The sequence below is a fragment of the Antedon mediterranea genome, chromosome 9 (assembly GCF_964355755.1).
Source record: "Antedon mediterranea chromosome 9, ecAntMedi1.1, whole genome shotgun sequence".
In the NCBI taxonomy this organism is placed as follows: Eukaryota; Metazoa; Echinodermata; class Crinoidea; order Comatulida; family Antedonidae; genus Antedon; species Antedon mediterranea.
In genome coordinates this window covers 5,656,861-5,801,039 of record NC_092678.1, presented here as the reverse complement: position 1 = coordinate 5,801,039, position 144,179 = coordinate 5,656,861, and the positions used below count along the sequence as shown (strand labels likewise).

The 144,179-nt window shown below is 31.3% G+C and overlaps 2 protein-coding genes across 2 annotated transcripts; one reads left to right on the top strand and one right to left on the bottom strand.

Moving 5' to 3' along the window:
- Positions 1-31,492: 31,492 nt before the first annotated feature.
- On the top strand, positions 31,493-63,130 carry LOC140058836 (uncharacterized). The gene is made up of 7 exons (XM_072104587.1): positions 31,493-31,781; positions 39,668-41,152; positions 41,786-41,838; positions 49,293-49,376; positions 50,588-50,783; positions 51,211-51,275; positions 59,609-63,130. The coding sequence occupies exons 1-7, from the start codon at positions 31,760-31,762 to the stop codon at positions 59,990-59,992; spliced, it is 2,289 nt and encodes a 762-aa protein (XP_071960688.1). The 5' UTR covers positions 31,493-31,759; the 3' UTR covers positions 59,993-63,130.
- A 6,234-nt stretch (positions 63,131-69,364) lies between these two features.
- Positions 69,365-90,235, bottom strand: LOC140059392 (N-acylglucosamine 2-epimerase-like). The gene is made up of 5 exons (XM_072105285.1): positions 90,065-90,235; positions 71,043-71,267; positions 70,435-70,516; positions 69,572-69,886; positions 69,365-69,432 (listed from the first exon to the last, which is right to left on the bottom strand). Exons 1-5 carry the CDS (start codon positions 90,233-90,235, stop codon positions 69,365-69,367), a joined length of 861 nt encoding a protein of 286 aa, XP_071961386.1.
- Positions 90,236-144,179: the final 53,944 nt, after the last annotated feature.

Genomic DNA, 144,179 nt, shown 5'->3' with positions numbered 1-144,179 from the left:
GTGATTATTTATAAAAATGGAATTTTGCCTTTTAAACTCAAAATAAAGAAATGGAGATATCTAAGTCAATTGTATTATTTTTATGCAAAATATATTTGTGTTGAATATCTGTAAATACAGGCATTCTAAGTTAATGGGGTTTGTGGTCAAAAATTTTAAATATTTATAAAAACAAAAGAATTAATTTTTGGTAAATGGTTGAATATTATATCACTTGTTGAATTTTTCAAATATACCAAAGTTTTGTTGTTTTTTTTATTAAGAAATGCAACAATAAAATTCATTTTTAATTCATTTTTTTTTACATTTAAAATTGTTTTCCAAACAGTAGTTGAATATTATCATTTATATTTTAATTTGTAAACATTTAATTTTCTTATACTACAGTGTACTAAAACAAATTTTTTTTTTGCATATCTATTGAATATTATTTCATTTAAAAGAATTTATCCTGCATAATAAACATTTAATTTTTCTACATTTACAATTTGTCTCATGCAGGTAGTTTACAGAAATCTAAATTTGTAATAATTTTGAAAAAAAAAATGTTTGTATTTATTTATTTATATTGTAAAATATTTTATATACATACTTATAATTCTTTTTCAGGCAGGTTTAATCATTTTAATTAATATAGAAAAATACCATTTAAATATTTTTCTTACATATTTTTTAGGCATTTTTACATTTTTCAAATATCAAAATCTTTTTTTTCCTTAATTTATATATTTAATTTTCTTATTTTTTACCAAATAGGCCTAAAAAATGTGAAAGTAAAAATTAAGGTAAAAGATTGAATATCATATCATTATTCAATTTAATTTATTTCCACAGTATAATAACATACAGGATAAATACAATGAAGTAATCATGTGGGGAGTCATATATATAATAATAACAATTTTTACTAATAGTTTTACTAATGTTACATACTTTTTTTAAATACAATACTTGAATAATTTACTTTTTTTTAAAATAGTTATGCATTTCTATAGGCTTCTTCTATTGTGTATTATATCATTTATATTTATTTTTTCAGGCAGGCCAAGTAATTAAGTAGTTAAATCGTTCAATCTCATTTATTAACACATTTTGAAAACTAATATCTTGCTTGAAATACATGCATTTTTATAGACTTACAATTTTCTTTTCCAGTTTAATGATTTTTAAATATACCAAAATGTCATTTTTTTTAATGATTTTATGTAAAAATGCATTTCTAGGTGGTAGAATCTAGCCTACATACTAATTTGCATGTACAAATTGATGAAAACAATTAAATATTATATCATTTATATTCATTTTTTAAACGTTTTTCCTACATATTACTTACAACTGCTTATTTTCAGTACCAAAATCTCATTTTTTTTTACCAATTTTAATCCGTTCAATATAAATATATTTTTATATTAGTTATATTCTTATTTCATATGACTGATAAAATGTTAGTTAAATGTTATATCATTTGTTATTAATTTTTTGAATCTTTTTATATTCATAACATTTTTTCAGGTAGGCTAAGTTAAATTTACTGTACTAAAATCTCATTTCATTTTACTTATTTAGAAAAACAATATGCATTTCTATAGGCTTCTGTTGAATATTATATAATTTGTTCTTATTTTAAAAATATTTTTCTAACGTGCTTACATTTTTACAGGCATGTAGTATAATAGTTGAACAAAAATCTCACTTGTTCTACACATTTTTGAAAACAAATATGAATTTGTATAGACTGTTGATGAATATGATATTTTTGTCTAAAATTCTTTTTTTCAGGCAAGCTAAAAATATTAATTAAATTTACTGTACCAAAATCATTTTTTCTAGGCAAGGAGAGGCCTATAGGTAATACATTCAACATTAAATTCACTGTACCAAAATCTCCAATTAATTTTCCAATTTTTTTTTAGGGATCGTCTCCTGGTGTGCTGATCTGGTAGGTGTAGTCCGTGGAAGGCCTAATTCGAATTTTCTCAGTGGCCAGGATAAATACAACAAAACAAATATGCATTTGTTTTCTATAGATATTAAATATATTTATATATTTCCAATATTCTTATTTCATTCATATTTTAAATTCTATATTGAATATTGTATCATTTACTATATATTATTTTTTTAAATGTTTTTCTTGAATACAACTTTTTTTTCAAACATGCTAAATTGTTCAAATATACTTAAATCTCATTTATTAACACATTTTGAAAACAAATACTTTATGTATTTCTATAGGCTTCTGTTGAATATTCTATCGTGTTTAATTTTTTAAAATGTTTTTCTTACATAATTACTTTTGTTTGCAGGCAGGTAGTACAATAGTTAAATTGTACAAAATGTACTGTACCAAAATCTAACTTGTTTTACAAAGTATGCATTTCTATATTCATTTTTAAAAATATTTCATTACATACTTATATTTTCTTTTTTTCAGGCAAACTTAGTTTAATAGTTAAATTGTTCAAATTTACTGTACTAAAATCTCATTTTTTACAAATTTATTTGTATTTGTGTATACCTATGACTTCGTTCAAGCATGTCAACAAACAAATTTCATTTTTGGACCAATAAAATTTCTGTATTTATATTAATTTTTAAAAATGTTTTTTTTAACATACATTTTTTTCAGGCAATTTAATTTTTCTAATATATTGTACTAAAATCTCAATTTTGGAAACAAATATGCATTTCTACAAAAATTGGTTAATTTTCATTTTTTTAATTTTCTTAATTTTCTTCTTACATAGTCACATTACAGAATTTTTTTTTTCTTACATATTTTTTCAGGCAGTATAATAATTAACTTGTTCAATTATACTGTACACTGAAATCTCAATTTTCAAAACAAATACTCATTTCTAAAGAAATCGGTTATTTTTTAATGGTTTTTTTTACATTTACACTTTTTTTTCAGGTTAATAGTTCATATTTCCAAATATAATAAAATCATACAAATTTTTATTTTTTAACATACACTTTCTTCAGGTTTAATTGTTCATTATATACCAAAATCTTATTTTTTTACAAATTAAAAAATGAATTTTTAAGCCGGTTGTATCATTTTCATTTTTTTTGATAATTAATAAAAAGTCATTTCTAGGCGGTATAAACTAGCCTACATAATAACACAAATGTGCATGTGAAAGTTGTCGTAAAAGATTGAATATAAATATATATATATATTTCATTTTTTTAAATGTTTTTCTTACATACTTACAATTTTCTTTTCCAGTTTAATGATATTTAAATATATCAACATATTATTTTTTTTAATTTTATGTACAAATGCATTTCTAGGTGGTAGAATCTAGCCTAAATAATAACACAAATTTGCATGTAAAAACTGATGAAAAAAATTGAATATTATGTTTTTTAAAATACAGTACTTATATTTTCAGGTCAGTAGTATACACATAAAAATTGAAGATTATATTATTTATATTAATTTTCTGATGTATAACAATCTAAACTCAGTTGCCAAACAACCAAATCTGTAAAGATTTATGGAATAATAGTAATTAAGATGGGAACAGTCTATGGATAATAGTTTTGGTGTTTGAAAATATAATTACAAAGGCCGCACCATTCATTTTTATGTAGTAGGCTGAAAAGGCAAATTTTTTCTTTTAACATTTGGTAACATAATTGTAGCATGCATCACATGAATGTGAAATGAATTAGCATAAAGTTTGATCACTTGAGCAAAACAATTACAATTTCTAATTTGTAATTAATTTATGGTTTTGAACTTCTCTTTTAAGAAATGTTATTGTTACATTTGATTAGCTTGTATTGAGTTTTACACATAGTGACCGACCACATATTATAACAAAATTACAGCTAGCAACATGATATAAAATGTAAGAGTTACAAATGTACAATATTTGTGGGAAAAAACAGAATTGTAGAGTTCAGTATGTGTACTTAAAAACAAAGAGTAGAACCAGGGAAGAGTAGTAACATTACATGTATACAAAAAAACAAACTTTAGGAAAAGTTACAAATATTCACACTGCCAGACTCGGAACTTTTTATTTTTAAGAAATTCCAAACCGCCCGGTGATTTACTGAAAGGTAATTAAATCATTTTAAAACAATAAAGATGACAAATCTGTTTACAAAAAATTTTGTGAGAGATACCTCATTAATTGTCAGTATTTTACTCTTTAATCATTATGACCGATGGATTTTCATATAAGATCATTTTGGAGACTAAGGGTTAATTCTTTTATTAGTATTTTTGTCCTATGTTTTACAATACAAACAAATCGTTTCATTGAAAGTTATTTAACCAATTTAGATGCCAAACAAAATGTAAAAACTATTTTAATGATGAAAATATAGATTGGGTAACATGGAAAAGAAATATAAAAAATCGTACATTTTTTCCAAATAAACACATGAGTTTATTATATAACATTTTCCTAGAAGATTTGTTAATGTGAATTAATTTTCTAGAGCATTAGTACAGTAAATGTACTGCAGCAAATATTTTATGGGATCATATAAAACAACATTGTTTTAACAAATATGGTATTGAAGCCATTTTTAAGAATATATTGATATCTTTAGTGTTTATTATCACCAGTGTTTACTATCGCAAGTGTTTACTATCGCAAGTGTTTATTATCGCCAGTGTTTATTATCGCCAGTGTTTATTATCGCCAGTGTTTATTATCGCCAGTGTTTATTATCGCCAGTGTTTATTATCGCCAGTGTTTATTATCGCCAGTGTTTATTATCGCCAGTGTTTATTATCGCCAGTGTTTTATTATCGCCAATGTTAAATTTTTAGTATTTATTATCACAAGTATTTATTATACCCAGTGTTTATTATCGCCAGTGTTTATTATCGTAATACTGTGAATGACATACTGTAGTGTGGTGTTTCTATAAGAAAATTAAGTATAAATGATATTGGAAAACATTAATTTTCATTAGTTAATCAACGCATGATTTTCAAAAAATATTGGATGAACTTTTCATATCAAGGTTTATTACTTATTAGTGTTACTCATCGGAAATTTAAAAACAAGATTTACAATCTAAAGAGAGTGTCTATATCTTAGTTTGATTTTCAGACTGACTTTTGAATAGTAAAACTATTTTGACAATTGAAAATTAAAATCCATTTCTTGTGCGCATCGATAAAAACTAGCCTTCATACAGTAATAACAAAAATGTGCATGTAAAAAATGTTTATTGAAAGTGTTTATCGCAAGCATTTGTTATCGCAAGCGTTATATTACAAGCGTTTATTATATTTCAAGCGTTTATTATATTACAAGCGTTTATTATATTACAAGCGTTTATTATATTACAAGCGTCTATATCGCAAGTGTGATCGAAACAGTAATGTCTGCAGATTGGATAATGGGTGTATGTCCTGCTTAACTGGCTCAGCCTATATATTGTGCCAGTTCTGCAGTACATATCATTCCAAAACCTGAGCTGCACTGACGAGATCTAATAAGATCGAAACAATACTGTCTGCAGATAGAATATATATACATTTTTATTATATACTACAAAACAAAAATCAGATTAAATTTGTTTTTAACAAGATCACCACTTTTTGTCAGAATGGGTTTAGACTCGTAACCGTGTGTCGATGGGCTAAATAGTAGTATTTAATCTTTATCCTGAAGCAGCAGCAGTGATTATGATTGCATTCAATTATTTTTCAAATGATATTCAGTGATTGCAAAATAATGAATGTTTTAATAATACTGTTGAATCCTCTCTTGGTTTTGTGTTATGTTATAATGTCAGAAGAAATTGCTAAGTGGTGGTACATACTGCGTAATTATTTTTTTTAAGGTAACGCGTACCAGTGTAAGCTTTTAAATGTATTGCTTCTCAGTGGAAATGTATCCGTTTATTATCAGCGCTTATCGTCGCCAGTGTTATTATCAGCGCTTATCGTCGCCAGTGTTTATTATCGTCGCAAGCACTTATCGTCGCCAGCACTTATCGTCGCCAGTGTTTATTATCAGCGCTTATAGTCGCCAGCACTGATCGTTGCCAGCACTTATTATTATTATACTTCAAGCGTTTATTATACTTCAAGCGTTTATTATACTTCAAGCGTTTATTATACTTCAAGCGTTTATTATACTTCAGGCGTTTATTATACTTCAAGCGTTTATTATACTTCAAGCGTTTATTATACTTCAAGCGCCACTGTCTGCTATCGTCGCCAGCATTTATCGCCGCCAGTGTTTATTATCAGCGCTTATCATCGCCAGCACTTATCGTCGGCAGTGTTTATTATCAGCACTTATCATCGCCAGTGTTTATTATCAGCGCTTATTGTCAAGCGTTTAATTATACCTCAAGCGTTTAATTATACCTCAAGCGGTTTACTATACCTCAAGCGGTTTACTATACCTCAAGCGGTTTACTATACCTCAAGCGGTTTACTGTACCTCAAGCGTTTGACTATACTGTACCTCAAGCGTTTGTTATACTGTACTTCAAGCGTTTGTTATACTTCAAGCGTTTGTTATACTTCAAGCGTTTGTTATACTTCAAGCGTTTGTTATACTTCAAGCGTTTGTTATACTTCAAGCGTTTGTTATACTTCAAGCGTTTGTTATACTTCAAGCGTCCAATTTCAGGTAGCGCACGTCCAATTTCAGGTAGCGCACGTCCAATTTCAGGTAGCGCACGTCCAATTTCAGGTAGCGCACGTCCAATTTCAGGTAGCGCACGTCCAATTTCAGGTAGCGCACGTCCAATTTCAGGTAGAGCACCAGACACTTGCGGCGATATATCGGTATTACTTAGGCGATATATCGGTATGACTTAGGCGATATATCGGTATGACTTAGGCGATATAGCGGTATGACTTAGGCGATATAGCGGTATGACTTAGGCGATATAGCGGTATGACTTAGGCGATATAGCGGTATGACTTAGGCGATATAGCGGTATGACTTAGGCGATATAGCGGTATGACTTAGGCGATATAGCGGTATGACTTAGGCGATATAGCGGTATGACTTAGGCGATATAGCGGTATGACTTAGGCGATATAGCGGTATGACTTAGGCGATATAGCGGTATGACACCTGTGGCGAAATAATAACAATATAACAGACACTTGCGGCGAAATAATAGTGGTATGACATAGGCGATATAGCGGTATGACTTAGGCGATATAGCGGTATTACTTAGGCGATATAGCGGTATTACTTAGGCGATATAGCGGTATGACACTTGTGGCGAAATAATATCAATATAACAGATACTTGCGGCGAAATAATAGCGGTATGACATAGGCGATATAGCGATATGACTTAGGCGATATAGCGGTATGACTTAGGCGATATAGCGGTATGACTTAGGCGATATAGCGGTATGACTTAGGCAATATAGCGGTATGACACTTGCGGGGAAATAATAACAATAAACAGACACTTGCGGCGAAATAATAACAATAAACAGACACTTCCAACGAAATAATAACAATAAAAGACACTTGCGGCAAAATAATAGCAACAGTACTTTTTCAATGGTTAACAGTAGCATAAGCGTATCAGGTAACGCGTACCAGTGTAAGTTTCTCAATGTATTGCTTCTCAGTGTAAATGTATCCATGTAAGCGTCTTGGTATGACTGTCAGGGTATTATTAGTCATTTTACAGTATGTGTTCCAAGAGTTTATTATTGCAAATATTGATTAATGCAAGTGTTTAATATTGAAAGTGTTCATTATATTGCAAGTGTTTATTATTGCCAGTGTCTATTATCGTCGCCAGTGTCTGTTATCGTCGCCAGTGCCTATTATCGTCGCTAGTGTCTATTATCGTCGCCAGTGTCTATTATCACCACTTATCGTCGTCAGTGTTTTTTATCACCGCTTCGTCGCCAGCATTTACAGTGTTTATTATTAGCGCTTATCAGCACTTATCGTCGCCATTGTTTATTATCAGCGCTTACCGTCGCCATCGTTTATTGTCGTCGCCATCGTTTATTGTCGTCGCCATCGTTTATTGTCGTCGCCATCGTTTATTGTCGTCGCCATCGTTTATTGTCGTCGCCATCGTTTATTGTCGTCGCCATCGTTTATTGTCGTCGCCATCGTTTATTGTCGTCGCCATCGTTTATTGTCGTCGCCATCGTTTATTGTCGTCGCCATCGTTTATTGTCGTCGCCATCGTTTATTGTCGTCGCCATCGTTTATTGTCGTCGCCATCGTTTATTGTCGTCGCCATCGTTTATTGTCGTCGCCATCGTTTATTGTCGTCGCCATCGTTTATTGTCGTCGCCATCGTTTATTGTCGTCGCCATCGTTTATTGTCGTCGCCATCGTTTATTGTCGTCGCCATCGTTTATTGTCGTCGCCATCGTTTATTGTCGTCGCCAGCGTTTATTGTCGTCGCCATCGTTTATTGTCGTCGCCAGCGTTTATTGTCGTCGCCAGCGTTTATTGTCGTCGCCAGCGTTTATTGTCGTCGCCAGCGTTTATTGTCGTCGCCAGCGTTTATCGATACTTCAAGCGTTTATCGATACTTCAAGCGTTTATCGATACTTCAAGCGTTTATCGATACTTCAAGCGTTTATCGATACTTCAAGCGTTTATCGATACTTCAAGCGTTTATCGATACTTCAAGCGTTTATCGATACTTCAAGCGTTTATCGATACTTCAAGCGTTTATCGATACTTCAAGCGTTTATCGATACTTCAAGCGTTTATCGATACTTCAAGCGTTTATCAATACTTCAAGCGTTTATCAATACTTCAAGCGTTTATCAATACTTCAAGCGTCAATCCACTTAATTATAAAAGGATTGTCAAAATTAAGTGGATTAATTTTTTTAGCATTTAAAAAGCAGGAAAATTTAATCCACTTAATTTTAACATAATATTAAAAGGATTGTCAAATTAAGTGGATTAAGTTAATCCACTTAAATTTTTTTAGCTTTTGAAAGCAGAAAAATTTAAGTGGAAGGATTGTCAATTAACTGGATTAAGTTAATCCACTTAAATTTTTTACCATTTAAAAGCAGAAAAATTTAAGTGGATTAACTTAATCCACTTAATTTTAACCTAATATTAAAAGGATTGTCAAATTAAGTGGATTAATTTTTTTAGCATTTAAAAAGCAGGAAAATTTAATCCACTTAATTTTAACATAATATTAAAAGGATTGTCAAATTAAGTGGATTAAGTTAATCCACTTAAATTTTTTTAGCTTTTGAAAGCAGAAAAATTTAAGTGGAAGGATTGTCAATTAACTGGATTAAGTTAATCCACTTAAATTTTTTACCATTTAAAAGAAAAATTTAAGTGGATTAACTTAATCCACTTAATTTTAACCTAATATTTAAAGGATTGTCAAATTAAGTGGATTAAGGTAATCCACTTAAGTAGATTAAGTTAATCCACTTAAATTTGTTTAGCTTTTGAAAGCAGAAAAATTTAAGTGGATTAACTTAATCCACTTAATTTTAACCTAATATTAAAAAATGATTGTCAAATTAAGTGGCTTAAGTTAATCCACTTAATTTTTTTACCATTGAAAGCAGAAAAATTTAAGTGGATTAACTTAATCCACTTAATTTTAACCTAATATTAAAAGGATTGTCAAATTAAGTGGCTTAAGTTAATCCACTTAATTTTTTTACCATTGAAAGCAGAAAAATTTAAGTGGATTAAGTTAATCAAAGGATTGTCAAATTAAGTGGATTAAGTTAATCCACTTAAATTTTTCTGCTTTCAAAAGCTAAACAAATTTAAGTGGATTAACTTAATCCACTTAATTTGACAATCCTTTAAATATTAGGTTAAAATTAAGTGGATTAAGTTAATCCACTTAAATTTTTCTGCTTTTATATGGTAAAAAATTTAAGTGGATTACCTTAATCCAGTTAATTGACAATCCTTCCACTTAAATTTTTCTGCTTTCAAAAGCTAAAAAAATTTAAGTGGATTAACTTAATCCACTTAATTTGACAATCCTTTTAATATTATGTTAAAATTAAGTGGATTAAATTTTCCTGCTTTTTAAATGCTAAAAAAATTAATCCACTTAATTTTGACAATCCTTTTATAATTAAGTGGATTGACGCTTGAAGTATCGATAAACGCTTGAAGTATCGATAAACGCTTGAAGTATCGATAAACGCTTGAAGTATCGATAAACGCTTGAAGTATCGATAAACGCTTGAAGTATCGATAAACGCTTGAAGTATCGATAAACGCTTGAAGTATCGATAAACGCTTGAAGTATCGATAAACGCTTGAAGTATCGATAAACGCTTGAAGTATCGATAAACGCTTGAAGTATCGATAAACGCTTGAAGTATCGATAAACGCTTGAAGTATCGATAAACGCTTGAAGTATCGATAAACGCTTGAAGTATCGATAAACGCTTGAAGTATCGATAAACGCTTGAAGTATCGATAAACGCTTGAAGTATCGATAAACGCTTGAAGTATCGATAAACGCTTGAAGTATCGATAAACGCTTGAAGTATCGATAAACGCTTGAAGTATCGATAAACGCTTGAAGTATCGATAAACGCTTGAAGTATCGATAAACGCTTGAAGTATCGATAAACGCTTGAAGTATCGATAAACGCTTGAAGTATCGATAAACGCTTGAAGTATCGATAAACGCTTGAAGTATCGATAAACGCTTGAAGTATCGATAAACGCTTGAAGTATCGATAAACGCTTGAAGTATCGATAAACGCTTGAAGTATCGATAAACGCTTGAAGTATCGATAAACGCTTGAAGTATCGATAAACGCTTGAAGTATCGATAAACGCTTGAAGTATCGATAAACGCTTGAAGTATCGATAATAATAAACGCTGGCGACGACAATAAACGCTGGCGACGACAATAAACGCTGGCGACGACAATAAACGCTGGCGACGACAATAAACGCTGGCGACGACAATAAACGCTGGCGACGACAATAAACGCTGGCGACGACAATAAACGCTGGCGACGACAATAAACGCTGGCGACGACAATAAACGATGGCGACGACAATAAACGATGGCGACGACAATAAACGATGGCGACGACAATAAACGATGGCGACGGTAAGCGCTGATAATAAACAATGGCGACGATAAGTGCTGATAAGCGCTAATAATAAACACTGTAAATGCTGGCGACGAAGCGGTGATAAAAAACACTGACGACGATAAGTGGTGATAATAGACACTGGCGACGATAATAGACACTAGCGACGATAATAGGCACTGGCGACGATAACAGACACTGGCGACGATAATAGACACTGGCAATAATAAACACTTGCAATATAATGAACACTTTCAATATTAAACACTTGCATTAATCAATATTTGCAATAATAAACTCTTGGAACACATACTGTAAAATGACTAATAATACCCTGACAGTCATACCAAGACGCTTACATGGATACATTTACACTGAGAAGCAATACATTGAGAAACTTACACTGGTACGCGTTACCTGATACGCTTATGCTACTGTTAACCATTGAAAAAGTACTGTTGCTATTATTTTGCCGCAAGTGTCTTTTATTGTTATTATTTCGTTGGAAGTGTCTGTTTATTGTTATTATTTCGCCGCAAGTGTCATACCGCTATATTGCCTAAGTCATACCGCTATATCGCCTAAGTCATACCGCTATATCGCCTAAGTCATACCGCTATATCGCCTAAGTCATATCGCTATATCGCCTATGTCATACCGCTATTATTTCGCCGCAAGTATCTGTTATATTGATATTATTTCGCCACAAGTGTCATACCGCTATATCGCCTAAGTAATACCGCTATATCGCCTAAGTAATACCGCTATATCGCCTAAGTAATACCGCTATATCGCCTAAGTCATACCGCTATATCGCCTATGTCATACCACTATTATTTCGCCGCAAGTGTCTGTTATATTGTTATTATTTCGCCACAGGTGTCATACCGCTATATCGCCTAAGTCATACCGCTGTATCGCCTAAGTCATACCGCTGTATCGCCTAAGTCATACCGCTGTATCGCCTAAGTCATACCGCTGTATCGCCTAAGTCATACCGCTGTATCGCCTAAGTCATACCGCTGTATCGCCTAAGTCATACCGCTGTATCGCCTAAGTCATACCGCTGTATCGCCTAAGTCATACCGCTGTATCGCCTAAGTCATACCGCTGTATCGCCTAAGTCATACCGCTATATCGCCTAAGTCATACCGCTATATCGCCTAAGTCATACCGCTATATCGCCTAAGTCATACCGCTATATCGCCTAAGTCATACCGCTATATCGCCTAAGTCATACCGATATATCGCCTAAGTCATACCGATATATCGCCTAAGTCATACCGATATATCGCCTAAGTAATACCGATATATCGCCTAAGTAATACCGATATATCGCCGCAAGTGTCTGGTGCTCTACCTGAAATTGGACGTGCTCTACCTGAAATTGGACGTGCGCTACCTGAAATTGGACGTGCGCTACCTGAAATTGGACGTGCGCTACCTGAAATTGGACGTGCGCTACCTGAAATTGGACGCTTGAAGTATAACAAACGCTTGAAGTATAACAAACGCTTGAAGTATAACAAACGCTTGAAGTATAACAAACGCTTGAAGTATAACAAACGCTTGAAGTATAACAAACGCTTGAAGTATAACAAACGCTTGAGGTACAGTAAACCGCTTGAGGTACAGTAAACCGCTTGAGGTATAGTAAACCGCTTGAGGTATAGATAAACGCTTAAGGTATAATTAAACGCTTGAGGTATAATTAAACGCTTGACGATAAGCGCTGATAATAAACACTGGCGACGATAAGTGCTGATAATAAACACTGCCGACGATAAGTGCTGGCGATGATAAGCGCTGATAATAAACACTGGCGGCGATAAATGCTGGCGACGATAGCAGACACTGGCGCTTGAAGTATAATAAACGCTTGAAGTATAATAAACGCTTGAAGTATAATAAACGCCTGAAGTATAATAAACGCTTGAAGTATAATAAACGCTTGAAGTATAATAATAATAAGTGCTGGCAACGATCAGTGCTGGCGACTATAAGCGCTGATAATAAACACTGGCGACGATAAGTGCTGGCGACGATAAGTGCTTGCGACGATAATAAACACTGGCGACGATAAGCGCTGATAATAAACGGATACATTTCCACTGAGAAGCAATACATTTAAAAGCTTACACTGGTACGCGTTACCTTAAAAAAAATAATTACGCAGTATGTACCACCACTTAGCAATTTCTTCTGACATTATAACATAACACAAAACCAAGAGAGGATTCAACAGTATTATTAAAACATTCATTATTTTGCAATCACTGAATATCATTTGAAAAATAATTGAATGCAATCATAATCACTGCTGCTGCTTCAGGATAAAGATTAAATACTACTATTTAGCCCATCGACACACGGTTACGAGTCTAAACCCATTCTGACAAAAAGTGGTGATCTTGTTAAAAACAAATTTAATCTGATTTTTGTTTTGTAGTATATAATAAAAATGTATATATATTCTATCTGCAGACAGTATTGTTTCGATCTTATTAGATCTCGTCAGTGCAGCTCAGGTTTTGGAATGATATGTACTGCAGAACTGGCACAATATATAGGCTGAGCCAGTTAAGCAGGACATACACCCATTATCCAATCTGCAGACATTACTGTTTCGATCACACTTGCGATATAGACGCTTGTAATATAATAAACGCTTGTAATATAATAAACGCTTGTAATATAATAAACGCTTGAAATATAATAAACGCTTGTAATATAACGCTTGCGATAACAAATGCTTGCGATAAACACTTTCAATAAACATTTTTTACATGCACATTTTTGTTATTACTGTATGAAGGCTAGTTTTTATCGATGCGCACAAGAAATGGATTTTAATTTTCAATTGTCAAAAAAGTTTTACTATTCAAAAGTCAGTCTGAAAATCAAACTAAGATATAGACACTCTCTTTAGATTGTAAATCTTGTTTTTAAATTTCCGATGAGTAACACTAATAAGTAATAAACCTTGATATGAAAAGTTCATCCAATATTTTTTGAAAATCATGCGTTGATTAACTAATGAAAATTAATGTTTTCCAATATCATTTATACTTAATTTTCTTATAGAAACACCACAATACAGTATGTCATTCACAGTATTACGATAATAAACACTGGCGATAATAAACACTGGGTATAATAAATACTTGTGATAATAAATACTAAAAATTTAACATTGGCGATAATAAAACACTGGCGATAATAAACACTGGCGATAATAAACACTGGGAGTTAATAAACACTGGCGATAATAAACACTGGCGATAATAAACACTGGCGATAATAAACACTGGGAGTTAATAAACACTGGCGATAATAAACACTGGCGATAATAAACACTTGCGATAGTAAACACTTGCGATAGTAAACACTTGCGATAGTAAACACTGGTGATAATAAACACTAAAGATATCAATATATTCTTAAAAATGGCTTCAATACCATAATTGTTTATTTGGAAAAAATGTACGATTTTTTATATTTCTTTTCCATGTTACCCAATCTATATTTTCATCATTAAAATAGTTTTTACATTTTGTTTGGCATCTAAATTGGTTAAATAACTTTCAATGAAACGATTTGTTTGTATTGTAAAACATAGGACAAAAATACTAATAAAAGAATTAACCCTTAGTCTCCAAAATGATCTTATATGAAAATCCATCGGTCATAATGATTAAAGAGTAAAATACTGACAATTAATGAGGTATCTCTCACAAAATTTTTTGTAAACAGATTTGTCATCTTTATTGTTTTAAAATGATTTAATTACCTTTCAGTATATCACCGGGCGGTTTGGAATTTCTTAAAAATAAAAAGTTCCGAGTCTGGCAGTGTGAATATTTGTAACTTTTCCTAAAGTTTGTTTTTTTGTATACATGTAATGTTACTACTCTTCCCTGGTTCTACTCTTTGTTTTTAAGTACACATACTGAACTCTACAATTCTGTTTTTTCCCACAAATATTGTACATTTGTAACTCTTACATTTTTTTTTTACAATTTTATATCATGTTGCTAGCTGTAATTTTGTTATAATATGTGGTCGGTCACTATGTGTAAAACTCAATACAAGCTAATCAAATGTAACAATAACATTTCTTAAAAGAGAAGTTCAAAACCATAAATTAATTACAAATTAGAAATTGTAATTGTTTTGCTCAAGTGATCAAACTTTATGCTAATTCATTTCACATTCATGTGATGCATGCTACAATTATGTTACCAAATGTTAAAAGAAAAAATTTGCCTTTTCAGCCTACTACATAAAAATGAATGGTGCGGCCTTTGTAATTATATTTTCAAACACCAAAACTATTATCCATAGACTGTTCCTATCTAATTACTATTATTCCATAAATCTTTACAGATTTGGTTTTTTGGCAACTGAGTTTAGATTGTTATACATCAGAAAATTAATATAAATAATATAATCTTCAATTTTTATGTGTATACTACTGACCTGAAAATATAAGTACTATATTTAAAAAAACATAATATTCAATTTTTTTCATCAGTTTTTACATGAAAATTTGTGTTATTATTTAGGCTAGATTCTACCACCTAGAAATGCATTTGTACATAAAATTAAAAAAAATAATATGTTGATATATTTAAATATCATTAAACTGGAAAAGAAAATTGTAAGTATGTAAGAAAAACATTTAAAAAATGAAATATATATATACAACTTTCACATGCACATTTGTGTTATTATGTAGGCTAGTTTATACCGCCTAGAAATAACTTTTATTAATTATCCAACAAAAATGAAAATGATACAACTACAGCTTAAAAATTCATTTTTTATTTTGTAAAAAAATAAGATTTTGGTATATAATGAACAATTAAACCTGAAGAAAGTGTATGTTAAAAAAAAAAAATTTGTATGATTTTATTATATTTCGACATATTAACTATTAACCTGAAAAAAAAGTGTAAATGTAAAAAAAAACATTAAAAAATAACCTATTTCTTTAGAAATGAGTATTTGTTTTGAAAATTGAGATTTCAGTGTACAGTATAATTGAACAAGTTAATTATTATACTGCCTGAAAAAATATGTAAGAAAAAAAAAATTCTGTAATGTGACTATGTAAGAAGAAAATTAAAAAAATGAAAATTAACCAATTTTTGTAGAAATGCATATTTGTTAACAAAATTGAGATTTTGGTACAATATATTAGAACAATTAAATTGCCTGAAAAAAATGTATGTTAACAAAAATTTTTTTTTAATGAATATAAATGCAGAAACTTGATTGGTCCAACAAGCAAATTTGTTTGTTGACATGCTTGAACGAACAGTTAGAAAAATATAAAATACAAATGAAATTTGTAAAAAATGAGATTTTAGTTCAGTAAATTTGAACAATTTAACTATTAAACTAAGTTTGCCTGAAAAAAAGAAAATATAAGTATGTAATGAAATATTTTTAAAAATGAATATAGAAATGCATTCTTTGTAAAACAAGTTAGATTTTGGTAAATTTTGAACAATTTAACTATTTTACTACCTGCCTGCAAACAAAAGTAATTATGTAAGAAAAACATTAAACAACACTAGATTTGAACTCGTCACTACGGACGAGTTAGGTTATCCGCAGCACGTCATACGTTAGAATATTGCGCGCAGAAAAACGATTATGCCATTGAAAAAATGTTAGTGCGCTCTCTATTTTGTGTCACCTCAAAGTATATACGGTATACACTATATTCTGTATACGTACTACATACAGTGCAGAATAGGTGAAAATAAGGGACCCAAGTTATTGACGCTTTTGGACATGATGACGTCATCACAATTTAAAAAATGGTAGATTATGCGAAAGATAATTGATTGGCATAGACAATATAAAAAAATGGGGGGAAATGGAATTCGGATAAGTGGAGATGCGCTCTATTAAATGTGATGAGCTATGACGAAAGAGACAAAAATCCTATATTTTATATTTGAGTGGCCATACGATGACGTCACTATGTCTTGTTAGCCATATCGATGCATGATTCGATATCTACAAATCATCAACTTCCAGAATGTGTAATTTAAAAGAAGTTCACCTCGTAGTTTACAATCTATGACTGTTTTAAAAAAGGCATAATTTTGACGAATTTTTCAACTTTTTCTTCAAAAACGCGCGCAAATTGTTGAATTCTACGTGCTCGTATGACGTAATTTTAAGTCGAAATTGATTGAAAATTGGTAAATTTACTAGAAAAGGCTGAAAAAACAAAAATCAAGCAAAAAAAAGATGTTTTTGCGCTACGTGCGCACGCGCGCGTAAAAAAAATGCGCACGCGTGGGAATTTTTGAAATGCTCAAAATGCCCTGAAACGCGTAGAAAGTTGATTAGAAATGGATATTTCGCAATTTGAAATTTTAAACGCGCGTGCGCGCGTAACTTTATGTCAAACATGCCATTTTTAATCCATAGAAAGTTTGCCCTTGATATGACTTAAATGTTCACCAAGTGTCATTACAAAATGACTTTTGGTTTTTAGTCTATGTTAAATACGCAAAATTCATAAAATCGCGCGTAGCTTACGCTGCGCGACTCTAAAGAAAAAAAACGAGCTGTCCTGCACTTCTACAGATAGAGGTAAATCTTCTGACAAAGTTATACGATGTAATGTTGATCAGAATTTGAGATACACGTGACACAAAATTTTGGGAAAGAAAGAAGAATAACATAGAAAAAAAAAAAAAAAAAAAAAAAAAAAAAAAAAAAAAGATCCTGACAATAACAAGGGGTTATCCGCCAAGTGCGGATAACCAAAAAATTAAACACGATATAATATTCAACAGAAGCCTATAGAAATACATAAAGTATTTGTTTTCAAAATGTGTTAATAAATGAGATTTAAGTATATTTGAACAATTTAGCATGTCTGAAAAAAAGTTGTATGCAAGAAAAACATTAAAAAAAATAATATACAGTAAATGATACAATATTCAATATAGAATTTTCTTTGTCAATATTAAGATTTTGGTATAACATTATAAGTTATAACATTTAAAATATGAATGAAATAAGAATATTGGAAATATATAAATATATTTAATATCTATAGAAAACAAATGCATATTTGTTTAGTTGTATTTAACCTGGCCACTGAGAAAATTCGAATTAGGCCTTCCACGGACTACACCTACCAGATCAGCACACCAGGAGACGATCCCTAAAAAAAAATTTGGAAAATTATTTGAGATTTTGGTACAGTGAATTTAATGTTTAACTATTTTTAGCTTGCCTGAAAAAAAGAATTTTAGAAAAACTTATAAAAATAAGAAAGAAAATATCATATTCATCAACAGTCTATACAAATTCATATTTGTTTTCAAAAATGTGTAGAACAAGTGAGATTTTTGTTCAACTATTATACTACATGCCTGTAAAAATGTAAGCACGTTAGAAAAATATTTTTTAAATAAGAACAAATTATATAATATTCAACAGAAGCCTATAGAAATGCATATTGTTTTTCTAAATAAGTAAAATGAAATGAGATTTTGGTACAGTAAATGTAACTTTAGCCTACCTGAAAAAATGTTATGAATATAAAAAGATTCAAAAAATTAATAACAAATGATATAATATTTAACTAAAATTTTATCAGTCATATGAAATAAGAATATAACTAATATAAAAATATATTTATATTGAACAGATTAAAATTGGTTAAAAAAATGAGATTTTGGTACTGAAAATAAGCAGTTGTAAGTAATTATGTAGGAAAAACGTTTAAAAAATGAATATAAATGATATAATATTTAATTGTTTTCATCAATTTGTACATGCAAATTAGTATGTAGGCTACATTCTACCACCTAGAAATGCATTTTTACATAAAATCATTAAAAAAAATGACATTTTGGTATATTTAAATATCATTAAACTGGAAAAGGAAATTGTAAGTCTATAAAAATGCATGTATTTCAAGCAAGATATTAGTTTTCAAAATGTGTTAATAAATGAGATTTGAACGATTTAACTACTTAATTACTTGGCCTGCCTGAAAAAATAAATATAAATGATAAAATATACAATAGAAGATGCCAATAGAAATGTATAACTATTAAAAAAAAAGTAAATTATTCAAGTATTGTATTGAAATAAAGTATGTAACATTAGTAAAACTATTAGTAAAAATTGTTATTATTATATATATGACTCCCCACATGATTACTTCATTGTATTTATCCTGTATGTTATTATACTGCGGAAATAAATTAAATTGAATAATGATATGATATTCAATCTTTTACCTTAATTTTTACATTCACATTTTTTTAGGCCTATTTGGTAAAAAATAAGAAAATTAAATATATAAATTAAGAAACGAAAGATTTTGATATTTGGAAAATGTAATACTACTGTACATGCCTAAAAAATATGTAAGAAAAATATTTAAATGGTATTTTGCTATTTTAATTAAAATGATTAAACCTGCCTGAAAAAGATATATAAAAAATTTTACAATATAAATAAATAAATACAGTCTATAGAATTACTTTTTTTTTTCAAAATTATTACAAATTTAGATTTCTGTAAACTACCTGCATGAGACAAATTGTAAATGTAAATAAATATTTATTATGCATGCATTCAACAGAAATGCAAAACAAAAATTAGTTTTAGTACTTAGTATATTTGAAAATGTAATTATTATACTGCCTGAATAAAGTACTACAAAGTACTGTATATGAGAAAATTAAATGTTTACCAATTAAAATATAAATGATAATATTCAACTACTGTATTAATTAAATAAAATTCCTGCTTGGAAAACAATTTTAAATGTAAAAAAAATGAATTAAAAATGAATTTTGTTGTTATGAATGATTTCTTAATAAAAAAACAACAAAACTTTAGTATATTTGAAAAATTCAACTGTACTGTAAATTGTAGGATGTAAATACAAGTGATAAAATATTCAACCATTTACCAAAAATTAATTCTTTTGTTTTTATAAATATTTAAACTTTTTGACCACAAACCCCATTAACTTAGAATGCCTGTATTTACAGATATTCAACACAAATATATTTTGCATAAAAATAATATCTCCATTTCTTTATTTTATAGTTTAAAAGGCAAAATTCCATTCTACTGTAAAAAATTCATTTTTTTTCCCTTCAAAATTAGTAAACAAAATTAGATTTTGATATATTTGAACAATATTGTATCTTTCAAATTTCTGACCTTATAACTTAAGCATGCCTTATTCAAATTCTTACAACAGTAAGTTTACATTATTTTAGTATAGCATTTTATTTCTTATAAAATTAAAAAATATCCAAAATATTTTATTTATAACTAATTTTTTTTCATCTTCTACCAACTTTTTTGAGTTTATTGCCCGAAAAAAATGTATATTACACAACCTTTGAATTTAAATTTGTTCAATTTTATTAAACCATAAAAAGCAAGCGATTCAACCTTTTACCAACTTTTTTAGTTTATTACTCGAAAAAAATGTATATTACACAACCTTTGAATTTAAATTTGATTTGATTAAACCATAAAAAGCAAGTCATTCAACCTTTTACCAACAATTATTTTGTTTTTTTAAATGTTTCAAATTTATGAATAAATGTTTTCCCAAATTTGTAAAAAAATTAGATTTTGGTATGTTTGAACAACTTAAATGGTGTTACTTTTCAACTTTCGGACCATATAACTTAAATTCTTACAACAGTAAGTTTACACATATTTTAGTATAGCATTTTTTTTCTAATACAATTTTTTTTAAATTTTCACATTTTATTTATAAGTTATTTTCCTTTGAATCTATGATTTTGCATCTTCTATTAACTTTTTTTAGTTTACTACCTGAGAAAAATGCAAATTACACTACCTTTAAATAAATAAATTTTTTCATTTTATTAAACCATAAATGTTTATGATATGACATTTATCTGGACAGTAGCTTTGTTTCTTCACAAACCTCTAAGTTTATAAAGTGTTGATTTTAATGAATTCAATACAACATTGTATAATATTTTGAATACAATTTTGAAGCAGTGTTTTTTAAAATAAAGTGGTCTTCCAATGAACATTACATCAATTGCATTTTCCAGTTCAAGAATAACAATACTGTAGGAGCAACAAATATTTTTTTTAACTAACTTACATAAAATGTTTTGTTTTCAAATTAAATACTTTCTTTTTAAACTCCAAAAGCTTTAAAAAGTGTCGAAATTTCACAGAAACTTTTCAAAAATGTTTGTTTCTATTTACTACTGTCATTTTACATGTTATAGCAATTTTAGTTTAGTACCGGAGACTAATGTTACTTTTTAAAAAGACAAATGAACATTTAAAGAACATTATGATGGCATTAAGGCCAGGGGAAACCAGAAGGGACCATTGTCATCGATTGAATTGATTGTATTGGATAAGAAAAACAGATATAATGAACATTGAAAGAACATTATGATGGCATTAAGGCCAAGGGGAACTGGAAGACTTTAGTTACCGATGCAGTAACTAAAGGGTGAAAGAATTGATAGTATTAGATAAGAAAAATTAGCGAGATTATGAAAAGAGGAGGGGACCGTTGCCATTGGTTTAATAAAAGACAGTGCCCTCACTGAGGGGATGTCAGGCTACTTGAAAAAACAAACATAGGGTAGTACTTTTTTTGAAGTACTTTTTTAAAATTAGTAACTACTCTTACTGGGATAATTTTTGTAAGCAACCACAGAAGGTGCTGTAAAAAAAAAACATCATACTAAACGATGATGCTATTAAAAACAATGTTTGGCATACCTGTAAGTGTCTATGGATATGCCAGGCAATATCTAGACAGGGTAAAGGCAGAAAAAAAATGTATTCTTTAAATCTATTTAACATACTAGGGGCCAGTACTTTTTACGCTATCACGATTTTTTTTTCTCCCATATTATCTAAAAGAATTGGGGGGAAAAAATGTACCTTAACGGAAGGCAAAAGGATTAAAATAAAAAATTATACTGTATATGATATATATATAATTGGCAACGATAAGATGACGAAATCAGTGAGAATGAGAAAAGTCGACTTTTTCTCATTCTCACAGATTTTCTTATCTTATCGTTTCAAATTAATTAATACATTTTCAGTATATCACCAGGCTGTTTAAATTTGTTCTGCCTGTGGTGTTCCGCTTATATAGTTTAAATAATTATATAATAATTTATACAGATAAACAATGCTGACAGAGACATTTTTTCGGAGTGTCAAAAAGACAGGAGCATGCTCATAGCTAGGTATATTAAGTGTTTAAGTTAGTGTTAGGAACCATTTCATGACCATGCGCCTGTATTCATTTTGATGGTCCGACTAATGTAGCTCTAAATATAGAAAGCATTGAAATTTATTTCCCTACTTATTAAATCAAAGAATTTCCAAGTGATAACAACTTGTTACTGCACATGGAATAAGACATTCGCGAAAAAAAAAAAAATTTGGAGATGAAATGCAGATATGTTTGGACAGGTCACCTAGCAAGAAGTGAGGACAAAAGGTAGGCAAAATGAATGACAACGGCAAAAGAAGAAAAAGAGGTAAAATATAAAAACAGAAAGACCTATAACTATTTGGGCAGCATAGTTACAGAAGGGCAGCATAGTTACAGAAGAGTTATGAAGAGAAGAACGGGTACATCCAACATAGAATGATGGAGAAATGGACAACAGTCTGGGAAGTAAATCAAGCGCTAAATCCAAAAGGTAGAGGACTGAATCAAAATAATTTACTGGATTAAAACTTTTGTAATAAACAACAGGCTAAGAAAAATGATATTGGCGATTGGCAATTGGCTAATGCACAAGCACGGACAGCCATAGAAAAGTGGTGATTGGCTAATGGACAAGCAAGAAGCGCAACAGCGAATGATGTAGGCTAGGCTACCAATAACTGACATTTTATAGGTTTGAATTTAATTTACCTCCGCCAACGAGCTATATGTAATCGATTGAATACTTTCTAGTTGAATACTGTGACATATAAACCTTGTCGACAAAATGTATCAAACATTACTTTATAGATAGTCAGAGGATTTGAAACCAATTGCATGGTTTTAATAGAAAAACGTTTTGCTGTGGTGAATATTGGAGCAATTTCTTTTTTGTTTGACAGTGTCTGTGTGCAATAATATTATAATTCTTTTCATTTTATTTTTTTAAATCAAACTCGAATATGTGTTTTTCACATGATTACCTCTATTTTCTATATTTCTGCGATATTTATTTGTTTTTTGTTTGTCTGTTGTAAGCTATGCAACCTCTGATTGCTCTTGTATTTTAAGTAAATGAACGGTTTGACTAAAAACAAATAAATGAGAACTTAAACTACATGGTGAAACTATCCCCCGCCGGACACCATCCCGGTACTTCTAGAACTGGTTTCGGGGGGTTGGTAAAAACTATTCTGGTATTTGAAGGTTTTGGAGAAGTACATACGTAAACATGCTTCATTAATTGTGCAGATTGGTGACCTTTTAGTTTTTGCAAGTATCGATCTATATTTGTGACTGTGAGACATAATTTTGAAATGATGGTTGCCAGGATGGTATGGATCATTTACTTATCAATGTTCGTATAATATTCAAAAACTGTTTTATAGTACATTTAAAAAACGAGAACAAAAAAGGCCATATAGTGAGCTGTAGACTAAAAATTGTTACTTTACAAAGAACAATTATCATTGTTTTGCAGTACATTTAAAAACTTTTCTTTCAAGAACAAAGACTTTTTACTTTACAAAGCACAATTGAACGACAAATGCTTGATCACATGACAGAGAATGATAAAGCAATGTTTGAGAATCAAAATCATTAACTGGCTTTACCTTATTTTCTATAAAACAAGACTTTTTTCTTTTTTTTTAAAGATTTTCATAATTTCATGTTTATTATGTGTTGTCTCAACACAACATATCACTATAGTGTATTTTTTCATTTTACACAATCCTACAAATCAAGCAATACAGTTTTTTAAAACTAAATAGATTTAAAATTAATAAAGAAAATACACAGTAGGCCTATAGACATTTTTTACAGTCCAGTTTTTGTCATCTAAGAATGTTTAAATCACATTTTTGTAACAAAACTTGTTAATTCATGAAGAAAAATGAATTAAGATAAATGCTTGGTGTCAAAAAGACAAAGCACAAGAAAGGAAATTATCCAAGTCAAAGAGACAATGGCAAAATGGGCAAATTAACTAGCAAGAAGATAGGACAACATGTGGACCAAACAAATAACTGCCACCTAAGAGCTGGCAGAGGAAGAAGAGCTGGCAGAGGAAGAAGAGCTTGCAGAGGAAAAGACCTTTTTTAAAACATATTATTCAACAAGTGGTCAAGGGCTTCCATAACACAAAAGTTGTCCCCAACCCTCACAAAATGCATAAGATACTTGTGCAAGGACATGAGAACCATTAGAATACGCTAAAGGGGTGGGGGGGGGAGGTGGTAAATTAAATTAAATTATTTAAAAATTATGCCTAAATGGCGAGCAATATACCTTGGTGCAATTTTCAGAGCGATGTCCCACGGCGCAATATTTTCTTTTGGAGCGATTTCCAACGAATTGTGACCATCTGAGCGATGTATGCCTACCGCTAAGTCGGACCTACCGCATGAGCGCGTACCATCAAGCGCTACCTCTGAAGTGCACCTCCGAGAAGAACGAGAAAATAATGGGACTGCGTTGCCACATCATCGATGAGGGGTATTGCCAGGAACAAAATAATCTGCGAACTACTGTCGGGTACTAGGCGCTACTCTCCGGCGCTACTCAACGGTAGGTCACAGTTCGATATTATAGGCATGTTTCTGTAAGCCTACCTCTACGTCGTAGCCTACCTCTCCAAGTACAAGCGCTCCTACCTGTGAGCATAGGCCTCTCCTGCACCTTGAGAGCTCAGACCACAGAGTGATATAATTAATGCTAGGTAATATTATTTTAGCTTTTATGTATGCACATCAGAATAGGCGATACTCTCTGATGCTAGGCATACTCTCAGGCGCTACTCACAAGGATACTATAGGCTACAGTTCAAAATTATAGGCCACCACTTCCATCGTCTTCTGTCCATATGTGGTCGGTAGATCGAACCACCTGCGTGTGTGCGTTTTGTATATGGAAGGAGCGATATCATTACACCGCGTCTCACCACACCACCTGTATGTGTGCGTGTGTTGTATAACATACCGGAAGGAGCGATATCAGTACACCGCGCCTCACCACACCACCTGTATGTGTGCGTGTGTTGTACAATACCGGAAGGAGCGATATCATTACACCGCGCCTCACCACACCACCTGTATGTGTGCGTGTGTTGTATAACATACCGGAAGAAGCGAAATCAGTATGCCGCGCCTCACCACACCACCTGTATGTGTGCTTGACGTGTTGTATCATTATCATACCGGAAGGAGCGGAAACAATACACCTGGATCGTACTACTGTACAGCTACGTACCGTTTTTATTCGATTAAACGCCTCCTATAAACAACAATTGGAATAAAGCCGTCCGTTTGTATATTTCCACGAATGCCTCGTCACATAATATAATACACAATATTGTGTTTTAACACATTTCTTTCTGTTTTATTTACTGAAAATTGTAAATTCAATCAAAAAACAGTCAAATTGTGTCAGTTACGGGTTTTTTTGTGTTTTTTTGTGTCTTTTTGTAAAATAAGTTTTTTTACAGACGTCAGAGGCCTATACACTTAGATTGTAGGCTTTTCTTGTTCATAAATTTTTCATTCCAATTTTCTCTCACAATATTAATTTTATTTATCAGATTATATTTTGTTTATTAATGAGCCTACTGTTGTATTTATTTCTAACAAAATTCCATCCGTAACCAATACAGTAGGCCTAGGATGTTTTATTTATGGTATTATGGCGACGTTCTCCGACTCTCTTTAGTCAAGTGCGTGCAACGCGACTCTATACCTCATTATCGGTCGGTTGGTCGGTCGGTAGACACTAACTCAAATCTGCGCACGCGCGACTGCAGTGTAAAATGGCTTTGTTTTTATTTGTGAACCAATGACAATTAAATGCAAATGCAATATACTTGTTTTACTGACAATTATGTACAATTAATATTATATTAGGACATTTTTATTAAAGGTTCAACTTTAACATAACTTATTAATAGATAACATATAATAAATGCTACTCAATTTTTCGCGTATTTTTACGCATCTCCTTTGTTGTTGTGCTGCTCTATGCGGAACCGCCGATCGTTTGATCATTCATTCGGTATTTTGTTTTGCGTTCAAGTTCAATGCGGAACTAACGTCTAAGGGAAAAAGCCTCACATTGGAGGAGAAGGCAAATTCAATGCTTATTATAGCTTTATCTATATTTATTTACAGCAATTTGTTGAGGAAATTAAATATATCAATGTAAATAGATGGTATTGATACAGTTGAGTACGTATCGGCTAGTTCCTAGAAAACAAGGCCATATAGATGGCTGCAGTCGCGTGCTCAAGTTAGTGTTTACCGACCGACCGACCAAAATTGCTGAACATATTTAAAAATGTTTAAAAACATTTATATTTTTTTAATTTACACGTGCTAGTATAAAGTAATGTTGAGTTGAAAAGTGAATCAAACATGATGATATTATTAAAGAAAAGTGCATTTTTTTAAACGTCTAAAATTGCCTGAAACGTACTCTTATTTCATTGAAAATAAATGTTGAAAATGTTGAAAATTTTAAGCGCGTCGCATGCGTTACATGCGCTACGCACGTAATTGTATTGCCATGATGATTTATGCCCTGAAATTTATGAGTACCAAATTTTATTTAATTGTTATTCATGCTTGTGAAGATATGATTACAAACGTGATTTCATTAAATCGTGCGTAGACCGCGTAATTTTTTATTGCGCACCGTGAAAACATAACCACATCGATTCCTGGCCATGGAATATATACTGTGAAGAATTGACTTAGCTAGATGAAACTGATATCAAGGCCATATACAAGTTAGTGTTTACCGACCGACAGACATACTGAGCTGTAGAGAAATATAATCGGATGTAATGTAAACCACAGTACATGATACCATAGATATTATACACTATTAGTGTAAAATAATAATAATAATAATAATAGTTCATTCTTATATAGCACATATAAGCAAGCTCTCAATGTGCTGAACATTATTACCACAGTCATATTAATATTAATATTCACTATAATCCTCTATAAAGATGATACACTATACTTCATAGCCACACATAAATACTGTCGGTAACCGCATCGTTCCATTTTTTATGTACGTCGGAATTAGATATATATATATATATATATACTTTATGCATGCAGACTGCCAGAGATCTAAACAAGGTACGCGGTTGTCTGGCGGTGTCCTTTGCACGAACCGTTCATGTCCCAGCTCACTGTGTGAGTACGATATACGCGGCAATGTCACGTTACATCAGGGACCAAAACTTCGTATTTATTTTTCAGGTGAAAATCGGAGACATTTATAGACACGTATCGCTAGTAGCTAGAAGGTTATGAATTATTCACAAACGAGTTTACAAATTATTCAATTTACGAATAACCTTTTGTACTGTGGGGCACGTGTTTGGAAGATTTTAAGAGATGGGGTGAGGTATTGGGCATGTCGCGGATGAGGGTTCGCAGTGCGGTTAAGGGTATTCGCTGTAAAGCGGGGAGGGATAAAACCTCCCTGGCTACGGGCCTGTATTTTATTATTAACATTTTTTAATCTGCCGACTGATTGATTCCTACAAGTCTACTGTCCTCTATTTCTCTCCATATTGATCGGTCTATCTGCAGCTCCTACAAGTCTGCTGTCTTCTATTCTCTCCATATTGATCGATCTATCTGCAGCTCCTACAAGTCTGCTGTCTTCTATTCTCTCCATATTGATCGGTCTATCTGCAGCTCCTACAAGTCTGCTGTCTTCTATTCTCTCCATATTGATCGATCTATCTGCAGCTCCTACAAGTCTGCTGTCTTCTATTCTCTCCATATTGATCGATCTATCTGCAGCTCCTACAAGTCTGCTGTCTTCTATTCTCTCCATATTTATCGGTCTATCTGCAGCTCCTACAAGTCTGCTGTCCTCTATTCTCTCCATATTGATCGGCCTATCTTCAGCTCCTACAAGTCTGCTGTCCTCTATTCTCTCCATATTGATCGGCCTATCTGCAGCTCCTACAAGTCTGCTGTCCTCTATTCTCTCCATATTGATCGGCCTATCTGCAGCTCCTACAAGTCTGCTGTCCTCTATTCTCTCCATATTGATCGGTCTATCTGCAGCTCCTACAAGTCTGATGTCCTCTATTCTCTCCATATTGATCGGTCTATCTGCAGCTCCTACAAGTCTGCTGTCCTCTATTCTCTCCATATTGATCGGTCTATCTGCAGCTCCTACAAGTCTGCTGTCCTCTATTCTCTCCATATTGATCGGTCCATCTGCAGCTCCTACAAGTCTGCTGTCTTCTATTCTCTCCATATTGATCGGTCTATCTGCAGCTCCCACAAGTCTGCTGTCTTCTATTCTCTCCATATTGATCGGCCTATCTGCAGCTCCTACAAGTCTGCTGTCCTCTATTCTCTCCATATTGATCGGTCCATCTGCAGCTCCTACAAGTCTGCTGTCTTCTATTCTCTCCATATTGATCGGCCTATCTGCAGCTCCTACAAGTCTGCTGTCCTCTATTCTCTCCATATTGATCGGTCCATCTGCAGCTCCTACAAGTCTGCTGTCCTCTATTCTCTCCATATTTATCGGTCTATCTGCAGCTCCTACAAGTTTGCTGTCTTCTATTCTCTCCATATTTATCGGTCTATCTGCAGCTCATACAAGTCTGCTGTCTTCTAATCTCTCCATATTGATCGGTCTATCTGCAGCTCCTACAAGTCTGCTGTCCTCTATTCTCTCCATATTGATCGGTCCATCTGCAGCTCCTACAAGTCTGCTGTCCTCTATTCTCTCCATATTGATCGGTCTATCTGCAGCTCCTACAAGTCTGCTGTCCTCTATTCTCTCCATATTGATCGGCCTATCTGCAGCTCCAACAAGTCTGCTGTCCTCTATTCTCTCAATATTGATCGGCCTATCTGCAGCTCCTACAAGTCTGCTGTCCTCTATTCTCTCCATTTTGATCGGCCTATCTGCAGCTCGTACAATTCTTCTGCTGTCACCTATTTCTATTATATCGTTGCTCTTTGGTTATAAATGGTCAAAAGTTTAACCATCCACCGAAGGCCGAAAAATATCTAAAATGGGAGGGGGTTAGAACACAACAGTAGACAAGGTGTATTTTGCAACTTAAGCACGGTTCATTTAATTCCATCCATAGCATGTACATAATGTAGGAATAACTTATTTACACTACTTACAAGCAAAAATTCCATGTGAAGATCCTCATCCGAGGAAATCTTCTTTAGCATTAAGTTCAACTGGTAGATTATTTACTGGGAATTAAGTCATTTAACCGGCAAAACATTATATATTGTTTGTTTTCTCCAAAACGCCGGCTACCATGCTAGGCCATAATCAAAATGTCAGTTTGTTTAATCCCTCGTCGTACAAAGCTTTCAAATTTCCCGCAAAAAACAGCACTTTCAGATTTGCATGCGGCGACATCTGCTTTATTCCCAATAATGGCAGGATATACGGAGCACCCTATTAATATAACGTTTCAAAACGAATAGAGATGCATTAAAAAAAATACACATCAACTAAAAGAGTATTAATTTGTACAAATGAAGACGAATGATGCAATAATTAATAATTAATACATTCTATTTATTTTAATTTAATTGTTATTGTTACATATGTATTTCTCGTCATATTGTATTTTTGTGAGGGTCCATAATGATCAGCTTCAGCTAAAATACTGTTGAAATAAAATAAATTCTATCACTTGGCTCCATTGTATTTTATTCATAAATCGCTTTAACTATAAGTCAATCATAGTCTTTTAATTTAACTTGTTTTATTATATTATTGTTTTTGTTATATTTACATGTTTAAAGAAATACTTTGTAACTTTTATATTTTTTATTTTAGGCTGTAAAAGGGTCCCAATAGAAATAAGCTAATAAGCTGTTTGGGCTATCCTGGAAAATCTGTTATAAATGTATTATTTGTAATGTCCGTATTTCACTTTGTATATGTATTTTTTATGATGATTTTCAAATCAAAATCTAATCAAATAAACTTATTTTTCTTTCAAATACTTTGTTCGTTCATTTAGTTTAAAAAACAAAACAATGCAATACAAACGTACCTCCATATTATCTAGTCAATGAGATATCATCTTGGAAATACTCTGTGGTTAAGATATAAATTTAACAATGAATTAATATACAATCGTGAATGAAAAAATTCTTAGGATGGTTTCAGCAAATAGGGCTACTATCAACTACAATAGTGGACATAACGCAATACTGTAGCCTATAAAATTATTATTTAATCTTCAAATATGCTAATTTGTGAGAACTTTTACGCGCATACGCATGTTGTCGACGGCATTACTGTTGTGGTTGTGTTGTTCAAAATGATTAAAACAATGTTTGTAGATAGATTAGATCATACCTCCATGATTAGATAGATCTAGACCTAGTAGGACCGACAGGGTAGATACCGTACGTGAAATTAAAATAATTGAGAAATCTCTATCTTAAATCGATTCGTATCCTTCTCCATCTTCCTCCTACAACTCATTTAACTTCTTTTCACTTCATCATTGCTAATACCCTTTCTCTTCCAAACATATCGACATCAACTTGGCTGTCTTACTTTTAAAGCTTTCCATAACCTTGCTCCTTAGTCTGTCTCTCAATTGAATGGCCACACGGCAGATCACTAATGGTGATCTCCTTATACACAGACCTTACTTGAAACATTTCAAACAGTCTTTTAGCTTTAATGCTCCAATTTTTAAAATTCTCTTTTTTTAGATATCCGACTTGCTTCATCTTATTCTTCCTTCAAATTTTTGCTCAATTCCTTTTTCCTATCCTTTATTCTGAGATGGCCAATTTAATTTAATTTAATTATCTTATTTTGTATTCTATTTTTTTTGTGCTTTATTTTATTTTTTTGTATCTTTATATTATAAATTATATTTATTTTAATTGAATGTTTATGTTGCCATTTTGTATTTTTTAAGGTCCCTAATGATCAGCTTCGGCTGGATGGACCACCCTCTTGAAATATTGTTGAAATGACATAATTGTTAAATAAAATTATCCGCAGGCTTGCTTGGATAACTAACAAGTAATAATAATATTACGTAATACTTTAGGCCTATACACTAGTATTCTGTATTCGGATTGGTTGAATATTAACCAATCAGAAAGAACCATCGTGCTATATCGCTCCTGTTTTAATTTGGCGCAGCATGCTGTGCTGTGCAGTTTGTTAGTGCTCTTTCATTTCGCGGGAACACACTAGAGACGGTATAGGCCTACGAAGTTGGATTAATTCATGTTACCAATTTGACTAAACCTCTTTTGTGTTCTGATTTCTTAGGATTTTATTTACATCCATAGGATTATCGTTGCATCTTTTTTTTCAAAGTGTGGTGGTACCACCGATGACGGATTAATTTTATCCAATCAATAAGTTCAGCTGTGGAAAAGAAGCGAGCACGGAAGTTGCTTATCATCCTCTGATCCTTCGGTGCAGATTGTCAGCATAATGCATTCTTCGCGATATTTATGTAAGTTTTGAATTCATAAATTTTCTTTAACTAGGCTATTAATTAAATTCTTTATCATTTAAAATTTAGCTTCACGAATCACATAGTAACCAAAACCTGTTTTAATGTGATTAGTCGGAAGACTTCAAGTCGTTGACGTTCAGACTACCTCTCATCGGGTGGTCGTCGATCCTCTCAACATGCTGTCTTGTTTTGTTTGACCTCAATATGACGATATTCCAATATTCGTATTGTTTTTGTTGTTGCATCACTTGATAACTTATCAAAAGTGTTTATATTTCAAAATGTACTCATGGCCTACTTGCTATTAATTATTTATATGAAAGGAGTTGAAGTGCATTTCATTGATTCTTCTACATACATTATTTTATATATTATATAAATTTGAATATTTTTATATTAAATGCTGCAGGCCTATTAATAATATATTAATTATTATAACCTGTCTATATTGCTATGTTGTTTACATGTCCCAGATATTTAAAAAGTTTAAGCATGGTTGAAATTGCAATTAATTTCCACTTCTAACTAAACAAAATATCTAAACTTGATATTAATAATTTTACTATTTATTAGACCCTTAATATGAAGTACTAAAATATTTGTAGTCCATTCCTTTTTTTAATAATCATCATCAATATGCCCAAGTATTGCTGTTAATCATATTAATCATATATCATGTGTGTAATAATTACAGTACAGTATATCTCACCCCCATTCCCCCACCCTCACAATTCTGTGGAGCTAGGATTCCCTTTTAAAGTTTATCACCTCTAATAAAGCTCTACAAATTCTCAGTTCTATACACACAAGAAAACAAAATATGGTGATCGTACTCATAGGCCCTGTTTCTGCTGCATATCATCAATATCAACTAATATATACCAGGGAGTTGTAAAATAATGTATATACAATGTATGAATTAAGGAAAGAATTGTAATGGCTCGACCCCACAAAATTCCATCAAGCATTTCATGGGACGGGTGACCCTGTCTGTACCAGACCTTTTTTTGTATTGATCTTTGACTATAACAAAAATATTCATAAATCAAGCCATTCTTTTGTATTAATTATTTACTGTTTATATTTCTTTTTATTTATCAAGTAAAATGATTATAAATGCATACATAAACAGATTTATTATATAAAATACATTACTTACCATTACAAATAATTGATTGGGTTAATATTGCACCACCATTATCACTAATGATGGTGTGGTAAAAAATCCACTCTATAATAATTACTACCAATACGTACAAAGATGAATGGTATTGTTGTACATTGATATTATCAGCAAGCTGTTGATGCCTGGCGTGTTGATGATCATTATTTACTTTCCCATGAATATAAAATAACAGTATAGTTTAGTCATTGTTTTGTTTCCTAAACTACGTGATACGGCCATTTAGTATCGTAATCTGCATGCCTTCCATACCATGCTTGACTGTTTAAAATAAATGAAAACCCTTCTCTCGAGAATTCAATTAAGTTGGTTTTACTTGACTAGATTACAGCCAATTCTAAACATGTGTCATTTTTATGCGAGTGTCATAGGTCAATGAGATACCTTCAATCCTAAGATATTCCAATTACGCAGTTGTGAAATAAGTACACCTCTATATAATGGTTCCACACCCTTATAAACAGATCAAATACCCTAAAATCATAATTTGGCCTACTGAATTAATCACATAAAAAGTTGAGACATGGGAGAGTGTTGATTCAAATATGTGTCCACTGTACATAGACAATCATTAAATGGGCATACTAAAAGAAGGATTATTTTGTCGTAGATTACTAGATAGATATAGATGTAAAAGAGGGTTGGTAGGGTGCTTGCATCTAATTATTGGTAAAGGTCACCAACTATTTTTATTATTATTTTTTACTCCATGTCATTGTCAGCACTTTTATGAGAATACTGTACTTTTTCTTCTAGAGAAAAAAATCATGTCACATAAACATATTGTACTGTTAGTGTTACGGTAGATAACATTAATTTTACTAATTCAGTTAATCTCAATTGTAATACCTCCTGAATAAACTCCATCTCAAAGCCAGATGGCAGGAATTCATACTGTAGTTCATAAAAAATTGAACATCTTCTTAGAAATGTGAAAAGCAGACATCCTGGTTGGTGATGGAATAAAATCATGATTGTAATCAACTAATAATAGCATCCTGCTATTTAATTATACTGCTACAGTAGGCCTATATGTGTACAATACCATAAATAATACATTGCATTGCACTTTTTCAGTTGATGCCAAGTTTGAGGTTGCTGCTTGCTTAGGATTTCCTAATTATGACGCCTCCCAACCCCCTGTCCCCAATCACCACCTTAAAACTAAAACTCTCTAAATTGGGACAAAACATACCAGCTGTTTGGGTAAAAACATCCAGGGCCGAAATGTTCCAGAGTTGAAGCATCTCTTTTTCGTTGCATACTTACCAAAAAGTTGATTTTTACGTTGCTATGGTAATTCTTGGCATGAATAACAGAAATTTGAAGTTATCAAGTAACTTGAAAGAAAAAAAGATTAAGATTTGTTAAAACAATTAGGTTTCATTCAGATGTTTGGCCTTACCATGAAAGTGATAATTGGTTGTAATTATTGATCTTGTATATTAATTATCTCAAATTTGATATGTAATTTTATCCTCTGTAGATCCATTGTTACCATTTCACAAGTGTAGTGTTATGGCCTAATTTACAAGAAAATCATTGTCCTACATGTAAGACTTAATACAATACTAAATTCAGACGCAACATTTTCTGTTTAAATGTTTTAGAGAAACTTCACGATAAATCATGGAAAAACATTTTAAATGGTCCTTGGCAATCACAATACTGTAGATGATTCTCTGTAGTTATAACAGACAAATAGAGCTGATCTTTAAAATATATTTGTCAACTTTCCAAATTCTAAGAGAAGTTTAACTGTAGAGAATGAGTACACTGGAAGTGCTATTTTAGCCAAAATATGGGAGTGATATACCCAAATATGGTAGTGGTGTGACATCATCATGTCCATATATGTTTAAACTGTAAAATATGATATTAAACCATTTGATGTCTACAGCCTACAGGGTTTGTATCACATGGTAGATCCTAACTAAAAGTTGGCTGAGGTAACACAATGCCTAACAATAATATAGTAATCATCCTTAGGTCACCTAGATGGGTCATCTGAATCGACCAATAAGAACCCTATAACAATTTCATTCATAGATTCATATGTAAAAAATGTGTTCAACTTGATTTGGAGGAAGTTTAAACTATGTAGCGTGACCCCAAGGGTAGAATGTATTGTTTCGTAATATTGGATGACCGGGGATCGCGAGAAGACTTGTTACCAAGAAACAGTAACGCATGTACAATACTATCAAGTCATTTACCTTTTACAGTACGTCAATTAAATTGCATCAAAGTTCAATGAATTTCTACGAACCATGTTTTGATGTACCAGCATTTGTAAGGTATTGTACAAATTGAATTGAGCAACCTTCACTGCACATGTTGTCCTATTTAAAATCACCTTGTCTTGGGTGTGGTTCCAAAGTGGTACAGTTTAATACAATCATTCTCCTGTGATGCTGACGGTAGTAGATAAATCTGTTGGGTGTAGTAATATGTAGTACAGTACTGTTCTTTATTACAAATTATTTAAGAGTTGTAACTTTATGAGTTGCAATGCATCATAAATAAATTTATTTGTGGGGAAAAAAATGGATTAACTAAATTGCTGTTCTTCCTTTGCCCATTTAACTGTCATACCCTAAAATGTACTGTATATTTATTAGCAGGGCTAGACATTTATAGAAATCTTATTCTAGACAAATTAGCAGCCCAATTTAGCACTTTTTGGCAATGATTAAAGCGTGGTTCCCACTATAATCGCAACGCAGAAACGCAAAGTGCTGTATTGCATAATCACAAGTTACTAAGTTACTTCAATCTTCCTACAGTCTTAGGTGTAAATATGCTATTACTGCATACACAAGGAATGGATACGTGCTAGCGAACTAGAATTGTGTAGGCACAGTTATTTCACCAGCAAATAATATGAGTTAAACATGGTCGCCACTGTTCACTTCCACCAAATTTGCATCTACTGTAGGCCCTACTTCCACTCCTATATTATACACTCTATATGTGTGTTTGTTTAAATTCATTTTAATGAGTGGAAAATAAACGAAACAAACTTTGAAAATGGTGTAATGTGCCTTATAAAGCATTTTGTGAATGTTCATCAGAAGTAACATGCACATTTAATTTCATGTTTGACGTAACTTTACATAGATGTAAGGTCTGAACATAAAGGTAACTAGTAATGAATAAGAAAGTAATACTAAAAGTAAATATATTTTCACAAATTAAAACCAGTAAGAAATAGCTATTTTTGTTTTATAACGAAAAATTACTCGAAATTTGCTAAAGTTGAATTTCAAGCTTTGAATTAGAGAAAGTGTTAACTCAGGATTAATTAATTTTGATTTAATTATCTTGTTGCCAACGTCAACATTGATAAAAATAGCATTTATTTAATTATTATATATTTAATGATAGTATATATATATATATATATATATACTGTGATACCCACAGCATTGTCATTTTTTCAGTAATTTGCCTTTGGATTTATATACATACTGTATATATACTGTATATATACTGTATATATATATATACTGTATATATTATATTGCTGATATTGACCTGCAAATATAGACAATATTGTTGATATTATTTGTTAAAATATTAATAATGATTGTGGGTTTGACTTCTTGGAATAACAAACACATTAATATTACCAGTTGATAGATTTACAGGAATCAAAGTACATAGACAAAGACATAGTTCAATCCTTTTGTTATACTCTTTTGCCAAATTCCTGTTTGTCTATGAGTTAATCATAATCATGTTATGATCAACTAGCTTGTATTAATAGAAGCAGACAAGGGTCTATGAGTCCCGGGGTGATGTTTGTCCTAAAGTGTACCTCAGATGCGTTTAATAAGGCATCACACTGGTAGACGGTTTCTTACAGGTCATCTGAGGTTGTATGCTTACTGAGAATCCAATTCCTTAAAACATACTTTGATTTTAATACAAATGATATTTTAATGAACAAAGTTATAACAATTTAACGTTTGAAATTCTGGAAATGTTTTTAAAATGTAAATCAAACTTGACCTGAAATTCTGTGGCCTTATTCTACATTCACACTGGCGAAAGGGTAGAAAAAATAAATATCACCTAAGAGAAATTCTTTTATTGTCTTAAGTGAAATGGTGTTTAAAGAAAATATATCACTTAATTTAAGTGTGTGATTGGTATTATATTATGGCCATATTCATCTCGTACTAAAGCTAAAGGGAAATGCTTTAGTAAGTAAAGTAAAACATTCTCAGATCTAATGAAAATACCACTTAAGTGAAATTCCTAAATGGTTTCTGATTTAAAAGTGAAATACTTTTCATTCAACAATGAATTTAACTATTCTGTTTTCACGATACAATTGTTTGCCGTGAAATCCAAAACGAATCATCACCTGATTGCCTCATGAGCCATGTGACTCTCTGTACCAGGCCACACGCTTAATGTTATACTGTACAATCATTATTGCACCATGACACCTTACTCAACTGTAAATTAACTACTTTCTGTTTACTGCTACCATACATATATTATTAATATTTAAAAAAAAACTATTAATATTATGATACTTGTTTGTAAGCAAAGATTATTACAGTAATTTAATAGCCAAAGAATACGAGTGGTTTATTTTAACAACAAATATCAATTTAATGGATTCAAATTTCCTTATTAATTATGAATATACTCTATTACAAAGTATTAATTGTAATTTTGAATAATGTTATCACAAGATACATGTCTAATTATATACTGAACCTGTTAAAATAGTGTTCACTCACTGCAGTGTGTTTATTAGACATTAGTCTATTTCTTAATGTTACGTATCCACTTGTATCTTTTATATTTTGTATATGTTTGCATTATGTGAATAAATTTGAACTTGAACTTGAACTTGAACTTGAACGTAATTATGTCTTCTGAATATTTTTTTTAATTGCAATTTGTAGTTTTTTTATATTATAAGTAAAATTATTTTTTCTTTAAAATAGTTAAGATTGTGAGAAATCTCTTAAATGTTTGTCTACTAGAAGCTTTAAATTTGAACGCAACATCCTGGTCCTTATATAAACAACCATAAACTTCAATGTATAAAGTATAAAATTTCGTTGATGAAAAATAAGTGGGTTAATCAATGTAGTTGCCAAGGGGTATATTTTATAATAAACAAGAAAAATGTTATAACCGGAGCTCCCCTTTAAGACATTTAAAGAGGACAAAAATCAATTTTGGAGCTGCATGATTTTTTTAAACTAAAATTTACTGGAAAAAAAATGGTTGCATTCAGTTAAAAATAATGCAAAGAATTATTATATCATTATCCAAGTCGTGAATGTTCTGAGGTGTGTAAAATAGCAACCAGACTTAATATAATGTCTAAAAAGTCGTGAAACTAATTATTTAAAAATAATTCATTCATTTTAGTGTCACGAATGTACGAGTAATAAACTATTTTTATATTTTTTGTATTATTAAGATTTGTAATAATGCCATAAAAACTTCTGCAATGCAAGAAAGCAATGCTGAGGGCTATTGTGAATTGTTGTTGTCATTGTTGATGTCAGGAACTGTCTTTGTCCATACAGAACTCTGTTCCTATTGTCATGTCAAATTGCAGATTGAAGCAGGTGTTTCACTTCTTTCTTATGACACAATCCTATCATTTATGAACAATAATTAGATAAAGTAAAATATTTATTATATAGGCCTACTTTTCTATTAAATTTTAGTGATTAATCATGCGATAAACACATTTTTCACTATGATTTTAAATAAATCATTTTTATTTACGGCCGTTCGACGTTTTATTTCAAATATCAAAATTTAAAATCCTAGATGAAAAATTAAACATTTTTTAATTGGATGTAAATTTCTACTTCAAATATTTTTGTAAGCCAGTAAAATCTGGGTTTAGCTGTGACCCCTAATCTGTACATTATCAAATAGGGATTATGACAGGAGCCTGTAGCAATGCTAAGCATGCTGTTGCAGTTAGCACAGTTTAAATATCAATTTATGTCCAAATAAGTCATATTTCCAGAGCTGACTTATCAATGGAATTCTAAAATATTTAAAATGATATTTGCATAGAAAAGTTTAAATATCCTTCTATAATAAGTTATTTTTCTTGGAAGGAATGCCTTTTAAAATGTTTTTTTGTACAACAAAAGTACTGCTTTTAAGTCACTTTTCATGATCAGTTTTACCTGGATTTACCTACTCCTGAAGAAAACTAAAAATCCATCAGACATTGTTATTTGTAGTTTATTGTAGATTTCTGCTCAATTAAGCCAGATAATTAAGCATTAATAATTAATTGAACAAAGTGTTAATTATCAAGGTTAATTAATCAAATGGAATATTACTCCATGATCAAATTGATGAGGTCACTACTTCAGTAGCAGTTACTTAAACAGAACTTCCAATATGCATAGTAGATTAAAATTGCCATAACGTACTCCTGTATATACATACACATCTGTATTACAATATATAGGTGACATATTAAATTATAATTTAATAGAATATTCTTTTCTAACATAAAACTTCTTAAAATGTCAACGAGAAAGCAGGTAAGATTTTTAACTTTGCTGCCCAGCCCCATACATTTTTTTTTTGGGTAGATTAATTATCGTGTTCATACTACAGACAGTATTCATCACAGAATATAAAAAAATAACAAATGATACCAATAAATAATTAATCTTCTTCCTTTTTTTTCCAGACTTCCTTTCAGTTAAATGCCTTTTAGTTTTGCTTATAATTGGCTATGCATCTTCAGAAGGAACAACATTAGTGACAAATACACAAACTGACTCTGTAACACCCACTAGTATAGAAACTGAATCTGTAACATCTTCAAAGTCTAGTACATCAAATTTAACAACAACAGCACCTGATGAAACTACCCCTAGTTCAGAAGACAAAACAACAGAAACAGACACCAGTGAATCTGTAACATCTTCAAAGTCTAGTACGTCAAATTTAGCAACAACAGCACCTGATGGAACTACTGATGACACTACTCCTAATTCAGAAGACAAAACAACAGAAACAGACACCAGTGATTCTGTAACATCTTCAAAGTCTAGTACGTCAAATTTAACAACAACAGCACCTGATGAAACTACCCCTAGTTCAGAAGACAAAACAACAGAAACAGATACCAGTGAATCTGTAACATCTTCAAAGTCTAGTACGTCAAATTTAGCAACAACAGCACCTGATGGAACTACTGATGACACTACTCCTACTTCAGAAGACAAAACAACAGAAACAGACACCAGTGATTCTGTAACATCTTCAAAGTCTAGTACGTCAAATTTAGCAACAACAGCACCTGATGGAACTTCCCCTAGTTCAGAAGACAAAACAACAGAAACAGACACCAGTGAATCTGTAACATCTTCAAAGTCTAGTACGTCAAATTTAGCAACAACAGCACCTGATGGAACTACTGATGACACTACTACTAGTTCAGAAGACAAAACAACAGAGACAGAAAATGAAACAACAGATGCGCCAACAACTGCTGAAACAACGACTGCTGATTCAACACATGTTACAACAGAGTCTGTGACAACACAACTGTCTGATGATGCAAGTACAACTAAAGTATCAGAAATCGAAGCTACCACACCTATGATGGCAACTACTTTAGGAAGTAATGATGTAGCAACTACTATCGCTCCAGAATTAACAACTGCATCATCAATGACAACAGAGAGTGAAGACTCAACAACATCTTTTGGAACTACATTGAATCTAGATACCACTTTACCACCACAATTCACAACTCCTTCACAAATTGATGTGACCACAAATGAACCAGAAGAAATGACAACAGTACCAGAATCAACAGAAGCACCAGTTTCGACAACAGAACCAGTTTCGACAGCAGAACCATTTTCAACAGCAGAAGCAGTTTCCACGGCAGAACTATTTTCCACAGCAGCACCAGTTTCCACAGCACAACCATTTTCCACAGCAGAACCAGTTTCCACAGCAGAACCAGTTTCCACAGCAGAACCAGTGTCTACAGCAGAACCATATTCTACAGCAGAACCATTTTCTACAGCAGAACCATTTTCCACAGCAGTACCTGACTCCACATCAGCGCCAGATTCAACAGAAGAACCAGTTTCCACAGCAGAACCAGTTTCCACAGCAGAACCAGATTTCACAACTAATGGTGATAATATTCCAAAAGGTAATTTTTTTTAATTATTTTAGAAAACTGATAAAGAATCATGATTTCAATCTAAATTTTTGCCTGATGAGCCAGTAGCCTCCACTGCCAGGGTACGGAGTTAAAAATAGTCTCAGAGAGTTCATGCAAAACCCATGTAGCCTAAAGTGTTCATGTTTCTTTAATGTCACTTAGCCATTACTAATTTACTTAATATTAAATATTTAAAATCCAGTGAAAAAATATATAAAAATAAAATATCAGTGATAAGTGATCTTTTTTATAGGCCTTTTGTGATAATCTTACCAAGTTCTTCTTATCCCAATTTCCTTTCCATATGTTGTCCCGACTTCCAATGTTATCATTCTAAAAATAAACATTAGATTATTATTACTGTTACAGTTTCTTAAATTGACCTGGTTTGTACGCCTGTGTAAACCACTATCAAAATAAATAAATAAAAATAAATAAAAAAATAAAATCTTTTGTACGTTTGTTGCTTGTACACATTTTCTCTACTCAACCCATGGGGTATCAAAAAAACCTGAATTTTACTGAGAAGTTTTATAACATTATCTGCCATCATAGATCCAATATAGCAGCCGAAATGATGTTGAAATTTCATAATTCATACGTAGTTTCTTTTTCAAACAGAAACAACAGAATCAGGCCAAGAAACAACAGTCCAGGTTACAACGCCAACAAAAGTATGTAGAAATCATATAATTTCATCTTATAAGATTCAATTTGGGGTAATATTAATGTATTGCATTAGCTTTTTTGGGTCAAATTAACCAACTGGGTGGACTAGAGGTTTTGTGGAGATAATTTGGCAAATTTTTACTTACCTAGTTACCGATGAAATCCAATGTTAAAACGACACAGCTTGAATAAACTTCCGCAGTCATGTTTTTCCAGTCTTGTTGGTTTCTCAACATTTGTATTAATTACAAGTTGGACAACCATTTATGATTTCGGTGAAATCTGTAATTGTCTATAAAAAAACTTTGTAATTTCGGGTGAAGATATAATAATAATGAATAATAATAATAAGAAGAAATGAACCTTTAGATGAAAATTACAATGGATACCTTATATAGTCATACCAGGTCATCAATTTTTTTTTCTTTGTCAATTAACAATTTGATATTCCCGAAACAGAACCTCAGACAACTTAATTGAATTCAATAAGACTGTGGGGACTGAGCTAATGACTCCTATCAAAACAAAGGAGTGTGCCTAGCAACTGACGCTCTTGGGGCAATATTCAACGCTTAAAGGCGTTAAATTGCCCACATTCTTCACTCAAGACTTTAATATTCTTTGTAATATTGACGTTTATATTTCTGATAATGTATTTTGAATGAATAAAAAATTAATAAAAACAGAAATGCTATTTGTTCATTGCATTAAATAACTAAAGTCTGGCAGCCAATGGCATGGTATAATTTTAAAAATTTGTTTAGATACTATCTTCAATTTGGTAAATGTATGCTATTTAAAATATATAATTCTAAAATTAAATTTGCATGACTTTTAAAAAAGATATTAATAGTATATCAATTACTTTTGGGATAATTCATCTATATAAATTCCTAATAATAATAATGATCTAGAGGTATGGAATGCCAGATCTGAAAGTCGTGGGTTCTAGTCCAGCCTGAGAATTACTTGGAAATTTTGTTGCAACTTTTTCAAATGTACAATTACGTCAGAGTAGGACAAACATCTGACCAATTAATAAAGTATTACCGTAGGTCACCAATAACCAGTAGTTAGAATAGGAGAACAGATTCTGTACGAATTCTACTCTCCATATGATAATATTAACAGTAAAATTAAACAAGTGGAAGATTCACATTTATAGCACTGTTTTTCAAATTATTGCTATTCCAGCTTGGTAACTATTGGTATATACAGTACAGATCATGTGACATAATTTGTAGCCTGATTAAACAATATATTATAATACTGAATATTCTATTGATCCTTTTTCTACGATTGTTCTTTAGATAAACATGTCTAACTATAACAGCCTGCAATTTGATATCCCTACCAGATGGGCTATTAGTTTCTAGTTAATCTTAAACCGATTTAAAACTCGAAAAAAGCAGAACATTTTATGAGATTACAGTGTTGATAAAGTATAACTTCCTGGGCGTAGTAATGATAACCTCAACAAAGTTGAAACCACCATGCATCAGATGTTATATTCAGATTTATAACATACTGTACTTTATTTACAGAAAAATAATCAACATCATATATTTTTGTTGGCATCATGTACTGTACAATATTTATACTGAAAAAAAAACTATGGACAGATTTGTGTTGCATTGGTGTCAAATAACTGTGAAAAATAAAATAATAAATTTCTGCTATTGCTAAATGAATGTAATGAAGTAAACTTGAGAAGTGTATACCTTCGGAATAGGGTCTGTCGTTGGTTTATGCTGGTAAACTTGGAACGAAACATACTTTCAGTGGATGGCTGCTGATTAAACATTGTACTACCTTAAAATGTATGCTCAGGTTTGAAGTAAACCCATTTATTCTAAAGGATCAAAATAGGTGTGTTTCACACATGTTGCATGTCATGTGATTAATTACTCAAGATGAGTATTGTTGGAATTAAACTGTCTAATGTTACCTACGGCACCATAACAAATCACTGTGAATGTTACTTTGTCTGTAACCTTTCCCATTGGCATAAAAATGTAATTGGTATTTTTAACAAGCGCATGATCAGGTCCTTAATGTGATTAGTACCACTCTCCAGAGCAGTTTTTATTGTGTCGGTTTAAACACTAGTATAAATTTTAGAATAGTGTTTTATGTTTCAGTGTAACAAGTCATTGTTGAATGTTAAAGACACCTTCCCTACTATTTGTGAAGTTTTGTAAAAACAATACATATGTACTTTAAAAACATTAAACCAGGTCATTCCTTGTCTTAAATGTACGTTTTATGTTAAATTATGATAAAAAGTGAGAAAAAATGCACTACCTAGGTAGCTCGCGGCGACTGACCTCTCGTGGACGGTTTTTAGGCCTAGTTTTGTAGGCCTAGCTGGTAAACATCGGTAACGTACGAACATCGTAAGCTAGCTATATACCTAGCCTGACGTTGTATAGTTGCTGCATTAATTTTCTTTCTATTTTTGCCAGACTTCGTTGATACAAATTGGGGAAAACCATTTGTTTTGGCCTCACGATCGATCGAAAAGTGGGTGAATTACAGAAGAAAAACAGAAATATCAATCCGCGCGCAATGCATTTTGGGATTTATAGCGGGCCGCTATAATTATTAGAATCGACTTATTTTTCACATTTTTAACCATTTAAAGACGAAAAAAGTTATCGCAATAGGACCATATAGTATTATTTTTAGATTAAATATAGTTTGTGATCTTAAAATAGATCTAAAAAACGTAGGGAAGGTGTCTTTAAAGTATTTTCTCTCAAAACATGAAAAATAGAGATGAAGAAAATATGCCATTTTATAAAGTTGTAGACTTTTGGTAAAAAAAATGGGTAACAAATGATTTTGCTTAAATAACAAAGACAAAAAATAATTCACTTACAATAACTATTAAATAACAAAAAAGTAATTGTTACCTAAACTGTTTCCATATATGGTATAAAGACAACCTAATTAGCTGTCTTCAGTTAATGTATAATTAATTGCTTCCTAACCGAATTACGGAAACCAGTTTTGTAGTTTTGGCTTGTCAATACTGTACACTATTTGTAGTAATTTCTAATGTATTTTAAATTTCTTTGCAAGGTTTTGCATCTGGTATGATAATTCAGACAAATACCTCTCACTGTTACTAAATAAGATTACTTATTCAATATTTAAATTGACTTATAACTTAGATACTGTACAATAACGTTGTTGAATCAATTGTACCCTCAGGTTTAGAATAGATTTTCCTATAATGATCGGTTAAAAATAAGAAATGGAAAACTCCTATTTTAATACAATTTCTGTGTTTATATTCAATCGTGGTTTCACTAAAATTATTTTAAGGTTGGTAATAAATGGTGTAAACATTTATGGCATTGTAATTTAAAGTAAAATTTTTCTAAAAAAGGCAAAAGTTTGAGACTGATGTATTATAATGCAATTAGCCAAGATTAACATAGGACTTTTTTTCCCAATATCGCCATACCCATATGGTCGTAGAACAAATCTTATCAGAAAAAGACTTAAAAATGGATCCAGTGTACATTTTTATAAAGAGACCAATCCATATCCATGTGATGGTACAAATAACTTCATGGTGAAATATGAAATTCTATTTTCACTTCATGAAATTATTTGTACCATCAAACTCATAAATATTCATTATTTGTATAATAACTTCCTGGGCGTTCAACAAAGTTGAAACCAGATCATGTATTCAGATTTATTACCTACTTTATTTATAGAAAAATAATAAACATCATTGCCTCTATTTTTGTTGCCATACTGTACAATAGGCAAGTCCAAGTATTCATTTACTGAACGTAGGGAAATGAGCTGTTAGGAGCTCATTTTACTAAGCCATTTAGGTGGTTGGGTGGCCATAGTATTTTCAACCAGGTATTCATTTACACAGCTGAATTGAACCCTCTCTCTGTATGACAGAGCATTGGCGTCAAATGTGCAGACGAATGAGCACTATTTGCTTAAAAACATGAAAGCTGTTTTTCATCCCAGTTGGTTTCATTTCTTGCACCTTTTACACACAGTAATTCACAACAGAAACGTGAAGTTGCTGGCACCTACGCAATTATAAATTTAAAGACATTGATAGATCAACAGGAATAGAGCACATTAGTGAAATCAGAAAACTCATAAATTACAATTAAACGTAACTGATCCTTAATCCAATGAAATTTACAATGCCCTTTGTAAATTGTTGTTACTACTTTGCTATCGAATCAATCAATTTAAGAATATCAAAGAACTCCATAGAACTACTACCTGGAATGGAAATGTATCTATAATGTTTTACTGACCAATTCTCAAAACAGATAATTATGCCTTTATTTAAAATGAATTTTAAAATAGCGCGATTTTCTTGCCAAAAGAAATCTGTTTTTTTAAAAACCACAAAAAAAACAGAATTTGAAAAATCTCAATTGATTCTGTCAAAATTGGTTTTCAGGGAGAAATTTTAATTTGCGTTCTCCATTTTGTCGTATCTCAACAAATAAATGAATTTCACAATCATTTGGCTACTCTCTGTGAACAATAATGTCGTCGTCAACCTACCAAACACATATGATCTCAAAATGAGAAAGCAATTTATATACAAACTACAAAAACCGGTTTTAGTGACGAAAAGATTTCAGGTTTTTATAATTTGGCTAAAGGTAAGATAATGATGGGTAATTCTTTTTAATTTCAAAAGTTGCTTTAGCAATAGTTTCAGTTGAAAGGACTAAAACAGTTATAGAGTTTTATGGTCATGATTTGGTTAATTTGGTGTCAAATAATTCTAAATACTGTAACATCTGTTTTTAAAATTAAATGTGTAATTTCACTATGCTTACGTGTTTCGAAGGTAAACATTTTAACACAAACTTACAAGTGCATTGTCATATATATTGCTTAAAGACCCCTTCCCTGCAATTTTGGACGTTTTTTGGAAAATAATACATATATATCACTTTAAAAACATTAAACCATGTCATTTCTTGTCTTAAATGTACGTTTTATGGTAAATTATGATAAAAAGTGAGAAACAATGCACTACCTAAGTAGCTCGCGGCGATCGACCTCTCGTGGACGGTCTTAGGCCTAGCCTAGCTAGGCTTAGTTTTGTAGGCCTAGCTGGTAAACATCGGTAACGTACGAACATCGTACGCGAGCTATATACCTAGCCTGACGTTGTATAGTTGCTGCATTAATTGTCTTTCTATTTTTGCCAGACTCCGTTGATACAAATTGGGGAAAACCCGGTATTTTCGCTGAAAAGTTAGGAGTCTTCCATTTGTTTTGGCCTCACGATCGATCGAAAAGTGGGCGAATTACAGGTGAAAAACAAAAATATCAATCCGCGCGCAATGCATTTTGGGATTTATAGCGGGCCGCTATAATTATTAGAATCGACTTATTTTTCACATTTTTAACAGTTTAAAGACGAAAAAAGTTATCGCAATAGGACCATATAGTATTATTTTTACATTAAATATAGTTTGTGATCTTAAATTAGATCTAAAAAACGTAGGGAATGGGGCTTTAAGCAAGAATATGACCAACTATGATTGAATGAGTTAGTAATAGCATGGAGGTATATTATACCTCCATGGTAATAGTAATCCAATTAAAAAAAAATTCAGATGGCTAACAAAATTTCTAAAAAGATGCCGTCATTGTAAAAGATGAGGAATCTTATGTTTCATCTTCAAATTCCTATAAGAGTGATTTAAAACTGTTGATTCACTTAGTATAAACAAAGACTTTTATGTTTAAAACATTCCTGAGAAATGAGTAGTGAAGACTGTTGAAATCAAAACCAAACTACAGTTATATCAACATCAATCAGTGTGATCCTGTCTCAGTTCTACCATGAAGGTTACACCTTGTTCACTACAATCTTCTGATCAAAATTCTAAAACACTGGAATAAGAGTATTTAACTAGGGCCGTTGCCTGTTTCTGCTGCATAGAGCTGAATAAACCGTTTATTGAAAAATTATATAAGTTTTAGACCGTCTACATTTAATGATAAATTTGTGCTCACAAATAACCGTTTAAATTAGCGGTGGATCGTTAACAAAAAACGTATTCAGGTGCTGGTCAAATGTTCAACAGCTGACAATCAAAACGTTTGTTTTGCAGCTAAAAGACGCACAGCAATATCGGTTAAATTGTGTTCTGTCACCCAATCGTTGAAGGTAATTTATTTGCACATCCAGTTAATAATCTGTTATTTTTTCGCAGTAGAAATGTTCTGATCAAAATCCACTGGAATAGTAAAGTCTATTCAAACAGAGAATTGGAAATGCATTTAAACTACTCCAAACTTGACTGAGAGACTACTGTTGTATTTAACAGGGATCAAACATTCATTCATTATTTGTAGCTCACATTGGATTGTTATACTGTAATTCATCATATAACTTGGGAATTCATGTCACAAAGTTTTGAACTGGGTTAAGTTTAACTGACACGCCATAGTTCCCATGGTTACAACAAACAACTTTTACCAAATAACAATACTGTAAACATAAAATTAAACTATATGTAATATTTGTTACAAACTCAATGTTTCTGTTAATAAAGAATAAATTATGACCAGCTGTCTACTCAATAAAACTGCAGTCTTACGGAAGGTTGGTAACCCACTTACTCAAATGTGCGATTTAAATTTGTACAATACTTAAATTTTAAAACAGAAGTGATATTTATTTATCCATGATCTAAATATCAACAAATACAGTACTAAATAAATAAATAAATAATAATAAATAAATAAATAATAAATATTTAATCAAAAACTTAAAGATGCATTGTCCAATTTGTTTGTTTTTTTCAAGTATTTTGTTAAATGCCATTTTAATGTCACGTAATAGGTATTCACTTTGATCAAAAACTGGATCGATTAAAAAATGATTTACCTGAACAAAATGTAATTAAAAGCACAAAATGTTTAAATTGTCTGTCAGACAATGGTTTTTGATAAAAATTCACCGTTTCATTTGTCTTTATAAGTGAAATAATTATTTGTTGTTTTTTTTTAAACAGAAATGAATAACTTTATTAAAACTGCAATAAAGTGAAAGTTACTTTGTAAACTTCCAATAAAACTTACAGTATCTGCTAGGTGGGACTAAAATCTAACAGCTCAACTCAGATTTTAACAATACTATTTGCATGATATTCACCAATTTACCAAAATTGTAGTGGAGCTGTAGATTTTAACATGCTTGCCTTCCAATTCCAAGGTCCAGGGTTCACTCCTGACCTAGTGCCAGGGTTGTATCTCACGACTCCTTCAACTCCACTCCCTAAGTCTCAAATGAGACTTAGTTTTTAAGCACGATAAATTATAAAATAGTTTATCCATCCTGTAATTGGCGAGTTACTTCCTGTTGGATGAGTATGATAAAAAAAACAATTTGAAACCGAGATTTGCAATTGATTTTCATGGAATTTGCTTTTTTTAGGCTGTACAAAATATTCATCCTGATTCGTTGAAAGATGAAGATAAGACGGCGTCTGTCGTTAGTACTGAAGTCAAATCAATGACGGTAAGATATACAAATAAATGACTCATGAATATTCATGAGTTAATAAATCTTTCAATGAATGAAAATATTCTCTCCATTTAACGAACAAACATTCATAGTTGTTTTCACACCTACTGTCCTAATGTTTCCATCTTTAATCGGATATCAACCATGCAATTATTGATGCTTGAATGTAACAGGTTGGTTTTCGGTATTGATTTATATAGCATTGATGGATTCAAGATTTTTAAATGTTTTTACTTTTTGCACTGCAAGTTTCAAAATATAGGGGGACTTGAGGAGGCGGAGAACTCACTTGAATCTCATTGTATCCTCAGTAACCTTTAGACCTGTTACTTGCACAAAAATCTTAAATTGTTTACTTGTAACAAGGTGGTCATAAAAAAATCATCCAATCAAATTCTTTTATATTTTTATTAGACGCCCCCAAAACCATAAATAAATGTGCTAGCCAAATATGTTTTCCTGAAATTAGTAGAATTCTGTAAGTGTAATTATTATTAAAATCCAAAGGTAAACACATAAAAGCATATTTATAATAGTAATACTTGCAGTTTTTCTTATTATGTAATAATTTAACTTAATAAAATAAACATGTGAACTTTATGGCAATTTTATTTAATATGCTATAATAGTTTTATGGCCCAATCTACAACATAACTTAATTGTGTATTTTTCACATTCAGGTGTCTAGAAAATTGTTTAAGAGCACCATGTGTTTACAATTAGGATTTGGAGAATGTGTTTTGGGTCACCAGGGTTACTGTATCCATAGCGATTAAATTAAATAGCTCTTTTTCTAATTCTTTGGGATGTAGCTGTTGATTGATTTAATTCCTAAATCTCTAGATTACGATCTAACCTTTATTGTTTTATCTGATCAAACGGTGAGAAAATGTCAATTTTTTTATAAGAAGTTACCGCATTTCAAAATTTTTTTTTTATGATTATAGATTTACTGTATGTCTGTCGGTATCATTCACATGAACGAGCAAATAAAATATTAATATACTGTATTTGTCTTCCTCTTCTTCTCTTCCTCGACACAGAATTCAGAGAATTTTATAATTTTTTTTTAAACTCACAAAATACAAATAATTAATATTACTGGTCTACACTTTTGTTTTTGGCACAAAAAAAAAAAACCCAAAATAATACAATTTATACCAAGACCACAAAGCTACTTCGATAGTTGTGTAATTCAATTATAGGAAGCAGATTGGCCAGAAAAGGACTTGGAATTTCGCAACTATATGGCAAATATAATCAATGAAGAAGCAAAGACAAGGAGACGAAGACAAGCTACAGAAGAAGTACCAACCATAACTGCTGAAGATGTTAAATATGTTGATCCAACGCCTCGACAGAAAGGAGAAGATCTGGAGATTCAATTTGTTGTGGAATCAGGTAGGTTTGAGAGATCTTGATGCAATGATGTTGTATTCGTTGCGTTGGTAATCCGTTGCTAGTAGTCGCAATTCATTATTGGTCACAATATCATGCATTACGAATAATGGATACAATTGGTACAGCAATTTTCATGATAAATCGCATATCGATTTTTTTCAAGCTGAGCCTGAAATTAGAATATTATGTAAAGTTCTGAAAATATGAATTTTAAGCACATCATTAATTTGTGATCCGAGCCAACATATATCTCTCTTCTAAAAAATATTGTTTTTCAGTTTATGCTACCACATTCTAGGAAATGGCAAAAGGGCACATACTTACCTTTTTGGCGTTCCATATTCAACTGCCTTAATATAGCTTGTTACTTTTAACTCTGTGTACAAACTGGCTATTCTTTACTTCATTGGTATCTTTTCCCTTATAGGGTCAGGATATGTTCCTGCTTCAACTATTATCAGTAGAATGAACAGTGATGAAATAGAAAAAGAGGTATGTGAAAAAATGTTATAGTTTTCTTTAAACAATAATGATAATAATCATATAGAGACAAATAATTATAAGGTACATTCCCAAATACAAAATTATTACTCTTCAGACCAGCCTGGCATGTGTTCTCAATAGTGCATTTTAACCACATTAGTTTAGTGGATGTCACCCGACTATGCAGCTATTGAGTCTAACAGTCTCATATTTTTCTGATCATGCGGAGTATTATTTTTCTAATGGACACTGCTGTGTTTTGTGGTGTCTTTGTTGGCTGTACAGTACTAAAAACATTTTGAAATTAATAAAATAGCAAGCTAAATATTTATAATACTACCGGTACTTAATTTGATACTACTAATTAATATATCAGCTGGCATAGTGTGTCCTAGATGAAAGATATTTGTGTCTATATTCTGGAATTAGTCACATGTTTGTTTTATGTTCAAAAGACTTATATTTAATTAGTTTAATGCTATAGGTTGGTATTGTTCTATTGTGTCTACAGCTTTATTTGCTAATGAATAAGTAAATATGCTAATAGTATAGTTATTGGTCATAATAATTATAACGATTTATTCAAAATGCTAATATATAGTTATTGGTCATATTAATTGTAACGATTTATTCAAAATGCTAAAATACAGTAGTTTGTCAATATTGGTTGTAACGATAATGAATTATTCATTTAATACAATACTTTGCTGCGGTTAAGTAACAGAACTTGAGACTAAACTTAAAACATACTATAAATGTTTATTAATATTCAAATGGATTTTTATTACTTGCTCAATAGGACCGCTTTTCTGGTTTTGCCAGCAAAAATAGGTCCACACAAAAAAATAAGCAATCTTAAAAAGTCCGCAATTGATTCAGGCAGTTACTAGCAATAGGCCCGGGTTTTGCACTCCTAAGGGACCGGCCTCTAAAGCTAAAATTGGTTATACTCTGGGGCCTGGGTTTAGTCAGTGAGCGCTCATAGCCGTTATGCCACTGGATTCAGGTGTTGACTGCAATAACCTGTTAACTTTTTAAACCATTTGATGCCATTAATTGAATATTGTCCTGTTTCGGCTGTCAAGAAATTTGGGGACATTAAATTCACAAAGTAATATTAGTGTTTTTAAATTTTTTTTTTATGCAGCAGAATTGAATATGTGTCTTTTAATTATAAAACATGCTAATTTTCTTATTGATTGATTAGTTCATTGAAGTATTTCAGAAGCCTTAAAAAACGACTCAACACTGCTAACAATGTTGATTAGGTCAGAGAAGTCAATTGCCGTTGATTTTATAATGAGGATATTGTCATCAAGTAATCATAATTGACCCTACCAGAACTTTATGGTTTCAGCACCAATTAATTAGCACCTAGTTTGATTAACAGTAACAATTTGGACATATTTTGTTGTTCATCAAACCTAGCTGCAAAGAAATAACCAGTTGAATATTATTATTATGTAAATAAATTACCTCCATTTTGATAAAAGAAATGGCTCCAATAAAAAATTAATCATTTTAAATAATTTAAGATTTTATACTAACAATTATTGTAGTAGCTAGGTTGCCTAGTCCAGCCTATACTTGATAGTGTACAATCTAGAGGTGTGATATAACTAAAGCACCAATCTTAATTCAGCCTAATATCATTTTTTTTAGAAAAATTACTCCAAAATTTGGTCGTGGTTTATTCTCTAAGATAAAATTCCATCACCATCACAACATTTTTGGCGACACCTATAATCAGGATCCATCTTGGGCTATCAAGAGGACACTGAAATGTCTTTATATTATGGCCAACCCCTTTTCAGGGGACACCCTTATTAATCTGGGGGTTCTTTAATTCTTAGAGTGTACAATACCCTAAGAGATCCTAGTGTAAATGATTAAATCAAAACAAAAGTTTAGTGCTGTTCTCAAATGTTCTGGATTAACATTGTCAGCCTTAAAAGCATCTTCATTTTATTTTCACCAGTATCAACATCTCATTTGTATCTGCCAAATGTCAATTTATAATCTACAGCTTTAAGTTGACCTCCGAAAGGCTTCTCTGACCCCTATCCCAGTGACCAGTTATTTTAGTGGCAAATAATGCTTGTTAACCATGTACAAAAACCATGTTTTTACATGCAATTTTGTGATAAAACTAAAGGTGTTTGTGTAACTTGGGTGGATTGTTTTGGTGATAGATGGCCTGTGTGTTTACCTCCAAAAGGTACTGAACTGGATTGGCATGAAAATATTTATGATGACTTTTGATAAAAGCAGAGGTTAGAGAAATATGATGCTATAACTAAAGCTGTGTTGAAACATAATTTTCAAGGCAAATACATATAGTTTAAAAAAATTATAATATTTCTGCTGCCACATAAATAGTTCATAAATATGCTATATATGGTATATTTTTGGCAGTGGAAGTGGCATTCCTGAAAAAAATAACATATAAAATATATCATTATTTCAAATTAGGTGGTAGATAAAATGGAACCACATCATAACATTTGTAATTATTTCTGTTGATTTTGGGTGAAGATTTTGGAAAATTAAAAGAAAACAAAATGGACAAATTTAAAGAAGATTACAGATAAAAAAAATTAAGCAGGCAAGTTACATTATCTGTGAGTGAATTTGTTTAAACATCTGTGGTAACATTAATAATTAATAAAATATTAAACCTGGTATTCTCTGCACAACTGTTTGTGCAGGACAGTCAGCAAATTGCGTTTTTACCAATTTGTTTTGTAATTCTTGTCGCGTGGCATTCCCTATAGGTAAGCCTACAGTTGTTCAGATGTTGCTATGTCAACATAATCATTTTCTTGTTTACAAAGTTGTCTTCATCTGTGTAAGGTGAAATAATATTTGTCTTGTGGTGTTAACTACATGCTGTCTGACAGTAAATTATGTGGTTTTTTTTTCAATGTTCTAGTTATTTTGCTTAAAGATGAAAATGATATTCAATGGTTCTATTTAATTTAGCTTTTTGTGAAAATGTTTAGAATGTTGTGCAATGTCAAGCTGGTGTCTGTTATGCATTTGAAAACAAACATGTTTATATTCTATGTTTATATTCTACTTCGGGAGCAAAATTGGACTGCTGCCTTTGTCAAAAATTCTGGGCATTGTAGATTTTAATTTGTGAAAGGGAAATCTATTTTCTTAACTTCATATTACTGCCATAATGTTTTTTCCTTTTTTTTTCTAGCCTTTTATCTTTATTACCAGAAACCAATTTTCATTTCATTCATTTTCAATCTGCTGAATTACATGGCCTATATCATATGAATGTTTCTATACCATGCCAACAATTCTACCAGGTTAAAAGTTTAAGATATATAGGGATACCTAGAACACTCTCTTCAGACTTCAGTAGTTATCAGTTTTTATTGCCTGGATAAAGTGGTATTTATGGGTGGAGCAGGTTTCTGTTTTAGAGGTATTTGTTTACAAAACAACCCTAGGCTTTTACTTTTGTTTGTCCTTCAAGCAACTTAATACTTTTTTTTTATAGTTTCATATCCATCTTGGCTTTAAACAACAGATGACATTGCTCAATTGGGAAGGTACAGAATCTAGCCCACCCAAGTGGAACTAAAGGTAGAACTCCAGGGTCAAGGGTAGTCTAAATAATGATATTGTTTCTTTAATTCATTCTTTGTGCTTTCGAAATAAAGTAAAGATTCTTCTGGCAAAATGTAAATATAGGTGTTTTTTTTACATACTACAAATTATACCTAGATGTGTCAACAATTTAATTGGTTTTCAAGTATTTTCTATGTTTTTAAAGTTTTCTCCTGATTTTGGTGATGATTTATATCGTTTAAATTTGAGGAAGTGACATTGATGGTTGAGGAATTCAACATATACTGTTAAATGGTTATCTTTGTCTATTCCTTGTGTGTGTTCTTCAAATTGAATCTTGTCAAAATGTCTTGCCATGACTTTAATAGTTGTGATTAGAATTGTTAAGACAGGTAGTGGACTTTTACCTATAAAGTATTACAGGTACCATTAAAAACATCACCTAAACAATCAAAGCCCATGTCTAGTTATTATCACCATCCGATGGGATCACTTTCTACCAGGATTTTCGGAAGGGATCTCAATAACATTTCTGTTTGTGGCTTTAGGTAGCATGCATGCAAGTTTGTGATTTGTTACACTACAGTAAGTAGTAGCCAAAAAAGGTGTTAAAACACCTGTTGTCATTAACTTGTTTACGTTATCAGGACATCTGGTAATGTATGTGTGGATGTATGTTATGTCATTTGACATAAATAAGTCATAAAATAAATCATTTTTATTTTATTTTCTATAATAAAACTAATGATATAATAGTGATTTGAGCTGCTATGAGGATTTAAATGTACACACCCTGTGACCCTGTTTCTGTGTCCAAGAAAAAACAGTTTTACATTTTTTTTCCTGACAGTGAAATAGGACAACTGACCAAAAAGTGCTTTTCTTTTCTTATCCAATTGCAACTGTATTGCAAGGGTGAAAACATAGCATTTGTAGGCCTACTGTTGGAATGTATTTCAGGGCCAAGGGTGGCTCGGTCACAGCAAACCTTAATCCGATGGGATTGTCTCATAAGCTATTGTAATACTCTTGATCTGCTGTATGTGTCCAATATTGCTACAGTGCGTACAAAGGTATTAGTTTTCAAATTTAGGAAGTTATCAATCTACCCTACACCCTATCAGGAAGTATTTGGGTTGAAGAGACTCCTATGGGAATTAAACGATTTCTTAATGTGGCTGAAAATGGTAGTATTAAGTACCAAAGTAGTACTATATTTTAATACGAGAAATGCCACAATAATTTTATTTGAATGATATATGCACGAGAAATGTCCAAAATCTTTTAAATCTACTGTATTTGAATGATATTAATGTATTTCTTTTTTATTGTTGATTAACATTTTCCACTCTGCATAGGTCTTTTTTCGATTCTTAGGGTTATTTAATGTGTTACATTTTTTTCCTAATTAATTATCTTTAATTTCTATAACTTTACCAACAATCATTGGCAGTAACAAATTTTGTTTTTCCCTTCATATTCATTTGCGTTGGTCTAAATTGTTAATTGACGTATCAGGCAAAGAACAGAACATTACTGTAATTAGGAACATTTCTCCAAGGAAAATAAGCCCCATTTATATACAGTAGTGGTCTGGTTTTAAAATTATGAAAAGGCTTCTTCTGCTACTGTTGTTTGACCTTCACTGCTTCAGATGAGACTACCCCATAGGGCTTAATTTGTACTCTCATTTGGAAACACCTCTAGGCCAACTAATGTTATCTTATCTATTGGATTACTATACTTTCTTGCAGATGTTGTCCTATGGTGCAGGCTTATTTAATAAAAAAAATTCACACAGAAAAAATAATCAACTGTTGTTTTCTTTTTTTACAAGGGCTTTGTTTTTTCATAATATAAAAATAACGCTTAAAAGAGAACGACGTTTCGACTCCATCATGGGGTCATTATCAAGTCCAATGAATAAAATATAAAACAACAACTAATAAAGTAGCACAAGCCAAGGGTCAAAGTTTAAATAACAAAAGAGAAAAACAAATATCTCGAAAAAATTCTGGCTACAGGCTTGCAGTATGTTGCATAACACACGATTTTCAAAATGTTTACAAAACTTAAAACCTACAGTGCAGTAAAAATAAAACCGTTGATCAGAACTTTACCTTGTGTTAGAATTAAGTGATACAAAATTAAATGTCAAATACTTGAAAAATTATCACAATACTATTACTAGTGACATATCAAAATTAAATAGTTTCTACATTAGACTCAACTTAAAAATAATGTTTGCAGCGGTTATATAGCTTTAGGCCTGCTGAATATAGACATGCCTAGGATGAATATTATTATATCAATGCCTATTTAAGGATGACCTTGGGGTATCCACATGACCTGGAATTCCTATGTTATAAGAAATTCCTTGGGGCTAAAGCTGTGGTATACCACATTTTAATAACTGTCTGTTCCTAGATAGTGGAATCTTGAAAAGCATAGCGCACATAATATCATATTCCCACTTGAAACAAGTTTTATGCTTGTCTAGAGATTTGTCAAATTGGGAAAACCAACCATACAACCCAGATCAGATCATGTTTGATCATTTTAGCTGAGGGCAACCAAATCTCACCAGTTGTTCTCAGGGCAACAACAAAAATCTTAGTCAAGGACTGACTTCAAATCCATGATCTGAGCCCACAAAACCTGAAATCCATATATAATCAGAAGAAAATACAAAAACATAAGCCTAGGCTACGTAAAAGAGACTTAACAGCTAAAACGATCTACCTGTTAAAATTGTAATTGGCTTTTGAATCAATTTTAAAGATTAAAAAGAACAACATTTTCTACTAAAATTATGTCAAAATGCGTGTGATATTTTTTAGGAGTACACAAACTGAATGTGGGTTTGTGACAGACTTTTGAATTATTTTTTTTAACCGAACAAGCCAGGTTGATTCAAGAGTTATTTTTGTTCTTTTTTATTCAAACGTTGTTACATTGTAAATTCAATACAGTAGCACCCAAGGGCTCCAACAAAATATCCTTTTTGGCTGCAGTGTTAAAATATATCTGATTAATTATGTGGGTCTTTCAATTAAAAAATATATTAGTAGTAGTATTACTAACTATACTATAATACACTTTTTAATTAATAGGTTTATATGGTAACTATATATTTTCTGATTGTTAGTTGATGAAGTTAAATTTATAATGTATTGATATAGAGGAGAAGCAATGTTTATACAATGTTGCCATAGTAACCTTAATAGAAATAGTAATTAACATTTTTATTGAGGTTTGGCTGAAACTGTGGTTAAGATTTATTGAAAATGCTTGTTTGACCTACTGTACGACCTGTGGGATGTCACATTTATGTGTTTGAATAATGAAATCAGTTGAAGTCAATATGTTGTTGTCAGTGGAATATGAGGGCGCTATATAGAAGAATTAACAATATAGTAATTTTGAATTCTCTAGGAGTTCTTGATTTCCTTTTCTAATTTTGATAGATATTAAAGATAAGATAATAAATTAAATTTTTAAAACTAACTTTTTTTATTAAATATATTATGTTGTGTTCAGGAATAAAGAGACAACTTTGCTCTCTTGATGTTATATAAGCCTTGATGGTACTGGACTTTAATTTGATCAATTTTGACGAAGAAAAGTCATATCCAAATGCTATGGGTAACTTTACCGACCACTGCCTGCTAAAAAATGGTTTTGATAAAACTAACCATGCTGGCCAAAAAGTCCAAACTTTCATCATGCACCTTAATCATAATTTTTTAATGGCACAGATAAATTTTGATAAAATCATTGTGTCAAATTATTCACAGTGTGAACAATGGTCAAATTTGCTGATGACCTTTGGTAAAGTTACCTTTTTTAAATCCAGTGTGAACAAGGCTATAGACTGAAAGATAAGCTATACCACCCAAATCTAATATTTCCAGTGAGAACACAGATTCTTCTGTTAGTGTATTATTGCCATAGGGTATTTAAATGAAGATGTTCCTATAGTAGAATTGAACACCACTGAACCTTAATGAACTGCACAAAACTAATTATGTCGTCATTGAATTATTGACCTGGGTTAAGTGCTCAGATACCAGTACCTTCTAACCACTCCTCATACCAGCTGGCTGCAGATATGATGCAACATAACTATTCAATGATTTATCATAAACATTTCCAATTGACAAGTGGAATATTAACTATGAAATTTTAATCTATAACTAATTATTATATTGTTGGCTGATGATATTGTTGTGAGGTTCCATAGGAGGAGGTGAGGAGAAACAACATCCACTGTTCTCATGTCAACTTTTTTAGGGTTTGCAAGTTTTATATTCAGTGGTATAAGGTGCCATAGAATTACAGAATAAACAGTTTTAATATTTGCTTTCAATATGTTTTAAAACAAGTATTGAAAAATGTTGATTTTAGTAAATGAGGGGCCTGTTTTTTCCGACAGAATATTTCAAAATAGATAAAAATAGATAATATATATATATATATATCCAAAGGCAAATTACTGAAAAAAATGACAATGCTGTGGGTATCAGTGGCTGGATCTCAATGGAGATATATATCTACAGCATTTCTGCTAAATATTTGTGCTCCCAAAAACCATTAAAATCAGTGGGTGGTTGTCGATAAAAATTTCCAATATATTGGGTTATGTATTTGTCCTGTCTTTTTGTTTTTGTTTGCAGCAGAAACCGACCTGTTACTACTGTTTTAAAAATAATGTCATCCGAATGTAAGACAATTTTGTTTTTCTTAATTTTCTGCAGATTGGAATTAAATTGGGAGAAATAAGCGCAGGAATACCAGAAAAGACGCAAAATGACTCACAAGAAAGTTCAGACGACAATGATGAAAGCAATGGTCTTTTTATAGCAGTTATTATCATAGCGGTTTTGTCGTTCATTATTCTATTTACTGGCCTAGTTTACATCTTGTACGATAGGCGACGTGCGCGGAGAGGTGAGTACATCACTGATAACGCATCCGATGAGGTAACAGGATACGATAACCCAATGATGAATGAGAAGAAAGGAACGAACGGAAACGGCGCTCATCTAATTAGCATAAAAGTTGACACAGCTATGGTTCCGATGGAGGATCAAGCAAATGGAGACAAGGGAAAATTTGAAGTCGAGGATACGCATTTGTGAGGATACTTTGATGGGAATATTTTTTTAACAATGCCCATTTTATAACTGATATGCAACTCAAGTGTACTTCGTTAATGTTTGATTTGTTGAGTAGTTGACTTGATTTATTGATGTTGTTCATCAGTCAATTGTTCATCAGTCAATTTAACCACTTACAGGTGTTCTAGTGGTCTGGTTAAATTCTGTTGTTTCGTAATCCATGCGCCCCCAGTGACCATACTATGCAAACCCTGTCCATGATTTGACCGTTTGCAATGGGTGCTAAATTTTCTAGATTCTTATTCCTCAATTTTATAAAAACAAGAACATTTTGCAGTTTTAGAATTAAACGATAGCGGTTTAAAAATGAATCTAATATCTATAGGGAAGGAAAATTCTTTATTTTTTTGTCAACAATATCCCACAATGCAGCTTCTAACGTGATTAAATTGAACCCAATGAGGGCGCACATGGATTGAAACACCAGAATTATAGAATTTAATACTTTTCATTTAAAAACTGTAATAACATTTGAATGTGCTCTATGATTTATGTGGAATGAATTTAATAATATATTTAAATAATTGTATAATTTTTCCTTATTTAGGTGAATCTTTTACAGTAATTATATTAAAAGAATCTTCCAATTATAGAAAAATAAATTAATGCTTAATTAATGTTTGTTTACCGTACATTCAATCTATCAGAAACTCAATATATTTAATTGATTGAATAAATTGATTTGTAGCACATTAATAATAAAATGAATTCATATTTTAAGATATTTAAATTTGTTTACAATATAATTTTTATTCACTGTTAAGCCTACTTATTTTATAGGAATTTCCGACTAATTATTTAAAGGTTTAATAATTACTATTATTTTTTAGCTAGTTATGTAGTCTTTAGTTTCATCATATGTTATATAATGGGTTAACAAATTGTGTACAGTGTGGTCTATACAGGAGACTCCAGTGTGCTATTTTTATAAAAAATAATTATTATGTGTTATTTTTCCTGTTAAACGTGTATATTTATATGTAGTTTTTAAGCCAAAAACATATTTTTTTTTATATTATCAAGACCACAGTGATAAATTATGTAATATATGTATATTTAATAACGATATACAAATTAAAAAAAGTTTAATTCTGTTGATTGATACTGCACTAACAAAAGTTTCATCAAAGAAGTTTATGTTAACCCACAAATAGAGGGCAGTACAGTAATATTTGTGTTTGTCATAGTAACACTGTTGGTTTTAATAAACAAGTTTCTATTAGCACTAAAAAACCACTAATGGTTACACATTTTGATTTCCAGTGCTTTAATATTAATTAATTTTACACCAAAGATTACAAAAATTAAAGAAAAAAAAGTCAAAAATTAATTACTTTTTTGTTTTAGGTTTAAATTTATGTTTACTTTACAAGTTTGGTGCAAAATTATCATATTTTTATTGGCGCTAAATTTTATAAAATAATTATTGTATTATTCTCGGTTTTATGAATAAATTCTAATGCTATTAAATAATATATGAATAATGAATGTTTGTGGATGCAATGGTTCAATATTTTGATGAGTGTTCTATGTCAACCTCATGAAAATATTTGTTCCATTGCATGAATGTGCATAATACAAAATTGGATGCGCATATAACACAAACTGCACTCTTGTGTAAAGGATATTTCACACCAGTTCTGACACGCGTCCGGTCCGGCGAATCGAACGCCAATGTTTTGCTTTCACGGCGCTCTACGCGGCTGTGCGCCAATCAATATGCGCATAGTCGCGTAAAAATGAAACATTGACGTTCGATTGGATTTGCCGGCGCCTGACCGGAACAGGTGTGAAAGACCCTTTACATAGGTTCAATCATGGGGTATACGTTCATGGTTCAATGGACTTTTTATTTTGTGATCGACGTGAAAGAGATATCTTGAAAATTGGTGGGGAACCTAAAATGTAGTTACATTCCCTACACCATGAACCCCTACATTTGGCTGCATAGTGTTGATTCAATTTTCCCAACTAGTTTTTAAAAGGTTGATTTAACTATGGTTTTATAATTTAGTTCATATAATTATATTCCTAATGGTGCTAACATAAATAAGTCTATTGGGTGTTTGATATTACTAGAATATAAAACAAAATTGTAAGCATAGGAATTGTTTGCATTTAATACCAGAAAACAACACCCAAACATTTTATTTCTGTTTGCACACTTTGGTATTTTATTTGAAATAGTAAATACAGACAATGAAAAGGATATGTTTGCATGCTATGCTAGGACCAATAAAACGTTTGATATTACTAGTAAAATGATTTTTGTACTGTTCCTAAATAAATGGTACAACAGCTTTACGAATTGCATTAAAAATCATGGTTTTTTTAATCATTCTGATTTACATATCTACAGGTGAACAGTCACTTGTACAAGTAATTATACCATGTATACTAAACTAACATAAGAGCACTGAGCCTAGGCTCTACACTAATTTGCCATTATTATTCTCTCAAATTCTAATCCTCTGTAAAGTACAGTGAGTTGAGTAATTTAACAAAAATGTAACTTGCGTTTGAAATACGCCAGAAGTTATATTAGCTTTGCAACATAAACATTAAGAAGGCACTTTGAACGTGTCAGCATAGAGAAATCAGCGCCCCAAAGCGGTTAGTTATGATTCATACATCTGGATTTCTAAAGCTCTGTCTACACTATCAAACTTTATGTGACAAAAAATGTGATGTGCCCATATATGGACATGACGATGTCATATCACTACCATATTTGAGCATATCACTACCACATTTGGGGCACAAATGAAGAACTATGTATGTAGGAACTTATTACAATAATGTAAATTGTATAGGGTATATTGGTTGTTGTGTTAATACTGCGCAACAGAAGCAAGTGTAAATAAAACCTTTTAAAAGATGACCGTTATTTGATCTATTATTTTATAAAATGAATACAATTAATATTAATAAGTTGAGGTCAGAGAGAGAGTGAGGAATGTGGTGGTTTCTTGGATAAAATTAAAGTATAGTTCCCTGGATAAAAGTTTCCGTATAGACTAAAGTGTTAATAAAGAATATTATAAAACTTGCAATTTGAGTTGGTTTATTTTCGTTTTCAAAACATGTGCATAAAAATACCTTTTGGAACATCATTTTTCCTCAAAAAGGGGCAAGTGTAAGCAACTGAAAGAAAAAATGAATTTAAGCCTACCTTATAGTACATGAAAGTAATTGGCTACAAGAATTGTCCATAAAATTAAAAGGGCACTTCAGGAAACAAATTTAAATTTATTAATGCAAACTTTGTTTCTAAAATTAAATGGATGAATATAAAAAAAACAATGGTTGTTTTTTAAAATAAAATTGACGTCAACACGTTTTAAAGGTTACTTGGGTGTGTAGAACTCAATAAAATAATTTGTGATTATTCATCTAGAAATAGTTTTATCAACTTTATGTCCGAATTCCAATACTGTTACACAAACTATAATAGACTGTCTTACTGTTAGTTTAGCTATGCGTTGTGTTTGTACATTGATAGTGTGATAGTACTTGTATTGACAACTAATATGTGGTATCTTGTGAATTTTTGTGTTGTTACAATGTTTTAAGATAATGAATAAGGTGATGTGTATTTACTGTGTGTGTAAAAGCAACAACGGCAGTCGCATTAGGATTATTTTGTGGCCGTGATTTGATTATTCTTTCAAGAGTGAAGAGGTAGACCGGTGGCAACAACCGTTTTACAAGAACAGTCAGGTGATGGCCAAGAGTTAACAGTATGTTCACACAACAGATTTAAAACGTAGGCCTATAGTAAATTGGGTTATTAGACCTGGTATTATATCTTTGTCCAAGAAAAGCGATTATATTGAGGTATTGTATGCTCATTTGATGCAAGTAAAACATTGTTGGTACCGAATTTATTTAACGAAAACAACTCCAAATAAGATTGTTTTTTCAAGATGTTTATCATATTTTTAACTGTATAAGATTGCTTATAATTTGTGTGAACTATTAGTGAGTAACATCGTCGTCACAATAAGATACTTAATTTACCAGCATCTGGATATTAATACCGATTGCTTGAGGTAGTTTATAGATCTAACATCATATATTTACGGACTATGTATCGTATGAAACGAGACCCCGACAACATATTGGCACAACAGAAGATACGTAACATTAAAAAATACGCTGCTGCACGCGATCACTGGACACGAACTCTGAACAACAGGGAAGAGAATCGTTTGTCTTTGGCAGAAAAATCTATCGAAAAGGCGCAAAGAGCTAGCGACGATCGGATTCATAGAATGCAGCAACAATTAAAAAAAGAACTTCTAAATATCGAGTCAGCTCGGCGAGAACAGCAATACTTTGCAAGAAAATGGAAAACAAAGAGTACAAACACACAAAACGATATGAGAAACGAGAAAAGACGGAGAGAAGAAATTTAAAACGCCAAAGTGAGAAAGAAGAATTGCCAAAACTGAATCAATCATCAACATCATCATTTTCTGCTGTTCTTCCGATTGTTACTCTGAAAATGCAAACACCAAAGAATAGGTTGCTAAATAGTTCATGAAGTTATGACCTACCTTCTTAATCTTCCACAAACTAACTTGCCAATGTTGTTGCTACACCATCACCATCACCGAATTGTAAGAACTTCTGAATAATTATAGAGTCATCACGAGGAGAACAAGTATTTGCAAAAACAAAAGAGATAAACTTAAAAGACGATATAAGAAACGAGAAATTACAAAGACGCAAATAAGAAATGTAAAACGCAATAATTTGCTTGAACAGTTGTCAAACTGACTCGATCATCTGCGACGTCTGTCCATCCGATTGTAACTCTGAAAATGCTACCACCAAAAATGTATTCATGTCATGACGCTGCTTTTTCACAGCCTCTTCAAACTTGACAGTATTTAATTCTTACTGCAGCTTTAGCCCTTTTAAAAGATTTTAACTTAAAATGTATAAAATATAATACTCTAAGAGAATGTGGTCGAATTAAACTGATAATACAGTAGTTTAGAAGCGTTATTATACTTCATGTTTCCTGGTACTAGACCTCAAATACATTATTGGTTAGAACATCTTTTTAAATCTAACTAGAAATGTTTTGAACATACAGTAGTTGTAAAAGAAACATAAGTTGGTGCTAAATAATATCCCTAATCGGCATGCTGATTAAATAAATGGACGAAAACAGATTTGTTTAAATTACCCTCTACAATAATGAATATCGCCCTCACTGGGCATACTGCAACCAACATACTACCGAAATAGACAAACGAGAAGGAGATAATAATACTATATACAAAAGAAAATCTTGTATTTCTTTGTTGCGATTCAATTTAAATTATATAAAAAAAATGTGTTTTGGAAACTGTTGTATCCACAACGTACGGTTTTTGCTGTTAAGGGGAAATAGAACATACAGTAGGTATGTTTTGGTAAACGAAAATTGACAATACTGTGATTAAAGGCAAAATGTAAAGAGAATAACTGAGTTTTCAGTTAAATGTTCTGCATTTATTTGTTGGAATTGCATAAAAACAACTTATCAATATAACTATATGCTTACAAATGAAGTAGAAGAACATGGAATTATGATACTATTATATTTTTAACGTTAAGTATTCGTCGAACCCGGCAGGCAATATGCGGAGCACCTGTATGGCAACAGATGATAGCAAGTATACTTGATTACGTCATTAAATCTAAATATTATTTGAAATATTAAATACTGTAAATATAAGAGTTAGGCCTACTACAATAAAAATTTTGAAAACCTAACCAAATGATGTTACATCTAAAATAAATATTTAGATTGTTTATCCAACTAAGTTTGCAAGAAAGAAAATAAGCCAACTTACCACCATGTTACCGTCAGTACCGTGATCGTTCAGTTGATTTCAAATTTCAAAATGAAGACAAAGCATTTTATAAATTTAAAGTCCACCACTGCTTTCTTTCTGGAAGCTTTCTCAAGAAACACTAAGTATCACACATTAATTCACTCATTTCGAACGTAAACTTAAGTTATAGATTTCATCACACTCGCTACGCCTTTATCGCTCGACCACTACAATGATATAGTTCGTTGCAACTAATTTGAATATTCATGAACACGATTTACATATGTGACAGATGTCATACAAATATATTTACTTTATCAAATGACTATATCTTATTGATAATGGGTGAGTAAAAATTTGAAAATTCTGCGAATAATCTCGTGAAAAAATTTAGCGAGGTGATTTTTAAAACTAACCAAAAATATTTACGTTTATCATGAATTATGTGAGGGTGATTATCAATCGAGTGAACATCCATTTAACTCGTCATAGCCCGCACATTGCAGTGCCTCACCAGAACTCACAATGCAACTCAACTCAACCAGGAGCAATCAGAGAGTTCTACGCCTGTGAAAAAATGAAATGTACGCTGCTCGCGAAAAAAATTGCACATCTATGAGAATTTATAAAATGCTTAAGATGGTCTGATACGTGCTACGACTTTATATTCTCGTCTGATGCTATGACCTGATGTTTATGAGCACTACATTTTCTATTTTGAAGATATAACTAAAAGCGTGATTTATAATAGATCACGTAATTATTATTAATGGTGTCTTCCGTCCGTGGACTATGGTCAATATATGGTGAAAATTAGACAGGCTAACAGACAAACAAACAGGATGATCGAATAATATTATAACAAAATATTTCACTCATTAACACACATAATTTTGATTATATACAAATCGTATAAAAATGAAATACATAAAATAATATTTTATGCCGAGTTATTATAACATTAAAAAAAAATAGTGTCTTCAAACTACATTACATCACATTTCATTAACTTTATTATAATAATTATTTAAAATAATTTATAGTGCAAGATTATACTACTTAAAATATTAATCAATAAGTTGATCCCAGTTTCATAACATTGCTTAACATTATTAACATTTAGTTTTAGTTTTTGTAATTCTCCTTGAAATGTTTTGATAAGGCACAATATAAATGGGGTGTGTGTATGTATGTATGTATAATATATTATAAAATATTTTATAACAATAGTTCGACTGAATACTCAAAACGTGTGAAAGCTATTCTTGGGTGGGGTTCAGACCCATTCAGCTCTTTAGCATGACAATCATACATTGCACATTATGTTTGATGGCTAAAGTTGAATGAAAATGATAATATATTTAAGGTTAAATATATTACACCTGTATTAAAATAAACTAAAGAGTTGCACCCTGCATTCAAATAAACCAAAGAGTTGCACCTGTGTGCACCATTTATGCAAATAAGCTAAAACAGACACATCTGTATGAAAATAAACTAAAGACTTGCACCTGTGTGCAAATAAACTACAGAGTTGCACCCTGTATTCAAATAAACTAAATAGTTACACCTGTGTGCAAATAAGCTAAAACAGACGCATCTGTATGAAAATAAACTAAAGGGTTACACCTGTGTACAAATAAGCTAAAACAGACGCATCTGTATGAAAATAAACTAAAGAGTTAGACCTGTGTACAAATAAGCTAAAACAGACGCATATGTATGAAAATAAACTAAAGAGTTACACCTGTGTACAAATAAGCTAAAACAGACGCATCTGTATGAAAATAAACTAAAGAGTTACACCTGTGTACAAATAAGCTAAAACAGACGCATCTGTATGAAAATAAACTAAAGAGTTAGACCTGTGTACAAATAAGCTAAAACAGATGCATCTGTATGAAAATAAACTAAAGAGTTGCACCTGTGTGCAAACAAACTAAAGAGCTGCACCCTGTATTCAAATAAACCAAAGAGTTGCACCTGTATGCACCCTGTATGCAAATAAGCTAAAAGAAAGACACCTGTATGAAAATACACTACAGAGTTGCATCCTGTATTCCAATAAACCAAAGAGTTGCACCTGTGTGCACCCTGTATGCAAATAAGATAAAAGAAAGACACCTGTATGAAAATACACTACAGAGTTGCATCCTGCATTCAAATAAACTAAATGGTTGCACCTGTGTACAAATAAACCACAGAGATGCACCCTGTATAAAAATAAACTAAAAAAATTGCACCTGTGTTCACATTAATCAGGTAAAATATGATTACTAAACCATAACCACAAATATTGTTAAAAAGGTTATTATACACTAAAGCAAAATAGAAAACTTACAGTATTTGCCATTGCACCTGTATGCAAATCACCTAAGGAGGCATCTATACAATACACTATTTTACCCTGCTGCAGGTTGGTGGTTTGATGCTTGTGGTCCTGGTAAATCCTGTATCAGACAGGTATGAAGAAAAACAACTCTACTCCACATGCCTTAAACTGATGCTTGGTTAGAAAGCATCTCTTGTAGCATTGAGGTAGTTTTTTAACACTTAAAAGTATTGGGTGGGCACTGCTCTCATGGCTGAAGTGGGTCACCTGGACCCAATTCTCATTTCCAGATGTAGTGTACTACTATATGTTAGACTAATAAATTTCATTATTATAAATTATAATTTTATAGAGCGTGGCTACAGAATTAATTAGGATTATGTTCAGATAAGTCTAGTTTCTTAAATCTATCTATTAAGATGGTATATTATATTCGATAAATTGTAGGCCTACATTAAATATTTATTAAAATATTTATAAAAATATCACATTTTAATTAGATTTCCTTCCGCTATGAGTTCTTTTAACATTTGTATACACATCATAAGACAGCGGGGAACATGGAAACATCCTAAAAATAAAACAAGAGAAAAGTTAAGAGAGCCCTGCTTTTTTTTTTATGTACAATTGCACCAGAGTCATTATATAAAATGTTAAGACATTTTAGCTACATGTATCTAAAAATCACATGACGCATGTCAGCCCTTTTGTGTCCTATCCATTTTCATTAGTACTGACATAGGAAACAATATAAATAAAATGTTGATTTAGAGTACCTTTAAATGGTCCACCTTTAAAGTCCATTGAAGGACGTCCTTCTCTGTCTAAGTAACCATACCATTCCCCGTTACTGCTATCACTAAACTAAAAAATTAAATACAACCACTGTGTATAGTACTTGGTAGCAAAACATATTAATGCTGATGGGAATGACTATAATAAACAACAAATTCAACCCAAAAAATAGGAATTAAGCAATGACTAGATAAACTTAATTTATGCTTCACTACATTAAAATAGGGACATAACGATAACTTGAACCTTATTGGACATTTATTATCAAACTAAATTTGATCAATTTCAAAATTTGGTAAATAATTACTTGATATAGTGACGTTATTAGAAAAATTAAAAGACATTTTAGACTTGCTGATGTTACAATTTTTATGTTTAAGTTCTAGGTCCTGGTTGAAATTGAAAGCTCTCTTCAAATAACTTTCCAAACACCTTCTGAATGTCTATGTTAAAAATGCCAAAAGAAATAAAAAGAAATAGTTAATGCTTTGCTGATCACAGAATCATAGAATACTACCAGGGTTGAACCCAAGACCCAGAAATGATATAAAGGAATATATTGAATTTACCAAGCTACAGTACCACTTACATGGTTCATCGAATAATCAAATATTTTCTCAAATGCATCAAGATACTGCACATCTTTTGTCTCTTTAAATGTCATCAAAAACGCAATTAACGCCTCGTTGTGCGGCCACCACAGTTTCATATTCCACTCCAGCTGTGTTGGAGATATGCCATCAGCATCAAGAAAACTGAATAACCCACCGTTTACATCATCCCAGCCATGCTTGAACGGTTTTAGAATGAAATCCGTGATTGCAGATTCCTTTAGATTCTTGTTATTACTTTTGACTGCATGCTGTAGCAGAAACCATCCAGTTTCTATGGCATGACCTACAAATAATTCATTATAGGTATACAGTACTGTATTGCCAATAGTAAAGACAAGTATCTTTACACCATATAGTACCTCTGGAGATTTCCCACACTGTGTTAGTGTTTTTATGGTTCGTGGCCAGGTGTGTGTAAACTCCAGAGGCAATGTGAAAGGGTATGATTGCAACTCCAAAACAGACTAAACTAAATAAACACTATCTCACACACTACAAGACAATAGAGCCTATGAATATTGTGTCATAGATCATTGTCTGGATAAATTGGCCTAGAAATCAAAAGAGAAAGTACATTCCAAGGTCTTTTCATTATTAATGAATTAATTACATAACAAGTTCTTGTATGATACTAAAGTGGTGATATTTTATTGTAGAAGGTAAAGTGATCAGTCAAGATTGTAATACTATACAACTCGATTGTTTCCTCTATGAGCTGCCAGTAATGCCTTGCAGACATCTCCTCGGCTTGCTCAAATAATACAGGAAGGAGTTGAAAAGCTGGTGTTTTTAAATTTAGTATTACATAAAATAACTTCATATGCTAGGTACCTGGATTTATCAATCTTCCTTGTGATCCCGGCAGCTCGGTTCCATCTGTTCTAACATACTCTAAAACAACACTGCCCTCACGCTGATGTGAAAGCAAACATGCAAAAACAGAAATAAATCAAATAATAACAACAAAATGTTACAGAAAACATATTTAAAATTAACTATGTTGGTGACATAGAAAGTTCAATCTGAAAGATCCTTATGCAATGGCCACATGCAGTAACACTGAAAAAAGAAAGTGAAATTTCAAGTTGGTAAATATGATGAAATAAACATAATTTTAAAATCCTAGTCTAGCAAAGTTGACTAAACATTGAGTTTGCCCCTTTTTGGAGAAGAAGAAAAAGATTGTTTTCCACCTTACAGAATCACATGACTGAAAATACTGTGATTTGATTGGATTAGTTCAAGAACATCAGCAAACTAGTTTGTCAAGGTGCATAGCCTAAACTTCTGGAAACTAATTCTTGGCAGTCTGTCATAGTTTGTTAACTGGTCTACAGGTAAACTTTGTAAAACTCAAGTTTGCAAACTAAAGTTTGCAATTGTAGACAATGCTTTATATAATTTAAAGAAGACTATAGGAAGACTATCTTTGATATTACCTGTAAATGTTGTAAGGTTTGTTCAACACTCCATTCTAACAAAGGGGCATATTTTCTCTGAAGTTCAACATCATCCCAGCAGACCTCATCAACCAGGTTAAAGAAGATCATTGCCACAGCTAGAGCATTTGTAGGAGGTGAACCTGACAGTTCTGGTCTGCCTAATTCAGTGTTGTCCCATCTTGCCCAGTGTTCAACTTTGTCCAGCATTTTTACTGCTTCATCCTATAAAACAATGAATCTTTCAATATTTATTTTCAGTATTTGCAGTAGTTGTAGGTGTAAACCAAAGCTAAACCCCTAAGCTTCAAATAAGAATTAGTTTATAATCAGGATAAATTATAAAATAGTTTATCCATCCTGTAATTGGCGAGTTAAACAAATGGTTGCATATTATATAATAAATGGATAGCCACGAGTAAATATATTGTGGTCAGCAAGGCTTTTGAACTTAAAATATTTCAATACTTTTACATCATTGTATAAAAATCATATTATATTTAAAACAATGAATAAGTTGTTCATAAATGCCAGATTACAGTTGTTTTATTAGTTTATGGCTCTGGTTAAGTAGTAAGTAATTATTTTATTTTCCAAACACTCGTAAAATACATGAATTATGGAGAAAAAAAAACATTATATGCATTGTATGGAAGGAGAATATTTAAGTTAAGACAATAACTTTAACTGAGTTAAAGCGTTCTTTTTCAATTTTGTTCTATATCGTATTTTGCACTAAATTAATATCAATCTATTATATTTGGTTATCCGCACTTGGAAGATAACCTCTTGTTATTGCCACGATCTTTTTTTTTCCTTTTATTTATTCTTTCTTTCCACAAATTTTGTTCGCAACATAAGATTGTATAACTTTGTCAGAAGATTGAACTCTATTTGTAGATGTGCAAGAAACTTCGTTATATGACTTTAGAGTCGAGTAGCATAAGTTACGCACGTTTTTATGAATTTTGCGTGTTTACCATATACCATATACCAATTTAAATTGAAACTTAGCTAAAGTGTAATTTATATCATGTGCTAACTTTCTGTGTAAAATTCTATACAAATGTAAGTCAATTCTTTGTTTACTAAACTTCATTTTCGATTTAAATTACTGTGTCCCTGTTGAAATCTTTTTTTTTAGCATGGAATCTGTGATAGTGTAAATTATTTATTAACAGTATTAATTGTAGACTATTTTTCTATTTATTATCTACTAACTACTGTATTTGCTCATTTTGTATTGTTTAACTATTGTACATGTTGCTTGTCCTTCAGGAAGTTTATGAAATAACATAAATAAATAGCATCTGTAATCTGATTTTATGGTGATTCAGGAAATTATCTCATGAAATGGTACTGGTCAACAACATTTAAGAACCATTAAAACCAAGAACACAAAAAAAAAAAAAAAAAACTTAACATGCACCAATAAAAGGAACAAAACACAATTAGAATTACATAAACCTCATTCAATTTAGTATCAATTAACGGATGTGTATTCAATTTGTTATAAGAGTATAAAGAAGGAAAGCAAAGAGGTGGAATGACTATTCCAAAATTAGTACATTAATTGTAAAACCAATCGATTCTGTGAAAAACCATTTTGTGGTAAATATTAGAATTATTTTTGTTTAAATCCACATTTTGCTAGAGTAGACTAGGCCTACATGTATATGCTTCAGAATTAAGAACTTTCTAGGAAATGTAATTCTCTATCTAACAATAATATTTGTATTGTCTTCCTGAAGACATTTTTAGAGAGTTTTCCTTCCAAGTGGAAAAATAAATATTAGAAGACTTTACAAAAGTGTAGCCAAACTATTTACAAACTACCAAAAAAATATTTGGAATTATCATCTATTGTAAACAAGTGGAATTGAATTGACTAAATTTTAACTTTATTTGAATATTTTTGTTGTGTTAGTCTAATTATTTGTATTATTACCTATACCTACTTTACTATTAAATATTTTTAAGTGATAAAAAAATAAAAAAATGTTGTGATATTCTGTAAGTTAATTTACATTTTCTTACAGGGCTTAAACTTTTTAATTTTACCAATTCTGCAAAAACCATCAAAAATGGATACAGAAAATGTCAATAGTTTTGATTACTACAGTATTTCATTGGATTATTATTATTATTATTATTATTATAATAATTTTACAGTGAATTTAACAATACATCCGGTCAGTGTTTATCTCACAAGTATAATTACGGTTGCAGGAATATTGGAAAACCTGTTTGTTATTTTTGCTGTCTGCTGCAATCATCAACTAAGAAAGAAATCTAATGTTTTGCTTGTCAACTTGGCAGTTTCTGACATACTAAGTTGTCTTGTTACTTTATTGTTTATGATAATAAGGTATTTTAATCCAGGTGTTGGAATTGTAACTGTTGGGATATTAATGATGAATAGTTCATTAATATTTGTTCTTGCTGTGAGTATTGAACGTTTTATAGCTATTGCTGCTCCAATAAAATACCAACAATTTGTTACAAAAAAGAAATTGGCAATAGTGTGTATTTTTTTATGGATTTTAACAACAGTTTTAGTATTGTTTTTCTTTATATTTATTGACTTATATTATCAGGTTCTGTTTACTGTGTTCTCTTTGAGTTTTATTTTGACCATTATTATTGGATTTGTTTATATTTTTATGTACATTATCTTAAAACATAAAACTAACCAACTCGCATCAGTTACTGCTAGATCTGCTAGACAGGCCAGATTACGATCAGTATTTATCACATTTAGTATTCTACTTTTTTCACTGTTACTCTGTTTACTCCCAACCCAGTTGTTGACAATATGTTTCCTTACATCATATCATTGTGACTCATTTGAATACTCTTCCTATCAGATTTTTTTACCGCTTCTGATGATGAATTGTGCTTTAAATCCCATTGTATATTGGTGGCGTATTACCGAGTTAAGAAATGGTTTTAAGCGTGCTCTATGCTGCTTTGCTTCCAATCCTGAACCTCAAATTAGAACCATTGAAATAGTTCAAAGGGATCATCATGAAGAACAAAGAGTGTAATAAATATAAAATGGACAATATATATGAGTGCCTAAAATAAAATAATACGTACGATAATTAAAATATACTTTCTGTAATGTTTATATATATATACTTTCTATTTCTAAAACATTTTACTATAATACTCATTTTTTCAAAGTTGGGCTGTAAATTTGTAACGTTTTCTGATTCAAAAAGGCATTTGAGCTTGAATTTTAAAGCATTGTATAATATACAGTTGTATAAATATATATATTATATATTGTATATATTACAGATGTAGTGCTTTAGTTAATATTTCTCTCTATTTATATCATTTCTCTCAATGTTTATTTATTATATATTTATGCATGTGTAAATATTACTCAATTTAATAAATGATGTGTTTTATTAAGTATATTTCATGCTTTTTTCCAGTGTAAATCAATCATTTTATTATTTGTGTATTTCATAATTATCAAGAATAATCTTTTTTTTTGATTATGGAGTATTTGATATTTGTAACAATTTTTTGATAATTTTGTAGATTCTTATTATGTTTTGTATTGTTTAACTTTTTGGGACGTTTATGAAATAAATATTAAATAAATAATATTATATTGTCATGGTATACTTGTTTATTTTGTGTTAAATAGATTGGATTATATTCTCATCAGTCGATTATAAGTTAGTTTTTTCTTTACTTCTTTACTTTATTTCTATCTAATAACTCAACTATTGTATGGTTTATGTCGTAGAATTTGTTTTTAAAATGACTGATTTTGCGACATAAATTACAAATGGCCAAAACATTGAAAGTAGATTAAACTTAAGATATAAGGTTTCTTTTAAAGTCAAACAGGATTAAACAAACAAATTAATGGAGCTACAAACACTGACATATCCAGTTCTACACAATGTATCTGGTTTATTAGTCTTCAGAAATTGGAAAGCAGATATATCAGAATACCAAAATGGTTGCCTCTCTATTAGGATAGGTGGTGGTTAACATGCTTCCCATGGTCCAGGTGCCAGAGTTGTAACTCACGACTCATTCAACTCTACTCCCTAAGCCTCAAATGAGACTTAGTTTATAAGCACGATAAATTATGAAATAGTTTATCCATCCTGTAATTGGCGAGTTTGTTCTTCATGTTGGATGTGTATGAAATGAAAAAAAAAAGCACCGACTGTACAACTCTCTAGATAAACCAATGCTAACTTATAATTTCATCATGTGGGGCATCACAACAGATTATAACACAAACTAAATACATATCACAGAAAGCAACTTCACAGAATTAATATAGCAACTTAAAATATCTAATAAGAAATTATAACATATGTGACAGTACACATATCCTTTATTCAAGATTATTCCTTCAAGATTGCAACTTCTGGGGCATTTTCTAGAGAAAAAGACGAATTATTGTGGTGAGCAGTGTTTCTCTCTCTTGATATTGTGACCTTAGGACCTAAATAATCAAACTAATCTTAGCAAACTAATAATCAAAATAATCTTTACCAAACTAAATTTTTAATAAGATTTAGAATAAAATAAATTGCAAGTGGAGGAACTCCCAAAGGAAGCAGAGATTCCAGAAGATTTCTCAGTGGAACATCATGTGTACATCAGTCTACAATGAGAGTTATTCTGACATTTAAACTTTTTCTAAGATGTTAATTTCAGTATTAAACAAATAACATACTAGAAATCACAAAAATGTAAAAACTTCTATCATTTATAGAGTACACAAACGTGAAAGAACAATCACTCTTTTATATCAATACTTCAATTAATACTCTTTACCTCCATAAAAAAATTAATTTTTTGAAATAACCATTCTATGAAATGAAATGTGAAGTCATAGTGTAATGGATCTTAATGTGAACTATGTATGTTATAAAAACTGCAGAAATTTTGAAAACAAATGTCACAACAATTAGTGTCCAAATGCTCAAAAACACAATTTGCACATACAGTATGTGCTTTGATTAAACATCATTTAGAATAAACTCCTCCTCGAATAAATGCCCTGGGGCCTTTATTTCTAGGAATAAACCCCAGCCACATGCATATATATATATATACAATATTGTATTACAACACCTTTCTATTTGTAGTAGAATTCATTGATTGACATTATCTAAAATTTACCAAGCATTTGGATACAATTTTTACTGTATTTTATCACTTCTTGATATTAATGGTGTTCATTTGAATATAAATGTTACCATATTACATCCAAAAAATAAACGTTTCCCCGAACAAACGCTTCCCTCGAATAAATACCCCCCTAAAAATCTTCCTGAACAACATGGGGCGTTTATTTAAAAAAATATGGAATATCTTCATAGAATTTGTTAAAACAAGGTGCCCTTATAAGGACATGTATCATAACAAATTTTATGGTTTAACTATCCCCTCTTTCAGGCTTTCTTTTGAAAATTATAGGTGCAGGCCCGTATCCAGGGGGGGTGCGTTGGGTGCAGACGCACCCCCCCAAGTCCCAAAAGGTCCACTATTTCCTCGGTTGGTATTTTTTCTTGTCTTGTTTAACTAAAGACAATATCATTATATATATACAAAATTTACATTATCAATGGTATACAAACAAAAATATGCTAATATAAAAGGAAAAAATACCGGTAATTAAATTACGGAATCTGAACTGACTACAAACTCGATGTAAAACATGCGCAGTCGATCATGTGACGACAAGCAATAGCTTAGCACTTCATGTACGCGGTACGCGGTAAAGTGTTTGCTGGAGAAATACAGACAACTTAACCGGCGGTAAAGACGTGTCTGGAAATACAGACACACGGGTACTGTTTGTCGGGGAATATAATATACAGTAAAAAACGTTCGCGTTCACTTCCTATAGCTTCAGCGCCTAGAAAACCACGACGTTCCATTGACCGTGAGAGTACGTCAGAGTGATATTATGCACTTTTATGCATTCATTATTGCCAGGGATCTAACTTACTACTAAACATTAGCTAGGTACGCACTTGTCTGGCGGTATCCCTTTGTACGAATCATTCAACGTTGGGTCGAGACGCGTGATATCAAGTTTCATCCAGGGACCAAAATGTGTAATGTGTTATTTTCCAGGCGAAGTTTACCGACGGTTACGTCGTGTACTGCGTCGACGTACGCTACACTACAGCAAAAACGAATTATGTTAATTGTTCGTTTGTTCACCAATTTTTTAATTTACAAGTAACCTTCTGTACCGTGGGGCACCTAAAATAAATTTTTAATCAATTACTAAACAAAAAAACATGCCATTTTCGCTTAGCCAACATTAGCTATAGTTATTACATTTTCAATATCCTGTATGTCATGAATTTCTCACACCTCGGAAGTCCAGATGGTACGCATGCATACACCTGGGAGGAATAAACTTATTTCCCCGACTGAAAAAGGTCTACGCTTGCGTTTTTTAAGCCTCTAGGCCTGATGTTTCCAAAGTATAAAATGCAATTTTTTCAGAAGACCTGCAGCTCTAGTTTTAAACATTTTCTTAGCTCAGCCCCAACAATAAAGCTGGTCATATTTCGAAGAACAAGAAGTACATTTTCCGGGACCTAACATCTCTATTTTTCAAACATTTCTTAGCTCAGTCACAACCCATGATAGGGACTTATATATTTTTGTTCATGTTTTGAAGTATAATAAGTCCAATTTCCGGGACCTCCAACTCTATTTTTCTAAATTTTCTTTGAACTTTTATTTTTTAAATTGAAAAATATGGATTGAAACAGTCATCGCGCATCGTTTTTTTGCACGCAGTATTTTATTTATGCATTATAAAAAATGGAAAAAATGGCTACCCTAAATCTGATTAAAAAGACCTCAAATGACGCTAGAACGCGTTGCTTCCGGGGGCTTCGCCCCCTGGACCCCCACCGGGGGCCCTTGGCGGCCCCCTGGCCCTCAGCCTAGTGATGCTCGCTTCGCTCGCATAGCCCCCTCGTCGGGGAATGTAGCCCCCGCGTCGGGAAGATCCTGGCGCCACCCCTGCTGAGTTGGCCTCATCATGAAAGCGTTAAGTTCTGGTGTCCATTGTTCAACTAGCCCAAGCCACAACAGAGAGTCTTAAATCAGTCTTTAGAACGTCAAATAACGCAAATTTTTTCGGCCCCTGGACCCTGACCGGGGGCCCTTGGCGGCCCCCTGGCCCCCAGCCATTGTTGCTCGCTTCGCTCGCACCCCCCATCATAAATGCTGCATACGGGCCTGAGGTGTGCTACAAATTGCACTCCTCAATACATGCAGGGGTTCTGTAGGTGTGCTGTTTGTATTTTGGTGTGTAGAAGTTGACCAAATTTAAGCATGTTGTAAATCAAGGGCAGTTTAGGAGTGTGTTAGTTGAGTGATCGCACTCGCTCGCTTTAAAAGACAAGGCCTGCTGTCAGGGTAAATGATCAATTGACAACCTGGTGTGAAACAGGGTTGTTTACTTTCCCCTGTACTTTTCAATATCTTCACAAACAGCATTGTAAATGATATAAGGAAACTAAATTGTGGTATTCCATTACCGGATACAAATATAGATCTATTATTGTATACTGATGACATTGTGATTCTTGCTGAAAATGAAAATGCTCTCTAGAAATGTTATACTGTAATCTAAGACACAACTTACACATTTCCGTACTAAAAGTAGGGAAAGGACAAATATAAAGTTTAACTGTTGTAATTTTGATATTGAAGTAGTTAGTTTACTATAAGTACCTAGGAATTATGTACAACAAGTTTTTAGATTACCAAAAATCAGCTAAGAATCTGGTTGTGTCTGCATCTCAAGCTTTGGGTTTAATCATTTGAAAAGTTAAGGCTCTTGGCGGTATCAATTTTAATTCATTTACCAAACTGTACACCTCCACCATTTGCCCAATTCTGAATTATGGTGGTGGTGTCTGTTTTTTTTTCTGAATTCTCTCCAATTAATTCCGTTTTTTATCGTGCTTGTCGTTTCTTTCTTGGTGTTGGGAAATACACTCCGAATGATGCCCTACTAGAAGACATAATTTGGGACCCTCCAATTGTGCTCCAGATGCAGTCCATTGCCAGATTATGAAATCGCCTTGTAAATATGAACACAAAAAGATATCCATATAATGTGTTTCTTTGGTCCAAGCAACTTGCTGATAAAATATAAAAAAATGGTGTTTTAATGTTTTTAATTTATTCTCTAAAATGGAGTGTGATTCATTGTTAAATGAAGATACAACCACTCGTAATCTGGTGAACCAAGTTTATAATGCATCAAAATCCTTTATAGAAACCTGTTTTGAAAAATGGATAATAGAATAAATCCAAATGCTCGCAATAAATTGCGTACTTACCGATCTTTAAAAAATACCTTTGGAACAGCTAGTTATGTAACCACTTTTATAAAAAAATGTAAAAGATGGGCCCTGGCGCTTTTTAGATCTGGTTGTGCACCAGCCAATGAAATTGGGCATTATAATACACCAGTTAATGAGAGGAAATGTAGTCTGTGTAACTTGAATTGTATTGAAGGTGAACTACACTGTTTTATGGATAATAACTGATCTCATTTATTCAACTATATTAGCCGGCTCAACCCATCCTTTTCAGATCTAACAAATTTAGAAAAATTCAAATTTTTAAAGTGTGATGACAACCACTGTTCTACAGTTGCTAAATATGCCTATCATGCTTTCCTTAAACTAGTCCATTGTTTTTAACAAGTAATTTTTAACATATTTATTTACATATACAATATTTTTGTTTTTTTCTTTCTCTTCTTCCTCTTCTACTCAGAAAAAAAAGAGAAAAAAAAGAGAAAACAAACAAATGGGGTTTGGTGTAGTAAGTCTGTTTAACATAGTTATTTTATATATTCACTCATAAGCTAGAATTCTTTAATATTAGAAAACTGTTAACCATTGTATAAATAGTTTACCTTTGTCAATTTAGAAAATAAATAGTCAGAAAAATTAATTGTCAAATACCTTTTCCTAGAAATTATCAAAACAAGGTTTCCTTGCACTGATATTATCAAAAGTTGCATTAGAAGTTGCTATACATTACAAAATTACGATGATGTTTATGTTATACATCATTCTTCACATCCATTTCCTCCAAAAATAAATATTAAATCTTGGAAACCAGAACAATTTTCTGAAATATTCTGATCATATAATATTATAGTGCTTTATAATACATTATAGTCTGACCAAAAGCATCATTTCATTTTGTACTAGCATTGGCGACACCATTCAGTTGTCCTGTCTTAATAAAGGAATACAGAGAGTAAATATTTAATATATTAGGAAGATTAAACGAGACTTACCTGTAAGTTGAAGTTTGATCACTATTTTATGAATATGTGAGTGAGGTGTAAACTGAGATCCCGAAGCGCACGCGCACCCTCATACTTTAAATCAAACATGTCCAGAGTAATAATTTGCAGCGATAAGTAAATATATGATAACCTGCATTGTTCTATAATATAATTGTTTTACTTGGGGTAGATCTAGAAAGCTCAGATACCTGACTTTTCTAGATCTAGAAAGCTCAGATATCTGAGTTTTCTAGATCTAGAAAAGTCAAATATCTGATTTTTCTAGATCTAGAAAAGTCAGATATCTGAGTTTTCTAGATCTAGAAAACTTAGATATATCTGACATCTGAGATGAAGTGGAGCTGTGGCTTGGTGGTTATGATGCTTGGCTACCAATCTAAGGGTCCTGGGTTCAAGTCCTGTCATATATCAGGGTTTTTTTCTCATGACAATTTACAACTCCACTCCCAAAGAGTACTTAATAAGTAATAATAAGTCTTTGTTTATGTAGAGCATCTTGTGTATATGTTTGTCTTGTGAAATTATTAAATAGTTTATCCATCCTGTAATTGGCGGGTTACTCGCTGTTGGATGAGTATGAAATAAAATAAAATAAAAATAAAAATCTGAGTTTTCTAGATCTGAATTTTCTAGACACCCCTTAATGTGAACTATAGTGTAGTAGCAACTACTTCCTGTGAAAACTGCAAAAATTCTCAAAATTTAGAAAACAAATGACACAAGCAGTGTCCAATGCTCAAAAACACAATAAACGCCCTGCTTTGAATAAACTCCATTTAGAATAAACTCCATTTAGAATAAACTCCTCCTCGAATAAATGCCCTTAAGCCTTTATTTATATCCAGACATAAACACTCGCCACATGCATATACAATATTGTATTGCAACACATTTCTATTTGTAGTAGAATTCATTGATTGACATCTATATATAAATTTACGTAAGGGCAAAATTCGGTAAATCGCGCCTTATTTCTAGAATGTTTACTCGATGGTATATAAAGTTGGTTCGTACTTTCGGTACTGATTTTAACCACCTGATGTAACCCTGTTTACTAATTAAATTGAGTTCGATAATTAGTTATTGACGATTAAAACGAATTTAGGTTCAACGATTTGCCCCAAATAGGGGTGTTTTTCGATCGTGGTATACACTTTCTAATGGATGTCCGTCTTAAAAAATACCCGCAGACAATAATACGAGGATGCTTCGCATTTTCCTATCTCCTCCTACGATAATTGTTTTTAATGGCTGAAAACCGGTTGAACAGCTCGAGTACAGCATCATAATGTTGAAGACAGGCCGATTTTCTTTAAAAAATACTATTTTGATAGATTTAATATACGTTTATACAAATGTATTGATTTGCGATGAATGGAACATTCCAATCTCTGTTCCACAAGTGTCTATTCCCTCAGGCGTCGTAAAGGCAAGTACTTTATACTCATAACAGAAATTCGATCCATTTTTTTTTTCAATCTGTGCGGCAGAGGTTGGATATACATTTTTTTTAAACGGATAATGAACTAGCGTTTTCACTCGCCGTATATTATGTACACATCTTTATTATTGCAGTTAAACCACTCACATCATCACCCTTCCCTCACTGGCATGAGTAGCGTTGTAAAACCAGTAGAGGATAGGGGGGATAGGCCTACGGTACATCACATGCCCTAAACGCAGAACAACTTTGGTGGGTAGGGTAGGAACCAACTTAAGTATGAATTGGCTCTAAGAAACAATTGAAAACCATTAGGCCTACTAATTAAGTTGAGTTAGATAATTTAATATTTATTGACGATTAAATCGAATTTATGATTTTCCTCGAATAGAGGTGGTTTTCACAAATTGTTTTACATTATATAAACATATACACGTCGTAGTGATGTATCGTTTACATGTACTGTACTATTTCAATCGACTAGGACGGTGATAGTTTCAACAAAGTATTAAATCGCAATGTTTTACTGTGTTTAGTTGTATTATTATTTGTAAAACATGAAAACAATTAATATTTCGTTACTAAATGGATAAAGAATATGTTTAAAAATTGTTCCTCTTTGCACCCATCCTCTTCCCCATCCCTCAACCCTATTGTTTAAATTTGACCTAAACAATTGGTCTCATTTTGTGACAAGTTTCTCTTTCGGAAGTAATTCCCAGGGTACTAATTTTACAGTACATAAATCACAGTGTCTATGTATTCATTCCTGTAAACGACATAATTATTATGTATTACTGTCCTGAGGTACGTACATTTGAAATCGCCAGTTTTTTTAACGCTGAAATTATTATGTATTCGAGAACCATCTGTGGGCACGACCTAGATGGTACGCGAGCGAAGCGAGCGTACCATCTAGTTATCTAAATTTACCAAGCATTTTGATACAATTTTTACTGTATTTTATCCCTTCTTGATATTTTATTGATGTTTATTTTATTGTAAATGTCACCATATTACATCAAAAAAAATATACGAACAAACGCTTCCCTCGAATAAACACCCCCCTAAAAATCAAACTATCAAACCTGTTAGTGGCGGTAATTATCGCTGTTGGTTTCGATTGAAAAGAAAAACAGAAATGAGAAAACTTCCTGAACAACCTGAGGCGTTTATTAAAAAAAATATGGAATATCTTCATAGAATTTGTTAAAACAAAGTGCCCTTAAAAGGACATGCATCATAAAAAATGTTATGGTTTAACTATTCCCTCTTTCAGGCTTTCTTTTGAAAATTATAGGTGTGTTACAAATTGCAGTCCTCAATACATGTAGGGGTTCTGTAGGTGTGCTGTTTGTATTTGATGTGTAGAAGTTTACCAAATTTAAGCATGTTGTAAATCAATGGCAGTTTAGGAGTGTGTTAGTTGAGTAATCACACTGGCTTGCCTTAAAAAACACTTAACCTTACTCTTAACCTTGCAAGATTACAATAATATGTTTCAATAATGTCATACTTGCTGGTACACATTTTCTATGGTAGAGTTTCTCGCCATCAATAAATTTATTATTGGCGGTAATTGTAGAAATCATAAAATATTAAAATGACCTATACATAGTCCGATTTCGTTGTTACCAGTATTCGGAGACACATTAAGTTTGTCCATCATACCAAAGAGCATTGATAACAAAGTTTATATGCATTTCAGTTCTATAACACATCCCTGAAGAATATTTATCAACATCTGAATCAACCAACTCATCATGGGTAAATATGAGCATATAGTTGTAATATTCAGTTTTACAATGTCTTACTTTTTAACTAATTTTGAGAATTGAGAATAGCTTTGTTATTTCCTAGTGTAACTTATTCATTATTAATTTCTAACTATTTGGAAATTAAGTAAGAAAGTAAACCAATTCTAGTATGTACTTATTGTTATTTTGTTAAAAATTATACATTTTCTTACAGATATGCAAGTTCTTTTGAATTTAACAGATTTCAATTACGTTGATAATTACATGGAGGAAATATACCTCCATGATTATTCAAACAATCATATCAATGAAAAGTTTTATGATTTTTGGGAAATGGAAATAAGTCAAATCAGTACTTGCTTCACATATATCATTATGGTTGCAGGAATATTGGAAAACCTGTTGGTTATTTTGGTTGTCTGCTGCAATCAACAACTAAGAAAGAAATCAAATGTTTTGCTGGTCAACTTGGCAGTTGCGGACTTATTGATTTGTTTTGTTACCTTCTCAGCATATGTTAATAATACACAGGGTTTTGATGGTTCAGTAATAGTGGAAGAAATAGTAATGATGAATTTTTCCTTATTATTTTGTTCTTGCTGTGAGTATTGAACGTTTCCTAGCTATTGCTGCTCCAATAAAATACCAACACTTTGTTACAAAAAAAAGATTGGCAATAGTGTGTTCTTCCCTATGGGTATTAAATATATCTATTTTTTTTCCTATTACAGTTGGAAAATTATATTTTGATTTATATGTTTTCAGTCTTTTCACTTTGACCATCATTATTGGGTTTGTTTATATTTTTATGTACATTTACTTAAAACATAAAACTAATCAACTTACATCAGCTACTGCTAGATCTGCTAGACAGGCCAGATTACGATCAGTATTTATCACATTTAGTATTCTACTTTTTTCACTGTTTTTCTGTTTAATCCCAACCCAGTTATTGTCAATATGTTTTGTTAAGTCAAACGTTTGTGACTCGTTCACTGAGTCTTTATGTCAGATTTTTATTCCACTCCTGATGTTGAATTCTGCTTTAAATCCCATTGTATATTGGTGGCGTATTACAGAGTTAAGAAATGGATTTAAGCGTGCTCTATGCTGCCTTGCTTCCAATCCTTCACCTCAAATAAGAAACATTCGAAGAGACCATGAGAATGAAAATAGAGTGTAATAAATTAGAAATAAAATTAAAGTCACCATATAAAACAATTGATAAGTTCTGTAAAAGTAAACGGTGCTTTCTAAATATCTTTTTAATACTTCAAACACATATAATATTAGTAATTTCTAAACCTGAGTGTAACTTGTTCCAGATTATATCAAAATGGTAGCCATTAGTAAATATATTTCTTAAGTGTCAGCAAGACTTTTAAACTTTAATTTTAAAATGTTAAAATCTTTCAATAAAAATCATATATTTTAAAACTATGAACAATTTGTTTACACAGAACGAGTGCCAGATAACAGTTGATTGTATTTAGTTTAGACTGTAGTTAAGATTTGGTTTTTAAAAAATTCTATTCCATATTGTAATAATTAGCACTACATTGCATTTGTATTTATCTGAATTATTTAATATATGAATAAAAAATATTTAATAAATGTATACTATCTTAAGCGTACCTTGTGGCTTATGTTATTTGTAATTTTGTCTGTAAATTGGATGCACCATTGAATGTGTGCCACCGATGATGATTCCTATGAATAAATAAATACTCACCTTAAACTGTTGTACATTTATATTGGTACATGCTGTTATTTCCTATCTATAAAAATTGCCAAATGACACAAAGTAATAATATATGCTTTGCTGCAAGCATTGTGCAAATATTATAGTTAATGGAATGCTAAAGTCAGCTGTAGACATCAGGAGCGAGATGGGTGTCACGAAAGCTCAGACCACGAAAGCTCAGACCCCCTAAGACCTAAGATCACGAAAGCTAAGACCCAACACCTAAGATTACAAATATTTATCTTTCGCACCTGCCTTGTATTTTAACTCCCAACATTTATTCTGAATACCACACCTTAGAATTGGCACTTTCATGAAAAAGAATCACATAAAAAGTAACAAATACATTTTTAAATTGATGATTTTACAGACGTTTTTCTCGCACACAAAATGACTAGCCTACAGTTAGGCCTACCCCATGGGCCATGTTCAATGTTTTTGTTTCTATAGAACGTCAAAAGAGCAAAAATTATATAGAGGGCTGAAAACTCTGTGGAGTCCATCTACAGTGTGGATGGAACAATGTAAAATTAAAATTGTAATGATAATAGTATAATCATGCAAGTACAAAGAAATAAATACTGGCAAATAAATTTTAATTTAAAAATCATGATAAGTTTTTTTGTTTCGTTTTCTTTCTGTTTTTATACTTGTACTATTATTGTTGCTCTTTTGGCGCTCCATAGAAACAAAAACATTGAGCATGGGGAGCTCGAGGAGTTACATTGTCATTACAGTATACAAAGAAACACATCTGTAAAATCATCAATTTAAAGGATTTATTTATTTGTTATTATGTGTTTCTCCTTCTGAAAGTACTTATAAGTCCTAATTTTAAAGTGTGGTGTTCAGGATAAAGTTAGTCAACAAATTTGGAGTCAAAATACAAGAAAGGCAGGTGCGTAAGAAAAACATCCTCTGAAGCAACAAAATGGAGTAAATATATACCAACAAACAACCCGTCAAGTTTGTTTGTTGTAAAGAAAAAATATACATTTACTCAACGGGCGAAAATAATGTGAGTTTATCTATGTTTTGCGGTAGTATTAAATTATATTTATGGTAATAAATGAAACCTACTGTGTTTAAAATTATGTATGGATAAACAAGTATTGTTTTTAAGCTGTAGTATATCTTAGTATTTGTAATCTTAGGTGTTGGGTCTTAGCTTTCGTGATCTTAGGTCTTAGGGGGTCTGAGCTTTCGTGGTCTGAGCTTTCGTGACACCCGGAGCGAGATCTCTGAAACCCAACTGTGGTCCAAATTGGAGGATACACTGCATCATGGAATTGTAACTATGTTGCATTACCTCCTCTGCTTTATATTTCTATGATACATTTTGTATATCTATTTTTTTTGGTTCTTTTTTTGTCATTTATTGTAATTGTAATGCGTCTGTCTATGTTTTATGTTTTATGCTCAGGGACTACAAAGACAAGCCACTTTGGCTTCTGTGTGTCTTGACCATAAACTATGTAATCTATCTGTTGATGTTGAATATAAAATATTATAGGAAATGTGATTCTAATTAAAAAATTAGTAAGAGTGACCTATATTATCATCATAGTCTGGCTGGAAGCATTATTTTGTTAGCTACCAGCATTGGTGATACATTATGCTTGGTAATCTTAACATACTATAGAGCATTGATGAAACAGTTATTCCTGGTCAAAGAAGAATTTTGAGTGATAAATTGAAGACTTAAATCTAACAAACTTATGGATAAATAATAATAATAATCATTAATATTATTAGTAGTGTTTTTTTTTTTTTTTTACGATTGAGGATAGCTAGTTATTTTCTTAGTTTACCCATTACTAATTTGTAACTACTTGACAATTGTAAGAAAAAAAATATATAAAAACAATTTTTCTTACAGATATCCAAAATACAACAGATTTTAATTGCTTTGATTACTACAAACCAATGAAGTATTATGACTTATTTTACATTAATAAGTCCAATCAGTGTTTATCTCACATATATCATTATGGCTGCAGGAATATTGGAAAACCTGTTGGTTATTTTGGTTGTCTGCTGCAATCATCAACTAAGAAAGAAATCAAATGTTTTGCTTGTTAACTTGGCCGTTGCTGATATATTGCGGATACGTCACACATTTGTGAAACTTTTGAGCAGATCCCCATTTCATAGTCGTAAGCGTATTTGTGTTGACGAATATCACCAGTCATATTCGTAACTACAAAACGAGTATAGTTTTTGATCTATTTTGCACATTTTGCATTTGAATCAGGAATGATTCATGATTATAATATAATTATAGATTAAAATGCCAGGTCAATTTTGATAAATAGCAGTTTTTAAAGTCCTCACTCGCTTTGATGTTACGCTAGGCCTAGGCAGCCAAGTACCAAGCAACACGTATCTGCGGTTCGCTCAGATTTACCGCAGTCATATTTTGGACGGCGCCCTCAATATTTCGTTGCCATGTGAAACAGATTTTTACTGGCTTACGAAAAACGAATACGTGTGCGTGACGTATCCGTTTTCGTTATCGTATTCGTAAGATTGCGAAACCTCTCTATTATTATAGCATTTCATATTCATTCATATGTAGATGATACTTTTGTATTTTTGGGGATATTAATTATGAATTGTTCATTGTTGTTTGTTCTTTCTGTGAGTATTGATCGTTTTCTAGCTATTACTGCTTCATTAAAATACCAAAACCTGGTTACGAAAAAGAAATTGGCAATAGTATGTACTTTTGTTTGGACATTAATAGTTTTATGCTTAATTTAAATTTTTGGCAGTAAAGTCCCCGGATTTATTCTCTTCATTGCTGTGTTAGCTGTAAGTTTTATACTGACAACCATTGTTGGAGTTGTTAATATTTCTATGTACATTATTTTAAAACGTAAAACTAACCAACTCGCATCAGCTACTGCTAGATCTGCTAGACAGGCCAGATTACGATCAGTATTTATCACATTTAGTATTCTACTTTTTTCACTGTTTTTCTGTTTGATACCAACCCAATTACTATCGATATGTTATATTAGATCAACTCATTGTGACTCGTTTGCAGAGTTTTTATATCAGATTTTTTTACCGCTTCTGATGCTGAATTCAGCTTTAAATCCTATTGTATATTGGTGGCGTATTTCCGATTTAAGAAATGGATTTAAGGGTATGCTATGCTGGTTTACTTCAAATCCTGAACCTCAAATAAGAACCATTAGTGTAAGTCAAAGATCTAATGTAGAAGAACAAAGAGTGTAATATATTAGAAATAATACATTCACATAATAATGTCAGTAAATCAAACAGTGCTATGAAAGAAACTTTAAATATGATTGAACTATGGCTAACTATATTTTACTTTATATAATACTAATAAATAGACTGTAAGTATAATGGTAGCAAATGTACATATTTCTTTGTGTCAAAAAGACACTTGAACATGAATTATTAAAGTTTCAATACTTGTAAAGCATTCTATCAAAATTATTTATCATCAAATTATGAATAATTTTTGTACATAAATGGCATATCACAATAGGTATTCGTTTAGGCTGTAGTTAAGATTGCTTTTTCATTTTATACTCATATCTGTGCTTTGTAGGTACTTTAATAAAATAACCTCTGTTTATCCACTTTGCTCACCTTTTTCTGTACATTTAATATTATTCACTTTTGTATGAATAATAGTTCACTCTCCTACTGACAATTTGTCATTATTGTTGATCTAAATGAGTCAATTGGGGTAAAAATTGGTGAAAACGTTTTGTTTAATATTAAATCATTTAAACTGTTTGTCAAAGTCATGTTTATATCATGGAATTTGTCTAGTGTAAAGTTGTTATTACTTTATTAATGATATAAAATAGACAATATTATTATTATATATTTTTATCAAAATATTGTATATTTGGCCTGTTGTTCAGGAAATTTATGAAATATAAATAAAACTTAATAACATCATCAACTTTTTAGACATTTTTATTGCTAGTGTCTTATCTTATATACTTGCTGGTACACATTATCTAATACATACAATCGCCAATAAACTATAATGGCAGTAATTGAATGCTAGAAATTGTAACATTATAGGAAATGTGATTCTATAATATTGCTATAGTAGATGAATTAGTTTGTTAACAGTAACAGCATCGGCAACACAGTTTTTACCATGAAGTTATTCGCTGCGCTACAATATATATAAGCATTGGGAGTCTTTTTAAAAAGTCACTTAAGAACTTTATGGTGAAACTGGAAAAAATTGTGTTTTTATCAACATTTGGATCTAGCCAACTTATCATTGGTAAGCTTATGAGCATGTAAATTTCTTTATTTTCAAGAAAAAATGATCTATAAAGGCCAACTTAGGCAGATGAGCAGTAATGGTAAACAGTAGGTGGAAAACAAAAATATAGAATCTATGTTATTTCTTATGACCATGTACAAAAAAATGTAATGTTATTTTTAGTTGAATTATAAATTTTCTTACAGATATGCGAGTTCAGTAAACTATACTTACATCAAACTACTTTGCTGAAACTAACTAAGAATGAATATTACATGGATTTCAAAGATAGTAGACTTAACTTTTACAAAGATACATCCAATCAGTTCTTTTCTCACTATTATCATTACGGGTGGAGGAATATTGGAAAACCTGTTTGTTATATTGGTTGTCTGCTGCAATCATCAACTAAGAAAGAAATCAAACGTTTTGCTTGTCAACTTGGCAGTTGCTGACTTACTAACTTGTCTTTCTATCTTTTTGTTCATGATTCTATTTTCTGTTTTGTCTTTTTCTTCAATTGGTTTGGTGGTATTTATAGGGGCATCAATGATGACTTCTTCACTATTATTTGTTTTTGCAGTGAGTATTGAACGTTTCATAGCTATTGCTGCTCCATTAAAATACCAAAACATTGTTACAAAAAAGAGATTGGCAAAATCTTGTATTTCCTTATGGATAATAACAGTATTCAATTGTTTGTCATATATTTATGTATTTGGTCTGAGTTTTACTTTGATCACAATAGTTGCATTTGTTTATATTTCTATGTACATTATTTTAAAACGTAAAACTAACCAACTCGCATCAGCTACTGCTAGATCTGCTAGACAGGCCAGATTACAATCAGTATTTATTACATTTAGTATTCTACTTTTTCCACTGTTTTTCTGTTTGATACCAACCCACTTATTATCCATATGTTTTATTTTTTTAAGTCACTGTGACTCCCTTAAGAATTTTTATCAGATTTTGTTTCCGCTTCTGATGATGAATTCTGCTTTAAATCCCATTGTATATTGGTGGCGTATTCCAGAGTTAAGAAATGGTTTTAAGCGTGCTCTATGCTGCTTTGGTTCCAATCCTGAACCTCAAATAAGAAACATTCCAAGAGGTCAAGGAGGTCATGAAGATGAACAAAGAGTGTAATAGACTGGAAATAAATCAAAGACACTAAACGGAACAATTTAGAACATTATTAGAAATGATAGCCAGTTTAAATATTTTTTAGGTGCTAGCATTGGTTCAATAATTTAATTCTATACAAATTTGCCTGTTAAAATCCTATTCTAAAATTTTTTTTTATCATGGAATCTGTGATAGTGTAAATTATTTATTAACAGTATTAATTATAGACTATCTTTCTATTTATTATTAACTATTGTATTTGCTCATTTTGTATTGTTTAACCATTGTACATACATGTTGCTTGTCCTTACAATAATAAAAAGGTACCAGCATTGGTTCAACCATTAAATTTTATACAAATGTTTGTTAAGTCAATTCCTCGTTTATTAAACTTAATTTTCAATTTAAATTACTGTTTATCATGAAATCTGTTATAGTGTAAATTATAGATTATTTTTCTATTATTATCTAATAACTATTTTATCATTTTGTAATGTTCAATTTTGCTTGTTCTTCAAGGGGTTTATGAAATAAAATAAATAAATAGCATTTGTAATCTGATTTTATGGTGATTCAGAAATTTATCTCATGAAATGGTACTGGCTAGGCATTTGACCTTTGACAAATAGAAAAGCATTTTGCTTCAACAACATGGAAGAATCATTAAAACCAAGAACACAAACAAAACTTCAAATGCACCAATAACAGAAGCAAAAACACAATTACAACTACATAAACCTTATTCAATTTAGTATCAATTAACAAATGTGTATTCAATTTGTTATAAGAGTATAAGGAAGGAAAGCAAAGAGGTGGAGTGACTATTCAGAATTAGTACAATATCAAGTATTGTAAAACCACTCAATTCTGTGAAAAACCATTTTGTGGTAAATATTAGAATTCATTTTTTTTTTAAATCCACATTACTACTTCCATATAAAGATTTCATGGAACCATGTCAGGTCAAGTTTAAATTTTGAATATCGAATTGTGGCAAGAAAGAATAGTGTTTTTTGTTTGTTAAAATGGCTTGTCATTGGACTGTCCCCAGTAACACAAACTTCACCTAAACAGTTGCAACATCAAAGATTCCAAACACAATTTTGCCAGAGTAGATTATATGCTTTAGAATTAAGAACATTCCAGGAAATATAATTCTAACTATCTAACTATAATATTTGTATTGTCTGCCTGAAGACAGTTTTAAAGAGTTTTCCTTTCAAATGGGAAAATAAATAGCGGAAGACTTTGCAAAAGGGTAGCCAAACTATTTACAAACTAACAAACAAATATTTTGAATTATAATCTATTGTAAACAATTGGTATGACAGCATTTTATTGAATTGACTAAATTTTAACTTTATTTGATAGAAGATTGAATATTTTTGTTGTGTTAGTCTAATTAATTGTATTTATACTTATACCTACTTTACTATTAAATATTTTTTAAGTGAAAAAAAAAAAAAAAATTAAGTGATATTCTTTTATTTAATTTACATTTTCTTACAGGGCTGATGAGTTTGTTGATGCCTTAAATTTTTTATTTTACCAATTCTGCAAAAACCATCAAAAATGGATAAAGAAGATATCAATAGTTTGGATTACTACAGTATTTCATTGGATTATTATTATTACTAGAGGGTGAGCTCGCTTCGCTCGCTCCCCCTCTAGAAGTGTAGACGATGGTTCTCGGAATGATAATGTTCTCCTTATACATTTTCTGTCGGTTACCATTATTGAAAATGCTTGACATTCGTAAAACTAAACTACTTTGTTTCACAGTGTTTTAAATGATTAATAACATTTTAAAGTATAGTTTTTATTGTTTGGTAGGGCCCTTTGGGGAGGCGGAGGTCATTTGAGGGAGGTGCTTATTCGAGGGATATATGTTAAATTTTTTAGTTCTAATAATATGGTAACATTTATAATCAAATGAAATCCTCTCATAGATATGAAAAGTGGTAAAAAAGAATAACAAATGCTTGGTAAATTGCAGATAACAGTGCGGTGAATTCTACTACAAATAGTATAATTGTGTTATTATAAATATGTGGATGGACGTTTATTAGATAGTTGGGTTGGGGGGGGGGGGGGAGGGGGGGTTATTATTCACAGTGATGTTTTATTGGAGAGGCGTTTATTCAAATGAATACCATCCTAATAATTAATACATTATTTAATTTAATCATCTTTTGAAACTAACTGCCATGACAGAGTGGGCCCAAGAAAGAAGACATTACGGCTTGCAACATGGGCAGACATCTCGGTCCTAACGGGACACAGGACCTACAGTTATTCCTGCAAGCTTACTCAATAAAACTCAGCTATCGGGATTTCACTCGAAAAATGTCTTATCAAATCTCCCTATGTAATTTTATAATACTATTCCCCACAATATATTCTGATTCTTTATGGCGTATATTTCATTTGATCTTTATTAATTTGCAGTATAATTCCTATTATTTAACTACTGTACCTTCACACAGTGTGGTATGTTTTAAAATAAACAAAAAACTGAAATGGCTATGATTAATGGCCAATTTTTTTTTCGTCTTCCAAAGGGACACTGTATTGATTGATGGAAAGTGCCTGTTTCCAGTCACCTTTAGGGTCAAATCTATTATTTTAACTGCTCCCTTGTGTATAAAAGAGAGAAAATATTTGAAACTAAGGTGAACTTATCTTAAACCCGGAAATTACTTTGACCGGGAAGAATTGAAATTGAGAGGAAAATCCAATGTTGAAATCATAAATGTTGTTAAAAAACTCTTTATAATATCTTCCTAAGATATAAATATGGAACAATAGCGTCGGCGTGCACACTAATGTTATCAAATCTACGTTTCGCGGTACATCTCGGATAGATAAGGTAGGTATCCAAGGCGGAGATTTGTAGAGAAGTTTTTGCATTGTGCTCGCCTATGTCAGAATTAACCATAATTTATATATAGATTATTACTATTATTATAATTTTACAATGAATTTAACAATACATCCGGTCAGTGGTTATCTCACATGTATAATTATGGTTGCAGGAATATTGGAAAACATGTTTGTTATTTTGGTTGTCTGCTGTTATCATCAACTAAGAAAGAAACCAAATGTTTTGCTTGTCAACTTGGCAGTTGCTGACATACTAAGTTGTCTTTTTACTTTATTGTTTATGATAATAAGGTATTTTAATTCAGTTGGTGTAACTGTAACTGTTGGGCTATTAATAATGAATTGTTCATTATTATTTGTTCTTGCCGTGAGTATTGAACGTTTTATAGCTATTGCTGTTCCAATAAAATACCAACAATTTGTTACAAAAAAGAAATTGGCAATAGTGTGTACTTTTTTATGGATTTTAACAACAGTTTTAGTATTGTTTTTCTTTATATTTTTTGACATATACAATCTATTACCTGTGTACTTTTTGAGTTTTACTTTGACAATTATTATAGGATTTGTTTATATTTCTATTTACATTACTTTAAAACGTAAAACTAACCAAATTGCATCAGCTTCTGCTAGATCTGCTAGACAGGCCAGATTACGATCAGTATTTATTACATTTAGTATTCTACTTTTTTCATTGTTTTTCTGCTTACTCCCAACCCAGATATTGACAATATGCTATATTACATCAACTCATTGTGACTCATTTGCATACTCTTTCTATCAGATTTGTTTACCGCTTCTGATGATGAATTCTGCTTTAAATCCCATTGTATATTGGTGGCGTATTACCGAGTTAAGAAATGGTTTTAAGCGCATGCTAGGTTGTTTTGCTTCCAATCTTGAACCTCAAATAAGAAACATTCAAAGAGGTCAAAGACATAATGAAGGCGAACATAGAGTGTAATAAACTAGAAATAAAACCAAAGTCACCAACTAAAACAATTGATAAGTTCTGTAAAAGTTAATGATGCTTTCTATAAATACATATATTATATTAGTAATTTCTAAAACTGGATGTAACATATAGTAAATATATTTCTTAAGTGTCAGCAAGACAAAATTACAACTTGTTAAAATCTTTCAATACTTTTAAATCTGTTTGTATAAAAATCATATATTATTATAAAACTATGAACAATTTGTTTACACAGAACAAGTGCCAGATAACAGTTGATTGTATTTAGTTTAAGAGGGCAGTTAAAATTTGTTTCTTAGTGAAACAGTCAAGGGGGTAGGTTAGTTTCGCTAATTTTTTCAAAAAGAATTTAGTGTACTGTAATAAATAATCAATGTCAGTAAATCAAACAATTTGTAAGTGCTGTGAAAGAAACATGAAATGATGATTAAACTGGTTTCTATTCTAAGTATATTATACTTTCTTTGTGTCAAAAATACATTGAATATGAATTATGAAAGTTTCAATACTTTTAAAGAATTCTATCAACATTATCATAGAGACTATTTGTATTTTGCGCTATACAAATTAAAAACCATTAAACCATCAAATTATGAATATTTTTTGTACATAAATGGCATATCACAGTTGTTGGTATTAGTTTACGCTGTAGTTGAGATTTCTTTTTTACTGTTCTTTGTAGGTAATTTAATAATAAGCTCTGTAATCTACTTTGCTCACTTTTTTACTCTAAATGTTTATGATGGATGTATGAATAATATTTCACGCTCCTACTGACAATTTGTCATTATTGTTGATCTAAATGAGGTGAAGAATGAGTCAATTGGGGTAAAAATGTCTTACCTAATGCGACTAAAATTTCTGTAGAGACTTTGTTTTGGACTCAAATAACTCGGATACATGTTTCCTATAGTCAGCATAGGACCGCTTTGTAATTCCCAAAATCAAAATCACGCCTTCGTTTTGGCATGGTTGGAATTCCCTTTTTTCGTATTAGTTTATGTACAGCACTTAGAGGTTTCACAACATAAGGCGCTATATAAATCCAGGATATTATTATTATTATTTCTCAATATTTGCATATAATGCAACTAAAATGTATGTACAGACTTTGCCTCAAATGACTCGGATACAGGTTTTATGTAGCCAGTATAAGTCAAGCACCTCGAAAGTATGCAAATTAGTAGTACAGGCTATATGAAATATGCAAATTACAGTGAATTGCCTTATGTATCTCGAAAACGCTAATGACCGAGAGAGAGAGATATGGCAACTTTCTTGTACTACTGATTTGCATACTTTCAAGCGAAGTAACAGAGGTGTGATTTTGAGAATTACTAAACAGTTCTATGCTGGCTATAGAAAACCTGTATCTGGGTCATTATTGAAAAAAAAAAATTATCGAAAGTATGACATTTGACCCTCGAACCTATTTCTCAATATTTGCATATAATGCAACTAAAATGTATGTACAGACTTTGTTTTGGCCTCAAATGACTTGGATACAGGTTTTATATAGCCAGTATAGGATCGTTTAGTAATTCCAAAAGTCAAGCAACTCGAAAGTATGCAAATTATTAGTACAAGTTATATGAAATATGCAAATTACAGCCTTATGTATCTCGAAAAACGCTAATGACTGATAGAGATACGGAAACTTTCACCTCTTGTACTACTAATTTGCATATTTTCTAAGGAAGTAACAAAGGTGTGATTTTGAGAATTACTAACAGTTCTATAAAGATATTTTAGTTGAATTATATGAAAATATTGAGAAATAGGGTCAATGGTCAAATGTCATAATTCAATCAAGACAATTTTTGCGTAAAATGTTTCATTACAGCGAATATAAATATGTACATTCTGAATCAACTCTGAATTCAAATCAACTCTCTAGCATTAATGGTTTTCGAGATATGGGAAGACTGTAATTTCACCCCTAATTTGCATATTTCATGTAACTTGTACTAATAATTTGCATACTTTCAAGGTATGTGACAAAGATGTGATTTTGGGAATTACAAAGAGGTCCTATGCTGACGATAGGAAAACTGTATCCGAGTCATTTGAGTCCAAAAAAATTATCTAGACATTTTAGTCGCATTATGTATGCAAACATTGATAAATAGGGTCAAGGGTCAATTGTTGTATTTCCGGTCATTTTTTCGTAAAATGTTTCATTAGAGCAAATATAAATATGTACATTCTGAACAAGTTTTTGAAAAAATCAACTCTCTACCTTAGCGGTTTTCGATACATATAGGAACCTGTAATTTCACCCCCTAATTTGCATATTTCATGTAACTTGTACTAATAATTTGCATACTTTGAAGGTGAGTGATACAGGTGTGATTTTGAGATTTACTAAACATTCCTATGTTGGCTATTAGAAACCTGTATCCGAGTCATTTGAAGGCAAAACAAAGTCTCTCTACAGACATTTTAGTTTTCATTATATATGCAATATTGAGAAATGGGGTCGAGGGTCAAATGTCATAGTTCCGGGCATTTTTTTGTAAAATGTCTCATTACAGCAAATATAAATATATACATTTTAAATATTTTAGTGAAAAAATCAACACTCTAGCATTAGCGGTTTTCGAGATATGGCAACGCTGTAATTTCACTCCCTAATTTGCATATTTAATATTACTTGTACTACTAATTTGCATACTTTCGAGGTGCGTGACGAAGTTGTGATTTTAGGAATTATAATACAGTTCTATGGTGGGTATTGAAAAACAATATCCAAGTCATTGAGTCCAAAATAAAGTCTCTACAGACATTTTAATCACATATTTATGTAAATATTGAGAAATGGGGTCAAGGGTCAAAATTTGGTACTTCCGGACATTTTTATGTAAAATGTCTCGGAGCAAATATAAATAAAAAAATTCTGAACCAGACTGTGCAAAAATGAACTCTCTACGATTAGTAGTTTTTAAGATATGGTAACCCTGTAATTTCACCCTAATTTGCATATTTAAGCTAATTTGCATACCTTTGGGATGAGTGTCAGAGGTGTGATGCTCAAAAAATAATCACCTTATCATATGTAACCATTTAAAAAAAAAAAATCTCTGTTTGCAATTTGTTTCACTCAAAATGCTAGATTGACTAGCCTATTGTGTTTAATACCAATCCAGTTATTAGGGATATTTAACATTTTTTCAACTAATCATGAAACATTTAGTGAGATGTTATATTCAATTTTTTTTCCACTTCTGATGATGAATTCTGCTTTAAATCTCATTGTATATAGGTGCCGTATTACCGAGTTAAGAAATGGTTTTAAGCGTATGCTATGCTGCTTTTCTTCCAATCCTGAACCTCAAATAAGAAACATTCAAAGAGGTCAAAGACATAATGAAGGCGAACATAGAGTGTAATAAACTATAAATAAAACCAAAGTCACCAAATAAAACAATTGATAAGTTCTGTAGAAAGTAAAAGATTCTTTCTATGCTAAATATATTTTACTTTAAAAACATATAATACTAATAATTGTTGCAGATTATATAATAATGGTAGCCATTAATAAATATATTTCTTAAGTGTCAGCAAGACTTTTAAATTTTAATTGTCAAATGTTAAAATCTTTCAATACTTTTAAATCATTGTATAAAAATCATATATTAAATAACTATGAACAATTTGTTTAGACAGAACAAATGCCAGATAACAGTTGATTGTATTTAGTTTAGACTGTAGTTAAGATTTGTTTTTTTAAAAATTCTATTCCATATTGTAATTAGCACTACATTGCTTTTTTATTTATCTGAATTATTTAATATATGAATAAAAAATATCAACCCTATTTAATAAATGTATACTATGTTAAAGATATTTTTAATTAAATCAGACTTTGAATATGTTATTTTGTAGTTTTAATAAAGTTAATCACTTCCGTAGAAAAAAAAATGTTTTCACTAATAAAATACCAAATAAATGGTTAAATTTCACCAAAAACCATTGGATGGCAGCCAATTTGACCATTTTTGGCTTTAAATTACAGTTTTTTTCAGGTAAATACATTTTTTTTCCGATCCAATTTTTGGTAAAAGTGGATAATTATTATGTGACATTAAAATGGCATATTCAACAAAAAAAATTTAAAAAAATATTTTTTCAGGGTGACAATACATCTTTATCTTGTGGCTTATGTTATGTTAAATAATGAATTAGGAATTATCTGTCTTCACGATTTTCATATTTTAAAACAGTTATGTCTTTTGTATTTTTTAACTATTGTACATATTTGCTTGCTCTTTGAGAGGTTTATGAGATAAATAAATAACATCTATATCATCTTCTACATGTTTACATTGTGTTAATGTTGTAAGGTTTGTTTAACACTCCATTCTAACAAAGGCCCATACTTGCTCTGAAGAAGAGCATCAATTTTATATAATTTTATTTTAATTGTGCTATGGTATTTATATTGTGAACAATGTTTGTGGCACAAAAAATAAAGATTGTCTTTTGAAGTTTGGTAGTTTTACTTCTCCAGAGGATAGGTGTACTACAAAAAAGAAGCATGTTATTGTTAAGACACTTTAATTTATTTTAGAAATCACATATTACCCCTAATTTTGTCTACATGAGAGTCATTGAACAACATTCAACAAAAGTAGGCTATGGTGCGCAGTGTTAAAATATTATTACACTTTGTAACTGGTATTTCTTACTATATCCTTTAAAATTATAACACTATTAACTCTTTGTAAATATCTGACCTTTGTCAGTAATACACGCGACTGAAAATAATAAAGTTCCCTAATAAGGACAAGCGCTGATATTATCAGCAATAGGAAGTTGCTATTCCATGCTATAAATTACAAGCTTTATATAAGAATGAATATTATTATAGTTAATTGAATCTTGGAAAATAGAACATTGCAGGAAATGTGATTTTGATCAAAAATAGAGTGACCTATATTATCATCATAGTCTGGCTGGAAGCATTATTTTGTTCGCTACCAGCATTGGTGATACATTATGCTTGGTAATCTTAACATACTATAGAGCATTGATGAAACATTCTGGTCAAAGAAGAATTTTGAGTGAAATTGAAGACTTGGATCTAACAAACTTATGGGTAAATAATAATAATAATCATTAATATTATTAATAATTATTATTATTTTTTTAGGATTGAGGATAGCTGGTTATTTTCTTAGTTTACCCATTACTAATTTGTAACTACTTGACAATTGTAAGACATTAAAAAAAAAAATTAAAACAATTTTTCTTACAGATATCCAAACTACAACAGATTTCAATTACTTTGATTACTACAAGGATTTTGTTTACATGAGTCCAATCAGTGTTTATCTCACAAGTATCATTATGGCTGCAGGAATATTGGAAAACCTGTTTGTTATTTTGGTTGTCTGCTGCAATCAACAACTAAGAAAGAAATCTAATGTTTTGCTTGTTAACTTGGCAGTTGCTGATATATTAAGTTGTCTTGTTACATTAGTTTATATTATAACATTTTATATTCATTATTCTGTAGATGGTCCTTTTGTATTTTTGGGGATATTAATGATGAATTGTTCATTGTTGTTTGTTCTTTCTGTGAGTATGGATCGTTTTCTAGCTATTGCTGCTCCATTAAAATACCAAAACCTGGTTACGAAAAAGAAATTGGCAATAGTATGTACTTTTGTATGGACAATAGTTTTATGCTTAATTTTAATTTTTAACGGTAAAGTCCCCAGATTAATTTTCTTCATTGCTGTGTTACCTGTAAGTTTTATACTGACAACCACTGTTGGATTTGTTTATATTTCTATGTACATTATTATAAGACGTAAAACTAACCAACTCGCATCAGCTACTATTAGATCTGCTAGACAGGCCAGATTACGATCAGTATTTATCACATTTAGTATTCTACTTTTTTCACTGTTTTTCTGTTTGATACCAACCCAGTTACTATCGATATGTTACATTACATCACCTCATTGTGACTCGTTTGCAGAGTTTTTATATCAGATTTTTTTACCGCTTCTGATGCTGAATTCAGCTTTAAATCCTATTGTATATTGGTGGCGTATTTCCGATTTAAGAAATGGATTTAAGGGTATGCTATGCTGGTTTACTTCAAATCCTGAACCTTAAATAAGAACCATTAGTGTAAGTCAAAGATCTAATGTAGAAGAAAAAAGAGTGTAATATATTGGAAATAATACATATACATAATAAACGATCGTTTAATAGTGCGTACTATTGCACGCCATGTGACCCACAATCGTCCAATCAAATGACAGGAATTTATTTAGGTATTATATAAATAAGAATAATACATTCACATAATAATGTCAGTAAATCAAACAGTGCTATGAAAGAAACTTTAAATATGATTGAACTATGGCTAACTATATTTTACTTTATATAATACTAATAAATAGACTGTAAGTATAATGGTAGCAAATGTATATATATTTCTTTGTGTCAAAAAGACACTTGAACATGAATTATTAAAGTTTCAATACTTGTAAAGCATTCTATCAAAATTATTTATCATCAAATTATGAATAATTTTTGTACATAAATGGCATATCACATTAGGTATTAGTTTAGGCTGTAGTTAAGATTTCTTTTTCATTTTATACTCATATCTGTGCTTTGTAGGTACTTTAATAAAATAAGCTCTGTTTATCCACTTTGCTCACCTTTTTCTGTACATTTAATATTATTCACTCTAAATGTTTATGATGGATGTATAAATAATATTTCACTCTCCTACTGACAATTTGTCATTATTGTTGATCTAAATGAGTCAATTGGGGTAAAAATTGGTGAAAACGTTTTGTTTAATATTAAATCATTTAAACTGTTTGTCAAAGTCATGTTTATATCATGGAATTTGTCTAGTGTAAATATTTTATTACTTTATTAATGATATAAAATAGACAATATTATTATTATACATTTTTATCAAAATATTGTATATTTGGCTTATTGTTCAGGAAATTTATGAAATGTAAATAAAACTTAATAGCATCATCATCTTTTTAGACATTTTTATTGCTAATTATTTTGTCTTGACTCAACATAATTATATATACTTGCTGGTACACATTATCTAATACGTACAATCGCCAGTAAAACTATAATAGCAGTAATTGAATGCTAGAAATTGTAACATTATAGGAAATGTGATTCTATAATATCGCTATAGTAGTGAATTAGTTTGTTAACAGTAACAGCATCGGCAACACAGTTTTTACCATGAAGTTATTCGCTGCGCTACAATATATATAAGCATTGGGAGTCTTTTTAAAAAGTCACTTAAGAACTTTATGGTGAAACTGGAAAAAATTGTGTTTTTATCAACATTTGGATCTAGCCAACTTATCATTGGTAAGCTTATGAGCATTTAAAGTTTCTTTATTTTCAAGAAAAAATGATCTATAAAGGCCAACTTAGGCAGACGAGCAGTAATGGTAAACATTAAGTGGAAAACAAAAATATAGAATCTATGTTATTTCTTATGACCATGTACAAAAAAATGTAATGTTATTTTTAGTTGAATTATAAATTTTCTTACAGATATGCGAGTTCAGTAAACTATACTTACATCAAACTCCTTCGCTGAAACTAAATGAATATTACATGGATTTCAAAGATAGTAGACTTAACTTTTACAAAGATACATCCAATCAGTTCTTTTCTCACTATTATCATTACGGGTGGAGGAATATTGGAAAACCTGTTTGTTATATTGGTTGTCTGCTGCAATCACCAACTCAGAAAGAAATCAAATGTTTTGCTTGTCAACTTGGCAGTTGCGGACTTACTAACTTGTCTTGCTATCTTTTCATTTATGATTCTATTTTCTGTTTTGTCTTTTTCTTCAATTGGTTTGGTGGTATTTATAGGGGCATCAATGATGACTTCTTCACTATTATTTGTTTTTGCAGTGAGTATTGAACGTTTCATAGCTATTGCTGCTCCATTAAAATACCAAAACATTGTTACAAAAAAGAGATTGGCAAAATCTTGTATTTCCTTATGGATAATAACAGTATTCAATTGTTTGTCATATATTTATGTATTTGGTCTGAGTTTTACTTTGATCACAATAGTTGCATTTGTTTATATTTCTATGTACATTATTTTAAAACGTAAAACTAACCAACTCGCATCAGCTTCTGCTAGATCTGCTAGACAGGCCAGATTACAATCAGTATTTATTACATTTAGTATTCTACTTTTTCCACTGTTTTTCTGTTTGATACCAACCCACTTATTATCCATATGTTTTATTTTTTTAAGTCACTGTGACTCCCTTAAGAATTTTTATCAGATTTTGTTTCCGCTTCTGATGATGAATTCTGCTTTAAATCCCATTGTATATTGGTGGCGTATTCCAGAGTTAAGAAATGGTTTTAAGCGTGCTCTATGCTGCTTTGGTTCCAATCCTGAACCTCAAATAAGAAACATTCCAAGAGGTCAAGGAGGTCATGAAGATGAACAAAGAGTGTAATAGACTGGAAATAAATCAAAGACACTAAACGGAACAATTTAGAACATTATTAGAAATGATAGCCAGTTTAAATATTTTTTAGGTGCTAGCATTGGTTCAATAATTTAATTCTATACAAATTTGCCTGTTAAAATCCTATTCTAAAATTTTTTTTTATCATGGAATCTGTGATAGTGTAAATTATTTATTAACAGTATTAATTATAGACTATCTTTCTATTTATTATTAACTATTGTATTTGCTCATTTTGTATTGTTTAACCATTGTACATACATGTTGCTTGTCCTTACAATAATAAAAAGGTACCAGCATTGGTTCAACCATTAAATTTTATACAAATGTTTGTTAAGTCAATTCCTCGTTTATTAAACTTAATTTTCAATTTAAATTACTGTTTGTTAAATCATATTTTTTAATCTTTTTTATCATGAAATCTGTTATAGTGTAAATTATAGATTATTTTTCTATTATTTTCTAATAACTATTTTATCATTTTGTAATGTTCAATTTTGCTTGTTCTTCAAGGGGTTTATGAAATAAAATAAATAAATAGCATTTGTAATCTGATTTTATGGTGATTCAGAAATTTATCTCATGAAATGGTACTGGCTAGGCATTTGACCTTTGACAAATAGAAAAGCATTTTGCTTCAACAACATGAAAGAATCATTAAAACCAAGAACACAAACAAAACTTCAAATGCACCAATAACAGAAGCAAAAACACAATTACAACTACATAAACCTTATTCAATTTAGTATCAATTAACAAAAGTGTATTCAATTTGTTATAAGAGTATAAGGAAGGAAAGCAACTTGTGGAGTGACTATTCCAGAATTAGTACAATATCAAGTATTGTAAAACCACTCAATTCTCTGAAAAACCATTTTGTGGTAAATATTAGAATTCATTTTTTTTTAAAATCCACATTACTACACTTCCATATAAGGATTTCATGGAACCATGTCAGGTCAAGTTTAAATTTTGAATATCGAATTGTGGCAAGAAAGAATAGTGTTTTTTGTTTGTTAAAATGGCTTGTCATTGGACACTCCCCAGTAACAAAAACTTCACAAAACAGTTGCAACATCAAAGATTCCAAACACAATTGTGCTAGAGTAGACTATATGCTTTAGAATTAAGAACATTTAGGAAATGTAATTCTAACTACTGTATCTAACTATAATATTTGTATTGTCTGCCTGAAGATATTTTAGGGGGTTTTCCTTTCAAATGGAAAAATAAATATCGGAAGACTTTGCAAAAGGGTAGCCAAACTATTTACAAACTAACAAACAAATATTTTGAATTATAATCTATTGTAAACAATTGGTATGACAGCATTTTATTGAATTGACTAAATTTTAACTTTATTTGATAGAAGATTGAATATTTTTGTTGTGTTAGTCTAATTAATTGTATTTATACTTATACCTACTTTACTATTAAATATTTTTTAAGTGAAAAAAAAAAAAAAAATTATGTGATATTCTTTTATTTAATTTACATTTTCTTACAGGGCTGATGAGTTTGTTGATGCCTTAAATTTTTTATTTTACCAATTCTGCAAAAACCATCAAAAATGGATACAGAAGATATCAATAGTTTGGATTACTACAGTATTTCATTGGATTATTATTATTATTATTACTATTATTATAATTTTACAATGAATTTAACAATACATCCGGTCAGTGGTTATCTCACATGTATAATTATGGTTGCAGGAATATTGGAAAACATGTTTGTTATTTTGGTTGTCTGCTGTTATCATCAACTAAGAAAGAAACCAAATGTTTTGCTTGTCAACTTGGCAGTTGCTGACATACTAAGTTGTCTTTTTACTTTATTGTTTATGATAATAAGGTATTTTAATTCAGTTGGTGTAACTGTAACTGTTGGGCTATTAATAATGAATTGTTCATTATTATTTGTTCTTGCCGTGAGTATTGAACGTTTTATAGCTATTGCTGTTCCAATAAAATACCAACAATTTGTTACAAAAAAGAAATTGGCAATAGTGTGTACTTTTTTATGGATTTTAACAACAGTTTTAGTATTGTTTTTCTTTATATTTTTTGACATATACAATCTATTACCTGTGTACTTTTTGAGTTTTACTTTGACAATTATTATAGGATTTGTTTATATTTCTATTTACATTACTTTAAAACGTAAAACTAACCAAATTGCATCAGCTTCTGCTAGATCTGCTAGACAGGCCAGATTACGATCAGTATTTATTACATTTAGTATTCTACTTTTTTCATTGTTTTTCTGCTTACTCCCAACCCAGATATTGACAATATGCTATATTACATCAACTCATTGTGACTCATTTGCATACTCTTTCTATCAGATTTGTTTACCGCTTCTGATGATGAATTCTGCTTTAAATCCCATTGTATATTGGTGGCGTATTACCGAGTTAAGAAATGGTTTTAAGCGCATGCTAGGTTGTTTTGCTTCCAATCTTGAACCTCAAATAAGAAACATTCAAAGAGGTCAAAGACATAATGAAGGCGAACATAGAGTGTAATAAACTAGAAATAAAACCAAAGTCACCAACTAAAACAATTGATAAGTTCTGTAAAAGTTAATGATGCTTTCTATAAATACATATATTATATTAGTAATTTCTAAAACTGGATGTAACATATAGTAAATATATTTCTTAAGTGTCAGCAAGACAAAATTACAACTTGTTAAAATCTTTCAATACTTTTAAATCTGTTTGTATAAAAATCATATATTATTATAAAACTATGAACAATTTGTTTACACAGAACAAGTGCCAGATAACAGTTGATTGTACTTAGTTTAAGAGGGCAGTTAAAATTTGTTTCTTAGTGAAACAGTCAAGGGGGTAGGTTAGTTTCGCTAATTTTTTCAAAAAGAATTTAGTGTACTGTAATAAATAATCAATGTCAGTAAATCAAACAATTTGTAAGTGCTGTGAAAGAAACATGAAATCATGATTAAACTATGGTTTCTATTCTAAGTATATTATACTTTCTTTGTGTCAAAAATACATTGAATATGAATTATGAAAGTTTCAATACTTTTAAAGAATTCTATCAACATTATCATAGAGACTATTTGTATTTTGCGCTATACAAATTAAAAACCATTAAACCATCAAATTATGAATATTTTTTGTACATAAATGGCATATCACAGTTGTTGGTATTAGTTTACGCTGTAGTTGAGATTTCTTTTTTACTGTTCTTTGTAGGTAATTTAATAATAAGCTCTGTAATCTACTTTGCTCACTTTTTTACTCTGAATGTTTATGATGGATGTATGAATAATATTTCACGCTCTTACTGACAATTTGTCATTATTGTTGATCTAAATGAGGTGAAGAATGAGTCAATTGGGGTAGTAATTGGCACAGGTGAAACGTTTTGCTTAATATTAAATCAAATTTCATTCATTAATTTGTCAAAGTCATCAAGAACATGGAATTTATCTAGTGTAGTTGTTATTATTTATTAATGATATAAAATAGACAGTATATATCATCATCATCTCTTTAGACATTTTTATTGCTAAATGTCTTGTCTTGACTCAACATAATTATATATACATGCTGGTACACAATCTAATACGTACAATCGGCATCAGTAAAACTATAATGCCAGTAATTGAACGTTAACAATTGTAACATTATAGGAAATGTAATTTTCTATTTCATCATCGTTATACATTATATTGCTAACGCTAACAGCATCGGCAACAGTTTTTCTATTTTACTAAAGAGAACTGATAAAATAGTTGATCTCTGCGCTATAATAATATAAGTATTGTCTAAGTAGAGCTTTTAAAGAAGTCATTGAGGAATTTTATGGTAAACTGGAAAAAATTGTGTTTTTATCAATATCTGGATCTAGCCAACTGATCATGGGTAAGCTTATGAGCATGTAAAGTTTTTTTATTTTCTAGAAAAAATGATTTATAAAGGCCAATTTACAGAGATGAGCGATAATGGTAAACAGCAAGTAGAAAACAAAAATATAGAATTTATGTTATTTTTTATGACCATTTCCACAAAACGCGGAGCGGAAACCCGCTTAGGATAGATACAGATTATGGGACAAGCTACACAGTTACCGCTCGTCTGTGTAAATTGGGCTTTAAAAGATCATACAATTTTTAGTTTCAAGATTGCTAATTGACATCAGCATCTGTGCTATTTTCTAGTGTAACTTACCCATCATTAATTGGATTAAAACAAACAAATGTTTTAAGTATTGCTATTAAATAATAACTAATACATTTTCTTACAGTTACGCAAAATACAACGCATTTTGACTTTTGGGACATAAGAATAAGCCTAATCAGTACTTTGTTAATCTGTATCACTACGGTTGCAGGAATATTGGAAAACCTGTTTGTTATTTTGGTTGTCTGCTGCAATCAACAACTAAGAAAGAAATCTAATGTTTTGCTTGTTAACTTGGCAGTTGCTGATATATTAAGTTGTCTTGTTACATTAGTTTATATTATAACATTTTATATTTATTATTCTGTAGATGGTCCTTTTGTATTTTTGGGGATATTAATGATGAATTGTTCAATGTTGTTTGTTCTTTCTGTGAGTATGGAGCGTTTTCTAGCTATTGCTGCTCCATTAAAATACCAAAACCTGGTTACGAAAAAGAAATTGGCAATAGTATGTAAATAAAACTTAATAGCATCATCATCTTTTTAGACATTTTTATTGCTAATTATTTTGTCTTGACTCAACATAATTATATATACTTGCTGGTACACATTATCTAATACGTACAATCGCCAGTAAAACTATAATAGCAGTAATTGACAATAGTTTTATGCTTAATTTTAATTTTTAACGGTAAAGTCCCCAGATTAATTTTCTTCATTGCTGTGTTACCTGTAAGTTTTATACTGACAACCACTGTTGGATTTGTTTATATTTCTATGTACATTATTATAAGACGTAAAACTAACCAACTCGCATCAGCTACTATTAGATCTGCTAGACAGGCCAGATTACGATCAGTATTTATCACATTTAGTATTCTACTTTTTTCACTGTTTTTCTGTTTGATACCAACCCAGTTACTATCGATATGTTACATTACATCACCTCATTGTGACTCGTTTGCAGAGTTTTTATATCAGATTTTTTTACCGCTTCTGATGCTGAATTCAGCTTTAAATCCTATTGTATATTGGTGGCGTATTTCCGATTTAAGAAATGGATTTAAGCGTATGCTATGCTGGTTTACTTCAAATCCTGAACCTTAAATAAGAACCATTAGTGTAAGTCAAAGATCTAATGTAGAAGAAAAAAGAGTGTAATATATTGGAAATAATACATATACATAATAAACGATCATTTAATAGTGCGTACTATTTCACGCCATGTGACCCACAATCGTCCAATCAAATGACAGGAATTTATTTAGGTATTATATAAATAAGAATAATACATTCACATAATAATGTCAGTAAATCAAACAGTGCTATGAAAGAAACTTTAAATATGATTGAACTATGGCTAACTATATTTTACTTTATATAATACTAATAAATAGACTGTAAGTATAATGGTAGCAAATGTACATATATTTCTTTGTGTCAAAAAGACACTTGAACATGAATTATTAAAGTTTCAATACTTGTAAAGCATTCTATCAAAATTATTTATCATCAAATTATGAATAATTTTTGTACATAAATGGCATATCACAATAGGTATTCGTTTAGGCTGTAGTTAAGATTGCTTTTTCATTTTATACTCATATCTGTGCTTTGTAGGTACTTTAATAAAATAAGCTCTGTTTATCTACTTTGCTCACCTTTTTCTGTACATTTAATATTATTCACTCTAAATGTTTATGATGGATGTATAAATAATATTTCACTCTCCTACTGACAATTTGTCATTATTGTTGATCTAAATGAGTCAATTGGGGTAAAAATTGGTGAAAACGTTTTGTTTAATATTAAATCATTTAAACTGTTTGTCAAAGTCATGTTTATATCATGGAATTTGTCTAGTGTAAATATTTTATTACTTTATTAATGATATAAAATAGACAATATTATTATTATACATTTTTATCAAAATATTGTATATTTGGCTTATTGTTCAGGAAATTTATGAAATGTAAATAAAACTTAATAGCATCATCATCTTTTTAGACATTTTTATTGCTAATTATTTTGTCTTGACTCAACATAATTATATATACTTGCTGGTACACATTATCTAATACGTACAATCGCCAGTAAAACTATAATAGCAGTAATTGAATGCTAGAAATTGTAACATTATAGGAAATGTGATTCTATAATATCGCTATAGTAGTGAATTAGTTTGTTAACAGTAACAGCATCGGCAACACAGTTTTTACCATGAAGTTATTCGCTGCGCTACAATATATATAAGCATTGGGAGTCTTTTTAAAAAGTCACTTAAGAACTTTATGGTGAAACTGGAAAAAATTGTGTTTTTATCAACATTTGGATCTAGCCAACTTATCATTGGTAAGCTTATGAGCATTTAAAGTTTCTTTATTTTCAAGAAAAAATGATCTATAAAGGCCAACTTAGGCAGACGAGCAGTAATGGTAAACAGTAGGTGGAAAACAAAAATATAGAATCCATGTTATTTCTTATGACCATGTACAAAAAAATGTAATGTTATTTTTAGTTGAATTATAAATTTTCTTACAGATATGCGAGTTCAGTAAACTATACTTACATCAAACTACTTCGCTGAAACTAACTAAGAATGAATATTACATGGATTTCAAAGATAGTAGACTTAACTTTTACAAAGATACATCCAATCAGTTCTTTTCTCACTATTATCATTACGGGTGGAGGAATATTGGAAAACCTGTTTGTTATATTGGTTGTCTGCTGCAATCATCAACTAAGAAAGAAATCAAACGTTTTGCTTGTCAACTTGGCAGTTGCTGACTTACTAACTTGTCTTTCTATCTTTTTGTTCATGATTCTATTTTCTGTTTTGTCTTTTTCTTCAATTGGTTTGGTGGTATTTATAGGGGCATCAATGATGACTTCTTCACTATTATTTGTTTTTGCAGTGAGTATTGAACGTTTCATAGCTATTGCTGCTCCATTAAAATACCAAAACATTGTTACAAAAAAGAGATTGGCAAAATCTTGTATTTCCTTATGGATAATAACAGTATTCAATTGTTTGTCATATATTTATGTATTTGGTCTGAGTTTTACTTTGATCACAATAGTTGGATTTGTTTATATTTCTATGTACATTATTTTAAAACGTAAAACTAACCAACTCGCATCAGCTACTGCTAGATCTGCTAGACAGGCCAGATTACAATCAGTATTTATTACATTTAGTATTCTACTTTTTCCACTGTTTTTCTGTTTGATACCAACCCACTTATTATCCATATGTTTTATTTTTTTAAGTCACTGTGACTCCCTTAAGAATTTTTATCAGATTTTGTTTCCGCTTCTGATGATGAATTCTGCTTTAAATCCCATTGTATATTGGTGGCGTATTCCAGAGTTAAGAAATGGTTTTAAGCGTGCTCTATGCTGCTTTGGTTCCAATCCTGAACCTCAAATAAGAAACATTCCAAGAGGTCAAGGAGGTCATGAAGATGAACAAAGAGTGTAATAGACTGAAAATAAATCAAAGACACTAAACTAAACGGAACAATTTAGAACATTATTAGAAATGATAGCCAGTTTAAATATTTTTTAGGTGCTAGCATTGGTTCAATAATTTAATTCTATACAAATTTGCCTGTTAAAATCCTATTCTAAATTTTTTTTTTATCATGGAATCTGTGATAGTGTAAATTATTTATTAACAGTATTAATTATAGACTATCTTTCTATTTATTATTAACTATTGTATTTGCTCATTTTGTATTGTTTAACCATTGTACATACATGTTGCTTGTCCTTACAATAATAAATAGGTGCCAGCATTGGTTCAACCATTAGATTTTATACAAATGTTTGTTAAGTCAATTCCTCGTTTATTAAACTTAATTTTCAATTTAAATTACTGTTTGTTAAATCATATTTTTTAATCTTTTTTATCATGAAATCTGTTATAGTGTAAATTATAGATTATTTTTCTATTATTTTCTAATAACTATTTTATCATTTTGTAATGTTCAATTTTGCTTGTTCTTCAAGAGGTTTATGAAATAAAATAAATAAATAGCATTTGTAATCTGATTTTATGGTGATTCAGAAAATTATATCATGAAATGGTACTGGCTAGGCATTTGACCTTTGACAAATACAAAAGCATTTTGCTTCAACAACATGAAAGACTCATTAAAACCAAGAACACAAACAAAACTTCAAATGCACCAATAACAGAAGCAAAAACACAATTACAACTACATAAACCTTATTCAATTTAGTATCAATTAACAAATGTGTATTCAATTTGTTATAAGAGTATAAGGAAGGAAAGCAAAGAGGTGGAGTGACTATTCAGAATTAGTACAATATCAAGTATTGTAAAACCACTCAATTCTGTGAAAAACCATTTTGTGGTAAATATTAGAATTCATTTTTTTTTTAAATCCACATTACTACTTCCATATAAAGATTTCATGGAACCATGTCAGGTCAAGTTTAAATTTTGAATATCGAATTGTGGCAAGAAAGAATAGTGTTTTTTGTTTGTTAAAATGGCTTGTCATTGGACCGTCCCCAGTAACACAAACTTCACCTAAACAGTTGCAACATCAAAGATTCCAAACACAATTTTGCCAGAGTAGATTATATGCTTTAGAATTAAGAACATTCCAGGAAATATAATTCTAACTATCTAACTATAATATTTGTATTGTCTGCCTGAAGACAGTTTTAAAGAGTTTTCCTTTCAAATGGGAAAATAAATATCGGAAGACTTTACAAAAGGGTAGCCAAACTATTTACAAACTAACAAACAAATATTTTGAATTATAATCTATTGTAAACAATTGGTCATGACAGCATTTTATTGAATTGACTAAATCTTAACTTTATTTGACAGAAGATTGAATATTTTTGTTGTGTTAGTCTAATTAATTGTATTTATACTTGTTATTTAATTTACATTTTCTTACAGGGCTGATGAGTTTGTTGTTTACCAATTCTGCAAAAACCATCAAAAATGGATACAGAAGATATCAATAGTTTGGATGACTACAGTATTTCATTGGATTATTATTATTATTATTATTATTATTATAATTTTACAATGAATTTAACAATACATCCGGTCAGTGGTTATCTCACATGTATAATTATGGTTGCAGGAATATTGGAAAACATGTTTGTTATTTTGGTTGTCTGCTGTAATCATCAACTAAGAAAGAAACCAAATGTTTTGCTTGTCAACTTGGCAGTTGCTGACTTACTAAGTTGTCTTGTTACTTTGTTGTTTATGATAATAAGGTATTTTAATTCAGTTGGTGTAACTGTAACTGTTGGGCTATTAATGATGAATTGTTCATTATTATTTGTTCTTGCCGTGAGTATTGAACGTTTTATAGCTATTGCTGTTCCAATAAAATACCAACAATTTGTTACAAAAAAGAAATTGGCAATAGTGTGTACTTTTTTATGGATTTTAACAACAGTTTTAGTATTGTTTTTCTTTATATTTTTTGACATATACAATCTATTACCTGTGTACTTTTTGAGTTTTACTTTGACAATTATTATAGGATTTGTTTATATTTCTATTTACATTATTTTAAAACGTAAAACTAACCAAATTGCATCAGCTTCTGCTAGATCTGCTAGACAGGCCAGATTACGATCAGTATTTATTACATTTAGTATTCTACTTTTTTCATTGTTTTTCTGCTTACTCCCAACCCAGATATTGACAATATGCTATATTACATCAACTCATTGTGACTCATTTGCATACTCTTTCTATCAGATTTGTTTACCGCTTCTGATGATGAATTCTGCTTTAAATCCCATTGTATATTGGTGGCGTATTACCGAGTTAAGAAATGGTTTTAAGCGCATGCTAGACTGTTTTGCTTCCAATCTTGAACCTCAAATAAGAAACATTCAAAGAGGTCAAAGACGTAATGAAGATGAACATAGAGTGTAATAGACTGGAAATAAAACCAAAGTTACCAAATAAAACAATTGATAAGTTCTGTAAAATAAAAGATGCTTTCTATACTAAATATCTTTTACTTTAAATACATATATAATATTAGTAACATCTACACCTGACTGTAACTTGTTGCATATTATATAAGAATGGTAGCCATATAAAGTGTCAGCAAGACATTTAATTAGAAATTACAACATGTTAAAATCTTTCAATACTTTTAAATCATTGTATAAAAAACTATGAACAATTTGTTCCAGATTAAACAGATAAGTGCCAGATAACAGTTGATTGTATTAAAGATGTATTGTCCCCCTGATAAAATAATTCTTAACAAAATTGTGTTGAATATGCCATTTTAATGTAACATAGTAGTTATCCACTTTGCCCAAAAATTGGATCAAAAAAAAAAATTACCTGAAAAAACTGTAATTGCCAAATTGGCTGCCAGCCAGTGGGTTTTTGGTTGAATTTAACCATTTATTTTGTCAATTTATAGGTGAAAACATTATTTTTTTCTATTTATTTTCTATGGTAGTGATTAACTTTATGAAAACTACAAAATAACATATTCAAAGTCTGATTTACTTAATCTTCATTTTTCATGTTTTTGGGGGACAATACATCTTTAAGTTTAAGACTGCAGTTAAAATTTGTTTCTTTTAAGTTAAACTGTCAATGGGGTTAGTTTCTCTAATTTTTGTTTTTTTTCAACAAGAATTAGTGTACTGTAATATATTGGAAATAAATCAAACAATGTATAAGTGTGTAAAAGAAACTTTAAATGATGATTAAACTGGTTTCTATTCTAAGTATATTATACTTTCTTTGTGTTAAAAATAAATTGAATATGAATTATGAAAGTTTCAATACTTTTAAAGCATTCTATCAACATTGTTTATCATCAAATTATGAATATTTTTGTAGATAAATGGCATATCACAGTTGTTGGTATTAGTTTAGGCTGTAGTTGAGATTTCTTTTTTACTGTGCTTTGTAGGTAATTTAATAATAAGCTCTGTTTATCTACTTTGCTCACTTCTTTTTTCTGTACATTTAATATTAAGAAACGGTTTTAAGCGTATGCTATGCTGTTTTGCTTCCAATCTTGGACCTCAAATAAGAAACATTTAAAGAGGTCAAAGACAGAATGAAGATGTACAAAGAGTGTAATAAATTAAAATTAAAACCAAAGTCACCAAATAAAACAATTGATAAGTTCTGTAAAATAAAAGATGCTTTCTATGCTAAATATCTTTTACTTTAAACACACAAATATAATATTGGTAATTTCTATCCTTTGCTTCAAAGAGGTCATCATGAAGAACAAAGGGTGTAATAAATATAAAATGGACAATATATATGAGTGCCTAAAATAAAATAATAAGAAAATTGAAATTTCTAAAACATTTTACTACAATACTAATATTTTAATATAGTTGGGCTGTAAATTTGTAACATTTTCTGATTCAAAAAGGCATTTGAGCTTGAATTTTAAAGCATTGTATAATATACAGTTGTATAAATATATATATTATATATTGTATTGTATTGTACCTTTTGGACTTAACATTAGGAACATACTCCCAGATCGGTAAAATTATTCCATTGACTACCAAAATTTAAGTTTCAATATTAACCACCATGTTTTATATATTGTTAATTCATCCGATATTGTCTATTGAACTGATATGGTTTTGTTTATTACAGTATAGTACATACATCACTTTATGTTATGTTATGTTATTTATTTATTATTCAACATTTTTTGTTTTGCTTTTGACATTATCAAATTTTTATTTTCTTCTGTTATTTATTTGTTAATTTCGTAGCTTAAGTTAGTTAAGATAAAAGGTACCAAGCTTGATTAGCTTCGGCTATATCTTGGCTACCTTTTGTATTGAAATTGTTTTTGTTTGATACAATCATAGAGATATTATCTATGATACAATAAAGAAAAAAAAAAAACAGTTTTTTTTAGTTTCAATGCATAATTGTTTATATCTCTACCAAGCTACCTTCTTTGTTTTCTACTCTTATTCAGACTCAACCCTGTCTCCTTTTGTTGTATTTCTTTTATTCCTGTCCACCCAGGCAGCACTTGCCAGCTCTTATACTATGACGTTATCCAAATTCCTTCACTTGCACTGATGAAGGGCTAGTGTTGCCCGAAAGCTCTGCTAACTTTTCTGGCTGTTTTACTTATCGTTTTGATTTAGCTTTTCGCTTTTTTTTTTTTTGTATCTCCATTGAGATCCAGCCAGCATTGTCATTTTTTCAGTTATTTGCCTTAGGATTTATATTATATATTGTATATATTACAGTTGTTGATAGTGCTATAGTTAAGTCAATTTTTTCATTCCTCTCAATGTTTATTTTTTATGCATTTATGTATGTGTAAATTTAATAAATGATGTGTTTACTAAGTATATTATTTCATGTTTTTTTTCCAGCTGTAAATCAATCTTTTTGGTCAATTATTATTTGTGTATTTCATAATTATCAAGAATAACCTTTTGTTTAGATTATTGACTATTTGAATATCGTATGATTTATGATATTTTTGTAGATTCTTATTATGTTTTGTATTGTTTAACTTTTTGGGAAGTTTATGAAATAAATATTAAATAAATAATATTATATTGTCATGTTATACTTGTTTATTTTGTGTTAAATAGATTGGATTATATTCTCATCAGTCGACTATAAGTTAGTTTTTTCATTACCTCACTTTCAGTTATTTTTATCGAACTATTGTCGTTTATGTCATAGAATTTGTTTTTAAAATGACTGCCTTTTGCTTTTGCAACACAAATTACTAATGGCCAAAACTTTGAAAGTCGATTAAACTTGACATATAAGGTTTCTTTTGAAATCAAACAGGTTTAAATTTACAAATTAAAGGAGCTACACTGACGTATCCAACTCTACACAATGTATCTGGAACACAGTTTAATAAGGTGTGTAGAAAGCGACGACCTCGAATTGGACGACCCCAACGACCCGGGCGACCTAGAATTGGACGACCCATAACACGAAATATCATAAACATGGCAAACCAGGTCGTGTGCTAATCGAGTCGAATGCAGTTTTAATGATGCACTCTTGGCGTTCCATATCTGTTCGTGTCTGTTTCTTTAGAGTCTCCATAGAATTTCTATAGAGTTTCTATAGATTATAATTTTTACAGAGTTTCTATAGAATCTCTATAGAGTCTCAATAGAATTTTTATTGCTTGCTTGCGAGTATTATATATATAGATCTTTGGCTATGTTCGGCTTCAGGATGTTATACCACACTTAGGCCTAGGCTAGGCTATAGGGGTCGTCGGTTTCGTGTTATGTGTCGTCCAATTCTAGGTCGTCCAAATCGAGGTCGCCCGGGTCATTGGGGTCGTCCAATTCGAGGTCGTCGCTTTCTACACACCCCAGTTTAATAGGCCTCAGAAATTGGAAAGCAGATATATCAGAATAGCAAAATGGTTGCCTCTCTACTACTAGGATAGGTGGTGGTTAACATGCTTCCCAAGGTCCAGGGTTAAATCCTGACCTAGTGCCAGGGTTGTAACTCACGACTCGTTCAACTCCACTCCCTAAGCCTCAAATGAGACTTTAGTTTATAAGCACGATAAATTATGAAATAGTTTATCCATCCTGTAATTGGCGAGTTTTTTCTTGATGTTGGATGTGTATGAAATGAAAAAAAAAACTCTCTAGCTAAACCAATGTTACCTTATAATTTAAGAATGTGGGGCATCACAACAGATTATGATAACACAAACTAAAAAAGAAAGCAACTTCACAAAATTAATATACCAACTTATATCTAACAGGAAATTATAACAGATGTGAAGGTACATTTATCCTTTATTCAAGATTACTCCTTCAAGATGGCAACTTCTAGGGCATTTTCTAGAGAAAAAGACACAATATCAAGAGAGAGAAACACTGCTCACCACAATAATTCAAGACCTTAGAACCTAAATAATCAAACTAATCTTAGCAAACTAATAATCAAAATAATCTTTACCAAACTAAATTTTTAATAAGATTTAGAATAAAATAAATTGCAAGTGGAGGAACTCCCAAAGGAAGCAGAGATTTCAGAAGATTTCTCAGTGGAACATCATGTGTACATCAGTCTACAATGAGAGTTATTCTGACATTTAAACTTTTTCTAAGATGTTAATTTCAGTATTAAACAAATAACATACTAGAAATCACAAAAATGTAAAAACTTCTATCATTTATAGAGTACACAAACGTGAAAGAACAATCACTCTTTTATATCAATACTTCAATTAATACTCTTTACCTCCATAAAAAAATTAATTTTTTGAAATAACCATTCTATGAAATGAAATGTGAAGTCATAGTGTAATGGATCTTAATGTGAACTATGTATGTTATAAAAACTGCAGAAATTTTGAAAACAAATGTCACAACAATTAGTGTCCAAATGCTCAAAAACACAATTTGCACATACAGTATGTGCTTTGAATAAACATCATTTAGAATAAACTCCTCCTCGAATAAATGCCCTGGGGCCTTTATTTCTAGGAATAAACCCCAGCCACATGCATATATATATATATACAATATTGTATTACAACACCTTTCTATTTGTAGTAGAATTCATTGATTGACATTATCTAAAATTTACCAAGCATTTGGATACAATTTTTACTGTATTTTATCACTTCTTGATATTAATGGTGTTCATTTGAATATAAATGTTACCATATTACATCCAAAAAATAAACGTTTCCCCGAACAAACGCTTCCCTCGAATAAATACCCCCCTAAAAATCTTCCTGAACAACATGGGGCGTTTATTTAAAAAAATATGGAATATCTTCATAGAATTTGTTAAAACAAGGTGCCCTTATAAGGACATGTATCATAACAAATTTTATGGTTTAACTATCCCCTCTTTCAGGCTTTCTTTTGAAAATTATAGGTGCAGGCCCGTATCCAGGGGGGGTGCGTTGGGTGCAGACGCACCCCCCCAAGTCCCAAAAGGTCCACTATTTCCTCGGTTGGTATTTTTTCTTGTCTTGTTTAACTAAAGACAATATCATTATATATATACAAAATTTACATTATCAATGGTATACAAACAAAAATATGCTAATATAAAAGGAAAAAATACCGGTAATTAAATTACGGAATCTGAACTGACTACAAACTCGATGTAAAACATGCGCAGTCGATCATGTGACGACAAGCAATAGCTTAGCGCTTCATGTACGCGGTACGCGGTAAAGTGTTTGCTGGAGAAATACAGACAACTTAACCGGCGGTAAAGACGTGTCTGGAAATACAGACACACGGGTACTGTTTGTCGGGGAATATAATATACAGTAAAAAACGTTCGCGTTCACTTCCTATAGCTTCAGCGCCTAGAAAACCACGACGTTCCATTGACCGTGAGAGTACGTCAGAGTGATATTATGCACTTTTATGCATTCATTATTGCCAGGGATCTAACTTACTACTAAACATTAGCTAGGTACGCACTTGTCTGGCGGTATCCCTTTGTACGAATCATTCAACGTTGGGTCGAGACGCGTGATATCAAGTTTCATCCAGGGACCAAAATGTGTAATGTGTTATTTTCCAGGCGAAGTTTACCGACGGTTACGTCGTGTACTGCGTCGACGTACGCTACACTACAGCAAAAACGAATTATGTTAATTGTTCGTTTGTTCACCAATTTTTTAATTTACAAGTAACCTTCTGTACCGTGGGGCACCTAAAATAAATTTTTAATCCATTACTAAACAAAAAAACATGCCATTTTCGCTTAGCCAACATTAGCTATAGTTATTACATTTTCAATATCCTGTATGTCATGAATTTCTCACACCTCGGAAGTCCAGATGGTACGCATGCATACACCTGGGAGGAATAAACTTATTTCCCCGACTGAAAAAGGTCTACGCTTGCGTTTTTTAAGCCTCTAGGCCTGATGTTTCCAAAGTATAAAATGCAATTTTTTCAGAAGACCTGCAGCTCTAGTTTTAAACATTTTCTTAGCTCAGCCCCAACAATAAAGCTGGTCATATTTCGAAGAACAAGAAGTACATTTTCCGGGACCTAACATCTCTATTTTTCAAACATTTCTTAGCTCAGTCACAACCCATGATAGGGACTTATATATTTTTGTTCATGTTTTGAAGTATAATAAGTCCAATTTCCGGGACCTCCAACTCTATTTTTCTAAATTTTCTTTGAACTTTTATTTTTTAAATTGAAAAATATGGATTGAAACAGCCATCGCGCATCGTTTTTTTGCACGCAGTATTTTATTTATGCATTATAAAAAATGGAAAAAATGGCTACCCTAAATCTGATTAAAAAGACCTCAAATGACGCTAGAACGCGTTGCTTCCGGGGGCTTCGCCCCCTGGACCCCCACCGGGGGCCCTTGGCGGCCCCCTGGCCCTCAGCCTAGTGATGCTCGCTTCGCTCGCATAGCCCCCTCGTCGGGGAATGTAGCCCCCGCGTCGGGAAGATCCTGGCGCCACCCCTGCTGAGTTGGCCTCATCATGAAAGCGTTAAGTTCTGGTGTCCATCGTTCAACTAGCCCAAGCCACAACAGAGAGTCTTAAATCAGTCTTTAGAACGTCAAATAACGCAAATTTTGCAAGGGCCTTCGGCCCCTGGACCCTGACCAGGGGCCCTTGGCGGCCCCCTGGCCCCCAGCCATTGTTGCTCGCTTCGCTCGCACCCCCCCCATTATAAATGCTGCATACGGGCCTGAGGTGTGCTACAAATTGCACTCCTCAATACATGCAGGGGTTCTGTAGGTGTGCTGTTTGTATTTTGGTGTGTAGAAGTTGACCAAATTTAAGCATGTTGTAAATCAAGGGCAGTTTAGGAGTGTGTTAGTTGAGTGATCGCACTCGCTCGCTTTAAAAGACAAGGCCTGCTGTCAGGGTAAATGATCAATTGACAACCTGGTGTGAAACAGGGTTGTTTACTTTCCCCTGTACTTTTCAATATCTTCACAAACAGCATTGTAAATGATATAAGGAAACTAAATTGTGGTATTCCATTACCGGATACAAATATAGATCTATTATTGTATACTGATGACATTGTGATTCTTGCTGAAAATGAAAATGCTCTCTAGAAATGTTATACTGTAATCTAAGACACAACTTACACATTTCCGTACTAAAAGTAGGGAAAGGACAAATATAAAGTTTAACTGTTGTAATTTTGATATTGAAGTAGTTAGTTTACTATAAGTACCTAGGAATTATGTACAACAAGTTTTTAGATTACCAAAAATCAGCTAAGAATCTGGCTGTGTCTGCATCTCAAGCTTTGGGTTTAATCATTTGAAAAGTTAAGGCTCTTGGCGGTATCAATTTTAATTCATTTACCAAACTGTACACCTCCACCATTTGCCCAATTCTGAATTATGGTGGTGGTGTCTGTTTTTTTTTCTGAATTCTCTCCAATTAATTCCGTTTTTTATCGTGCTTGTCGTTTCTTTCTTGGTGTTGGGAAATACACTCCGAATGATGCCCTACTAGAAGACATAATTTGGGACCCTCCAATTGTGCTCCAGATGCAGTCCATTGCCAGATTATGAAATCGCCTTGTAAATATGAACACAAAAAGATATCCATATAATGTGTTTCTTTGGTCCAAGCAACTTGCTGATAAAATATAAAAAAATGGTGTTTTAATGTTTTTAATTTATTCTCTAAAATGGAGTGTGATTCATTGTTAAATGAAGATACAACCACTCGTAATCTGGTGAACCAAGTTTATAATGCATCAAAATCCTTTATAGAAACCCGTTTTGAAAAATGGATAATAGAATAAATCCAAATGCTCGCAATAAATTGCGTACTTACCGATCTTTAAAAAATACCTTTTGAACAGCTAGTTATGTAACCACTTTTATAAAAAAAAATGTAAAAGACGGGCCCTGGCGCTTTTTAGATCTGGTTGTGCACCAGCCAATGAAATTGGGCGTTATAATACACCAGTTAATGAGAGGAAATGTAGTCTGTGTAACTTGAATTGTATTGAAGGTGAACTACACTGTTTTATGGATGATATCTGATCTCATTTATTCAACTATATTAGCCGGCTCAACTCATCCTTTTCAGATCTAACAAATTTAGAAAAATTCAAATTTTTAAAGTGTGATGACAACCACTGTTCTACAGTTGCTAAATATGCCTATCATGCTTTCCTTAAACTAGTCCATTGTTTTTAACAAGTAATTTTTAACATATTTATTTACATATACAATATTTTTGTTTTTTTCTTTCTCTTCTTCCTCTTCTACTCAGAAAAAAAAAGAGAGAAAAAAAAGAGAAAACAAACAAATGGGGTTTGGTGTAGTAAGTCATGTTTAACATAGTTATTTTATATATTCACTCATAAGCTAGAATTCTTTAATATTAGAAAACTGTTAACCATTGTATAAATAGTTTACCTTTGTCAATTTAGAAAATAAATAGTCAGAAAAATTAATTGTCAAATACCTTTTCCTAGAAATGATCAAAACAAGGTTTCCTTGCACTGATATTATCAAAAGTTGCATTAGAAGTTGCTATACATTACAAAATTACGATGATGTTTATGTTATACATCATTCTTCACATCCATTTCCTCCAAAAATAAATATTAAATCTTGGAAACCAGAACAATTTTCTGAAATATTCTGATCATATAATATTATAGTGCTTTATAATACATTATAGTCTGACCAAAAGCATCATTTCATTTTGTACTAGCATTGGCGACACCATTCAGTTGTCCTGTCTTAATAAAGGAATACAGAGAGTAAATATTTAATATAATAGGAAGATTAAACGAGACTTACCTGTAAGTTGAAGTTTGATCACTATTTTATGAATATGTGAGTGAGGTGTAAACTGAGATCCCGAAGCGCACGCGCACCCTCATACTTTAAATCAAACATGTCCAGAGTAATAATTTGCAGCGATAAGTAAATATATGATAACCTGCATTGTTCTATAATATAATTGTTTTACTTGGGGTAGATCTAGAAAGCTCAGATACCTGACTTTTCTAGATCTAGAAAGCTCAGATATCTGAGTTTTCTAGATCTAGAAAAGTCAAATATCTGAGTTTTCTAGATCTAGAAAAGTCAGATATCTGAGTTTTCTAGATCTAGAAAACTTAGATATATCTGACATCTGAGATGAAGTGGAGCTGTGGCTTGGTGGTTATGATGCTTGGCTACCAATCTAAGGGTCCTGGGTTCAAGCCCTGTCATATATCAGGGTTTTTTTCTCATGACAATTTACAACTCCACTCCCAAAGAGTACTTAATAAGTAATAATAAGTCTTTGTTTATGTAGAGCATCTTGTGTATATGTTTGTCTTGTGAAATTATTAAATAGTTTATCCATCCTGTAATTGGCGGGTTACTCGCTGTTGGATGAGTATGAAATAAAATAAAATAAAAATAAAAATCTGAGTTTTCTAGATCTGAGTTTTCTAGACACCCCTTAATGTGAACTATAGTGTAGTAGTGTAGTAGCAACTACTTCCTGTGAAAACTGCAGAAATTCTCAAAATTTAGAAAACAAATGACACAAGCAGTGTCCAAATGCTCAAAAACACAATAAACGCCCTGCTTTGAATAAACTCCATTTAGAATAAACTCCTCCTCGAATAAATGCCCTTAAGCCTTTATTTATATCCAGACATAAACACTCGCCACATGCATATACAATATTGTATTGCAACACATTTCTATTTGTAGTAGAATTCATTGATTGACATTATCTAAATTTACCAAGCATTTTGATACAATTTTTACTGTATTTTATCCCTTCTTGATATTTTATTGATGTTTATTTTATTGTAAATGTCACCATATTACATCAAAAAAAATATACGAACAAACGCTTCCCTCGAATAAACACCCCCCTAAAAATCAAACTATCAAACCTGTTAGTGGCGGTAATTATCGCTGTTGGTTTCGATTGAAAAGAAAAACAGAAATGAGAAAACTTCCTGAACAACCTGAGGCGTTTATTAAAAAAAATATGGAATATCTTCATAGAATTTGTTAAAACAAAGTGCCCTTAAAAGGACATGCATCATAAAAAATGTTATGGTTTAACTATTCCCTCTTTCAGGCTTTCTTTTGAAAATTATAGGTGTGTTACAAATTGCAGTCCTCAATACATGTAGGGGTTCTGTAGGTGTGCTGTTTGTATTTGATGTGTAGAAGTTTACCAAATTCAAGCATGTTGTAAATCAATGGCAGTTTAGGAGTGTGTTAGTTGAGTGATCACACTGGCTTGCCTTAAAAAACACTTAACCTTACTCTTAACCTTGCAAGATTACAATAATATGTTTCAATAATGTCATACTTGCTGGTACACATTTTCTATGGTAGAGTTTCTCGCCATCAATAAATTTATTATTGGCGGTAATTGTAGAAATCATAAAATATTAAAATGACCTATACATAGTCCGATTTCGTTGTTACCAGTATTCGGAGACACATTAAGTTTGTCCATCATACCAAAGAGCATTGATAACAAAGTTTATATGCATTTCAGTTCTATAACACATCCCTGAAGAATATTTATCAACATCTGAATCAACCAACTCACCATGGGTAAATATGAGCATATAGTTGTAATATTCAGTTTTACAATGTCTTACTTTTTAACTAATTTTGAGAATTGAGAATAGCTTTGTTATTTCCTAGTGTAACTTATTCATTATTAATTTCTAACTATTTGGAAATTAAGTAAGAAAGTAAACCAATTCTAGTATGTAGTAGTACTTATTGTTATTTTGTTAAAAATTATACATTTTCTTACAGATATGCAAGTTCTTTTGAATTTAACAGATTTCAATTACGTTGATAATTACATGGAGGAAATATACCTCCATGATTATTCAAACAATCATATCAATGAAAAGTTTTATGATTTTTGGGAAATGGAAATAAGTCAAATCAGTACTTGCTTCACATATATCATTATGGTTGCAGGAATATTGGAAAACCTGTTGGTTATTTTGGTTGTCTGCTGCAATCAACAACTAAGAAAGAAATCAAATGTTTTGCTTGTCAACTTGGCAGTTGCGGACTTATTGATTTGTTTTGTTACCTTCTCAGACAATGTTAATAATACACAGGGTTTACAGGGTTTTGATGGTTCAGTAATAGTGGAAGAAATAGTAATGATGAATTTTTCCTTATTATTTGTTCTTGCTGTGAGTATTGAACGTTTCCTAGCTATTGCTGCTCCAATAAAATACCAACACTTTGTTACAAAAAAAAGATTGGCAATAGTATGTTCTTCCCTATGGGTATTAAATATATCAATTTTTTTTCCTGTTACAGTTGGAGAATTATATTTTGATTTATATGTTTTCAGTCTTTTCACTTTGACCATCATTATTGCATTTGTTTATATTTTTATGTACATTTACTTAAAATATAAAACTAATCAATTCGCATCAGCTACTGCTAGATCTGCTAGACAGGCCAGATTACGATCAGTATTTATCACATTTAGTATTCTACTTTTTTCACTGTTTTTCTGTTTAATCCCAACCCAGTTGTTGTCAATATGTTTTGTTAAGTCAAACGTTTGTGACTCGTTCACTGAGTCTTTATGTCAGATTTTTATTCCACTCCTGATGTTGAATTCTGCTTTAAATCCCATTGTATATTGGTGGCGTATTACAGAGTTAAGAAATGGATTTAAGCGTGTGCTATGCTGCCTTGCTTCCAATCCTTCACCTCAAATAAGAAACATTCGAAGAGACCATGAGAATGAAAATAGAGTGTAATAAATTAGAAATAAAATCAAAGTCACCATATAAAACAATTGATAAGTTCTGTAAAAGTAAACGGTGCTTTCTAAATATCTTTTTAATACTTCAAACACATATAATATTAGTAATTTCTAAACCTGACTGTAACTTGTTGCAGATTATATCAAAATGGTAGCCATTAGTAAATATATTTCTTAAGTGTCAGCAAGACTTTTAAACTTTAATTGTAAAATGTTAAAATCTTTCAATAAAAATCATATATTTTAAAACTATGAACAATTTGTTTACACAGAACGAGTGCCAGATAACAGTTGATTGTATTTAGTTTAGACTGTAGTTAAGATTTGGTTTTTAAAAAATTCTATTCCATATTGTAGTAATTAGCACTACATTGCATTTGTATTTATCTGAATTATTTAATATATGAATAAAAAATATTTAATAAATGTATACTATGTTAAGCGTACCTTGTGGCTTATGTTATTTGTAATTTTGTCTGTAAATTGGATGCACCATTGAATGTGTGCCACAGATGATGATTCCTATGAATAAATAAATACTCACCTTAAACTGTTGTACATTTATATTGGTACATGCTGTTATTTCCTATCTATAAAAATTGCAAGTGTCCAAATGACACAAAGTAATAATAATATGCTTTGCTGCTAGAAGCATTGTGCAAATATTATAGTTAATGGAATGCTAAAGTCAGCTGTAGACATCAGGAGCGAGATCTCTGAAACCCAACTGTGGTCCAAATTGGAGGATACACTGCATCATGGAATTGTAACTATGTTGCATTACTTGCTCTGCTTTATATTTCTATGATACATTTTGTATATCTATTTTTTTTGGTTCTTTTTTTGTCATTTATTGTAATTGTAATGCGTCTGTTTATGTTTTATGTTTTATGCTCAGGGACTACAAAGACAAGCCACTTTGGCTTCTGTGTGTCTTGACCATAAACTATGTAATCTATCTGTTGATGTTGAATATAAAATATTATAGGAAATGTGATTCTAATTAAAAAATTAGTAAGAGTGACCTATATTATCATCATAGTCTGGCTGGAAGCATTATTTTGTTAGCTACCAGCATTGGTGATACACTATGCTTGGTAATCTTAACATACTATAGAGCATTGATGAAACAGTTATTCCTGGTCAAAGAAGAATTTTGAGTGATAAATTGAAGACTTAAATCTAACAAACTTATGGATAAATAATAATAATAATCATTAATATTATTAGTAGTGTTTTTTTTTTTTTTTTACGATTGAGGATAGCTAGTTATTTTCTTAGTTTACCCATTACTAATTTGTAACTACTTGACAATTGTAAGAAAAAAAATATATAAAAACAATTTTTCTTACAGATATCCAAAATACAACAGATTTTAATTGCTTTGATTACTATAAACCAATGAAGTATTATGACTTATTTTACATGGAAATAAGTCCAATCAGTGTTTATCTCACATATATCATTATGGCTGCAGGAATATTGGAAAGCCTGTTGGTTATTTTGGTTGTCTGCTGCAATCATCAACTAAGAAAGAAATCAAATGTTTTGCTTGTTAACTTGGCCGTTGCTGATATATTGCGGATACGTCACACATTTGTGAAACTTTTGAGCAGATCCCCATTTCATAGTCGTAAGCGTATTTGTGTTGACGAATATCACCAGTCATATTCGTAACTACAAAACGAGTATAGTTTTTGATCTATTTTGCACATTTTGCATTTGAATCAGGAATGATTCATGATTATAATATAATTATAGATTAAAATGCCAGGTCAATTTTGATAAGTAGCAGTTTTTAAAGTCCTCACTCGCTTTATTTTTTTATTTTATTTTATTTTATTTAATTTTCAGGCAAACATACATGACAACACAGCGGTGCAGCACCCTGAGGATTGCCATGAGTGCAAAGCACTATCGAGATGGCTCTCCATATACTGCACTAGAACATATAAGACAAACATATACACAAGATGCTCTACATAGACAAAGACTTATTATTAAGTCTTTGGGAGTGGAGTTGTAAATTGTCATGAGAAAAAAACCCTGACATATGACAGGACTTGAACCCAGGACCCTTAGATTGGTAGCCAAGCATCATAACCACCAAGCCACAGCTCCACTACTAACCACCAAGCCACAGCTCCACTACAGCTTTGATGTTACGCTAGGCCTAGGCAGCCAAGTACCAAGCAACACGTATCTGCGCTTCGCTCAGATTTACCGCAGTCATATTTTGGACGGCGCCCTCAATATTTCGTTGCCATGTGAAACAGATTTTTACTGGCTTACGAAAAACGAATACGTGTGCGTGACGTATCCATTTTCGTTATCGTATTCGTAAGATTGCGAAACCTCTCTATTATTATAGCATTTCATATTCATTCATATGTAGATGATACTTTTGTATTTTTGGGGATATTAATTATGAATTGTTCATTGTTGTTTGTTCTTTCTGTGAGTATTGATCGTTTTCTAGCTATTACTGCTCCATTAAAATACCAAAACCTGGTTACGAAAAAAAAATTGGCAATAGTATGTACTTTTGTTTGGACATTAATAGTTTTATGCTTAATTTAAATTTTTGGCAGTAAAGTCCCCGGATTTATTCTCTTCATTGCTGTGTTAGCTGTAAGTTTTATACTGACAACCATTGTTGGAGTTGTTAATATTTCTATACATTATTTTAAGACGTAAAACTAACCAACTCGCATCAGCTACTGCTAGATCTGCTAGACAGGCCAGATTACGATCAGTATTTATCACATTTAGTATTCTACTTTTTTCACTGTTTTTCTGTTTGATACCAACCCAATTACTATCGATATGTTATATTAGATCAACTCATTGTGACTCGTTTGCAGAGTTTTTATATCAGATTTTTTTACCGCTTCTGATGCTGAATTCAGCTTTAAATCCTATTGTATATTGGTGGCGTATTTCCGATTTAAGAAATGGATTTAAGGGTATGCTATGCTGGTTTACTTCAAATCCTGAACCTCAAATAAGAACCATTAGTGTAAGTCAAAGATTTAATGTAGAAGAACAAAGAGTGTAATATATTAGAAATAATACATTCACATAATAATTTCAGTAAATCAAACAGTGCTATGAAAGAAACTTTAAATATGATTGAACTATGGCTAACTATATTTTACTTTATATAATACTAATAAATAGACTGTAAGTATAATGGTAGCAAATGTATATATATTTCTTTGTGTCAAAAAGACACTTGAACATGAATTATTAAAGTTTCAATACTTGTAAAGCATTCTATCAAAATTATGATTTATCATAAAATTATGAATAATTTTTGTACATAAATGGCATATCACATTAGGTATTAGTTTAGGCTGTAGTTAAGATTTCTTTTTCATTTTATACTCATATCTGTGCTTTGTAGGTACTTTAATAAAATAAGCTCTGTTTATCCACTTTGCTCACTTTTTCTGTACATTTAATATTATTCACTTTTGTATGAATAATAGTTCACTCTCCTACTGACAATTTGTCATTATTGTTGATCTAAATGAGTCAATTGGGGTAAAAATTGGTGAAAACGTTTTGTTTAATATTAAATCATTTAAACTGTTTGTCAAAGTCATGTTTATATCATGGAATTTGTCTAGTGTAAAGTTGTTATTACTTTATTAATGATATAAAATAGACAATATTATTATTATATATTTTTATCAAAATATTGTATATTTGGCCTGTTGTTCAGGAGATTTATGAAATATAAATAAAACTTAATAACATTATCAACTTTTTAGACATTTTTATTGCTAAGTGTCTTATCTTATATACTTGCTGGTACACATTATCTAATACATACAATCGCCAATAAAACTATAATGGCAGTAATTGAATGCTAGAAATTGTAACATTATAGGAAATGTGATTCTATATTATCGCTATAGTAGATGAATTAGTTTGTTAACAGTAACAGCATCGGCAACACAGTTTTTACCATGAAGTTATTCGCTGCGCTACAATATATATAAGCATTGGGAGTCTTTTTAAAAAGTCACTTAAGAACTTTATGGTGAAACTGGAAAAAATTGTGTTTTTATCAACATTTGGATCTAGCCAACTTATCATTGGTAAGCTTATGAGCATGTAAAGTTTCTTTATTTAAAAAAAAAATGATGTATAAAGGCTTAGACTTAGATAGACGAGCAGTAATGGTAATCATTAAGTGGAAAACAAAAATATAGAATCTATGTTATTTCTTATGACCATGTACAAAAAAATGTAATGTTATTTTTAGTTGAATTATAAATTTTCTTACAGATATGCGAGTTCAGTAAACTATACTTACATCAAACTACTTTGCTGAAACTAACTAAGAATGAATATTACATGGATTTCAAAGATAGTAGACTTAACTTTTACAAAGATACATCCAATCAGTTCTTTTCTCACTATTATCATTACGGTTGCAGGAATATTTGAAAACCTGTTTGTTATTTTGGTTGTCTGCTGCAATCATCAACTAAGAAAGAAATCAAACGTTTTGCTTGTCAACTTGGCAGTTGCTGACTTACTAACTTGTCTTTCTATCTTTTTGTTCATGATTCTATTTTCTGTTTTGTCTTTTTCTTCAATTGGTTTGGTGGTATTTATAGGGGCATCAATGATGACTTCTTCACTATTATTTGTTTTTGCAGTGAGTATTGAACGTTTCATAGCTATTGCTGCTCCATTAAAATACCAAAACATTGTTACAAAAAAGAGATTGGCAAAATCTTGTATTTCCTTATGGATAATAACAGTATTCAATTGTTTGTCATATATTTATGTATTTGGTCTGAGTTTGACTTTGATCACAATAGTTGCATTTGTTTATATTTTTATGTACATTATTTTAAAACGTAAAACTAACCAACTCGCATCAGCTACTGCTAGATCTGCTAGACAGGCCAGATTACAATCAGTATTTATTACATTTAGTATTCTACTTTTTCCACTGTTTTTCTGTTTGATACCAACCCACTTATTATCCATATGTTTTATATTTTTAAGTCACTGTGACTCCCTTAAAAATTTTTATCAGATTTTGTTTCCGCTTCTGATGATGAATTCTGCTTTAAATCCCATTGTATATTGGTGGCGTATTCCAGAGTTAAGAAATGGTTTTAAGCGTGCTCTATGCTGCTTTGGTTCCAATCCTGAACCTCAAATAAGAAACATTCCAAGAGGTCAAGGAGGTCATGAAGATGAACAAAGAGTGTAATAGACTGGAAATAAATCAAAGACACTAAACTAAACGGAACAATTTAGAACATTATTAGAAATGATAGCCAGTTTAAATATTTTTTAGGTGCTAGCATTGGTTCAATAATTTAATTCTATACAAATTTGCCTGTTAAAATCCTATTCTAAATTTTTTTTTTATCATGGAATCTGTGATAGTGTAAATTATTTATTAACAGTATTAATTATAGACTATCTTTCTATTTATTATTAACTATTGTATTTGCTCATTTTGTATTGTTTAACCATTGTACATACATGTTGCTTGTCCTTACAATAATAAATAGGTGCCAGCATTGGTTCAACCATTAGATTTTATACAAATGTTTGTTAAGTCAATTCCTCGTTTATTAAACTTAATTTTAAATTTAAATTACTGTTTGTTAAATCATATTTTTTAATCTTTTTTATCATGAAATCTGTTATAGTGTAAATTATAGATTATTTTTCTATTATTTTCTAATAACTATTTTATCATTTTGTAATGTTCAATTTTGCTTGTTCTTCAAGAGGTTTATGAAATAAAATAAATAAATAGCATTTGTAATCTGATTTTATGGTGATTCAGAAAATTATATCATGAAATGGTACAGGCTAGGCATTTGACCTTTGACAAATACAAAAGCATTTTGCTTCAACAACATGAAAGAATCATTAAAACCAAGAACACAAACAAAACTTCAAATGCACCAATAACAGAAGCAAAAACACAATTACAACTACATAAACCTTATTCAATTTAGTATCAATTAACAAAAGTGTATTCAATTTGAAGGAAAGCAACTTGTGGAGTGACTATTCCAGAATTAGTACAATATCAAGTATTGTAAAACCACTCAATTCTGTGAAAAACCATTTTGTGGTAAATATTAGAATTCATTTTTTTTTTAAATCCACATTACTACTTCCATATAAAGATTTCATGGAACCATGTCAGGTCAAGTTTAAATTTTGAATATCGAATTGTGGCAAGAAAGAATAGTGTTTTTTGTTTGTTAAAATGGCTGGTCATTGGACCGTCCCCAGTAACACAAACTTCACCTAAACAGTTGCAACATCAAAGATTCCAAACACAATTTTGCCAGAGTAGATTATATGCTTTAGAATTAAGAACATTCCAGGAAATATAATTCTAACTATCTAACTATAATATTTGTATTGTCTGCCTGAAGACAGTTTTAAAGAGTTTTCCTTTCAAATGGGAAAATAAATATCGGAAGACTTTACAAAAGGGTAGCCAAACTATTTACAAACTAACAAACAAATATTTTGAATTATAATCTATTGTAAACAATTGGTATGACAGCATTTTATTGAATTGACTAAATCTTAACTTTATTTGACAGAAGATTGAATATTTTTGTTGTGTTAGTCTAATTAATTGTATTTATACTTGTTATTTAATTTACATTTTCTTACAGGGCTGATGAGTTTGTTGTTTACCAATTCTGCAAAAACCATCAAAAATGGATACAGAAGATGTCAATAGTTTGGATGACTACAGTATTTCATTGGATTATTATTATTATTATTATTATTATTATAATTTTACAATGAATTTAACAATACATCCGGTCAGTGGTTATCTCACATGTATAATTATGGTTGCAGGAATATTGGAAAACATGTTTGTTATTTTGGTTGTCTGCTGTAATCATCAACTAAGAAAGAAACCAAATGTTTTGCTTGTCAACTTGGCAGTTGCTGACTTACTAAGTTGTCTTGTTACTTTGTTGTTTATGATAATAAGGTATTTTAATTCAGTTGGTGTAACTGTAACTGTTGGGCTATTAATGATGAATTGTTCATTATTATTTGTTCTTGCCGTGAGTATTGAACGTTTTATAGCTATTGCTGTTCCAATAAAATACCAACAATTTGTTACAAAAAAGAAATTGGCAATAGTGTGTACTTTTTTATGGATTTTAACAACAGTTTTAGTATTGTCTTTCTTTATATTTTTTGACATATACAATCTATTACCTGTGTACTTTTTGAGTTTTACTTTGACTATTATTATAGGATTTGTTTATATTTCTATTTACATTATTTTAAAACGTAAAACTAACCAAATTGCATCAGCTTCTGCTAGATCTGCTAGACAGGCCAGATTACGATCAGTATTTATTACATTTAGTATTCTACTTTTTTCATTGTTTTTCTGCTTACTCCCAACCCAGATATTGACAATATGCTATATTACATCAACTCATTGTGACTCATTTGCATACTCTTTCTATCAGATTTGTTTACCGCTTCTGATGATGAATTCTGCTTTAAATCCCATTGTATATTGGTGGCGTATTACCGAGTTAAGAAATGGTTTTAAGCGCATGCTAGACTGTTTTGCTTCCAATCTTGAACCTCAAATAAGAAACATTCAAAGAGGTCAAAGACGTAATGAAGATGAACATAGAGTGTAATAGACTGGAAATAAAACCAAAGTTACCAAATAAAACAATTGATAAGTTCTGTAAAATAAAAGATGCTTTCTATACTAAATATCTTTTACTTTAAATACATATATAATATTAGTAACATCTAAACCTGACTGTAACTTGTTGCATATTATATAAGAATGGTAGCCATATAAAGTGTCAGCAAGACATTTAATTAGAAATTACAACATGTTAAAATCTTTCAATACTTTTAAATCATTGTATAAAAAACTATGAACAATTTGTTCCAGATTAAACAGATAGGCCTAAGTGCCAGATAACAGTTGATTGTATTAAAGATGTATTGTCCCCCTGATAAAATAATTCTTAACAAAATTGTGTTGAATATGACATTTTAATGTAACATAGTAGTTATCCACTTTGCCCAAAAATTGGATCAAAAAAAAAAATTACCTGAAAAAACTGTAATTGCCAAATTGGCAGCCAGCCAGTGGGTTTTTGGTTGAATTTAACCATTTATTTTGTCAATTTATAGGTGAAAACATTATTTTTTTCTATTTATTTTCTATGGAAGTGATTAACTTTATGAAAACTACAAAATAACATATTCAAAGTCTGATTTACTTAATCTTCATTTTTCATGTTTTTGGGGGACAATACATCTTTAAGTTTAAGACTGCAGTTAAAATTTGTTTCTTTTAAGTTAAACTGTCAATGGGGTTAGTTTCTCTAATTTTTGTTTTTTTCAACAAGAATTAGTGTACTGTAATATATTGGAAATAAATCAATGTCAGTAAATCAAACAATGTATAAGTGTGTAAAAGAAACTTTAAATGATGATTAAACTGGTTTCTATTCTAAGTATATTATACTTTCTATTGAATATGAATTATGAAAGTTTCAATACTTTTAAATCATTCTATCAACATTATTTATCATCAAATTATGAATATTTTTGTAGATAAAATGGCATATCACAGTTGTTGGTATTAGTTTAGGATGTAGTTGAGATTTCTTTTTTACTGTGCTTTGTAGGTAATAAGCTCTGTTTATCTACTTTGCTCACTTCTTTTTTCTGTACATTTAATATTAAGAAACGGTTTTAAGCGTATGCTATGCTGTTTTGCTTCCAATCTTGGACCTCAAATAAGAAACATTTAAAGAGGTCAAAGACAGAATGAAGATGAACAAAGAATCAAGATGAACAAAGAGTGTAATAAACTAAAAATAAAACCAAAGTAACCAAATAAAACAATTGATAAGTTCTGTAAAATAAAAGATGCTTTCTATGCTAAATATCTTTTACTTTAAACACACAAATATAATATTAGTAATTTCTATCCTTTGCTTCAAAGAGGTCATCATGAAGAACAAAGGGTGTAATAAATATAAAATGAACAATATGAGTGCCTAAAATAAAATAATAAGATAATTGAAATATACTTTCTGTTTCTAAAACGTTTTACTACAATACTAATATTTTCAAAGTTGGGCTGTAAATTTGTAACATTTTCTGTGTCAAAAGGCATTTGAGCTTGAATTTTAAAGCATTGTATAATATACAGTTGTATAAATATATATATTATATATTGTATTGTATTTTACCTTTTGGACTTAACATTAGAAACATACTCCCAGATCGGTAAAATTATTCCATTGACTACCAAAATTTAAGTTTCAATATTAACCACCATGTTTTATATATTGTTAATTCATCAGATATTGTCTATTGAACTGATATGGTTTTGTTTATTACAGTATAGTACATACATCACTTTATGTTATGTTATGTTATTTATTTATTATTCAACATTTTTTGTTTTGCTTTTGACATTATCAAATTTTTATTTTCTTCTGTTATTTATTTGTTAATTTCGTAGCTTAAGTTAGTTAAGATAAAAGGTACCAAGCTTGATTAGCTTCGGCTATATCTTGGCTACCTTTTGTATTGAAATTGTTTTTGTTTGATACAATCATAGAGATATTATCTATGATACAATAAAGAAAAAAAAAACAGCTTTTTTTAGTTTCAATGCATAATTGTTTATATCTCTACCAAGCTACCTTCTTTGTTTTCTACTCTTATTCAGACTCAACCCTGTCTCCTTTTGTTGTATTTCTTTTATTCCTGTCCACCCAGGCAGCACTTGCCAGCTCTTATACTATGACGTTATCCAAATTCCTTCACTTGCACTGATGAAGGGCTAGTGTTGCCCGAAAGCTCTGCTAACTTTTCTGGCTGTTTTACTTATCGTTTTGATTTAGCTTTTCGCTTTTTTTTTTTTGTATCTCCATTGAGATCCAGCCAGCATTGTCATTTTTTCAGTTATTTGCCTTAGGATTTATATTATATATTGTATATATTACAGTTGTTGATAGTGCTATAGTTAAGTCAATTTTTTCATTCCTCTCAATGTTTAATTTATATGCATTTATGTATGTGTAAATTTAATAAATGATGTGTTTACTAAGTATATTATTTCATGTTTTTTTTTCCAGCTGTAAATCAATCTTTTTGGTCAATTATTATTTGTGTATTTCATAATTATCAAGAATAACCTTTTGTTTAGATTATTGAGTATTTGAATATCGTATGATTTATGATATTTTTGTAGATTCTTATTATGTTTTCTATTGTTTAACTTTTTGGGAAGTTTATGAAATAAATATTAAATAAATAATATTATATTGTTATGTTATACTTGTTTATTTTGTGCTAAATTGTGATTGGATTATATTCTCATCAGTCGACTATAAGTTAGTTTTTTCATTACCTCACTTTCAGTTATTTTTATCGAACTATTGTCGTTTATGTCATAGAATTAATTTGTTTTTAAAATGACTGCCTATTGCTTTTGCAACACAAATTACTAATGGCCAAAACTTTGAAAGTCGATTAAACTTGACATATAAGGTTTCTTTTGAAATCAAACAGGATTAAATTTACAAATTAAAGGAGCTACACTGACGTATCCAACTCTACACAATGTATCTGGAACACAGATTAATAAGGTGTGTAGAAAGCGACAACCTCGAATTGGACGACCCCAACGACCCGGGTGACCTAGAATTGGACGACCCATAACACAAAATATCATAAACATGGCAAACCAGGTCGTGTGCTAATCGAGTCGAATGCAGTTTTAATGATGCACTCTTGGCGTTCCATATCTGTTCGTGTCTGTTTCTTTAGAGTCTCCATAGAATTTCTATAGAGTTTCTATAGATTATAGTTTTTACAGAGTTTCTATAGAATCTCTATAGAGTCTCAATAGAATTTTTATTGCTTGCTTGCGAGTATTATATATATAGATCTTTGGCTATGTTCGGCTTCAGGATGTTATACCACACTTAGGCCTAGGCTAGGCTATAGGGGTCGTCGGTTTCGTGTTATGTGTCGTCCAATTCTAGGTCGCCCGGGTCATTGGGGTCGTCCAATTCGAGGTCGTCGCTTTCTACACACCCCAGTTTAATAGGCCTCAGAAATTGGAAAGCAGATATATCAGAATAGCAAAATGGTTGCCTCTCTACTACTAGGATAGGTGGTGGTTAACATGCTTCCTAAGGTCCAGGGTTAAATCCTGACCTAGTGCCAGGGTTGGAACTCACGACTCGTTCAACTCCACTCCCTAAGCCTCAAATGAGACTTTAGTTTATAAGCACGATAAATTATGAAATAGTTTATCCATCCTGTAATTGGCGAGTTTTTTCTTGATGTTGGATGTGTATGAAATGAAAAAAAAAACTCTCTAGCTAAACCAATGTTAACTTATAATTTAAGAATGTGGGGCATAACAACAGATTATGATAACACAAACTAAAAAAGAAAGCAACTTCACAAATAAATTAATATACCAACTTAAAATATCTAACAGGAAATTATAACAGATGTGAAGGTACATTTATCCTTTATTCAAGATTACTCCTTCAAGATGGCAACTTCTGGGGCATTTTCTAGAGAAAAAGACACAATATCAAGAGAGAGAAACACTGCTCACCACAATAATTCAAGACCTTAGAACCTAAATAATCAAACTAATCTTAGCAAATTAATAATCGAAATAATCTTTACCAAACTAAATTTAAAAAAAAATTTAGAATAAAATAAATTGCAAGTGGAGGAACTCATAAAGGAAGCAGAGATTTCAGAAGACTTCTCAGTGGAACATCATGTGTACATCAGTCTACAATGAGAGTTATTCTGACATTTAAACTTTTTCTAAGATGTTAATTTCAGTATTAAATAAATAACATACTAGAAATCACACAAATGTAAAAACACAATCACTCTTTTATATCAATATTTCAACTAATACTCTTTACCTCCATAAAAAAATTAATTTTTTGAAATAACCATTCTATGAAATGAAATGTCATAGTGTAATGGATCTTAATGTGTATGTTATAAAAACTGCAGAAATTTTGAAAACAAATGGCACAACAATTAGTGTCCAAATGCTCAAAAACACAATTTGCACATACCGTATGTATTTGAATAAACGCCGTTCTTTGAATAAACATCATTTAGAATAAACTCCTCCTCGAATAAATGCCCTGGGGCCTTTATTTCTAGGAATAAACACCAGCCACATGCATATATATATATTGTAATATAACGATATACTTTTATATTTAAGAAATTGACCTTTGTATCAGAATTCAAATAGGTTCACAAACTTGACCCAGAAAGTCCAGAGGAGAGTTTGTCCAGATGTTTTAATGACCATTTAGTTTATAATAGAATCCCTGAAGAAAACACTTAGCTTAATTTTGCGACTGTTCCCATCGTAAAACAATTAGATATTGACAGTTTTAAGCAGAGATTCGACAGGGCCAATTCATCATTGTAACCTCACCAGATAAGATCAATCATTCCCACTTAAACACCCCTGGACCAACTTAGGACCAATCGTTACCCTCACAGATTACGTAATGACATTATGCAAATGAACTGAGCCAATATACTCCCAAGTTTCAGAAGAGCCCAGATACACCTCACAGCCACTTCTTCAGAAGAACATCCACACCTCACAGCCACTTCTTCAGAAGCAGACCTACACACTTCACACCTCACTGACAGCATCATTGATCCTCCGTTCCTTATCTATACTTATAGTTGTATATTGTACTGAAGTATTATACTGAATAAACAATATATGTGTTACGACAGTTAAGCGAGTAAGAGTCTTTCATTAGTACCTCAACAACTAACACTATATTACAATATATACAATATTGTATTACAACACATTCCTATTTGTAGTAGGAATCATTGATTGACATATAAAATTTACCATGCATTTTGATACAATTTTTACTGTATTTTATCACTTCTTGTGAAATGTTATGGTTTAACTATCCCCTCTTTCAGGCTTTCTTTTGAAAATGATAGGTGTGCTACAAATTGCACTCCTCAATACATGCAGGGCTTCTGTAGGTGTGCTGTTTGTATTTTGGTGTGTAAAAGTTTACCAAATTTAAGCATGTTGTAAATCAAGGGCAGTTTAGGAGTGTGTTAGTTGAGTGATCGCACTCGCTCGCTTTAAAAGACAAGGCCTGCTCTTTTCCTTACAAGATTAAAATTATGTTTCAATAATGTCATACTTGCTGGTATTATACTGAATAAACAATATATGTGTTACGACAGTTAAGCGAGTAAGAGTCTTTCATTAGTACCTCAACAACGCAACATTATATTACATGGTGGAAGACCCAAATTTCATAAGGAACAGAGTGAGAAAACAAGAAATAAACACTTAACAAGACACGAAGACGAAGACGAAGACAAAAATAACCATATTTGTTTGAAAGGAGAAAACCAGAAATTTACTTTGACTCAAAAGACAAGCTGAAATTATATTTGAATGAGATCGAGACAAGCAGAAATTTTATCAAATTATTACAATTGGATGAAGACAAAGAAGATAATCGAGGAAGACACAAAAGACAAGCTGAAATTATATTTGAATGAGATCGAGACAAGCAGAAATTTTATCAAATTATAACCATTGGATAAAGACAAAGAAGATAATCGAGGAAGACCCAAGAAGAATCAAAACAGAAGCAAGCGGACAAGAACTGTTTCGTTTGGACACTTTCAACTTCACGCCGTTTTTTTTTTCGATCGTTTTTTTAACATTTACTTTTTTTTTACCATTTTGAACATTGATGAACACCTTTCGCATTTTTTTTGAATTCGTTGTTTGAAAATTTGAACATTGATGAACACTTTTAACATTTTTTTAATTCGTTGTTTGAACATTTAAACATTTTTGAACACTTTTTGCATTCCTTTAATTCATTTTTAATTGGATCCGAAGCATTTGGGGTAAGTCAAAACCATTTTGATTTTTGATTTGTAACCTTGATTGAAAAAGTGAGAGTTTACATATATATACACTAAAATTGTTTTTTAAATTGTTAAAATAATTGTTGAATAAACCCGCCAATAATAATAATGAGAAAATTCAGAACACCGTTAACGTAGTAAATGACGAAAACAATGTTTAATTTGTCAACGAACATGATAGGACACTAGCCCAATTGCAATCAGATACCCTTACACATCCAACTAAAGTAGAACCCCTTAACTTGCAACCTTACATTGACTGTGTAGAGAATAACATGGGATTAGCAGCCCCATTCCAAATGAAAGAAGAACAAATTAAGGAACAAACTAATCTAATTATGACAGCACCTAATGATTCAAATATGACATTAAACCGAGGTAGATTTAAAGCAGGACATTTCCAAGTTTTAGTTTCGTATTCTAAACCGACTTCAGCCAAACGCAACACCGATGAAACAAAACACGAATCTAATGATTGCAAATTTTGGTGAAATATTGACAGATATAACGATACTGATAAATTGATTAAAGAGATCATTAATGATAAACAGATACCGATAAGTGGATCCCCAAAACGATTCATAAAACGTTTGTATAATGCAACAAGTTACTGATTTAATTTTTTGCAAGAAATTTTTTTTAAATTACGACATTTGCTAAATGATAGCATAGTCTACGTATTTGATGAGATTTGTTTAGTAACGATGTGATTTCAGTTAAAAGAGAATTTAATTTATGTTTAAGTATTGATTTTGTAACGAGTTTTTTTTTATAAAGATTAATTTTGAATTTTGATGATCGATATATTGAAAAGAATGACAATCATTTTGTAACAAATATTTTGTTTAACCTTTGAGTCGTTAATCTCAAGCATTAATTAATTGATATACAATAACAGGAGATTTTCTTAGTACTTTTAATTGTAATTTTTGTGACATTGAGTACAAAAGTCGAATTTGTCGATTGATTGAAATCGTAATTACCTGTGAATATAAATGCTTAAATCGATAAAGTTGTGATGATAATGATATATTGTGGATAAGTTTGTGTCAACGGGACACACACATTTGTTTCTTCAAAGTTTTAAGTGATTAAGTTTGATATTTTGATTTTAGGCTAATCAGCCACAGTTTCTTGAGTTTTATGTTTTGATTTGATGATTTATGTTTGAAGGCCATTAGAACGCGATGAGTTGTCGCACGATTTGACGTATGTTCAATGTAACATACTATTTTTTGTATTTTTATTTTTACCTGATTTATGTTTGATTTACGCGAATTTTATACCAAATTCATTTTTGATTTTAATTTTTTTTAAGAGAGAGAAGAGAGAGAGTGAAAGTTATAAGGTTACACTTCAGAGTCAATGGTTTTGGCTAACTCAATTTTTACTTATATGTATAATAATGTTTTTTTTCTTTTATATAGCTTTAATTTTGCATGCCACTATTATAACCATTTTTATATTTAAAATAGATTAGAAGAAAAAAAAAAGGGAAACAGAGGAATGTAATATAACGATATACTTTTATATTTAACCGATTCACCACGATAAGCGCTTAAAGCGCTCAAAAGGTTAAAAGTCAAGGTCATTGTAAACAAATTTTCAACAAAAAAAAAGTAAATCGAATTTACATGCGCAGTTTGCTGTGCATGAATCGTAACAACAAATTATACAAAATACTCACAACTTTTTTTTTAAAAATATGCTTCTAAATATATAAAAACAATTGTTGAAGTTAGTTTGAAAATAAAATTCGAAAATATAACCGTTTTTCGAAGCACGCTGTTCGAAACGCGACAGGCGCGTTGAATGAATCTAGGCCTAAACATACAACGTAAAATCGTCTAAAATCCATCTTTATTTCTAACAATCACTATTTTGAAGCTTGTATACAATAAATGTATAATAAATAAAGATTATGTATCAGTTACAGTGTCTAAATCGTCATATTTCCATGTAAAAATGTGATTTTTCTACCGGAGAAAAGTCGTGAAGATGTCCTCACGAGGGCCGCGCCATATTGTTTACCTTTGATTGTAATATGAACCCTGCCATGTCAGATGCAATATGGGCATGAAATATTTGTTCAAACTCTGCGCAAAGGTCAGTTTATTGAAGCATAACTTTTGACAAACATTTTGATACCAAACTTGTTTTAATTTCATAAGTTTTCGACGCATTTTCGTCAAATTTTCTGCAAGCTACACGTCTAAAACAGCGGACTAAGCTCCCGAGGGATGCCGGTGCGCGTGGGAATCGCGAATTCCAAGTCGCTTTCGGGATGGTTTTTTTAACATTCCCGGTGAACAAACAGCGGCGAGGACGCTCTCGGGGCGGCTCCCGATAGGCCTAGGCCCCATATGGTCATCGTCGGATGAGTCAGTCTACTAATTTCTTCATAATTTCGAAACCGGTCATTCATAATGGTCAAGTTTGGTCTTATTTTGAAGAGAAGAAATAGGTTCTGATGAAGAGATGAGTTTTATTATGAAATATTTATTACTTTTTGTGCATTTGGTAGTCAAAGATAAATTACAAATTTTTAATAATTTTCCTAAAATATTTCTAAAATTTGCATAATCCATACTCCGCCAAAATAAGTTGTAACACAAATTTGATAACATATTTGGAAATAAAATGTCCTTTGCATTATTTTTGTTTTTTAATTTTTTTAATGTCTGTGTTTAGAAAAAAAGTTAGGGTTAATTATATGACATATGCTTTTTGGGTCCCAGGGGAGCAAAATAAACTTAGGGGTCAATGGGTTAAGAAATTGACCTTTGTATCAGAATTCAAATAGGTTCACAAACTTGACCCAGAAAGTCCAGAGGAGAGTTTGTCCAGATGTTTTAATGACCATTTAGTTTATAATAGAATCCCTGAAGAAAACACTTAGCTTAATTTTGCGACTGTTCCCATCGTAAAACAATTAGATATTGACAGTTTTAAGCAGAGATTCGACAGGGCCAATTCATCATTGTAACCTCCCCAGATAAGATCAATCATTCCCACTTAAACACCCCTGGACCAACTTAGGACCAATCGTTACCCTCACAGATTACGTAATGACATTATGCAAATGAACTGAGCCAATATACCATATGCCATATTTCTCCTCGAAGAGCGAAATATACTCGAAAAGTAGAAAATTCATTGAACACCCCTCTCTCTAAATGGTACAGTCCACAAACCTCAAGTGGGAACATCCCTCCAATTCACCATCATCATTTCTCAAGACCTCTTGTCTGAGGGGATGGCGGGAGGGTGTTTATCCAGGTAAGCTAGCACTTATAGACTACCAACACCATTTCTGATTTGTGTAGTCTATTACGTGCCTAGCTTACCTGGATAAACCGACAAATGCCAGTGTAGCACCGGACTAGGTACTAGTCGGCGGTGGGAGACAGGCTACCAATGAGCTTTGTGTGTCCATCACTGATGTGGCTACAGGCGCAAGGTTTGCAGAGCTGTCCAAGATAATGTGTTCACCATCATGCCTCTATGGACAGATGGTGCACAACAGCGGCACTGGAAACGTTCGGTTTCTCTAGTCCGTGCATCGATATCTTTATTTTTTTTTTTTTTTTTAAAGCAAGATCTTGAAGCAAGACCTTGAGGCCGTACAGGAATCCACAACTCTTTAGTGGCTCCGACAGTATCCTTTTCAAAAGAGCACCTCGCTCACCGGGGGCTCTGATTCGATGCAGTTTCCCTCATGCCAGAAAACTTCATTAAGTACTAGCTGCACCCTCCACAATTACCTCTGACTTGGTTCTAAGGTAAGAGCGAACAACTTGCCTCAGCATTTACCTGGCGCCATCGGCGGTCCAAATGCTATTATAAGCAGGCTATAAGGGTGGGTGTGTGAGAGAGTGGCTAGGACGACGTTAACATCCCATCGAGGAATCAAGACCTTAACTGGAGGTCGTTCTCTGAACATTCCCCGTATCATCTGAGTGATAACGGGGGATGACGAAATCGTGGAACCGTCTTTTAGTGTTGGTGTCACCGCCCCAATGGCAAGCCTATAGCCTGAAATGGTGCGGACCTGAAGACCTGACTCAAATAGGTAATGCAGGAAGGCGCATACTTGACCAAGGGTAACCAACCCTGGTTCTATTTGTTGGCGCCTGCACCATGTAAAGAAATGCTTTAATCGGCTATTGTAGACGGCAAGAGTAGATTCCCGACGAGATTTCGCCGCAAGGGCGGCAGGGCCATCTGGAATGCCTGAGTCTCGGAGCTGATCCCTGAAAATGGCCATACAGTTAGGCGCAGGGATTGTAGGTTCTGTAGTGAGAACAGAGCTCGGCCCTGCGTCAGCAGATCCTCTCGAACTGGAAGACGCAGGGGATGATTGTAGAGCCGGTCGAGAAGCAGTGGATACCACACTTGTCGAGTCCAGCCCGGGGCGATCAGAAGGACCCGGCAAGGATGGCGCTGAATGTGTGTCAGAACAGTTGGTATTAGTGAGATCGGTGGAAACGCATAAACCCATAGTCCGTCCCACGGTATGGATAGGGCATCCACCGCCCACGCACGTGCATCCCGAAACCTTGTGGAGAAGGTCGGGAGCTGTGTGTTGTCTGACGTCGCAAACATTTCTATATGAGGCCGCCCGAAGTGGTCGAATATCAGTGTGGCAATGCTGGGTAGAAGGCGCCATTCCGTGTTTGTCAGGACAGAGCGTCCGCAACAATGTTGAGGCTGCCCGCATTGTGGGCAGCCAAGAGTGTGATGTTGTTGTCTACGCACCACAACATCAGAGTCCACAGGTGAAAGCATAACGTCGATTTATATATGCTACCCCTGATGAGTTGTCGGAATGGATAAGGACGTGACGACCAGTCACGTGAGGTCGAAGGGCCTTCAAGGTCCTTTCGACTGCACAGAGTTCTAGGAGGTTGATGTGGGAGCGCGCCTCCTCGACCGTCCAAAGGCCGGAGGCGCGGAGTGCCTTGGAGCAACCGCCCCAGCCTGTCTTGGATGCGTCTGTCTCTATACGGACGCCCGGCAATGATTTTTGAATTGGCATTCCCACAGTCAACCTGCCTTCTACCAGCCACCATTTGAGATGCGTTCGGATGAAGGCATTCATCGGACCACTTTGAGTAATGAGTCTAAGTGCGGTCGGTAATAAGCCAGCA

What these genes read in the sequence shown, in the direction of transcription:
- LOC140058836 (XM_072104587.1), top strand. Translation starts at nt 31,760, where the DNA reads ATGCATTCTTCGCGATATTTAT. An exon ending in AGGTTACAACGCCAACAAAA is followed by an intron (nt 41,839 to 49,292) that starts GTATGTAGAAAT and finishes TGCTTTTTTTAG; the next exon opens with GCTGTACAAAATATTCATCC. An exon ending in CTGAAGTCAAATCAATGACG is followed by an intron (nt 49,377 to 50,587) that starts GTAAGATATACA and finishes ATTCAATTATAG; the next exon opens with GAAGCAGATTGGCCAGAAAA.
- LOC140059392 (XM_072105285.1), bottom strand. Translation starts at nt 90,235, where the DNA reads ATGTTTTGGTATTTTAATGGAGCAGCAATAGCTATGAAACGTTCAATA. An exon ending in AAACCTTACAACATTTACAG is followed by an intron (nt 70,517 to 71,042) that starts GTAATATCAAAG and finishes CTTTCACATCAG; the next exon opens with CGTGAGGGCAGTGTTGTTTT. An exon ending in AGGAAGATTGATAAATCCAG is followed by an intron (nt 69,887 to 70,434) that starts GTACCTAGCATA and finishes AATTATTTGTAG; the next exon opens with GTCATGCCATAGAAACTGGA.